A 142,896-nucleotide genomic window follows, 5' to 3' on the forward strand; every position below is an offset into this window, starting at 1 on the left:
CACAAGGTGTTTCACAGCCCTCTGCCCCAGATCTCCACATCTCTTGCCACCCTCTACACCTCACCCAGAAGTTGTTATTTGACCGTGTCTCAGAATCTTCTGGTTTACACAGCCTCTTCTGGGTAACTTATTGCATTTTAGTTTTTCAGATTCCTCCCTGCTCCCTGCCCTGCTCCTCCCCAGATGGTACTGGGTGTAGGGTGGCCCACATGTAATGGGAAAAGACCTCAGATCCATGCTCTGCCCCCATGATCCTGGCTGGTCTCACTTTTGTGATTTGGTTGGTCTGGTCCTAGGCCTTTTGTGTGGATGGATAACAGGGTGTGGATGGCAAACTTCTGGTTAGTTCTCCAGGCTCTCCAGCCGGCCCAGTTTCTCCCAAGCTCTTGCTGGTGGTGTGAATCCCTCTGAGGCCTGAGCAGTCTGTTGTGTACCCCCTGCTCCAGGATCAGTTTGCCCCATCCAGCACTGTCAATTGCATTGCATGTCCTTGGGTAACAAAGGAACTTCCATCTGGGATCCTACATTTAGCTACAAATAAGGCAGTGCAGAGTAACTAACTTTTGCTTTCAACTGGAATTATAACTCATATGGCAATGCTAGTTATCTCAAGATGATCAAAGGAAATAAAATCCATATCTTTGATCCACTAAAATGTGGAGATGGTTATTACTTAGTAATAAATGCAATTTGATAGATAAAATATTTCAGAACATGGAACTATGGGGATAAAAATCTAGAGGATGTGAGGTCCTCCCAATGTGGGAATCTAGAGATTCACTGCTCTTTGCTTGTTTACTCAGTTAATAAGCATGTATTCTGTACCAGACCCTGTGCTGGGTACATGTGAGAACTCACAGTGTAGTGGGGGAGATAACAAAACAAGTAAGTACTATTAAAGTAAAGCCATCAGATAAAGTGGTACTGCTGTCAGACCAGGCAAAGGAGAGAGTAATGAACGCTGCCTGAGAGGGGGGACACAGGTGAGGAGGGAACATGGAAAAAGTTTCAGAGCCAAGGTAATGTTTTCAGCTATTCATTCATTTATCGGAGTGGCTATTTATTGAGCACTGACCGTGAGTCAGTCACTGTGCTGAGCACCGGGGATGCAGTGTTGAGCAAGACAGAAATGGGCTCTGCTTCATGTGCCTGAGGGTCTGGTGGAGCTATTTCTTACAGAGTCAGCAGGTATCCCCTTGCAAGGCAAGGTGGGAAGGGGAATTCCACAGAGAAAGAAAATGTGTGAGCAAAGAGAATGAAACAGTCTGGAGCCAACTGAAACAGTTGGAGCTTCAAATCTTAGCAGTGTGAGTGCTAAGGCCACATACAGAGCAAAAGTCAAACCATGAGGAGCTTAGTAGGCCCAGGTAAGTGCAGTTCTTAGGACATTGGAATTGAAGGGATTTAAGACAGAAAGTCACATGGTTAGATATTGATCACTCTGATAGTTATTTGGAAGGTAATAATAATAGCCACTAAATATTTACTGTACCAAGTACTGCTCTAAAGTGATTTACATGTAGTAACTCATTTAATCCTCATAATAAACCTTTGAGGTAGGTATTACCGTTATCCCCATTTTACACATATGGAAATGAGGCACAGAGAGATTATGCAACTTGTTCAAGGATATCAAAGAGTAAGAAGTGAAATCAAGATTTGAATCCAATCAGTGCCACTCTAGGTCCTGAGATCTTAACATTTATGAGAATAAATGTGCACGTGTGTATGTGTATGTGGCAGGGGTAGGTGTGTGCCAGGCTGGAGCTAGGGAGACCAGTTCTGATGTTCTTGCAATATTCAGATAAGACCTGATGGACATCCTGCCTGGGTCTGGGATGTCCCTGAGCATCTTCTGGGCTGAGTTTGGGTCCACTGCCACAGGTGAGAAGACAGGGGAAGAGGTTCTTGGGGAGAGTAAGGGGCAGGAATCCCTAACAAGGCCCTTACTATGTAGTTATGAAATAAGAGTCAGAGCCCTACTCTTAGTGTTGCTTTTTCAGGGCTCAGTGTCCTCTTTTGTGAAAGTGTGGCCATGAGATTAGAAGAGTAAAAATGCCAACCATTTTACTCTAGATTCAGTCAGTCAGTATGTGCTGAAAAGGGCTCTTTTACAAACTGCTTTGTTGGCCAGAAGGAAAAGTGCCTAACTGAACAGTATGTTCAAACCAGAAATTTTAAAGTTTCTAGATTTCTTTCTTCTCATTTCCCATACCCAGGCAATCATACCAGCCTCTTGACTATCTCAAATTGTACAGTTCTCGCCACTTGTACTGTCATTATTTTGGTTCGGCATCATGACAGTTTCATAGCTGTGACAATAGCCTGCCACTTGGTTCTCCTGCTTTCAGTCTTCTTCCCTTCCAATCCAGTCTCCACATTGCCAGGCTGATAAAGTGCAAATCTAACCAGGGCGCTCCCTATTTAAAACCTTTCAGTCACTCCTTTTTGCCTTCAGTTTTAATTTCAAAATCATTAACATGGCTTACTGGGACCTTCTTGTCCAGTCTTTGCCTGCTTTTCCAGCTTTGTTTTTTGCAACTCCATCCCTACAGAATGTCTTCTGAATTTCTCAAGTGCACTATCCTCCCTCTCACCTCCAGATCTCTTCTAACCCCCACCCCCCAATTCTCCACTCTATTCCCATAATTCTTACCCATTCTCAGTTTACAAAGTCTTTTAGGTTAGAAGGACTTTGGGTCACAAACACTGGGACACAAAGCACCCAGTACTTCTTTATTCATTCTACAGATAGTTTTTAAGTGCCTTTCTCTGTGCTAGGAAATGATAGGTACTGAAGATACAATGGTGAACAAGTTAGATTCCTTTGCTAAATAGAACTGGCCTTTCGTGGATGGGCTTACAAAGAATAACATGAGGTACCTACTGAGTTAGGTTGGTCTGAAAGGCCTCTCTGAGGAGTTGATATTTAAATTGAGATCTAGAAATTGAGTATGATCTAGCCATGTAAGAGAGAAGAACATTCCAAACTGTGACTAGCACATGCAAAGTCCCTGAGGCAGAAAATAGCTTGGCATCTTAGTGTTCAAGAATCTAAGAAAATACCAGTGTTGCTGGAACAAATTCAGTAGAACAGTTATATGAAGTGAGTCCAGAGAGATGGGCAAGGACCAGCTTGTGCAGTTAGGAGGCTAATGCAGCAGCATAAGCAGGAGGTGATGATAGTCTGAATCAAGATGGTGACAGATAGGATCAACAATGTCTTCTTGACCAAAAGGGGGAAGAGAGATGAAACAAAATAAAATTTCAGTGGCTGAGAGATCTCAAATAGAGTCAAGAAGTCATTGTGGAGGTTACTCTTATGCAGGCTTCAGCCAGATATTGCACATTGCCACAGTTTGCCAAATCCCAACCAACAGTATTCCTGAAAACCCTAAAGAATAACCTGGGCTCTATCTAATACTCTATAAAAGTTTTACCAATTAAGTTTATCTTTTCAGGAATTTAAAACCTCCAGGTGACTCCTATGCCAGATAAGCCCTGAAACCCAGAGATACCAGTATCTCCAAAAATAGCAATCAATTTCATTCCTCTACCTCATAAGGTCGACACACCTTTTCAGCACAAAGAAGTTAGAATGATCGTTGAAGATTGAGAGAATGATCAAATGAGAGAGAGGAATTGTAACTGAGAAGTTAGGATTTAACAGATGATTATGGCTACTGAATCATTTTACAGATATTTCTTTTTAGTTTCTAGAGTATTAAAATAGCCAGAAGGAAATATCTGAAGTTGTTGAACTGTAATCCAGTAGCCTTGATGTTTGTCAATGATTGTATAACTATATAGCCTTCATCTTGTGACCCTGTGATTGTAAAAACCTTGTGACTAACAGTCCCTTTATCTAGTGTATGGGTAGATGAGTAATAAAAGTAAGACATGCATGAAAATAATAGTAATAATAGTAATAATAGGCTGGAAATATGAGGGAAAAATACCCCTACATAAACTATAGACAGTATAATAGGACTACTTTAATAGTCTTTCATCAACTGTAACAAATAAAACTACTGTTTAAAAAAATAGAATTATATATTAAAAAAGTGCTGTCATCATTTGTAACAAATTTTCTTCACCAATGCATGCATTAGTGGTGGAGAAGCGTATAGGAACCTTGTATTTTATGCATGATTGTTCCATAAATATACAATTTCTCTAATAAATATTTTTAAAAAATATATGATGAAGGCCTGGGCTAGGGGAGAGTCATGGAATAGAGAGGCAGAATGGGTAGGAAGGATATTGGGAAGTGTTTCTGATGGGAGTTAGTAACTCACTGGGTGTAGGCACAATGGGGAAGAGATCTAGAATGAACCCTAGATTTCTATTCACTGAGAAAGGAAAAGCAAGACGAGGCAATCTCCCCCCATCCTCTCTGCCCCTGCGTGTCTTCTGCTCTTTCTAAACCCATTCTCAAAACTTACCTCCTACATGAACACTTCTCTAAACACCCCAGCTCACAGGAACCTATCCTATGAACAATTAAAGCATTCATTTTTATACATTTCATTTGGCACTTCACTCATTCATGTTTTCATTTCTTTATTTATTCATTCCAGCAGGAATCCTATGCAGCATCATTATGTATCTTTTTGAATATTCAACTTATCTTCCTAATTAGGCTTTTTTAATGGAGGTAAAATTGACATAACATAAAATTAACCATTTTAAAGTGAACAGTTCAGCGGCATTTAAAACCATCACATCTATCTAGTTCTAAAACATTTTAATCACCCCAATGTGCCCATGATGCAATTGCTCCCATTTTCTTCTGACCCCCAGACCCTGGCAAACATCAATCTGCATCTGTCTCTACAGATTTACCTATTCTGGATATCTTATGTAAATGAAATCATACAATATGTGACCCTTAATCAGGTTTAATACTCCATAGTGGTTCAAACAATTTTTCATCTCCTGGATTCTTTGGAACCTAGCTGTGGGCTGGGCACACACTAGATGCTTTACAGATAATTATTTAATTCACTTGAACTATATGTCTATTGGGGAGAAGGATCTTTAGGGTGAGGAATACAAAACAATAACCTACAAAGAAAGTGGGCAAGGAAGAAATGTAGACATCCCAGATCAAGAAGTTTGCCTGCTAAAAACATAAACATAAGTTGGGGGAGGGGTAGTGGGAAGATGGGGGGGGGCGGGCGGAGAATAAAGTAAAATGAGTACTGTAGGAGGTAATGTCAGCAAGATGGTGGTGTTGGCAGCTCCGAACTCCCATCCTTCTTCAGAAACCTGGAAACAAGCAGAACTGTCAGAATCAGCTTTTTTAAACTCTGGAAAACAGTGAAAGTTTACAGCAAACAAGTGAACACTGAATCAAGAAAAAGGCAACTTAAAAACAGGGGGAAAGTTTTACCGAGTTTTTACTTGCCCTTGCATCACCCCTCCCCAGCTTGGCAGTGTAAGACCTGGGTCCCTGGTTCCAGAAGAAGCAGTGCAGACCTTATTTGCAAATTACTGTGTCTGTCTATTCCAAACCTTCTAAACCAACCCTGAGGGACTGATGCAAGGCACTCATCTCAGTTTCATCTATCTTGGAACTCATTCACGGTGGAAAAGCTGCAGACATTGTTTAAAAATACTGGAAGGCTAACCAATCAACCTGCAGCTGCTTAGGACAAAAGATACAACTGAGACATACAACAGAATGCCTAAAGCCTGGTAGGGAAATCTGAGTTTCTTTGGAAAATTAGGACATTTGAAAGCACCTTTGTAGATAGAGGAATTTAGAAAGTCATCCAAATTCCCAGGGTAAAAGATATGCTCCAAAAAGACCTGAGAAGAACTTAAGCTTTCCTGGGGGCAATCCTCTATTCTCCATGCAAACCTGGCTAAGGGGTGAAGAAGTGCCCCAGCACAGAGCCAATCTGCAAAGACGGCAAGAGGTATTTTTGTTCCTTTGTGGTTTTGTTTTGTTTTTGGCTCCTGGCATTCAAGGAAATCTCTGTCAAAACACTAACTGAACACAAGATAAAGGGACAGAGACTTCAGTGACATGATAAAGAATACGATCTTTGCAGAAAAAAAAAAGTTTAGAAAAACCACTAAAAAAAAATGGACTAGTGCAGCATTCAACAATAAAAAATGAATGAATGAATGAGTGAATGAATGAATACTAACCAGCAAATCTGGGGGAGGGACAATATGGCCACAACTGTCCATTTTGTCACAGAGACAGGTGAGGAAGGGACTGATACCCCATCCTCAGTTGCATAAGATTGGAAATAAGGGAAACCTGTTGGGATAAACAATAGGGTCCTGACAGTCTCAGTGACTGAGAAGGGTAGTGAATACCTTGTGGAAAGAGAAGTTCTAGGCTGTGCACCGAGGCTCAGCACAGAGGCTTTAGGGGTTTCTAGAGGAAGGAATGATTTCATCTCAATTTGTGGCTGATTCTGGCATAGCACTTTCAGGAACAGTGGCTGAAAATGAAGGCTGCCAAGTAAAAAGAACCATGACCTTGGCAATCCCCAAGGTGGGACATTCGAGCTGAGGCTTGGGCAGGGTCAGACGGTTGCCTCAGTGGTTCTCCTAAGTGGCTGTCCTGCTGAGCAGAACCAGTTTCCAACAGTTCCATCTTGTGGCAGTGAGAACAGTAACAGTGCCCAGGCTAGAATCTGCTGTCTGCTTGGATTTGGAAGCTGTGCAGTAATCGATTGCCTTCTTTGGACCAAGTAAGCCCCTAGTGGTGGGGGTCTGTGGGCAGAAAGGCCTCTAGAGTGACCTGGCTGATAATCCATACCCATAGTCACTCATGGTGTGAAATGAACCCCTGGTCTTAAACGCCATAATCCTTTACTGGCTGTGAACTTTAGACTGAAGGGGATTTGGGGATCTTCAGAGTCCATCAAATTGGGGAGGATATGAGTTAAGATGGATTATGCAGCTGCTGTGCAATCTAAGGGTAGAGATCCTGTGGCCCTTCAGGGTGACACTGATGGCTGAGGAGGAGCTAGGATAGGCTGCCAGGTTGCCGGGGCACTCTTCCTGCAGATGGCTGATGCCCAGGCTGAGCTGCTGGACAATGGCAGTAAGCTTGCTTTCCCTAAATGTGCCTATAATGGGAGATTTTATTAAATCCATGCAGATAGGGTGAGGGCCCCAGAACCAATAGGGACTCTCCATCTTCCTGACCTGGTGTTCCAAGTCTGCAATCTCAACACTCACACTCTCTGCCTATTCATTTGCAGATGTTAACTGAACACCGTCTCAGACACAGGCACATGTAACTAGAATTTGTGGTCAAGATGGAGAGAGGACATCATCACAGAAGAGGAAAATTGGTTCACTTTCTGAGGACAGTCTAGGGCTCATTGGCCTTAGTAAGTTCCTCCCTAGAGCAGAACTTCCCCGTGTGCTGCCCGTGTGCTGAGTTACAAGTGGGTCAAAGGTGTCTCCCTGGCTCTCTGGGTAGCTGGAACTGCAGGGTCGGTCACCTCTGGCCTTTTCTGTTTGCTCCCAAGGGCTTACTCTGCCAAAGAATGTGAGTCAAGGACAACTTCCAAATGCCGAGCAGAAAGAGGATTCTAACTCACCACTTTTTCTTTTTTTTTCTTTTTCTTGCTGCCACAAGATGTCACTATTAGAAACTGGTTCTGCTCAGTGAGTCAGACTCTAATGTTCTCATCTCAGCCTCTGCCAAGCCTCAGGATGGGCCCTGGTGTGTAGTGCCAAGACCATCACCACCCATTCTGGTTAACACCCACCTTCTCAGCATGGGGGGAGACATGGATATGGAACAGACATGGTCCCTGCCCTGAAAGTATTTGTAGGGAGATTGCTGCATGGAGAGAAACACTGAATTATCATTTGATAACCACTATGGGAAATGGGTAAACAGAGAGTAATGACGAAACAGGGACCGACACAGAGGAAGTGCCATTTGCCCCAGATTTTGCCAAGCACAGAAGAGATAGGGGTAGGAAGTTCCTGCTAGAAGGAGGGAACTGCAAGGTCAGAGGCAGAGGGTGTTTTTAGGGAGTGGTGATAAGTTCAGTGTGGGTGAGGTATGGATGGGGGAAAGAATAGGTGGTGGGACATGAGGCCAGAAGTAAGAGTAGGGTGTAATTTGTGATGGGCCTTGCATGCTGTAATGAGAAAACTAGAGGACTTTTGATAGGCAGTACCAGTTCAAATCCCATCACGGTTTTGAAGCAAGGCACTGACGTGATCCCTCGGGCCATTGGGTTGGAGGTGGTCTGGTGGCAGGGGGACCAGTTAGAAGGTCTGACCTGAACCATGACAGCATGAGAGGAGGGATCAGAGATGGAGTCAGCAGTTTGTCAGGCAGGACGGAAGGAGGAAGCACCTGTCAAGACTTCAGAGAATTTAGCATTAACCCCTGAGGAACCAAAATATCTTTAACCCCATACCTGAGGAGGGAAGCCAAAGGCTTCCTGAGCCCTCCAGAGTAAGGGGAATTGACTTACGAGCTTCTACCCTGACTCTCAAAATATGGGTCACAGGCTAAGGGAGGGCTTTTGGAACATGGTGTTGGGGGCACCAAGTGTCTATTTCACCCTGGCATCTGGGGTATTTGGCTTTGTCTTCATCACTAAGCCCCAACTTTCTGCACCGAGTCTTCATCTATACCTTGACCGCAGCTTCTTTACCTGGGCCTAAGTATAGCATCCCTTGTAGATCCTCAGATGTGTCTCTCTGACTTAGCTTAGCCCCCACTCTGGGTGCTTCATTTTGTTCTGATTCCTCATCTCAGACCACGTGAGACTGGCCGGCCTGTCTGACCTCAACTCTCTCCTTCCCTACATCCCCTTTCCTAAGCAGCTCTTGAATGCTCTGCAACTGGTTCCAAGATCCGGTTGATCAGAAGATCTGGTGTAGATATGAGACAATAAACATGCCAGTTGATCAGAAGATCTGGTGTAGATATGAGACAATAAACATGCCAATCCATTTGCAACAGCTGCCAGAGCTGAAGCTAGAAGCAAGGCCAGGGTTTAATCTCATGTTTAAATTTAGCTTACCCTGGGACCTGTGTCTCAGCTTCCTTGTTTGTGAAATGAGGATTGTGTTGCCCTACATTTCAGAGTGGTGGGATGACCAAGTGAGGGAATATTTATAAAAGTGGCATATCAGAGGGCCTGGCCTACATGGAGAGAGGACTACGGAAATGGTTTTAAAAAATGGTTTCATTAGGGGCAAGGTGTGTGGCTGTCAGAAAGACTATTTTTCAATCTGGAAAATTAAAATAAATCAAGCAGAGAACAGGCGAAAATATTCTGGACCTAGGGCTTACTGAAGTGTCTTTAGACTTGACACCAAAAGCACAATGCATAAAAGAAAAAATAAATAAATTGGACTTCAACAAAATAAAAAGCTTTTGCTCTGTAAAAGTCCCAGTTAAGAGAAATAAGAACACAAGCTACAAAGTGGGAAGAAATATTTGCAAACCACATATCTGAGTTGTATTTAGAATATATAAATGACCCTGAAAACTCAACAGTAAAAAAAAAAAAAATTCAATTAGAAAATGGGCAAGAGACATTTTACCCAAGATAATATACATATGGCAAATAAGCACACGAAAACATATTGGACTTCACTATACCTAAGGGAAACGCAAATTAAGACCACAATGAAATATCATTGCATCCCTATTAGGAGAGATAAAATTTAAAATCCTGACACTACCAAATGCCAGTGAGGATACAGAAAAACTAAATGTTTCATACATTGCTGGTGGGAATGCACGGCCACTCATTTGACAGTTTCTTTAAAAACTAAACATTCACTTGCCATACAACCCAGCAATTGCCCTCTGGGGCATTTATCTCAGAGAAATGAAAACGTATGTCCACATATAAACCTGTAAAAGAATGCTCATAGCGACTTTATTTGCAATAGCCAAACTCCAATATGTTCTTCAATAGGTGAATGGTTAAACTGTCAAACATCCATACCGTAGTGTACTACCCGGCAATAAAAAGGAACAAACTACTGATACACGCAACAACTTGGACGACTCTCAAAGGCATTATGCTGAGTGAAAAAGCCAGCCTCAAAAGGGCACATAATGTAACATTCTCAACATGACCATTTATAGAGATAGAAAACAAATTAATGATTGCCAGGGGCTAGAAATGGTGAGACAGGAAGGCAGGTGGGTATGACTAAAAAGGGGTAGCATGAGAGAGATCCTTGTGGTGATGGAATAATTCTGTATCTTGGTTGCTGTAGTGGTTATGCAAACCTGCACATCTGATAAAATGTCCTAGAACTTTACACACACATTTTACCCATGTCAATTTCTTGTTTCTGATATTGCATTATAGTTACGTAAGATGTAACTGATGGAGGACACTGGGTGAAGGGTACAAAGGACCTCTTTGTACTATTCTTCCTGCGAATCTATAATTATTTCAAGCTAAAGTGTTTTGAAAAAGAAATTGAGAATGGATGGTCAAAAGACTGGGGGCAGTTGTTCCAATTTTAAAATAAACCATTATTCCTTGCCCAGTTTCTGGAATGAGCCAGTTTTCAGACCCAGAATCCATTAACTGAAGTAGAGACTGAGTCCTCAGGAGGAAGAAAAAAAGGCATTTGGAATTTATGGCAACATGATGGCAAGTATATTCATAATGATTCTGCAGTCTTTCCCCAAAGGGATCTCTGGCCATTTGCTTGGGTGACTGTAAATTGGGGAAAGAGAAACACCCAAACATTTCTAGGGCTATTGAACGCCAGGTATTTGTTGACATTGATACCCAGGGACCCACAGCATCATCATGACCCTCTCTTAGAATTGGGGGCATATAGAGATCAGGCAATGAAAGGATTCATGGACCATAACTGGATCACAGTGGATTCATGGGTTCTGGCCTCACTGGGTGGTTATTTATTTCCCTGATCCCCAGATGTACAGTTGAAATGGACATCCTTGGCAGTTGGCAGAATCTCCACATTCATTTCTTGGGTAAGAGCTGTCATTGTGGGAGAGTTCAAGTGTAAGCCTCTGAAACAACTCCTTCCCTCCCCTGTACAAGTCAAAACAGTAAATGGCTCTGTGGGTGTGTCACCAAGCAAATCATATTCTGGGGAAAATGGCAAGGATTAGTATCATCCTTAAAGATTTAATGGATGCAGCAATGGTGGTCCCATTTTATTCCCAATTAATTCTAAGTGTGGTTCCTACAAAAGGCAAATCGATCCTGGAGGATGACAGTGGACCACGACAAACAACTGTAGCTGCTTTACTAAGTGTGATATTTTTGCTAGAACATGGTGCATGGCACAAGGCTGTTGATGTGATCAATGTGGGTTTTTCCTATCCTCATTAAGAAGGAGGGCCAGAAACTTTTGTCCGTAGGACAGGCAAGAATAAATATTCACAGTCTTGTCTCAGTGCTATACTATCTCTCCTGCCCTGTACCTCCTGCCCAGGGTTCAATCAGGGAAGCTGAACAACAAACAGTTCTAGGATAAGGTGTTTATTATAGGTATGAGACATTATACAGTTGTTGGAGGAGCTGGGGATGAAAGTCCAGGAAGGAGTTGGAGGATCAGAGAAGGAGTCACCAACCAGTCAATCTAGGAGGCCAAGCACATCCAACTTCCAAATGAGATTGCAAAAAGGAAGCTCGTGGGGAGCTCTGGGGGGAACTGGGCCTCTGTGTAGCTCCTGGCTCTGTGGGTGTGTCACCAAGCAATGTGGTGGTGGGCCTGAGTTTAACTGTTGGTCAGTAGGGTCAACAGTCATGAACAAGATCTGGATGTGGAATGGAGGAGAGTGAGGATCAATGGAAACCGCTTGTGCCTCTATGGCTGTCTGTCATCACATCTAACCATACCAACCTTTAGGAAGTAATGACTTCAGGCTTTCAAATCTCACAAAAATTCCTCTTTTCGTCAACTCTCACACAGAACACTGCAAGAAAGGAATTCTTGGAATTATAGTTCCCACTTAATGAAGTTCACAATCAACCATATGTCCTCTGTCATAACAATCCAAAAGAATCTGGACCATCTGGACATTCAGTAGAACATCACGTTGGCCCACTATATTGATGACATCATATTAATTAAACTGGAAGACCTTGGTAAGAACATGTAATCCACAGGGTGAGAGAAAATGTTATGAAGATTCAGGGACCTATTCATAATGGTGAATGTTTTGGGGGTCCAGCGATCTAGAGCATACCAGGACAGCCTTGTCCAAAGTAAAAGACAAATTATTACATCTCACACATCCCACCAACATTCTCAGCACAATACTGGATAGGCCTCTTTAGGTTTGGGAGGCAGCATAATCCACAGTTGAGAATACTTCTGCCCATATACCAAATGACGCAAAAGGCTGCCACCTTACAGTAGAGCCCAGAGTGGGAAAGGGTTCTTCAGAAGGACCAGGCTGCAGTACAAGCAGCCCTGCTGCTTGGGCCATAGGACCCAGAAGATCTTATTAGATATTTATTTGGAAAAAGAGTAGTGTGAAGTTTATGACAAGCCCCAGTAGGAGAAACCCAATGAAGATCCCTGGAGTTCTGGACCAAGGCCATGCTACTGCAACAAAGAACTATAACACTATTGGAAAGACAGTTCCTGATGTGCTACCAGACCCTGGTAGAGATAGAGCACCGAACCTTGGAACACTGAGTGACAATGTGGCTGCAACTATTTTAAACTGGTTCCGTCAGACTGACTAAGCCATAAGGTGTGGTAGGCCCTGCAGCAATCCATCATAATATGAAAGTGGTTCACCTGAAATCAGGTACAAGTAGAGCCAGAGGACACAAATAATCTGCATGAGCTCATGACCCAAGCATTCATGTCACCCACCACTGCTGCCTGGGCATGTCTCCCTCAGCTCACACCTATGGCTACATGTGGGGTCCTTTGTGACCTTCTGAAGGAGGAGGGGGGAGACTGAGCTTTGTGCACAGGTGGGTTGATTCAGTATGTGAGTGGAAGTTGATAATGAACTGCCCCATTCAGGGATGTCTCTGAAGGGCAGCAGAAAGAGGAAATTCTCCCTATGGACAGAACTTTGGGAAGTGCACTTTGCTATCCACTTCATGGGAAACCGAAGTGATTCAGAATAAGAACATACATGGGGTCGTGGAAAGTGGTGAATGGCTTAGCTAGTTTGACTGAAGACAAGGAGAAAGATTAGAAAAATAGGGGACAAGGAGATCTGGGAAACAGAGGGGTAGATAGAACAATGGAATGGGCATGAAGTGTGAAGATCTTTGTGCTGTATGTGAATGCCCACACAAGAGCTTCTATCACAGAAGAATCACCAATATAAAAACCTGGTAGGTAAAGTGACTCAGTTAATGTCAGCCAGCCTCTGTCATCAGACATCCCAGTGCCAAATGGGCACATGAGGAGAGTAACCATGGTGCCAGCGATGGGGGCCATGATGGGACCAATAGCATGAGCTCCCTTCTACTTGCTAAGACTGACCTAGCTATTGTAACCGTGAGACAGATGTTCAACCTGCCATCCCCAGAGACCAATGCTAAGTCCTTGAAACAGCACCATCCCCTGAGAAGATCAATCAGCCACTTGATGGCAAGTGAACTACATTGGACCCCTTTCCACCTTGGAAGAAGCAGAATTCGTCCTGACTGGATCTGACACAAGTTCCAGTTATGAGTTTACCCTTCCTGCCTACAGGGCTTCAGCTAACACTACTATCCAAGTGCTTACAGAGAGCTTGATTCACTGATACACAATGTCATATTACATCACCTTGGATCATGGGACCCATTTTACAGGAAGGAAGATACAGCAGTGAATACATGACCACGGGATCCACTGGCCCATCATGTACCGCATCACAAAGAAGTTGCTGTCCTGAAAATGTGAGGAAAATGGGCTTGTGAAGGCCCAGTTGAGGCTCCAACTTGGAGCACCCCCATTCTCCAAGAAGTAATATACCCCCTAATCAATAATTTAATGGTGACATGTACTCCAAAAGTAGAATACAGGGGTCTGGAAACCAAGGAGTAGAAGCAGAAGTGGCCCTGCTCACCATATCACTCTTAGTGATCCACTTGGGGAGGAAGGCATTGGGTGTAAGAGTTTAGAAGGGCAAGGGACCAGGTCAGGAGGATACTCGGGGCTCCTTTAGAGCTCTTTCCAAGGAATTCTTCCTGAAATATCTTTCAATTTTACTTTCTGAATTTGGGACCTTGGATTTGACCTTGGGGATATAGTCATGAAATAGTGAGGGTGAAGAAGATAAATGTGTCACCATTGCTTGGCTCTTTCACTTATGACCATCATGCTTTGCTGCTGCTGATCCCTCTTTCCACCACCTGGTGAACTCCTATTCACCCTTCAAGACCCTGTTCTTTTGTATACTTTTCTCCTTTCCTGGGTGTACTCTGTCTATTCCTCCAGTCTAGCCCTCACAATATTTTATTGTACTCATTTATTTTTCTGCCTTTACCCACTAGACTATTTCTGCCTTTACCCACTAGACTATGAGCTCAGAAATACTTGTGGAGTGAATGAATGAATGAATGAATGAATGAATAATTCTATGAGGGATTCAGGGAAGGGTTTTTTAATCCCACCTTTACAAAAGAAGAAACTGGGGCTCCAAGAATTTAAGTTGTTACCTTCATATGTAGTAAATCAGGACTTGGGGCTGGGGCCTCCTGAGTTCAAGTCCAGAGCTCTGTTCACCCAGCCCCATCGCCTCAGGTCAGAACTGAATAATGGACTGAGGTAAGTCCCAGGGAACATTCCAGAGGCAGCTAGTGCAGGCAAGTTTGGAGTCAAACAGATAAATTCTAATCCTAACTCAGACACAATAGTTGTTTTCCTCTGGCCATAGCACTTTATTTCTCTGGCTCTCAGTCTTTATCTTTAAAATTAGGGTAATGATAAAATCAGCCCTGCCTACTGAGAATTGGGTAAACTGTGAATTCCTTGAAGTCAGGGATCTGTTTTGCTCCCAGCTGTGTTGTGGATATCTACACAGCCATTATAACTGTCCATTGATAAAGCTTTCTTCACCCTTTTCCTAAGGTGGATTCTCCACGGTTACTCAACCCTGGTGCCTGAGATCTAAGCTCTGCCCACCCTCTTATCCTCCCCACAGGTGGGTGGGGCCATTCTCCTTGGACTCAGGCAGGGGGGTCAGGGATGGTCAGGGGCAGTCAGGAGCTATCAGGTGTGGTCAAGGGCAGTCGGGGGCAGTCAAGAGTGGTCAGTGATCCAGAAGAAGCTGCGCCATGAGTGTCTCTGTGCTGAGCTCCCCCAGATTCCTGGGCAGTATCTCTGGGCTCCTCCAGGTGGCCGCCCTGCTCAGCCTGGTTCTGCTACTGCTCAAGGCAGCCCAGCTCTACCTGCACAGGCAATGGCTGCTCAAAGTTCTCCAGGAGTTCCCGTCACCTCCTTCCCACTGGTTCTTTGGACACAAGCGGGAGGTAGGAAGGAGCGGGTGAGGGGACTGGGAGGGCAGGGAGGGCTAAGGCTCTGAGACAATAGTCAGCAAGTCCATCGGACAAAGTGTTCCTGGCCTCCAAGGAAAACATGTTTCAGGTCTCAGCTCTTCACTCCCTCACAAGACGCCTGTCTTAGTCTTACTCAGCTCTGTCAGATACCCCTTCCTTATGCGGACCTGCAGTCTGTCCTGGCAAACCTGTGCAGTTGGAGGAAAGTGGTAGTTCCTTCCTGAGTCTTCTGTCCAGGCTGAGCACCCCTGCTCAGGTGCTCTCAAGGAACAAGGCTTCTAGATGCTTCTGTGTCTCAGTGACTCAATCCCATCCTCTCTGCCTGGCTCTGAGTTTGCTCTGGAACACAGAAATCAGTTTGATGGAATCATTGATGTCTGTGGGGTTCAGGGTGTGTGGAGGAGAGGGTCAGGACATCTAAGAAGCCTTCTGAGGGTGGGAGGTTTATTCCTCCATTAGCCCGGGACTGGATGATTTTCTGCAATGCCAGACTTTCAATGCAAAAACCATGACAGTCCCGGGCAAATATGAGGGGAAGGCTCCAGGATAGTCCCTGGGTGAGGGATATTGATGTCTGAGTTGTGCCATAACACAGTCTGTTGACCTGCCTGCTCTCTCTCCTCTTCCACACCCTCAACTGTGAGCTCCTTGGGGCTTGACACGTCGTGCCCCTCATGTAGCCAGCACCCAGCACAGAGGGATGCTCAGCCCAGGTGTGCAGAGTGACAGAAGGAAGAAGGGAAACCGGGCTGGGGGAGAGACATCACCTGTCCGTGCCAGCACGGGCAGCACTGAGGGCAGAGGGCTCAGAGCAGGGCAAGGGGGCCGCATGGAAAGGGGCTCTCTGTGGGTCTGTGGACAGAAGAAATATTAGGAGGAGAGGGGGGTGGGGGGAGGATGGTTGCAGAGAGCTGAGGCCTCTTTTCTCAGAGAAGGAGGCAACATGAATATCAGCAGAGTGGAGCCAGGACGGGAACTGGAAATACCTAAAGGCCTGCGTGGACTGGCCCCCTCTTCACTCTCGGTTCCTCATTGTTCTCCTGACCTGCCTGTGTATTCTGACCTGTGGGTCTCTGCCTCCATTGTGTTCTCTGTCTGGAATGACCTTGTCCCTTGTGCATCCACCTGCCCAGTCCCAGCCCCAGGCCACTTCCTCCAAATGACCTCATCTCCCCAAAGTGGAGGGAACAACTCTCTTTCCTGTGGACTGTCCTTACAGAGTCAGAGCAGTGCTAACCTGATTGGGCTGTGGTTATACAGTGTCAGAGCTGTGAGCTCCTTCTGGTAAAGACAATCTCTGGTTCATCTTTGTGATTCCATATTACCTTGATAAATGATGATTCAATAAGTGAATGAGCAAGTGAATGAGGAAGAACTTTCTAATATTCACTCCTGAGTTAGGCCACCTCTCCCAAGCTATCCCAGATGCTTAGGGCCTCCCTCTAACACAATGCTAATTATCCTCTACTACAGTGTCCTCAATCTTCCTGTCTCCCTAACTAGACTGAAAGTTCTGAAATGGTAGGGGCCGTAGCTATATCCCAAAACAGTGCCTAAACCAGTGCCCAGGACATAGTAGGTGCTCAATAAACATGTGCTGAAAGAAGAAACCTATACCACAATGCGACAGGTTGCCTCAGAGGTGGTGAGTCCTGGTTGTCAGAAGGATGCAAGCAGAGTTTAGATACCTACAGAGCAGAGCTTACCTGGAGTTACTCAGAAGCAGGTGAGGTTTAAATTATAAGTAAAAAAAGTGTTGACTAAATGGAACATGTCTAGGACCGCGAGTCTTACAAGTTGGAAGAGACGGTCGCCTTTTGCAAAGAGGAAGGGCACTCCAGGTAGAGGAAAGAGTGTGTGCAAAGGCTTGAAGGGTGAGCAGGTCTAGCTGGTGTGAGGATAGGCAGCAGCATGGTGGTGGAGCAAATGGGATATAGTGGAATTGAGGGCATGGCAGCAGGCAAGAAGAGAGAAATTGAAGCCAGAAAGCAAATGCCTTGCTGGTCCACACTGAAGAGTTTTGAAAGACTACTCTAGCAGCTGGGAGCTCATTATGCAAGTATTTAATCATATTACAAATATTTATATATTGTCTATGTACCAGACAATAGATTATGTGTGAGACAGAGTGAGCAAGAAAGAAGCTCAATCTTTATCTTTACAGAGCTTATTTTTAAAGGAAGATACATATATATATATATATGGTTTTCAATAAAGAAAATTCAAATTCTCCCTGGAACGAAAAAGAAAAGTACCATGAATAAAAATGAAAGTAAGCAAAAAACTGTGAAAACAAATTTGAAATATGTGTGGTAGATATTACAAAATATTTTTACATGTACAAAAATCCATTAGATTCAAAAAGTAATGTTAACATCCTATCAGGATCAATTATTACCTGTAGAGAATTAACAGAACAACAAATACAAACACCCAATTAAAATATACAAAGAACTTTGTTAACTATTAAATAAATTCACTAGAAATAATGCTTCATTCATTAATTATTAAATTTTCCAAAAATCAACAAAAAGTTAATGCCAATCATGGGCAAAGGTGAAGCAAGATAAATATTTTCATACAAAGTGGGTAAGGGTATACGTGATAGAACTTTCCTGAAGAGCAATTTGACAGCACATATCAAAACAATGTTCAATATAAGATAGCAGTTGTCCCAGTGATTCCAGTCTTAGGCACTATAAGAAAAACACTGAGCAAAAGTTGAGGGTTTATTGAAAAAAATGCAGTCTTGTTTATACCGTGTTGTTTATAATGACAAAGATTAGCTAGAAAAATATCCAATAATATGGCAGTCCCTAAATAGATTATGATAAATCAATAAAATGAAATAATATGCAAATATTTTTAAAATAATGCTATAGAAGAGTGCTCTTTATATTGAATTTTTCATGATATAGTTTAAGTGAAATAAAATCATCTCAAAAATAGATTAAGATGTGGCCCTCTCTCTCTAGCTAAGCCAACTTGAAAGGTGAAATCACTACCCTCCCCACTATGTGGGATCAGACTCCCAGGGGAATGAATCTCCCTGGCAACGTGGAATATGACTCCCGGAGAGGAATGTAGACCCAGCATCGTGGGATGGAGAACACCTTCTTGACCAAAAGGGGGAAATGAAAGGAAATGAAATAAGCTTCAGTGGCAGAGATTCCAAAAGGAGCCAAGAGGTCACTCTGGTGGGCACTCTTACGCATAATATAGACAACCCTTTTTAGGTTCTAATGAATTGGGGTAGCTGGCGGTAGATACCTGAAACTATCAAACTAAACCCAGAACCCATGAATCTTGAAGACGATTGTATAAAAATGTAGCTTATGAGGGGTGACAATGGGATTGGGAAAGCCATAAGGACCACACTCCCCTTTGTCTAGTTTATGGATGGATGAGTAAAAAAATGGGGGAAGGAAACAAACAAACAAACAAAGGCACCCAGTCTTCTTTTTTTACTTTAATTGCTCTTTTTCACTTTAATTGTTATTCTTGTTATTTTTGTGTGTGTGGTAATGAAGGCGTCAGGGATTGATTTTGGTGATATGTACAACTATGTAATGGTACTGTGAACAATCGAATGTACGATTTGTTTTGTATGACTGCGTGGTATGTGAATATATCTCAATAAAATGAATATTAAAAAAAAGCAATGGGAAGTACTTTGCACAGGTCACTGTGACACTGTGACTTTCTGAATTCAGAACAGCAGACCAGGTGTTCTGATAAATATCTGAATCCTTCCCCACCCCCCAACTATCTTGTAGAAATAAAAATGATATTTTTCTAATGCCAAAAAAAAAATAAATTATATTAAAAAGTATAGAAACAGAAAAATATTGAATTTGTCATTAATAGTTATTATCTTTGGAAGATATAATTATAATTGATTTTTAACCCGTCTATAAGCTTGTGTGTTGAGAAAAAAGATGGAGAAGAGGACTGGTAGTACTTCTCAATGTTTTTTGTAATTGGGTATATGTTTGATTGCAGTAATGGAAATCCCACATATCAGTGTCTAAAACAAGGTAGGATTATATTTTTCTTTTATTTTACAGCCAGCTAAAAACTGGGGCTCCTATTACTGCAGGGGCCAGAGAGCAAGGATATTGGTGGACTAACAGGAGCCAGTGCCAGGGACCATTTTTAAGTGTGTTGAAATCAGGTGAAAACTCCTCATAGAAGTTGAACACATGAAAACAATTGCTTCCCCCAGACAAAGCCATTAAGATGGTCCCTCAAAACCTCTCCTTTAATTTGTTATCATATTAACCTTGAAGTTCTACAAATTTTCTAATGCCTGCAGCTAATAGCAGTTAGCCAGGTAGGCTCATACTCCACTCCAGTTGAGTAAAGTTTAGCACCAGTAAGAGCCTCATTGGAAGGAATGCATCTGCAGAGGCATGGGTGCCTATCTCCTCCTTATAAAGACAGTCGTCATTAGTTAATTCTTTTGTGGCTCTCATTATCTCCATTTTAACAACTGAATACCCAGTGCTTCGGTGGATATTGCGAATGAGTCATGCTATTTAAAATCTAAATGCTATTGTATGATAATAGCATAAACAGAAAAATCTCAAAGATCATGCATTGTATATAGTAGTGATAACAGTTTTTTGTCAAGACTTTTTGACACATTCTAATTTGGGTTTGTAAATGTCTTTTTAAAAATTTGTGGACAATGTTTATTGTCCATTTGTTACATACGTAATTTTGAAATTATGGTGATACGATCGTGATACTTTTTTTCTTTGCTATGACTTCTTGTTTTTTTTTAATTTTGTTTTTGTTAGAGAAGTGGGTTTGCAGAACAATCATGCATAAAATACAGGATTCCCAGGTACCCAGCTAAGGCTGCTGTTATGCAAAATATCAGAAATAGATTGGCTTTTATAAAGGGGATTTATTAGGTTACAAATTTATAGTTCTAAGGCCATAAAAGTATCCAAACTAAGCCATCAACAAGAGGATACCTTCACTGAAGGCTGATGGTGTCTGGAACACCTCTATCAGCTGGGAAGGCACGTGGCTGGCATCTGATGGTCATCTGCTCCCAGGTTCTAGTTTAAAATGGCTTTCTCCAAAATGTCTCTAGGTTTTCCAGTTTACTAATGCTGCTGTTATGCAAAATACCAGAAATGGATTGGCTTTTATAAAGTGGTTTGTTTGATTATAAATTTACAGTCTGAAGGCCATGAAAATGTCCAAATTAAGGCATCAACACAAGTATACCTTTACCAAAGGAAAGCCAATGGCGTCCAGAAAACCTCTGTCATCTGGGAAGGCATGTGGCTGGCATCTGCTGATCCCAGGTTGTGTTCCAGGTCCTTTATGAGCTCCTGTGTGTCCTTCAAAATGTTGCTCCTGGGGCATTTTTCCTCTCTTAGCTTCTCTGGAGCCAACTCTGTGCTAGCATCTCAAAAATTTCAGCAAAAGTCTGCTTTCAACGGCCATCTCCAAAATGTCTCTCTAAGCTGCAGCACTGAACTCCTCTGTCTGAGCTCTTATAGGGTTCAGCTAAACTAATCAAGATCCACACTAAATGGGTGGGGCCACACCTCCATGGAAATAATCTAATCAAAGGTATTACCCACAGTTGGGTGGGTCACATCTCCATGGAAGCAACCTAATCCAAAGATTCCGACCTAATCAACACTAATAAGTCTGCTCCCACAAGATTGCATTAAAAAACATGGTGTTTTAGGGGACCTGATACATCCAAACCAGCACACTGGGTTTCTGTCTCTCTTAGCTTCTCTCTCAGCTCCTGTGTATCCTTGCTTGTTCTCTCAGGGCGTTTTTCTCTAAGCATCTGGGGGTCCTCTCTTAGCTTTTCTGGGGCAAACTCTGAGCTTCATCTCTTAGTTTAGAATCTCCAAACATCGTCTTTCTGTCTACATCCCCAAATGCCTGGGTCTCTGCCAGCTCCTGAGCTCTCTTAAGGACTCTGGTAAACTAATCAAGACCAACCTTGAATGGGTGGGGTCACACCTCCAAAGAAATAATCTAATCAAAAGGTCTCACTGACAGTTGGGTGGGTCACATCTTCATGGAAACAACCTGATTAAAAGATCCCACCCATAGTAAGTCTGCAGCAACAAGATTGGATTAAAAGAACATGGCTTTTGTGGGGGACATAATAGATTCAAACCACCATACCACCCTATTATTAACATGTTGCTTTGGTGTGGTACTTTTGTTACAATTAATGAAAGCACATTTTTATAATTGTCCTATTAATTATAGTCCATGGTTTAAAGTAGGGTCACTGTTGTGTTGTGTAGTTCCATGGATTAAAAAAATTTTTTTTTAATTCTAGTAACACATATTCAACCTAAGATTTCCCCTTTTTACCACATCCAAATATGTAATTCAGTGCTGTTAATTATGTTCAAATGTTGTGCTGCACTTACCACCATCCCTTACCAAAACTTTTCCATCATCCCAAATAGAAATTCTGTACCTTTTGAGCCTTAACTCCCTATTTCCTACCTCCAACCCATCCCCTGATAACCTATAGTTTAGATTCTGACACTATGAGTTTGCTTATTCTAATTATTTCATATCAGTGAGATCAAACCATATTTGTCCTTTTGTGTCTGACACTTCATTCAACATGATGTCTTCAAGGTTCATCCATGTTGTTGCATGTATTAGAACTTCATAAGAGTTGATCTAAGATCTTTGATTACTAATTGCAGACACTGAGCTTCCTCCAGAATTTTTTATGTCAAATTCTTTCTTTCCTGTGAGTGGACCATACTTTCCTGTCTCCTTGCATGTTTTGTAATTTTTTGTTGTGAACTGGACACTTTGAGTATTATGTAGTTGCAACTCTGAGAATCTACTCCTCCAAATCCTCAGTCTGCCAGACAAAAGCTGAACTCTTAGCTGCCTCTTCTTTCATCTGGCACACCTATTGTTGTTTTAAATGTTCAATATAGTCACAATGTTACCACCTACTCTGTCTAATCCCCCCTCCCCTTTTTTTAGCTCTTTCATTTTTTCTAGTGGAGGGAGTGATCTGTAAAACTCTCTGCTTTGCCTTTTTCATCTGCACCTATCCATGTTTCATTTTCGTAAATTCTCTTTATTGAATTTCTCATTTTCTTCATGAATTGTTTTCCTGACATCCTTTAGTTCTTTGTTCAGATTTTCCTTTAGCTCTTCAAGCATATTTAAGATCATTTTAAAAAGTCTTTAGTATATCCAAAGACTTGGATTCTTTGTTTTATCTTGTTCCTTTTGATGGTCCATCATTTTCTGTTTCTTACTCATAATCTTTTGTTGCACAACATACATTTTAACTTTTTAAGGTGTTAATTCTGGAATTTAGTCCCTGAAGTGTTCCTTAAGTTTGTATCCAGCTTGTGCTATGACAGAGATTTCCTTGAATTCCAGGAGCTAACAAAAACAAACACACAAACAGAAAACATTTTTCACAGTATTCACAGATTGGCTCTGTGTTGGTTGATGCTCTCCTTCAGAGCTTAGCCCTCCTAACAATGAACAGGAGGCAAATGTACAAGATCTTCTCTGTTTTTTTTCTGAGCATGGGTCTTGTCCTGGGCATGTGATCATGACCTTAGGAATTCCATTCACATGGATCGAAATGCTCCCTCTTCTCTCTGTGCAATAGACTTTCCTCCTGGCCACAGGTGCTCTATGTACGTCTTAAACTGGGTAATCATTTGCCCCAAGCTGCTGCGAGTTCATTGTTTCTTACACTGATTTAGCTGACTGTAGGTTGTTTCTACACAGGGCAAGTTCTGGCATAGTGAACCAAAGATGAGTGCTCTGGTACAGTCCTTTGGCCGCCACCGGATAGTTTGGTACAGATATACATGCACCCCAGGAAGCATATGGGTTGTTCTGTTCCCTCTGGACCTTAGGCCAGGGGCCAGCACTGAGAGTGCAGGCTGGCTCTGCACTGATCTTGGGAAAGGTGGGGGAAGGACTAAGTAACTGAATTCAGCATTCAGTTACTTAATTACTACCATCCTTTTTTTTTTTTTTAACTCTGAAAATGTGATTCTCTCAATTTTTGCTAGTTGTTTAAAGATTCTGGAGAGGCGGACAGAACTCTGGAGTGTCTCATTCCACCATCTTAGTGACATCTATACTTACTCTTAATTATGATCTTTTATCAGTAATAAGTTTGCTTTTAACTACAACCAGAAAATCCATTCCATTTGGACTACATACCTGATCTCCATCAGTCATAGGTTTCCTACACCAGTTTCAGCCCTAATTCACTCAAATACTATAGTTGTGCCAGGAGTAGTTTTACTAATTCACTTTCCTCCTATAACAGAAAATAATCATGTGATTCAATTTTTTACCCTTTGCTTAGGATCCCTAACTGCATTATTTGCTGCTGTTTTGGTCAGGGTTCTCTAGAGAAAGAGAACCAGCAGATTTTTAAATAGGAATTGGCTCATGTGACTTCGGGGGAGGGCAAGTTCAAATTCTAAAGAGCAGGTCACAAGCTGGGAACTCCAGTGAAGGTTTTAGATGAATTCCTCCAGGACATACTGGCTGGCTGAAATGGAGATGGAAATTCTCCTTTCTGACTGCTGAAATCATCACGTGTCCTTTTAAAACCTTCAACTGATTGAATAAGACTTCTCTCAACGTTGAAGGCAATCTCCTCAGTTGATTGCAGACGTAATCAGCAATAGATGCAACCAACTTACTGATGAACTAAGTCCACAAAATAGTCTCACAGTTACAATCAGGCCAGTGCTTGCTTGACCTAACAAATGGACACCACAGCCTGGCCAAGTTGACACCTGAACTTAATCATCACAGTCCACCTCTTGGCAACTTGACGACTATCCATATCTCCTTAAACCATATTTAATCTCTAAATGAAAACAAATAACAGTCATATTTTCACCCAACAGTACTCAACCATCCTGCATGCAACTAGAAAGCACTAACTCTCTCCAAAAGGGTGTCAAGTTCGTTGGGTAATATTCACTCTTAAACTTGATATCCTATAATTTAGCTTTACAACATGAAGCTAATCAACTTATGTTTAAACGATAAGGGGATAAGATAGGGAAGAAAACAAAGATATTTGCTTTATGTCTATATACAACTAACAAAACAAGGAAGAAATATTCATAATCAATTTCAGTCCTCATTTCTGTAGCTGGTCACTGGTCAGAGCTCATATTTATAACTACCTTCTACCCTACCATTCCATATTCCCTTTCCCCCAGCAAGCACCTCAGCTGGCCATGGTTCTTCACTGGTGGAGTAACTCAACTTTAATTCTCTTGAAGTTTCTGGGCCATTAGTAGCCATGCCTGGATAGAGTTGTTGCAGTTTTTCACTGACTTTAATCACAGAATATGGTAGGGGAGCTACCTTAGGGGATCTATGCTAAGGGATCTCCTGTATTCCATGCAAACTCTTCTTTACCTCCACTGTGTAGTACTAGTCCTATTTCCCCTTCATAGTCAGCCCAGCCAGTACAGTAATTCCCTTCTTTGCCAGTTGATTCAGAAGCATGAGGAGCCCAAAGTGGCTGGGTAGCAACCTTAACTTACAGTTCAATGGAATCATTGCTGTATCTACTGGTGAAAGCACTCCTCCTTTCGGAACTAAGACCTATAGAACAGCAAAGCTTAAAGTTGCAGGGAACAGGAAGCAAAATATTTTCTAGTGGATCACTAGGGGTAATGATAGGGCCACTCCTATTTCTACCACTTGTTAACTGGACCCATGAATCTCAGTTATGGGAGAAACAACATCATAGATAAGATACTGATTTAGAGCATATGCAGCCTCCTGGAGAACCCTGCCCCAGCCCTGCACGTATTGCCACCCAGCTGGCACCATAATTAAGGCCATCAAAAGGACATTACACTGTTTTATCAATCTAGATGCTTCAGGATGATAGGGAACATGGTAAGACCAGTGAATTCCGTGAGCATATGCCTGTTCCTGCACTTCATTTGCCTTGAAGTGGGTTCCTTGATTGGAGGCAATGCTGTGTGGAATACTGTGATGGTGGTTAAAGCATTCTGTAAGTTCCCAGGTGGTGGTTTTAGCAGAAGCATTGCATGAAGGGAAGGCAATCCCATATATAGAGTATGTGTCTATTCCATACTTGGAATGCATTATGTCCCCCAAAATGCCATGTTCCTTAATGCATTCTTTTGGGGGCAGATGTATTAGTGTTGATTAGGTTGGAATCTTTGGATTAGGTTGTTTCCATGGAGATGTGACCCACCCAACTGTGGGTAATAACTTTGATTAGATTATTTCCATGGAGGTGTGGCCCTGCCATTCAGTGTGGGTCTTGATTAATTTACAGGAGCCCTATAAGGGCTCAGACAGGAGTTCAGTGCTGCAGCTGAGAGAGACATTTGGAAAACGGCCATTGAAAGCAGACTTTTGCTGATGCTTTGGAGATGCTAGCCCAGAGTTTGCTTAGAGAAGCTAAGAGAGGACAAAATGCCTCAACAGCAACATTTTGAATAAGGCACAGGAGCTGAGAGAGGAGCTGGAACACAACTCAGGATCAGCAGATGCCAGCCACATGCCTTCCCAGCTAACAGAGGTTTTCTGGATGCCATTGGCCTTCCTTAAGGCCAACTTGTGTTGATGCCTTAATTTGGACATTTTCATGGCCTTCAGATGTAAATTTGTAACCAAATAAACCCTCTTTATAAAAGCCGATCCATTTCTGGTATTTTGCATAATGGCAACTTCATGCAAACCAGAACACAGAACAAAATCCTGCCTCTCCCATGATGGAAATGCTCCAGTGTTGTCCACCAGATAGCAGGCTGATCACCTCAGGGAATGGTCCATATCAAGGGCTGAGAGTTGATCTCTTCTGCTGGCAGACTAGGCACTCAGCAGTAGCTGTAGCCAGGTTGGCCTTGGTGAGTGGAAGTCCATGTTGTTGAGCCCATGCATAACCTCCTTTCCTACCACCATGACCACTTTGTTCATGATCCCATGGGACAATGACAGGAGTTGTTGAGGAAAGAGACTGACTGGTATCTTTAGAATGGGTCACCTTATCCACTTGATCATTAAACAATATTCCTTTGCTGAAGTCACCCTCTGATAGTTGCTACTTCTTGCTTATTAATAAAAAAGATAATAAAACTTCTTGCTTATTATGTTCAATCAACATGATATCATCACTACAATAGACCAGCATGATATCTTGTGGGAGGGAGAGATGATCAAATTCCTTGCAGAGTAGGTTATGATATAGGGCTGGAGAGTTGATATATCCCTGAGGTAGGACCATGGAGGTGTATTGTTGGCCTTGCCAGCTGAAAACAAACTGATTCTGGTAGTCTTCACTAACAGACAGTGAGAAAAAAGTATTTGCCAGATCCCATAGCTGCATACCAGGTACCAGGGGATATACTGATTTGTTCAAGCAATGATATCACATCTGAAACAGCAGCTGCAATTGGAGTCACCATCTGATTAAGTTTATGATATCCACTATCATTCTCCAAGATCCATTTCTTTTCTGCACAGGCCAAATAAGAGAGTTGAATGGGGATTTGTTGGGAATGACCAAATTTTTGTTGATTAATTGCTGTCACTTGGCTTCTGCATCTTTCAAGTCCTTGATGGTGGCACTCATCTCAGCAATCCCTCCAGGAATGCAATAATGCTTTTGGTTTACTATTTTGCTAGGTAGAGACAGTTCTAGTGGCTTCTACTCAGCTATTCCTACCATATTAGCTCTCATTTCATAAGTCAGGGAATCAATGTGGGAATTCTGCCAGTTGCTGAGTATGTGTATTCCAATTATGCATTCCAGAACTGGGGAAATAATCATGGAATGGGCCCATAGATTCACTGGACCCACTGTGAGATGGATCTAAGCTAAAACTTCATTGATCACCTTACCTTCATAAGCCCCTACTGTGACTGATGGACCACAGTGATTTTTTGGGTCACCCAGAATTAATGTTAGTTCCTGTGTCCAATACCTGTGTCCAATAATCCAAAAAATGTCTGATCATTTCCTTTTCCCCAATGCACAGTCACCCTGGTAAAAAGGCTGTAGGTCCTTTAGGGAAGGCTGGGAGGAAGATTAGCAGTACAAGTTTTTGGCAGTGTAGCATGGTCCTTCCCCAAGGGGACCTAACCTTTCCTTCATTCAAGGGGCTCTGAGTCTCTAAATTGTCTCCAGTCTGGGACTTGATTAAGGGGCCATGGCTCTCTGTTTTTGTAATTCAAATTAGACCCTTGTTTATTTGACCTAGAACTCTTCTGTTTATACAGATCAAGTAAGAATTTAACAGACTGTCTCACTATTTTACTTCTAGGTACTCCATGATCTACTAGCCAATGCCATAAGTCTCTAATCTGATTATTGCTTTGAGTCTGTTGTCCAGGATGGTGGCCATGCCACCTTGTCTTTGTTTATTGTTGCCACTTGGTTGCTGCCAACCTGGGATCTGATTATCCCCATTGTGTTTAAGCATCCAAGTTCAATGACAGCAGTTCCCACAGCAATATCTGACCCACAGAGAAGAGCAACCACAGAGCTCTTCAGGGATGTGGGAGTTGGTATCACAACTTTATTCCTCACAGTCCTGGTGAATGGTGTGTCCTGTGGACATTCCTGGGGTAGATGAGCAGGTCTTACTTGATAAATCCACTCTGACTTTCCAATCTCTCTAAGCGATTTTATCTCCGTATCTACATTGTAACAGGGTAGTCTGGCATTTCAACTTCAGGCAATACAGGCAACTTTTGGTTCATGCTTCAGGCAACCACCTGGACAAACTGTTAGAGAACTTTCTAACCCCTTGAACTGTAACACTGAATCCAGGATCTCTGCTTAGTGGGCCTATATCGATACATTCAGCCTGATCTAACTTTATGTTCCTTCCACTATTATCTCACACCCTTACTATCCATTCCCAAACATATTCCTAGATTTGTCTACATAAACTGGAAAAATCCTATGGTTCTTTTCGAGTGCAGTGCACCTCTTCATGGGTCAGACTTTGTACCTCCCTTTGGAGGCCTGTTGGGACTTCAATCTAGTTATAGGTCTGGGAGAACAGAGAGGCAGTAGGGGTGAGTCATGAGAAGAATTAGAAGTGTCTTGCAAGTCTGTCTGCAGTTTCATTTGGTGAAACAGGATCAATCTCTTCAGGCAGAGGCGTGGAGGCTGTTTCCTCAGAGAGAGTGGTTATAGGTTTATCAGGTACAGCATGTTAATCTTTTCAGGTGGAGTTTGGATGGTTCATTCCTCAGGGCAGACCATTACAAGTTTCTCTGGCAAAGACTCAGCAGACTCTAGGGTTTCAATGTCCTCCCCATTATTATTACCTACTCATAAGTTCCCATTCCAATTTTCAGGATTCCGTTCCTTTCCAATCAATGCTTTCATTTTAATAGCAGACACCCTGCGAGGTTAGGAATTCATTTTATGTTGTAATTCAACCACTAACATGGTGAGACTCTGAGTCTGGTTTTCAGAAATCTCAAGTCTGCAGCTACACGAAATAAGATTTTTTTTTCAAGGCACACATGGAAACTTTGAAATCATTCATGTGGCAATTAAGTTGGGAATTTGAAGCCTTGAGCTAATCCCTTTCTTTTACAATTGTATCCAGCATAATTATGGACAACCAGCCAATAACATTATACTTTTTAACTCCACAAAACTTAGTGAATGTGTCAAAAACACTGTCACTCAGAGCCTTGCCTCTTATACGCATTTAAGTAGCTGTATCCAGTGGTGATATTTGTGTATCTCTATTGCTGACTCATGCCATGAACTATCTTGATCATTGGAAATGCAGTCCTTAGTGTCTCTGAATCTAATCAGGTTAGAGAACAAATTCCAAGAACCTCAGAACCAACTCAAAAATCTCATCCTTAAGATTCTGTTTCTCAAGAACTGCTTCCTATACCAAATCATATTAGTAAGGGGGTCTCTACAGAAGCAGAACCGACAGGAGCTTGTTAGTGTATTGTGTAAATACTATTAGATTCTTTCTAGGAATTGGCTCATGTCTCTGAGGGGATGAACAATTCCAAATTCCATAGTGCAGGCTGCAAGCTGGGAACTCTGATGAGGTTTTCGATGAATTTCCCAGGAGAAGCTGCCTGGCTAAAGTAGAGATGGAAATTTTCCTTTCTGATGGCTGAAATCATCACTTCTCCTTTTAAAGCCTTCAACTGATTGGATGAGACTTCTCTCATTGTAGCTGTAATCAGCTGCAGTTGCAACACAACTTACTGATGATTTAAGTCCACAAAATATCCTCATAGTAGCAATCAGGCCAGTACTTGTGTGACTTAATAACTGGACATCACAACCTGGCCAAGTTGACATAAGAACTTAACCATCACAGCTGCATTCTGTTCTTTAAGACAAAATAATGTTAAAAAATTGTTTTCTCAACCTCAAGTTAACTAAGTTAATAGTAACTATTGCCATTAACTAACCATATCTAGCATTTTTACACTTCTGTACACATCCATTCTTTAAAGCTATATTATTCTTATGCTTGGGATCTATTATTCATAATATAAAATGATGAGCAAAATATTTGAAAAAACAAGTCTATTTAAGCTTTACCTTTCACTAGAGTAATATAGCAGCACTATAACGAAATACTACCAACATTCCCCCTAAATATATTAAACCACTATAAAACCTAAATATCATCCACCAAAACTTATTACAATTGCACCCAATTCCACCACCTATAATTAAACCTAAACCATCAAAAATAGGAGGTGGCTTCGAAGAAAAGCCTACAAAACCAATAACAAAAATAATTCTTAATAAAACACAATATATGTCATAGTTCCTTCATGGAATTTAACCATGACGATGATATGAAAATCCATAGTTGTCTTTCAATTACAAGAACCTTTAACAGCTAATACTAGAAAATTTCACCCACTAATTAAAATTATTAAGCATTCATTTATTGATTTATGCACTCCAAAAAATATTTCATCATGATGAAATTTTGGCTTACTCCTATGAGTTTTATTAGCCCTACAGACCCTTATAAGACTTTTTCTAGCTATGCATTATATATCAGACATAATCACTGTGTTCTGGTTTGCTAATGCTACCGTTATGCAAAACACCAGAAATGGATTGGCTTTTATAAAGGGGGTTTATTTGGTTACAAAGTTACAGTCTTAAGGCCATAAAGTGTCCAAAGTAAGGCATACACAATAGGGTACCTTCACTGGAGAAAGGCCATTAGAGTCTGGAAAACCTCTGTTACCTCGTGAGGCACGTGGCTGGCATCTGCTTGCTCCCAGGTTGCGTTTCAAAATGGCATTCTCCAAAATGTTGCTCTTGGGGCATTTTGCTCTCTCTTAGCTGCAGCTCCTCTTCAAAATGTCACTCTCAGTTGCTCTCCAAAATGTCACTCACAGCTGCACTGAGTTCCTTCTGTTTGTCAGCTCATTTATATGGCTCCAGTGATTTAATTCAGACCCACCCTGAGGGGTAACACCTCCAATCAAAGGTCTTTGATTGAGCCCATAGGTGATTGAGTCATATCTCCATGGAAACACTCAATCAATAGGTTCTAACCTAATCAAAACTAATATGGTCTGCCTTCACAAGATTGCATTAAAGGTAATGGAGTTTTGGAGGCCATAATACATCCAAACTGGCACGCACTGTTTTCTCATCTTTTGCATTTGCTGAGATGTTAATTATGGCTGAATTATCCTATATTTACATGCCAAAGGAGCATCCATATTCATTACCTGTCTTTTTATTCATGTAGGCCAAAGATTGTACTATGGTTCATATATTTTTTAGAAACTTGAGACATTGGAATTACTTTATTATTTGTGGTAATATCAACAGTGTTTATAGGCTATGCTCTTCCAAGAGGACAAATAACCTTTCAAGGAGCTACAGTAATTACAAATTGATTATCAACTATTCCATATATTGGAGCTAACTTAGTTGAATGAATCTGAGGGGGATTCCCAGTAGACAAAGCTACCCTAACACAATTTTTTGCTTTTCATTTTATTTTACCATTCATTAGTTTAGCCCTAGTTGTTACTCATCTACTATTTTTACATGAAACCAGATAAAAACCATAAGAACTTTCATCTAACACAATTACAATTCCCTTTTACCCCTTCTAGACAATAAAAGATATCTTAGGATTATTTTTCTTAGCTCTATTTCTAGTGACACTTGTGTTACGTTTTTTCAATTTATTAGGAGACCCAGACAATTATATCCCAGCAAACTCACTGAATATACATACCATCACTTACTAAACCAGAATGACATTTTCTATTTGCCTATGCAATTTTATGACCTATTCCTAATAAGCTTGGAAGAGTCTTCTTTTTTTCTGTTTTAATTTTACCAATTGTTCCATTATTACATTTATCAAAACAATGAAGCTTAATGTGTTGATCTCTTAGTCAGTGTTTACTCTGAATGTTAGTAGGGGTAGGTTCTAGACTGAAACTATATCTAGCATCTGGTTCTTTCTTCAGGGCTGTCTCACCTATAATCATCCACTCACTTCCTTTAATTTACAGATTTCAATGGACAAATGACTAATAAGCCCAAGAGCACATGTAACTGTGGTATCATGAAAGCTAAGGCTTTCTATCAGTCAGGGTTCTCCAGAGAAACAAAATCAATAGGGTATATTCATATCAATAGGATATATATTTATCTACAAATACAGTATATATACATCAGCAATACATGTATTAACAATACACACACACACATGCACACACACACACAGGGAGTCAGAGCAAGAGAGAGATTTTAAGGAATTAGCTAGCAAGTCTGAAATTTGTAGGAGAGGCTGGCTGGCTGGAAACTCACTGTTGATGCGGTAATTTTGAGGCAGAATTTCTTCTATTTCAGGAGACCTCGGTTTTCTGCTCTTAAGGCTTTCAACTGATTAGATGAGGCCCACCACATTATCAAGGATAATCTCTTTTACTTAAAGTCAAGGGATTGTAAATGCTAATCACATCCACAAAATACCTTTACAGCAACAAATAAGTTAGCGTTTGACAAAACACCTGGATACCATGTCCTTGCAAAGTTGTCATAAAATCAACCATCACAGCTATTGAAGGCCTTCACACAGTCAAGCAAAATGTAGCTGAGCTTAAATTAAATATTAAATATTATCTACCAACATCATAAATAATGTGTTAATCAGTCAATTCTTGCTGAACATTAGAATTTTTACTTATAAAATTTAACCCCACAGATACACATATGTGCATACATACATTCATATACACATATTCACGTTTACTTGCAGATATACTTACAAATGATTAAATTTCTGTAAATTTATTATAACATTAAATTAATGATGCAAACCCCATACCTCCCTAAATTCCTTTGATTGCTTTTTTTCTTTTTAACTTTTTATTGTGGTAATAGATATAACATAAAATTGCCCATTTTAACCATTTTTAAGTGTAGAATTCAGTGGTATTAATTATATTCACAATACTGTGCTACCGTCACCACTGTCCATTTCTAAAATTTTCTTATCACCCCAAACAGAACATTTTTATCTTGTCAGATCCCAAAAGCTGAGATAATACATATAAATTATTTACAGCAAAAGACTTTAAACAGAAGTTTCATTAAAGCAAAAACATTTTTAGCTCCTTAAAAAAAGTTTTAGCTTCTAACATCACTCCATTAAGCAAATTTTTAAACACTAAAGTTTAAAAAAAATTTAGGCTTGGTAGGCTAGAAAATTTCTCATTTTTAATAGTTTATTTTTGCCTTCCACAATAGTAAAAGCACATAAAAACAAAAAATTTTCCTCACAAGGAATTTTTCAAGATTTCATTTTTAATTAACATAGCTTAATAATAAAGCAAGCCACCGAAAATGCCTAGATGAGTTCACTGTAACTCAGACTGAGTCTTAGGCTTTTTTTTAGCTTTTAGAAAAATTACACATGAAAGTATCTGCATTCCAGTGAGAATGCCCTCTAGATCATAACAGTCAAAAGCAGCAGGCATTGAGCACACACTATTGTGTGCACCATGCTCAACCACACTCCTGCGAGCAACAGCAGTGACAAAAGTTAAGCAACAAACGAAAGTTCGACTAAGTGACACTAAGCACTACATGAAGGGTTAGTAAAGTTCATGCCAGCCATTGCAGTGATTCATATGCTTAACCCAAACTGAGAAATTTGTAAAGCATGTTTAAGAAAACCAATAACTAAAGTTAAATTTTAGCTAAGCCATATAAAGCTACAACTTTAAATAAAAATAACCCATGAAAGTCACTTTGCTATTTCTGCATACACTATAGCTAAGACTCAAATGGTGATTAGATATCCCACTTGCTTAGCCCAAAACCTAAATAATTTATAAACAAAATTATTGGCTGTGCTTTATATTCTTCCAGGGGAGCCTGTTCTATAATTGATAAATCCCAATAAACCTTAATACTTCTTGCTAATTTGGCCTATAGACCTTCATCTTCAGCAAACCGTAAAAAGGCCTTCCAGTAAGTATAATTAATTCCATAAAAGCAATAGGACAGGTGTACTCTATGAGGTGAAAAGAAATGGGCTACATTTTCTGTTTTAAAAAATATTTAAATGCAAGTCTTTATGACATTAAAGACCAAAGGAGGATTTTGTAATATATTAGGAAGAGGGAGCTTAATTGAATTAGGTCTTGAAGCATGCACATACCTCCTATCACCTTCCTCAAAAATTTTAATCAAATACAAAAAAATGTTGATTATCAATTATAATATAAGAAGAGATAAAATGTAAAAAGTCAAGTGTACTGGAAAGTGTGCTTGGATAAACCAAAATGTAGCTTAACTTAAAGCACATGATTTATACCCAGGAAATTTCATTTAACACTGACCACTTTGAATAAAGCTAGTTCACACTTATTGAAAATTAAGTCAAAATGTTCACTTACAAATTATAGGAGATAGAAATTATACTAGGTGCTACAGAAAAAAGTGCTGTGAAAGGAAGATGAAAGAATACTTTAAAAAAAACAGCAAAGATTTAACCTTTTACCTTTTACCTAATGAGTTAACTAAAACATTTTAACACAGCGTACTTTAGTTGAAAATCCTTAACTGAGGAGTTACATATAAACAGTTTTAAGAACAAACTCATCTATGTGGCAATATAGAGAAAAGATTTATAAGTAGAGCCGAGAAGTCAGCTGAGCCTGGGTGATGGCTGATTATTCAGAATAATAATTGAAAATAGAATTTTACTTCAACCTTAAATTTATCTAGAGGAATAATGTATATTTTAAAATTATTGCAAAGACTTACAGCTCTTTTGAAACAAGAAACAAATGTCCTTAGGGTAAATGTTTACTTCTCTGCTCTACAGTTGGCCTAAAAGCAGCTATCGATTATGAAAGCATTCAAGGTCAACTATCCCGTTGATTGTTGTAACTGTTTACACACAACTCCCCCACCCTGGTGAACTTTCACCGGCCTTGTGGTCGCTCTTCAATGTCCACCCCCCAACACCCCCACCCCTCCACCCCTCCACTGAGATTCTTGGATGCTGACTCTTTCCCTTACTTGGTTCAGCTTTTTACCACAACACTAAGGGTATTAGTGGAAGGAACTTTGGAGTCAGAGTCCTGGGTTTAAATTCTATTTGTGATGCTGTCTTCTCCCTGAGTCCTCAATTTCTTTATAATTGAGCTCATAATGTCTGATAATAGCTAACTTTTACTGAGCACTAACTATGTTCTAGCCATTGGGCAAAGGACTTTACATGTTTCTCCCAACAACCCTACAAAATAGATTAAAATATTTTTGCAGCTTTATTGAAGTATACTTGATTTAAAATAAATTTTACATTCTTAAAGTGTACAAAATGATGTTTTGACATAGGTCTATATCCATCACCACAACCAGGATAATGGACTTATCCATCACCCTCAAAAGATTCCTCCAAGGGGCGGCATTTTGAAGAGTGGGGACAGGAGGTCAGGGTTTCAGGCAGAGTGACTGACAAATGCAAAGACCCTGGGGCAGGAGTAAGCTTGGTGGCCCCAGGAGCAGACTTTGTAGGCCAAAGTAAGAGGCTCAGGTCTGAATCTAAGAGCCTCCTTGACACCCTCATTGAGCAGCCACACTCAACCTGGCCATCAGAACTCTCTAGCCCTGTTGTCTGCCACGGCTCTTCTGAGAAACCAGCCCATATGGGGCAGAAATGAATTATATTTTAATGGGGCCTTCCATACCTTGTCCCAAAGAAGTGACTAATAGAATTCACCACCATTAGTGGCTGGGGGCAAGTTGGTAGATAAATCCTTGATCAATCCTTCTGTGAGTCTCTGAGTTCTCAGACTTCTTGAAGGTCAATAGGCTAGTGTCTGGATAATTCTGAGTTGTAAGTTATAATTTGAGGGTAAGAGTGCCTTCGGACTCCTCAAATCCTCCAAAGCTCTGTCCCTGGGCATGGCTGGTGCTTGGTAGCTCCCTCCTGCCTGACTGCCAAAGACCTGGCCCCACCTGGGGGAAGAAGGATCTGTTATAGGAAATGCAGTATCAACCCACTTGGAACAAATTCCTTTACAGCAGCAGTTCTGGGAAGCAGTGAGCAGGTTCCAAGGCAGCCAAGGAATGTGGGCAGCCCCTTGCTTTGGGAACAACAGAAAAAAATAGATTAAAAAAACTATGCATAGTATAAGGAAGAAAACTAGCTGCTTGCCCAGGATCACCTGTTTGGTAAGTGGTGGAGCTGGTATTCAAACCAAGCAGTCTGGCTCCAGAGACTTTTCTGTTAACCATTAGGCTAAAGGAAAAAAGGATTCTAGGTTCAACATCCAGTCTGTACATGGTGGTGCCCAAGTTTTCTGGGGCAGGGGTGGGCATTTCATGTTTGCTGTTAATTGTCCATTGTTTCCAAGTATATTGTAGCAGAATGGTGTTTTAGATGATTGACCTCACATATTGGTATAAATGCAAGTCTTACTATGCAGGACAGCTTTTGTCAGAAATTGCAGGGCAAACCGTGTGGTTACGTGTAGTGAATCATTGAAAATGATGTTTTTGGAGAACGGGTTTTTGATTTTTTTGCTTTTGTTGTCCTTTTTAAAAACATGCATATTTTAATTTCCGAAATCTACAAACATTATGTACCCACCGAACAACAACTCCCTCTTCCCCCATCCCAACTCCTGGTAACCTCTATTCTACTTTGTCTCTCTTTGAATTTGTTATTTCTAAATATTTCATATAAATGAAATCATACAGTATTTGTCCTTATATGCCTTGCTTATTTCACTCAACATGATGTCTTCAAGCTTTATCCATGTTGTAGTATGTGTCAGTACTTCATTCTTTCCACAGCTGAATAATATTCCATTGTGTCTATGTACAGCATTTTGTTTATCCATTCATCTATTGATGGACGCTTGTGTTGTTTCTAGCTTTTGCCTATTGCAAATAACGTTGCTATGAACATTAGTGTTCAAGTATCTGTTTGAGACCCGGTTTTCAATTTCTTTAGGTATATACCAAGGAGTGGAATCACTGGGTCATAAAGCAATTCTATATTAAACTTTTTGAGGAACTGGCATACTGCTTTCCACAGTGACTGCACCATTTTACATTCACACCATCAAGGCTTCCAATTTCTCCTTATTGCCTTCAACACTTTTCATTTTCCATTTTTTAAAAAATAATAGCCATTCTTGTGGGTGTGAAGTAACATGTCATTGTGTTTTTTATTTGCATTTTCCTAATGACTAATAATGTTGAACACCTTTTTATATATTTATAGGCCACTTGTATATCTCCTTTGGAAAAATGTCTGTTTAAATCCTTTACACATTTTCTAATTGGGTTGTTTGTCTTTTTGCTACTGTGTTGTAGCAGCTCTTTACATATTCTGCATATTGAGTCCTTATCATATGTGTGATTGGCAACTATTGTCTCCCATTCTGTAGATTATCTTTGTACTTTCTTGATAATATCCGTTGATGCACACAAGTCCAATGAATCTGTTTTTTCTTTTGTTGCTCATGCTTTTGGCGTACATCTAAGAACCCATTGCCAAAGCCAAGGTCATGAATATTTACCCCTATGTTATTGTCTAATAGTTTTATGGGTTTAGCCCTTATATTTATGCTATTGATCTATTTTGAGTTACTTTTTTAGATGGTGTGAGGTAGGGTCCAAGTTCATTCTTTTGAATGTAGAAATCTGGTTTTCCTGGCACCATTTTTTGAAGAGACTTTTCTTTTCCCATTGCATGTAATTGGCACCCTTGTTGAAAATCAATTGGCCATAGATTTCTGGGTCTATTTATGGACTTAAGATTCTGTTTCATTGGTCTAAATGTTTATCTTTATGCTAGTACCATGCTGTTTTGATTACTGTAGATTTGTAGTGAGTTTTGAAATCAGGGATTGTGAGTCCTACAACTTTCTTCTTCTATTTCAAAATTGTTTGGGCTATTATAGGAACCCTTGCAATTCCATGTGACTTGTGGTGACACATTTTAAAGGGTAAATTAATATTTTTATTCCTGGAAGCTTATTGGTTCAGTTTATAGCCAAAAGAAAGATAGGGAGAGAGGGGAATGGTACCAGTAGCCTGCAGTGTTTTTTCTTGTAGGTAGATCATCTCAGGCACTTGTTTGTATTCTGGGTCTTAATAAGGTTGAGTTTTATGCAAATGCAATCTACCACATCTCATTTATTTTTACTCCTTTACGAAGACTGCATGTCCCAGGAAGAAGCCTTTAAAACCCAAATATTTGCTTGCTTTTATAATCTGAGGGGAGGCATAGGATTGCCAAGCTTTTCCTTGGTCAGGGGCAATGTTTCTCACCACCTACCTAGAATGAAAGAGAGAGGCAAGTTCTGAGAAAATGAAGTTTCCTTACCTCAGTAAGGAAGTGGGAACACTTCCCAATTCCTTCTATAAGACCAGCATTACCCTGATACTAAAGCTTGATAAAGACATCACAAGATAACTACAGACCAACTTCCCTTATGAATATGGATTTAAAAATCCTTAACAAAAATACCAGCCAACCGAATCCAATAGAATATTTAAAAGATTATTAGCTATGAACAAGTAGGATATATCCCAAGGATGCAAGGGTGATTCAACATATGAGAATAAATCAATGTAATATACCACATAAATAAAATGACGGAAAAAAAAACATGATTTTTTCAATAGATGCAGAAAAGGCATTTGACAAAATCCAGCACCCTTTCCTAAAACATTCTGAAAACTGGGAATAGAAGGGAACTTTCTCAACATGATGTAGGTCAATTATGAAAACCCACAATTAACATCATACTCAGCAAAGAAAGACTCAAAACCTTCCCATGAAGATCAGAAACAAGACAAGGTTGACTGCTTTCATGACTGTTATTAGATATTGTACTAGAAATTCTAGCCAGAGTAATTAGGCAAGAAAAAGAAATAAAAGATATCCAAATTGGAGAGGAAGAGTTAAACTATCTCTATTTGTAGATGGCATGATCTCATATATAGAAAATTCAAAGCATTCCACAAGAAAATCACCAGAGCCAATAAACAAATTCAGCAACAGTAGTAGTGTACAAGATCAACAACACAAAAATCAATTGTTGTTCCTATTCACTGGCAATGAACAATCTGAAGAGAAAATTAAGAAAACAATTCATGTACAATAGCATATAAAAGGATAAAATACCTCAGAATAAATATAACCAAGGACATAAAAGACTTGTACACTGAAAACTACAAAACATTGCTGAAAGAAATTGAAGAACAGTTAAACAAAGGACAAGATATCCCATGTTAATGGATTGGAAAACTTCATATTGCTAAGATATCAATATTACACAAAGTGATCTACAAATTCAATGCATTCCCTATCAAAATTCCAGCAGCCTTTTTTTGCAGAAACGGAAAAACCAATCCTCAAATTCATACGGAAAATGCAAGGGGCCTTGAATAGCCAAATCAATTTTGAAAAAGAACAAAGTTGGAGGACACGTACTTCCTGATTTTAAACTGTACTCCCAAGATACAATAATCAAAACAGTGTGGGACTGGCACAAGAACAGACATAATAAACAGAATGGGAGTTCAGAAACGAACCCTCACCATCTATGGCCGATTGATTCTTGACAAGGGTTTAAAGTCCACTCATTGGTGAAAGAATAATCTCTTAAACAAATGATGCTGGGAAAACCATGGGAAGGAAAAATGGAGAAACTTGGGCTGAGAGACTTAAAATGGAGTTGGAGAGCTGGGCATAAAAAAGGTCCTTGCACCACCCCCAAAACCCCGAAACTGGATGTTATAAGTGAAACCTAAGCAGCTAAAAAAGCACTCCCTTTCTGAAAAAGTGAAAATATTTCTAAGACCCTCTCCCTAACCAACTTCTTTTTGTTTCCCCTCCTTTTTCCCTTTAAAAACCCTTGCCTGACAGCCCCAACTTGGGACACAATTTAAGTTGCTACCTGAATCTGTGCTCCCTGAACTGCTATTCTAAGTCCCCAAATAAATGTTTTCCTTGCTTTACAGCCTAGTCTGTTATTTCTCGGTTGACAACTTTATATCCACGTGCAAAAGAATGAAAGTGACCCCCTACCTTACACCTATACAAAAATTAACACAAAATTAACTAGTAGCATTATTCACAGTAGCCAAAAGGTGGAAGCAACCTAAATGTCCATCAACAGATGAATGAATAAACAAAATGTGGTATACACCTGCAATGGAATATATTCAGCACAACAGGGAATGAAGTTCTAATACATGCTACAACATGGATGAACCTTGAAAACATCATGTTGCGTGAAATGAGCCAGACCAAAAGGACAAATATGGTATGATCTCACTTACGTGAAATAACTACAATATGTGAGTTCATTGAGACAGACAGAAGATTACAGAGTACTAGGGATAGGAGTGGGGCAGGGAATGGGGAGTTAATACTTTTTGGGTATACAGTTAATACTTAATGGGTAAGAGTTTCAGTTTCGGGTGATGAAACAGTTTTGGTAATGGATGGTGGTGATGGTAATTTATTAACACCACTGAATTGTATACTTGAAAATGCTTAATATGGGAAATGATATGCTGTATATACACCACTGCAATAAAAATTAAAAAGCTTAAAAAAGATTCTTTAAAAAGATTAAGACTAAAGATTCATCTAAATCATTATGTATTTGAATGGAGAAGGAATCATGCTATTGAAATCACAAAACCAATGTCTCCAATGTGATTAAATAAAATTGCTTGAAAGGCTGCTGTATTAATATCTCTTTCTCCAAATCATCATTCAATTAATAGAAATTATACAATTCCTACTCCTTCTCACCCAATGAAGAGTTGAAAGATGTTGTTAGTGGTAAAGTTATTATTATTAAAAGAAATAAAAGTAAATATTTAAAGGATCTGAGTGTATATATCATTGAGAATTCTATAATTGGTCATGTAACTTAAAAAAGTGCTACCAAATAAACATTGTTAGATGTAGTAAACTAGACTGTGAATTCCTTGAAGTCAGGGACCATGTCCATTTTGCTTCCAGCTGTGTCCCAGCACCTTGCACTCTGCTTGGCACACAGCAATCATTAAACATTTGTTGAGGAAATTGAAGAGGGGAAAATGGATATGTATACAGCCATTATCACTCCATTGATAAAGCTTTCTCCCACTTTTTCCTAAGGTGGATTCTCCACGGTTACTCAATCCTGGTGCCTGAGCTCTAAGCTCTGCCCACCCTCTTCTCCCTCCCCACAGGTGGGTGGGGCCATTCTCCTTGGACTCAGGCAAGCGCGGCCAGAGGCAGTCAGGGGTGGTCAGGGGCAGTCAGGGGTGGTCAGGGGCAGTCAGGAGCAGTCAGTCATCCAAAAGCAGCTGCACCATGAGCGTCTCTGCGCTGAGCTCCCCCAGATTCCTGGGCAGTATCTCTGGGCTTCTCCAAGTGGCCGCCCTGCTCAGCCTGGTTCTGCTACTGCTCAAGGCAGCCCAGCTCTACCTGCACAGGCAATGGCTGCTCAAAGTTCTCCAGGAGTTCCCGTCACCTCCTTCCCACTGGTTCTTTGGACACAAGCGGGAGGTAGGAAGGAGCAGGTGAGGGGACTGGGAGGGCAGGGAGGGCTAAGGCTCTGAGACAATGGTCAGCAAGTCCATTGAACAAAGTGTTCTTGTATGACCAGCAGCTGGCCTCCAAGGAAAACCCAGCTCACGTTTCAGGTCTCAGCTCCTCACTCCCAGAGACGCAGAGCTCACTGCCTCACAAGACGCCTGTCTTAGTCTCACTCAGCTCTGTCAGATACCCCTTCCTTATGTGGACCTGCAGTCTGTCCTGGCAGTCCTGTGCAGGTAGCGGAAAGTAGTAGTTCCTTCCTGAGTCTCCTGTCCAGGCTGAGCACCCCTGCTCAGGTGCTCTCAAGGACCAAGGCTTCTAGATGCTTCTCTGCCTCAATGACTCAATTCCATCCTCTCTGCCTGGGTCCAAGTTTGCTCTGGAACACAGTAATCAGTTTGATGGAATCCTGTCTGTGGGGCTCAGGGTGTGTGGAGGAGAGGGTCAGTGCATCTAAGAAGCCTTCTCGGGTGGGAGGGTGAATCAGGTGTAGGGGACCAACTGTCTCTGTTAGCCCAGGACTGAATGATCTTCTGCAATGCCAGACTTTCAGTGAAAAAACTGTGACAGTCCTGGGCAAATGTGAGGGGAAGTCTCCAGGACGGTCCCTGGGTGAGGGGTATTGATGTCTGAGTTGCACCATAACACAGTCTGTTGACCTGCCTGCTCTCTCCCCTCTCCCACACCCCTGACTGTGAGCTCCTTTGGGCCTGGCTTATCGTGCCCCTCCATGAACCCAGCACCCAGCACAGAGCCCGGCACAGAGGGATGCTTGGCCCAGGTGTGTGGAGTGACAAAAGGAAGGAGGGAAAGGAACAGCTTCCAGGCTGGAAGAGAGACAGCACTGAGGGCAGAGGGCTCAGAGCAGAGCAAGGTGGCCACATGGAGAAGGGCTCAAAATGGGTTTGTGGCTTGAAGAAACATTAAGAGATGGGGGCAGGAGGACTGTTGCAGACAGCTGAAGCCTCTTTTCTCAGAGTAGGCAATGTGAGTATCAGCAGAGTGGAACCAGGACGGAAACTGTTAAAATCAACCGAAAGGAAACAGTCAAAGCGCAGGGTATTTCATGCAAACTGTTGTACCAATGACTTCCAGGTTATTTGTTGATTTTTAGAAACTGTGATATTTAGTTTGATGCAGTTGTCACTAGCTGAATCATGCCCCTTTCCGAGCTATGATTTGACATAAGGGATCACTAAAAACTCATTCAGTGATGTTCCCATTATGCTGAGGGCCATTAGGTGATTTGTCAACTTAAGTAGATAATTTCTATTAACATAAATAACATTATTTGTGGTACTGGAGCATCTCTCCACTTCTGCTGGCCTAATAGCAATGACAGCCAAAATTTTTCTGACTTTTATAATATTTCTGAGTTTCTTTTCTTTATTCCATCCTTCTATTACTGGCTAAACCATGAATTAGAATGCCATCTGTAATTAGGTTGAACCTAATCTTTCTGGTCATATAAGAGGGGCCAGGGTGTGGCAGTTAGGTATATGGGCTCTATTTCCTGGCTACCAGGTTCACATTCTAGTTCTGCCTCTTAACTTTATTTTTTTTATTTTTATTTTTTTATTTTTGTATCTTCATTTTATTGATATATATTCACATACCACACAGTCATACAAAACAAATCGTGCATTCGATTGTTCACAATACCATTACATAGTTGTACATTCATCACCTAAATCAATCCCTGACACCATTATCTTAACTTTAAATACCCTGTCTATGCCTAGTGTCCTCATCTGAAAAATGGGGGTAACAACAATAATTCTAGTACTCAGGTGCGTTGTTATAAAGTTAGAGCAAGGGCCACAATCACACTAGCTATAATTTGTATAGATAAAAAGAATATTAATACATTTGAGAGATGGGCATTAGATAGATTTGAACAATTCACTCCATTAAATAGGGGTGAAATCCAACAGGGACAGTGGAAAGGAAACCCTACAAGTGGGAGACGGAAATAGACTCCAAATAGAATCCACAGCCCTCATACATGGTAGGCCCTCAATAATTACCTGTTGAATGAATGTTTGATTGCATGAATGTGCAGAAAGAATGAGTGGGAAACTCGGAACCCCAATAGCTCTCCAGTCACTGGCTGCCCGCTGTCCTTAGGCTCCTTGAGACACCCCAGGGCCCCCAGACTTCTTTTCTTTTTCTTAAGTTAACTAAGTATATTCTTAGTTAATGCAAGAGTATACCTGTCACTTGCAACAAGAATTTTAATGAAGATTCCCTCATTCACTCTCCTACATGTAGTCATTCATTCCTTCATTCTTTTATTCATTCCTTTAAAAAAAAAAAGTGTATTCCTATGAGTCAAACTCTCTGCTGGACTCTAAGAAAACAGAGATGACAGGCGTGGAAGGTGAGTTTGCCAACACAGTGCCCAACAATTAGAACACATTGAGATGAAATACAATAGAGGGACACCCAGGGTGTGTGAGAGCCCAGGGGAGGGACACTTGGAGGTCAGAAGGATGGGATTTAGATCCAGCTCACTGGGGCATATCATTTAACCTCGATTTCCTCATTCTTCTGTAAAACAGGATAAAGTAATAATCCCTACATGACCACAAGTTTGCAGTGAGGATTACATTACATAAGTCTGTGGCAAAGTTTTGTACACTTTGGGGTCATCCCTGAAAAACATTTATCAAACATCAGCTGTGCATGAGGTTCTGGAGGCAGTTCTGAGTGAGGGCCCGTAGCTCAGCCCAAGACGGGGACAGAATTTGTCTTTAGGCCAAGTCCTGGGGAGATAGCAAGAGTCTGGATCAGAGGTCAGGTGTTACAGGTTGAATCGTGTCCTCCACAATCACATGCTGAAGTCTTAACCCCCAGGACTCTATGGACCTCACTTCATTTGGAAATAGTCTTTGCAAATGTAATCAGGTTAAGATGATGTCATACTGGATTAGGGGGTCCCTAAATCCAATATGACTGGTGTTTTTATAGAAACAGGAAAATTTGGATGCAGACACAGATGGACACAGGAAGAAGCACATGTGATGATGGAGGCAGAGAATGGAGCGGTGGCTCTACAAACCAAGGAATGCCAAGGATTGCCAGCAAACACCAGAAGCTAGGAAGAGGCAGGGAGAGCATGGTCCTGCTGACTCTGTGATTTCTGACATCCAGGCTCTAGAAATATGAGAGAATACATTTCTGTTGTTTTAAGCTACCAAGTTTGTAGTACTTTGTTACAGCAGCCCTAGTAGACTAATACATTGGATCATCCGAAACAGTTCCAGACCCCTAATCTCTGCTTGGGTTCAGAACTACCCATCCATGGCTGGCCTAACCTTGACCCCTTCTCCAAACACTAGACCTAAATGAAAGTATTTATTGGTTTGTCTTTTGATCCTTAACAGTTCCAAAAGGATCAGGAGCTGCAACAGTTGCTGAAATGGGCAGAGAAATTCCCAAGTGCCTGCCCTCGCTGGATGTGGGGGAGTAGGGTCGTCGTTGTAGTCTATGACCCTAACTACCTGAAGGTGATTCTGGGGAGATCAGGTGAGAGAGCAAAACCCACATCAGGGCTGGGGCAGCTTCTCCCTTTCAGATACATGCCCCTGGGTCTGTAAAATTCCAGAAGAGAGCAGCAGTTCAACCATCAATACCTGAACACTCTACCAGCCATCCTCCCAAAGCAAAATCTAGCCTAAGGCTAATAATAATTACTTAGTATTGGATTTTAAAGCAGCTATTGGAGCTGAATTTCTTTTTCCTTTTCTCTCCTTTTTTATAAACTTGTGGAGGAGCTTGTTATGTACATTGCTCCAGAACTGACATAAAATGTCTAATTCACACTGGATTGGGTCTGGTACATCAGATTTTGGCCCATTGGGGGCCATGGGATGGCCAAGCCACAAATTATTGTAGAAAAGCCACAAGGCTTTTGTTTGGTGTTGGTGTTGAAAACATAGTCTATGTTTTGTCCCAATTTGCATCCTAGCCCTGCGGGTGTTGTGTGGAATGTACACTGAGTCTGCCTTCCTGAGCCCACACTATCAGGACAGAGATCATAGGGGATGGAAGGCAAGCGGGACATGGCTTGGGACAGATTGTGGGCTGACATTCATCGGGAACCGATGGCGACCAATGGTCTGGAGCACAGCTGCTTCCCAGGGGCTGCATTATTCAGTCCCCTCCACTCTCCTCTTAATGCCCTTCCTTACTTTTCAGACCCAAAGTCTCATGATTTCTACAGACTCTTGGCTCCCTGGATTGGTATGTACATCTACCAGTTATGTTTGCCAAGAGCTCTCTCTTCTGCTCACAGAAACCAACAGGTGCCCAGTCACCCCTATCACCATCACCAGCCCTGAATCAAGCTTCATTTCTCTTCTTCTAACCAGACTCTCACCCTGTTTGCATGGTGGTGCATGTCCTCCTGAAGCCCAGCTCCTTCTGCATCACTTCTCAGTTCTATCCAGATGTCTCAGCCTGACTTTTCTTTAAGAACCCCCATCACCTGTCCCCCAACTGATTTACAACCTTTATCTGACAGTTACTGTAATCAGATCTTCTGTACCAGCCAAATTTGGAAATGCACATTCCTGAGAAGTACTATCCTTTTCCTGCCTTTGCACATGATGTGCCTTCCTCTGGGTTTCTTCCCCAGGCCCACCCTTGGTCCCTCCCAAACAGTCTGATCCCATCTCCTCCCCACCCCAACATCTGCACCCCTGTCTGGATAGGGTATGGCTTGCTCCTGTTGCATGGGCAGACGTGGCTCCAGCACCGACGGATGCTGACTCCTGCCTTCCACTCTGACATCCTGAAGCCCTATGTGGGGCTCATGGCCGACTCGGTCCGAGTGATGCTGGTGAGTCAGGCTCTCGCTCTCGCTCGCTCACTCTCTCTTTCTCACCTACACACACACACTCATTCCACAGACCCTGCACACACTCACAGCACACACTCAGACACAGGGCACTCTCAAACACGTGTCTCACAGACATCCATCAGAAACAGCCACACAAAATAACATGCTCAGAACCACAGACACGCACATCACACCCTTTGAGATGCACATACAAATTGTCGAGAGCTCAGACCTCTTTATACAGCCAGGAACTGTCTACTCTCACAGACACTACACACACCATCACCCCCCCAACCCCCGATGTGAGTTACACACACTGTTGCACATGTGCTCACTGCCACCCAGACACACATTTCAGACAATCCCATTGGCACACATACACACATGCTTACACACATTAAGGCAAAGCTGACAGACAGGTGTGGGTATGCACACATACACACACATGCATACGTACCCACATGTCCTGGCTTCCCAACACTTAGAAGCTGCCTTCTCATGCTGGTATAAATAAATCCCTCTCCTATTTGAGAGAAAACTCCTCCAGCACTTTCCAAAAGCAGAGTCCCAGACCATTTCTGTGAGGTCAATGCTCCCCAAAAGTGGGTGGGAGAGGACAGAACCAGCCACAAGCTTACTGTCCAAGGAAGAGAGGGTCCTGTTCCAGCAGGAAGCTCCTCTTCTCCTAGCTCCATGTCTTCAGCACAGTAGAAAGGAGGAAAAATCAATCCCCCTTGGACTGCAGGACAAATTGTCCCAGGTATGCATGGGCAATGGTAGCTTTCGTGGCAGGGCAGACCATGAGGATTTTATTCAGTGGGGATCTGGCTTGGAGCACTGGGCTTTTTTTGGCTTGGATTTGAGCCACTCCATGAGTGATGTGGACAGTAAGCCTACATCTCAGAGGCCAGACTCGGTCACACTATCGCTCCATATCAGGACTCTGATTTGTCACCCAACTTGTGTTCAGCAAAATTTTGCTGAATGAAAAGAAGTTGAAGTCCTGGTGTCCCTTTCCCAACCCACCTACCCCAGCCATCCTAGCCAATGAGGCTTTATCTTGCCTTGACAAAATTGATCCCCCAAATTGAGGTCCTACCTGTCCCTCATGTCTAGCTAGACCTCAGGCCACCAAAGAGTCCTCCCATGCTCTTTGTCTACCATAAGGTGGATATCATTATAACTTGTTCCTACAATTCAAAACAATGCAAACTATTATGAAAGGATATACTTAATTTTACAGTAAAAGTCCGTGAGAAAACAGATATCACTTTACAAACATTTGCTTTATAGACTTAATTTGCTGCAATGCATTTGTTTTGTAAAGTAAGGGTTTCCTGACAGGGTATCTGGGGAGACAGAAAGAAGATCTTAGCCTATTTATCAGAAGCCTTCTGGGGGAGTTTGTCTGGTCAGTGTCTCCCTCTCACCCCAGGACAAATGGGAGAAGCTCATCCCACAGAACTCATACCTGGAGATCACTGAACACATCTCCTTGATGACCCTGGACACCATCATGAAGTGTGCCTTCAGCCACGAAGGCAGCGTCCAGGTGGACAGGTCAGCAATGACCCTTCAGCCTCAGGGCACTTGTTATAACCAATTGGTGGTGGGCTCCTCCGTCCAAAGCAAGATTCTTTCCTGAGTCCCAGAACAGCCTGGACTCTGCCACAGAGAGAGTCCTGACCCCAGCCACAGGCCCCTGACCTAACACACTTTCAAGCCTGTCTTCGAAAGGGCTGTCTCTGCTGACCCCAGAGTCCCACACTGCCTCCAGATGAGAGACTTCTCTTCCTCCAGTGTCTTCTGCATCCTCTACCTTCAGGAAGTCCTACACCTACATCCAGGCTGTTGGGGACATGAGCAACCTGTTGTTTACCCGTGGGAGGAATGTCTTCTACCAGAATGACATCATCTACCGGCTGACCCCTGAGGGCCGCTGGAGCCACCGCGCCTGCCAGTTGGCCCATCAGCACACAGGTCCTCGTCCCTCCTCCTGGGCAACTCCCCTCCTCCTCCAAGGCCCAGCCAAAAGAAGCTGCCCTGAAAACTCCAGCAGAACCAGGGACGCTTGGGGCCCCTGTAGGACCTGGTAGAGACCCTGACTGGGTACTTCTCTGGGGCAGGGGCTGGGGTGCCAGGCCCTGTCCCAGGAGGTCACATGTGTCATCATGTTTGGTGATGGTTGAATGAAACCCCATCCCAGGAGGCTATAAGCAGAAGCTCATGGGCTCTGCTGTTGAGGTGAGTCCTGACCAGAACCAAACGTGCTAAGCTCCCTTCTAGGCACATGCCCAATCCCACACTCATCCAGAGCTCCACCTCCATCAGACCTGACACTCAGATTGGGCCGGGTGGGGCAGCTGGGGCTACTGTGTGTGTCTGTAGCTGGTGTTCCCACAACTCTGGGCTCTGACTGGTAAACCACTATTCTGGGATAGACCGAGTGATCCAGCAGAGAAAGGCTCGCCTGCAGGAGGAGGGTGAGCTGGAAATGGTCAGGAAGAAGAGGCACTTGGACTTCTTGGACATCCTCCTCTTTGCCAGAGTGAGTGTGGAGAAGCCTGAGGCTTTGCCCAGAAGAGCAGAGCCCAGGGGCACACCCTGCTCTCTCACCATGGCTTCCCCCAGATGGAGAATGGAAGCAGCTTGTCTGACAAGGACCTTCGTGCTGAAGTGGACACGTTCATGTTCGAGGGCCATGACACCACAGCCAGCGGCTTCTCCTGGGCCCTCTACGCCCTGGCCGCCCACCCCCAGCATCAGCAGAGGTGCCGGGAGGAGATCCAGAGTCTCCTCGGGGATGAAGGCACCATCAGGTGGTGAGTGCTCAAGATGGGAGAGCTCTGTCCTGTCTGTGATAGAGAAGCCCCTGGTCTGCCCAGACCCTGCCTACCCTCAGGCTGGGCTTTGTTGCAGGGACCACCTGGACCAGATGCCCTATACCACCATGTGTATCAAGGAGGCGCTGCGGCTCTATCCTCCAGTGCCAAACGTTAGCCGAGAGCTCAGCAAGCCCATCACCTTCCCCGATGGACGCTCCTTACCCAAAGGTATGAGCTTCAGCGCCCTCACCATCCACCCACACTGCAGGGCACATGGGAGATGTGGATGTCCATGTCCTTGAGCAGTGCCTGAACCTCTCTGGATCTGTTTCTGATCAATAAAATGGATACTTACTTTGTAGTTAGGATAAGGTACATAAAGTACCTGCACAGAGCCACACCACAGCAAAAGTTCAGTAAATATCAGTTCTCTTCCCTATTCATAAAGTGCATTTTCATAGTAGGAGGTTGCTGTAAATGATCCATAATAGTCCTTTCAATTCTGATATTCCAGGGGACTAAGATCCTAAGCTTCTAACATTCTCTGCAGCTATAATTCCACCATCTTAAGAATCTAAGGTCTTATAAAACTATGGTTAAAGCCAGTTTGGTTACTCTGATGTACTTCAATTCTAGCATTCCATGCTCCAATTCCTGACTCCAAGATTAGAAGACTCAGGGGTCAATCCTGTCTTCATTGTCACATCTTTGTAACATCCCAATTTGGTGAAACATCTGGGAAAATTCTTTGTAATAAATGCAAACATGTTACATGACAATTTATATAATGATGACTCAATTGCTGGTGTCTTCTCCACAGGGAGATGTTACCTTCTGATGTGCCCTCAGCACTTGAGTCCTAAAAGCCTAATTCCCTGAGGTGTTGATGGCTGGAGATAATGAGGGGGCAAAGGGAGATGTGGGTCTTTCCTGATGGAACTTCTAGGTAAATGAGGGAGATCGGGGAACCCAGTGTCATGGGTCAGATGTTGTCCAGTCTCTGAGGAGCCCTCAGGCTGATGGCACAGAGCAGCTGATGACCAGTTCTGAGACCACAGCCATGGCAGAAGTGGTTCATTGAGTCAACTCCCTTGGGGTTTGAATCCCAACCCTGCCACATCCGACCTGTGGGATCCTAGGCAAGTTCTCAGCCTCTCTAGCCTCTCGTGCCTGCCTCATCTGAAAAATAAGGATATAAGGATGTCATCCTTGGAGACTGGTTCTGAGGATTGAATGAGTTCACGTATATTCCCTCACGGGAGGCCCTTTATCAACCTGAGCTGTCACTTGAGTTTCTGCAAACATAAGCCTCTGCTTCTTTCTTGCTTCCTCTCCTGGCTTCGTTGTTTTCTGATTCTTGCCTGCACACACAGGGTTCACTCGGCCCAACCCAACTCCCTTGCCCCAGGATTTTCTCACTCAAAGCAATGGAGAAGTAGTTCTGATGTAAGACAGGAAGGCATTTCCTGCATCTATATCTGCCCTGCTTTGCTGTAGGACCAGGACCACACCCTGTGGATACACTCAGTCTTCTCTCTGTCTCCCCTACTTGCCCCACAGGAATCATAACCTCGTTGGCCATTTACACTCTTCACCACAACCCGAATGTGTGGCCGAACCCAGAGGTATGGGGCCCCGCGAGGAGGGGGTGGAATGATCTCTCCAGACCAACATCTCCCCACCTTCTACCTTTGGGACTCCTGCTCTCTCGTGGACTGGAAGGAGGGCTGGAGACCTACATGCCCTGGCCCTGGTGCTCTCTCTGCAGGAGTTTGATCCTCTCCGGTTTGCACCTGGTTCTGAGCGACATAGCCATGCTTTCCTGCCCTTCTCAGGAGGATCAAGGTGAGGGATCCTGTGTGGTGATGGTAGAGGGGGCAGGGGATCACTAGGTGCATAGCTGATGTTTGTGATCTCTTTGTTCAACTGTGGCTATTCTTGTATATGTCAGTGTTTGTGAAAAGAGGACCTGTTGTGTGCTCTGTGTACAAAAAACTGGTTGAGTCACACCATGGAGACTTTGCTCCCATTGTTCTTTCCTAATGGCCAGGTGAATCCAGTGTGGAGGGGCTTTTCAAATTTCAGGGTAGTCTGGTGTTTTCCTGACTTGAGGACTATGACAATTCAGAATTAGAATTTCTCGTGTTTTCTAAATTTCGGGTGTTGTGATTTTCTCAGTTGTCAGGAACCCACACATTCTTAATGCAGCTTGCTGCCTTTTCTATTTATTTCACCAATCTGCCACCTCATTGCATCAAATGAATAGTTTGCATGGGTTTCAATTGGCAGATGCCTTGTTTGTCTCCACTGTTCAATCTGAAAGAAGTTTTGCACCAATTTGAGTCTTCAGTATTTTTCAGTCTACCGCAACAAAATTTTGACTGCATGCTAATGTTCATATAACTGTGACAAATTTCCCAGATGGCCAAATTCTTCATATGAATTGGGTTCTCTTCTCCATAAATTTACATGAAGAGCCACATAGTCTAACTAAGACCACACACTCAAAAGAAAAAAAAAAAAAAAGGAAAAGAAAATGAGGGTAATAATTTTTAAAGAAAACCCAGAAAAACATACAATTTGAAAAGTTTCTGGTGAGTAAAACATAAAACATACTTGAAATGGTTATTTGGTTGTGCTACACATGTGCTTTGAAATGTGTGCTGTGCAAATCTTCAGGGGCTGCTCAAAAAATCCTGTGAAATACAACTTGTCATAAACTTTGTAAGTACTGAACATAAACACATTTTTCTGATTCCAAAATTCTCTGAATCTTCAGTTGGTGAATCAACTTTCACAGAACCAAACTTAAGCAAAATGTCCTCCACAAATTGTTCTTTCTGGGAACTGTTTTCCCTAAAATTGATTCTTCCTATTAGACATGAGTTGCAAATTATTTTGCTACCACTAGAAGGCAGTAGAAACCTTGGATTGCAAAATTACTAGGTCAGAACTAGTATGTATTTTATTCTACTCTATTTTATTTTTATTTTATTCTATTCTATTAATTTAATTCTATTTTTAAAGTATTTATTAAGCCCATACTCTGTGTTGGGAAATGTGCTGGGAGATAGGATCACTGAGATGAAAGATACTGCCTTTTGTCTCCACGAGTTTTCAGTCAAGAAAAAACTGTTATGCAGAAATAAATAACTATAGCTCAAGACACACATCTATCTTTCTTTCTTTTTCTGTCTTTCTTTTTCTTTCTTCTTTTTTCTTTTTCCTTTCTTTCCTTTTTCACTAACTCATTCACTTATTGAGCAGTTCATTGAGTAGTCCCATGTCCCTGGCTCTGTCCAAGCCTCTGAACTGTGATACGCCCTTGAGTAAATTACTGCAGGTCACTTAGGGGACACGAGAGGAAAAGACGCCGCTGGGAGAGGTGATGAAGGCAGACTGTTCGTTGGAACTGAGCCTTGAGGATGTGGACCGCAGAGGTGGGGGGAGGGCGTTCCAGCCGAGTCAACAGCAGGGGCTCGAGAGCACTGGGTGCCTCCTGCCGGCGAAGGAGAGCATAGGAGGGGCTGAGCAGGGCCCTGACTGCAGGGTGCATGGAGGGGAGGCAGGCACACCAGAAACATCCTGGTGAGAAGACCGAGGGATGGTAAGGAGGGGACATTTCTGGGGTAGAATGAGAAGGCTACGGAGGCTGCTGGACTGAAGGCATGAGGGGGAGGCAGGAGGCTGGGAGGCTCACACAGCAACGGGCAGAGAGGGTCAGGAGCCTCCCAGTTCTCTACCCTCTTTGGCCCCTCCGGGAAGTATCCCTGTTGCCCCTCTAATGCCCCTCCACTACCCACCTTTTTCTTTCTCTGAGGATCTGGGTCCCCGTGTGCCCCTGGGATGTGAGGCTCTGAGAGGGAGGCCACCTCCTCAGTGTCACGAACAGTAATCTCCGATTTTGGAATCAGAAACTACTTGAAGAGGGAATGAACATGCCAATCATGAACTTTTTAGCATAATTCATGTACTTGGACTCTGGTTTAGAGCACTGACCCTGTTTTCCTGACGATTTCGAAGCTGCTTCTTAGCAGAGACCCTTCATACAATGATTAGACATTTTATTGTCCTCTGAACACAAGTTCACTCATTCAGCGAACATAACTGAGCAGCTACCATGTGCCAGGTGGGATTCATCCCAGAAAGAGAAGCATTGCCTTTACACCATGGCAGAGGTGCTCACGAGGGAAAGAGAAGGCATCTGTCTAAATCCCAAATGTCCCCATGAAAATGGTCCTACCCAGCCCTTCTCAACTGAGTTCTAAGAAAGAATCAGGAGTAATTAATGTAATAAGTTAATTTCTGTCATCTGCATCTAAATGAATGTAATAAGTTAGTTTCTTATGTAATAAGAATGTAATAAGTTAATGTAATATAATAAGTTAATGTAATGTAATGTGAATGTAATAAGTTAATTTCTATCATCTGCTTCTAAAAAGGCCTACCTTATGCCATGCTAGAATTAAGAAACTGGGCACTCAAATTGTTTTCTGTTGAGTATAATTCTCTCATAGCACCCCAATTGAGAAAGTCTGCTAAAGCACTAACCCTTGTCCCACTTCCCTTTCTTCATGCTCCATCCTCTGTGTAGAATGCCTTTACCTCCTTGAAAACTCCTTCACATCCCTCAAAACCCAGATCAAGTGTCCCCTCCTTTGGGGCTCTGTCGTTCTTCACCACTGGCTACCACCACAGATTAGTAGCCTACTTTAAGCCCCATAAATCCTTAGCTTCACTGTAGCAATACAAGGAACAGAACGGGGTAGGGGGGTAGAGTCAGTTAATGGGGCTCAGCTCTCTATGTGCTAAGGGAGCTTGGTGGGGGGGAAATGTTGCTGGGACTTTAAGAGTGATAGTATTTGTCAAAGGCCAGGAAGAGAGTGTGAACCAAGGCTTGAGGGTAGAGCTGTGCGTGACCTGCACGCAGAGGTACTGGCGGCTGGGCCAGGCCAAGGAGGGATTCTAAGGCCCAGTTCCAGGCCTCAGTAGCCCATGCCTGCCTGGCTCAGAAGCAGGACCTGAGGCTGCTTCTCTTCAATGCTCAGGAATTGCATCGGGAAGCAGTTTGCCATGCAGGAGCTGAAGGTGGCTGTGGCCCTCACCCTGCTCCGCTTTGAGCTGACGCCAGACCCAAACAGGGTCCCCAGCCCTGTGTCAAGAATTGTGTTGAAATCTAAGAATGGGATCCACCTGCAGCTGAAGAAGCTGCTCTAACTTCTTCAGTTACTTGGTAAGGACAAGTCTGCACCCATACTATCTCTTTTGCTCTGAGGCCTCCTGCCTGCCATCCTGTCTCCTGTCCCCTGCCAGGACAGCCCATCCTACTGCTTTCTATCCGTCCACCTGCGTGATTTCCTGCCTCCTGTCCACCAGCTTGTCTGTTCTTCTCTCTGTCCTTTTCTCTAGGCTCCCTAGTGGTTGTCTCCCTGCCTGCTTCTCCCACTCGCCTGCACCTCTGCCTGCCTCACCCTCAACCTACCTTTTTTCCCTTCTGCCTGCTTCTCTGCCCTGTATTAGTTTTCTGTTGCTGCTATAACAAAAGACCACAAGCTTACTGGCTTAACACAATACAAACTTATTCTCTTACAGTTCTGGGGCTCAGAAGTTCTAAAGGGGTTTCACCAGGCAAAAAACAAGTTGTTGGCAATGCTACATTTCCTCCAAAGTTTCTAGGAGAGAATTCCTTTCTTGCCCTTTTCCAGCTTCTAGAGCCCCATTCCTTGCATTGCTTCGCTCCTGGTCCTTCCTCCATCTTTAAGCCAGGAGCGTCTTCATACCCCTTCCTGTTTCTGTCTTTACATTGCCTTCTCTCTTATAAGGACCCTTGGGATTTTATGGGGCCTACTCAGATAATCCAGGCAAATTTCCCCATCTCAAGAACATCAACATAAAATTTAAAGCCCCTTTTGCCATAAAATGTAACCTTTTATCCACAGGTTCCAGGGACCAAGACACAGACGTCTCTGGGCCCTGATTCAGCCCACCTGACTGACAGTCACCAGTCTACCCTCCTACATCTCTCCTATCCACTTACTTATACCCATTTGTCATTCTCACAACCTCCCACTTCGTCCCCCCTGCCCGTAATAAAGCTCACAGTGTTTCAAGCAGCATCAGTCTTCTTTGAAATGGAGATGGACGGAAGGGGAGAGAAGGGGGAGGAAAGACAGAAGAGAGACATCCCTTCTGAAGAAAAGAAGGGGGTAAATTTTGCTCTGTGGGGCCCGGGACTCTGTGAGCTCCCACAAGCAGATGCTGGCCTGATGTGTCCCTCCCCCTGCCAACCCCTCCATGCAGCCTCACCACACCCTGCCAGCCCCAGAAAGCCCCTGTGTTAGGGGCTCTCCCCTGTCAGGTAGAGACCCTGCCTCCATTCTGTTCTGTGCCTCAGCTGTCCTCACACTAGATTTTTTGGCATAGGCCTGAACTAGAGGCTACCTTGCACTGAGCAGAAAGCCTTACATCCTGGCCTGCCATGAGGGCCTTGGGGAGCCAGGTCTTCATGGCCCAAATGGCACTTGAGAGCCCCCAGCGGGCCCTGGGAGGCCTGTGGTGCTTCGGAAGGCGCAAGGAGGAGACAGCCCAGGCAGGCAAATGGGTCTGGCCAGCGGGAGGAAGTCAGACCCTGAGCAGCTGGCAGCCCCTGCCTCCTCCCCCACAGCACAGCCTCCTGGCAGTTCTCTTCTGAGAGAGGGAAGCAGCAATGGTGGGAGTGGGGGATTTCTAGATGGTACATCCCAGGGCAGCATGGAGATATCCAAGTTCCAGAGCTGAGAATTCTCCTCTCCAGTTCTGCCCCCACCACACAATCTCCAGCACCATCTCTTCCCCACCTGTTTGGATCCTGGATTGGAGCCCAGTAATAATGATGGGCTTAGACCTTGGACCCTAGAGGTGATGTGAACCCAGCCATCAGGCAATGCTGCAGGAACTGCCGGGAACAGATCTGTAACCCATTATGCTGCCCTAAGGCTTTCCCCAGAAGTCCTTCTCTGCACCTTTAAACTCACCTATGCCTCTAGACCTGATTCAGGAACCATCTCTTCCAGGAAGCCCTTCTCTTCGTCACTCTGCCTCCTTCCCCCAGCTCACCCCAAACTCCTAGATCACTTTGCATCTGTGAGACACAGATGCAGGTGATGGCAAGGAGCGCTGCCGAGCCCCATCTCAGGGGAGCAGAAGACACATGTGTGAAAGCATGTTGCATACTTCTTGACCTCGGTGGTGGTTTCAAGAGAGTTTGCTTTACAATTATGTATTGTTCTGAATATGGTTATTTTATGCACTTCTCTATATGTCTCTTATATTATGCACACACACAAAACAAAGTTGAACAAATAACACATCCCTCTGTTTATTTGAAGTGAAGGAGCCAGCCCCTAAAGCCAGCCTCTGTCATGTGGAACGTGGGGAGTGATGTGTTATGACTAGGACTCCCGAGACAAGAGCTCCTGGGTTCTCTATGTGTTCACTAAGGCTGTGGTGTAAGTGTTTGGTACATTTCAGAAAGATTGTCAATTATGGGAGATAAATGCAGTTTCTAGAAGAGACTAGGTGCTCGCTAAACATTTGTTGGGTGAATGAGTTCTAACTTACAGGTATCACAAGCATTGAGAGAGATACGTGTGTACATGGCACTGCCCTCTCAGTGAATGTCTATGTCAGTGCCTGCTCTCTTTCTAAACTACAAGCCTCCTGAAGGCAGGGAGCTACCGCTAATCCACGGGCTCCCTGGGGAGGCCTGTGCCCAGAGAGAGGTCCCAGCCTGGGCTGCTGGGGGCCCTACTCTCGTCTGAACTGCTTCCCAGGCCCTGGGCCCAGGGCCTTCAGGTGGAGGTGGATGCCATTCTTGGAGCGCAGGACCAGCTGGAGCATCTGGATGGGCGGCCGCAAGGGGTCCGGTGAGAACTCAAAGCGGAGCAAACAGAGGGCCGTGACCACCTTCATCTCGTTCATGGCAAACTGCTGCCCAATGCAGTTCCTGCGGTGAGCAGCACAGGGGACCATCAGTCTTTGGGGGGTCCAGTGAAAACCAGACCCCACCCCCCAAAACACAGGCAGCAGAATTGATGGCATGCAAGGCTCTTCACAGCCAAGAAAAATCAGTAACTATTTTCTTGGATGAATGATTGGCTGATTGATTGATTGATTGATCTGGGCTTAAGAAGCAGATCTTGGGAGGGTGGTGAGAGTCCCAGACCGAGGAGATACACACTGGGGGAGGTGGTCTGGCTTGTGGGTCCCTCCTGAAATGACTTGCCCACCCCACCCACACCCCAGGAGAGGGATGGGAATAAGATAAGGGAAAGAAGGAGGTCCCTGGGCTCCTCTCTGCATTAAGATCACCCCACTCCAGAAAAGTGGGGACAAAAATTAGATGAAGAATAGGGTGGGATGGAATGGATGGAAAGATTTAGATGTTCTTTTTTTGCTTTTATTTTTATTTTGGAGTAAGGAAAGTGTTCAAAAATTGATTCTGGTGATGAACACACAAATGTAAGATGGTACTGTGAATGATTGTACACTGTGGATGACTGTAGGGTGTATGAATATATCTCAATAAAACTGTATTTTAAAAAAAGATCACCCCACTTCAGCCCAATACCCCACATTCACACAGTACCCCAAATGATGTCTTCCCCACAAAGACCCCCACCCTCATCCTCCCCAAATCCTGGGGGCTGGAGATGCTGGGCGTCTCCCTACCTGGGCCCTGCAGAGAAGGGCATGAAGGCGAAGGGGTGGCGTCCAGCTGCGTTGTCAGGGGAAAAGCGCAGGGGATCAAAGACCTGAATGAACAGGGCCCCACTTAAACACCTGCCAGGTCCCAGGAGGGTGTCCCACCCAATTCCCTGTCATCTGAACCCAGGGTTGTGTACCTCTGGGTTAGGCCACACAGCGCCGTTCCTATGGAGGGCGTAGATGTGCAGAGAGATCAGGCTGCCTGTGGGTAGACCAGAAGCTTGTGAGCAGGGGTCCTGGGGGCTTGTCTGGCTTTCCCTGTGTCCCTTCAACTGGGTCACCAGCCCCTGTCTGGGCACTAGAAGTGACAGAACTCTCAGTGCCATGCGCAACTCGTCAAAGTGCTTTTGTCATCATCATTCTCAGTTCCTGCAGCCCCAGCACCACTCACAGCACCTGACACAGGCATTTGTGGAATGAAAAGAAGGGAGGAATGAAGCCACTCAACCAAGAGGCAGGACAGGCAGGGACTGTTACAACCATTCTGCTTTTCAGTTAACTGATGCTCAGGGAAGCTATTATTCCTAATTTTGTGCTTTGAATAGTAATAGCCACCACGCATTGGGTGCTTACTACATGCCAGGGACAGGGCAAAGCCCTCTTTATGAAGCCACCACATGCAGTTGCACAGGTAGGTCATGCACTGTATAGATCAAAATCTATGTGGGTGACACCCCCTGAAGTTGTTCAGTGCACAACCTACATGGCCCTATATGACAGCCCTGATGAACACTGTCTCTTTATCTTGGTAAAAACATTATAAGGAAGGTACTCTTCTCATCACCATTTTACAGGTGATGAAATGGGAGCTTAGAGGTGGAGGGATTTACTTGATTAAATGTTGTAGAGCTGAGATTTGGGACCAGGGATCTCTAAACCCATGCCTGAGCTCTTCCCCGAATGGTGCAAAGATTAGGCCAAAGGCACAGAAGGTGTTCAGAGGAGTAGCGCAGAGGTCTTAGGCTTCACCCCCAGCCTGCCCCAGCGCACCTGCAGGTAGAGAGCGGCCATCCACAAAGCTGACAGGCTTGCTGAGCTGGCGGTACACCTGGGGCACAGGTGGGTAGAGGCGGAAGCTCTCCTTGATGCACATGGTCAGGTAGGTCATCTTGCCCAGATCGTCCCTGCCAGTGATACAGCCAGGCCATTCTGGGGGGCCCAGCAGGCCCCAGTCCCAACCTCTACCCCTCACCACCACCTCCTTAGATTCTGAGGAGCCCAGGCCACACTAGACCCCTGGTGACCACTCAGACACAGAGGTTTGAGCTCCACTTTTCTCCAATCTCTCCTCATCTTCACCACTACGAGAGGAAGGCACAGTGAAAATGTCAAAGAGAAGGTCACCCCTGTATATCTCAGGGACCAACAGGAAGCCTCATCTTTAGGTTCTGCTTGGTTTCCCCTGTGGAGCTGGAATGACTCATAGCAGGGAAAATATACATTAAGTGAATTAATAAAGGCATGTACAGATGACTAGCTAGGCAAAGGATTATGTTTCTCTTTTCCCTTTGGCCACTAGGAAGCTCAAAACCAAATGTGAGGTCCATCTATAACTATGGTGAAATAGCTTATTACAGAGCCACAAATCTAAGATCTTTTTCATCCTGGTCCCAATTTTCCATTTGTGCTATCCATTTTTTTTTTTTTTAGTAAGTGTCTGTAAGCTGCTTCAATATTAGGAGAATGTGCTCAGGAGTGCATCCACACCACCTCCCCTCCCCCCACCTGCTGGGGGGAACAGCACAACTGCCAACACCTTCACTTCATTTCTCAGGTGTTCCTGTGTTATCTATAAGACAGGATGGGCACAGCCCTCCCTGGGGCTGAGCAGGACAGACCGGGCTCACTGTCCACCTCACTCACCACTGGAAGGAGTCCCGGTCCCCTAGGATCTCTTGAACCTCCTCCCTACAACGCTGCTGGTGCTCAGGGTTCAAGGCCATGCAGTAGAGAAACCAGGAGATGCCACTGGTGGTGGTGTCATGGCCTTCAAACATGAATGTGTCCACCTCAGCCCGGAGGTCTGCGTCTGACAGCTTGATCCCATCTTCATCCTGGGATAGGGAAGACATCATGGAGGAACTTGAAACAGTGACTCTCAAATACAGACCCAAGCTAGGGAGAGAAAGCTCCTTTTCAGACTGTGGGTCGGACCTCGCCCTCTAGGTTCCTATCTGTTCTTCCAAGCCCAGCTCGGATGCCTCCTACTCCAGGAAGCCTCCTCTGATCCCTCTGGCTGAGTTACCCGTGACTTTACACAGCCCTAACTGCCAGCCTGGTAGAGGAAGACATCATTATCAACATCTACTCCATCTCTTCCACTAGATTGTTTCTCATCTCTATCCTGAGCACAGGGCCTAGCCCAGGGTAGAAGGTCATTGCTTTTGTGAAGTAGATGAATACTCAATACATGAAAACTGAATGAATGAATGAATGAATGACCTCTAAGATTCTGAAGCCAAGAGTCTTCAGGGTCTTAGAATTCTAGAATTGATCTTCGGGGCCTTCTCCCATCTGACTCAGCCTCCCTGACCCCTGATCCTACAGCTCCCCCCGGTGCCACAGCCCAGCCATACCCTGCACTGTCCCACCTCTGAGCCTTTGCTGAGGTGTAATTTTTGCTGGAGAAAAGAGGAGGAAAATGTTTAACAGCCCCTTCCCCTGTCCAGCAAGTCCTGCCTTATGAGGACGGTGGTGTCCTAGAGAGGTCTCCAGGGTCAGTACAAGTTGGGGTGGGTCACTCTATACACACATGGGCCCCAAGGAGAATGTCCAGGAAGTCCAGGTATTTCCGGTTCTGGATCTTCTTCCTCTCCTTCTCATCTTTCAGGGCTGCCTTCCGCTTCCTGATGACCTGGTCTGCACAGGGCAGAGCAGAAGGCGTCACTGCCTGGGATTCCACTCTCTGCCCAAAGGGAAGCCGAGGCCCAGCAATGAGGTAGGATTCCAGTGCATGTGGGGAGAAGCTGGACTAGAACTCAGGCTTCCTGGGGTGGGCCCTGGGGAAAAGGCTCACCTGTGTGGTCGTGGGCCACCTGGCAGGCCCGTAGGAAGCGGCGGCCGTGGGGGGTGAGCCCGTAGATGAAGTCGTTGTGATACTGGAAGGACTCGAGGCGCTGCTGCAACAGCAGCGTTAGGTCGCTGACTGCCAGGTAGTAGCTGCTGTCCCTGGACAGCAGATGGAGGGAAGGGTGGCTCGGGACCCAGGAGTGGAGCCCAGAGCAGCTCTATTCTAGACCTTTCTGCCCTCCCTCTCCCTGCCCTGAAGCCTCCCCAGTAAAGCCTCCCCACCAAAACCAAAATGTGTCTCCCTGCCACGGGTAAAGCCCCAGGTCCCCGCCAGCTGGGTGTCCCTTCAGCAGAGCCGTATCTCCCAGCAGATAGGGCTCCAGGGGCCCACCCAGCTCTATCTTCTGAGCTGACTTGGGGGGAGGGTATGGTCAGCCCTGGGGGACCCCCTGACCTTTGTCCCAGGCCACTGTCTTCTTTGCCAAAGGTGCACTTCATGAGCGTGTCCAGCGCCATGTGGCCCACATCGCAGAAGATGTCAAAGCACTTATCACCACGAGCCTTCTCCTCCCACTTGTCCTGGGGCCCGAAGACAGAAGGCAGTGTGGGGGCTGGCCTGCCTGGGTGTCCCACCCCCACCCTCCAGTACCCCTGGCCTGCCCCATCCACCAAGCCACCGACACAGACACCCAGGCCCCGCCCTGCCCTGTCTGGTTGGAAAGTGGAGGTAGGAGGTGGGGGTGTGGGGGCCTCTGGGCTTCAGGCTCATAGGGCAGGACCGGAGGCAGGTCTTGCAGAGCACACACCAGCACCTTCTCCCAGCCAGGGGACGTCTCTGAGGAATCACAGGCTGAGAGGTGGTGTGCTCCCCAGTACAGTTAGTAAGTCAGAACTTTGAAAAATTAGTTGCTAGCAATGTTATTTTAGGCAGTTGTGGCAGGCGGAGGGTAAAGAGGAGACACTTTTTAGACATGAAAGGCCTTGCTATTACTCTCAAAGATAGGCAGCCCTCAAATCTGCCACAGTAGAGCCTTACTTAAGCCTTGCAAGTCCTCTTTGGTCTGGGAAGGGGAGGGCTGGGTCTCCTGGTGGAGACCAGGGCCAGGGGCTGCCTGGACCCTGGGAGATTCAGCACATAGTTCCTGGCATGTGGCAGGTGTCTGGCAGAGCAGGGGGTGTCAGGGATTCCCCCCATGCTGAGCACCACCTGCCCACCTGTCCCCCCTCTAGGGGATAGGGAGAGGCTGGTGCAGCAGCCAAGGCCCTCCAGGAGCTCTGCCCTCCTGGAGCCTGGCCCAGGGATCTCACCAGCATGGCGTGAGTGGACTCAGCAAACACGGCCACATAAGGCTTTAGCACATCATAATGGAAACCGGGTGTGAGCAGCTTGCGGTGTTGGAACCACTTGGGCCCCTCCAGGACCAGCAGGCCTTTCCCTGGGGAAAGGATGGGAGTGGGGATGTCAGCCAGTCCAGGCAATTCTGCCCCACTCCTTGCAGCCTGGAGTCAAGCTGGTGGCCTGAGTCTGCCTGCCCCCTCTCCCTGCCCCCTCTGGAACCCATGAGGGGTGGGCTGCTAGGAGACTCGGTGTTGCCCTCTGTGCTCCCACCCCCAGGCTGCCAGGAGCCTTTGGGCAGAGCTGGCATTCACGTTCACGACTCCCAGGATCTCAGACACCGGAGGTGGCAGTGATGAGTGAACTCCTGCTTCAGGACAGGATGCCTGGGCTGAAACTGGACTCAGGGAAATGAGCTGCAGCTCCACACAGCCAGCTAGGCAGGAGGGAAGCCTGCTGGGCTTAACTCCCACCTGTAGTACTTGGTGAACAATCTGCAGTGTTGGCACCTCATGGCCTTGGGCAGGACCTCATCCTGCTCCCACTCCCCCACGCTCCCACCTCCCACCCACCCAGGAATGGAAATGCATCCCTAACTTCAAACTGCCTCTTCATTTCCTAAGCCTTTTCTTGTCTGTCTTCTCATTTTATCCTCACTATGTCCCTTTGATATTAGAAGAGAGTTAGAATCACTGGAGTCCAGGAAAGGAAGTCCTTGTGTTACTTGGGTGAGTAAATAAGCCTAGGAATGTCATCCTTCTCTTGGCCCTGTCCTTTCTCTGTTCCCAGGAAGATGCTAAGGATAACATGGGAATGTGAGTAAAAGGAGAGCTTTGGAGAAGCTGATGGCGCCTTGGCTCAAGAATACTCAATGACCCACCTCTCCTCAACATGCTGCAAGCCACGCTCTCTCCCCCCGGCAGCTAAGGGCTGGCCAGTCCTCCCTGCCCAGCCTCATCTCTCAACCAGGCTCTGCCTCTCAGCTGCCCCTGAAGCCTTGCAGGCTGTCCCAGGGTTCTGATAACACCAGCCCCGGTCCTACCACCACACCTTTTCTCAGGCCCTTCCCCTGGCCAGCATCACCTAGTTAAAACTCCTGTAGAACCAGCTCTAGAGTCACCTGCTCCAGGAAGCTCCTCACACTCACACCTTCTCCTGAGCTCTTGCCCTGCCTGTCGAGGGAAAAGAGACCCAGCTAGAGAAGGGGCCTGGGCCTCCTTTCCGGGCCAGCTGGGAGCTCCCCTGCCTCCTCCCCTGTTTCCCCACTGCAGCTGAGCTTAGGGATGGGCACAGGGGGCCAGGTGGTTCTGCTGGAATAACTAAGGTGAGCGGGGGCAGGACTGGGAAGGGGTAGGACAGAGCTAGATCCTAGCCACCCAGCACCAAGGGTCTGGGATGGGAAGGGCAGGGAAGGCAGGTGCGGCTCACTCACCAATCCACGGAAGGAGGAAGTCATACACATCCGGGGCTTTAGGGTCTGCAGGAGAAGGAGCAAGATAGGGTCAAGTGGGGACAGAGGGGTACCGAGAGGAGGCTTGTTGATAAGTCAGGCAGGGTCCTTGCCGCCCTTTCTCAGACTTAGGGCATGAGCCCAGGCCTCCTCCCCGCACCGTGCCCTGAGCCCTTTGCTCTCAGGAAGCCCCATCCACTCCCAGGAATCCTCACCCCCACGGCTGTACACAGCTTTGGCATAGTCGGGCTCATAAATGTTCAGGAAGCCAATGAATTGGCCAAGCCAGAGTTGGTGGGCATAGGGGAACTGATGGGCCCAGGACACGACCTTGTCCAAGCTCCCCGTCTGCTGGATCTGAAACGGCAACAGAGGGCCAGGCCACTCAGGAACCTGGTCTCACCCACCAGGCCCCAAGTCCCTGTGTGGGGAAGGGAGGAAGCCATCCAGGCGGGCCCTGGGAGCTTCCCTGCTCCTCCGGCACCCCCATTCCTAGCCAGTCACCAGGTCCCAACATCTCTAGGCCCCACCCTCACTGCTCTATGAAGCCTCATTTTAGAGAGGAGGAGCCTAAGGTACAGAGAGGTTCAGTTGCTTGTGGAGGACCACCCAGCTTTTAAGTGGTAGAGCTGGGATGTGAACAAAAGAAATTTGATCCAAGGCCCACATTCTTTGGAGCGTGGGTTTGAATCTGGATTCCCCATTTTCTAATTCTGTGAACTCAGGCAATTTACATAAGCTTTCTGAATCTTGAAATCCTCATCTATAAAATGGGGATCATCATACCTATCTTATAGGGTTGGTGCTCAATGAAATTATGCAGGAAGTGTGTGTGGTGGCTGTTATTAGTTGAGAGTTTGAGGCACTGAAGACCCTTAACTGAGATAATGCACTAAAGGACCTAAAGCTGGATCCTGCCCAAGGCAAGCCCTCGACTGGCAGTTCCTTTCCCTTTGAGCTTTCCTTTCCCCAATACAGCTTCCTCCAAGCCTCTTCCAAGCTTCCTTCTTCCCCATCCTATTGCTAAATGTCTCCAATTGCACTAGAGAATGTGCTCTGAACAGGCCCCAGGATGGGACCAAACCTTGTTCCCTATCACAGGAGGAATGACCTTGGGATACACTCTCCAACTCTGTTCCCCCGAAACCCTGATAACTGTAGAATGTCAACTGTGTTGCTTTTAGTTTCCTTGGCAGCTCAAGCAAATAGCATGTGATGGATTGGCTTAAACAATGGGAATTTATTAGCTCATGGATTTGAGGCTAAAAGAAAGTACAAATCAAGGTATCATCAAAGCAATACTTTCTTCCCAAAGACTGGCATTCTGGGGCTGGCTGCTGGTGATCCTTGGTCCTTGGTGTCTCTGTCCACCTGGCAATGCACATTGGCTTCTCCTGGCTCTCTGTTCTCTTCTGGGTTCCATTGAATTTCAGCCTCTGGCTGCTTCCTGTAGCTTTCTCTCTATCTGTCTGAATTTCATTCCACTTATAAAGGACTCCAGTCGTATGATTAAGACCCATCCTGATTGGGTTGGGCCACACCTTAACTGAAGTAACCTCATTAAAAGATCCTATTTACAATGGAATCAAACCCATAGGAATGGATTACATTTAAGAACATGTTTTTCTGGGGTACACACAACTCCAAACTATCACACTCCACACTCTGGACTCCAAAACGACATGTTCTTTCTACATGCAAAATACATTCATTCCATCACAACATCCCCAAGCCATTTCTGTAACAAAGTTAAGTACAAAGTCCTATCAAAATTAGTTATGGGTGTGGTCTGTCATCTGTCTGGGGCACAATTCCACTCTGTCCGTGGACCTGTGAAATCTAGAAAACCAGTTATCTGCTTCTGATATACAAGGGAGGAACGGGCATAAGATAGACATTCCCATTCCAATAGGGAAAACTTGGAAGGAACACGGGGTCATGGGTCCCAAACAATTCTGAAAACTGGCAGGGCAAACTCCATTAGATTTCAAAGTCTGAGAGCCATCTATGGATAGATTTTTGTCCTCAAGTCCTGATGGAGCAAGAGCCCTACCCCTTCCAAGTACTTATGCAAAGGCTGTGCTCTCTCTGAACACCAGGGCAAAGGTTTAATCCTCTCTGAGTATCAGGATGGCAGTCAGGCTTTCCACAAACCCCAGAGCACAGGCTCTACCCTCTCTGGGACTGGGATGGGGGCAGGCTTTCTGCAAATGCTGGGTCACAGGCCCCACCATCTCCAAGCATTGGGGTGCCAGCACTCTTCCTGAACAAGGGGAAGAAGGCCTTCCCCTTCCAAGCACAGAAGTGGGCCCACCCTTTCCATTACATGTGGGTAGGCCCACTTTCCCATGGCCCAAGGAGATATCTTTGGTCCTGACCTTGGCTTCCATGGTTCTGCCCTCAAAGTCATTCTTCCTTCAATCTGTCCCTTCTCTGTCCCTTCTAGTCCAGGCTCGCAGTGGTTCTGTTCATACAAATATCACACACAAAAAAAGAAAAAAAACTTGTTGGCTTTACATATAGTTCACAGATGTCCAAGCCATCAGACCAAAGGACTTTCCACAGATCCTTCTCGTATAATAGCACTTCCAGTCTTGACTTCCACTGGAATGGCTGACTGGTTCCATGTTCAGTTAAACCCTCACACAGAGCCCTCTCTCTGGGGACTTGCTTTCTGGAAAGTCAGGGAGGCCCCTGATAGAGCCACTTCTGGCCCTAGTCTCAGAGCGCACTATCTGGATAGGCTCAGAATTTTCCAAACCAACAACTTCTGGTTTCTTTGTGCCCAGGAATTCAGTTCTCACCTTATCCTTTTCCTCTTACATTTCTGCAAGGAGAAACCAGGCTGCACTTTCCACACTTAGCTTGGAAATCTCCTGAGCTAAATATCAAAGTTCATCACTTTCAAGTTCTGCCTTCCATCCAACATCAGAACTCAATTTGCCAAGTTATCTACCACTTTAAAACAAGGATCACCCTTCCTCCAGTTTACAATAGCACATTGATCATTCCCTTCTAAGCTGTGCCAGTTTGAATGTATTGTGTCCCCCAAATGCCATTATCTTTGTGGTCTTGTGTGGGGCAGACATTTTTGGTGCTGGTTGGATTTGCTTGGAATGTGCCCCACCCAGCTGTGGGAGATGATTTTGATGAGATGTTCCCATGGAGGTGTGGCCCCGCCCATTCACGGTGGGCCTTGATAAGTGGGGCTATATAAATGAGCTGACTCAAAGAGAGGGAAGTGAGTGCAGCTGTGAGTGGCGTTTTGAGGCGGAGCAAGCTTGCTGGAGAGGAATGTCCTGGGAGAAAGCCGTTTTGAGGCCGGAGCTTTGGAGCAGACGCCAGCTGCCTTCCTAGCTAGCAGAGGTTTTCTGGATGCCATTGGCCATCCTCCGGTGAAGGTACCTGATTGCTGATGTGTTACCTTGGATGCTTTGTGGCCTTAAGACTGTAACTGTGTAGTGAAATAAACCCCCATTTTATAAAAGCCTATCCATCTCTGGTGTTTTGCATTCTGCAGCATGAGCAAACTAGAACATAAGCCCTCAACAGAAGTACCTTTAGCATCTGTGATGGTTTGAAAAAGCAATGTTCTTTAATGCAATCTTGTGAGGGCAGACATTAATCTTTTAATTGAGTGTTTCCATGGAGATGTGACTCAATCAAATGTGGGCAAAATGTTTGATTAAATTATTTCCATGGAGATATGGAAGCTGCCCATTCAGGGTGGGTCTTAATTTAATCACTGGAGTCCTACAAAAGAGCACAAAAAAAGAAGGAACTCAGAGAGAGACTTTTGCTGACACTGATTCTTAGAGATACTTGGAGATGCAGGTAGAAGGACGTTTAGCTATGAAATGAAGCCCAGAGTTTGCCCCCAGGATATGCTAAGACAGGACCCCCAGGAGCTTAGGGAGAAACGTCCTTGGAGAAAGAATCAAGAACACACAGGAGCTGAGAGAGGAGTTGGAACACAACCCGGGATCAACAGACGCTAGTATGCGCCTTCCCAGCTAACAGAAGTTTTTCCAGGTGCCATTGGCCATCCTTCAGTGAAGGTATCATCTGTTGATGCCTTAGTTTGGACACTTTTAAGGCCTTAGAATTGTAAATTTGTAACTTAATAAATCCCCTTTTTAAAGGTCAATCCATTTCTGGTATTTTGCGTAATGGCAGCATTAGCAACCTGGAACAGCATCCATATTTCTACCAACAGTTTCTTCAAAGCAATCTAGACTTTTTCTAACAAGCAACTCAATTCTTCCAGCCTCAACCCATTACCCAATTCCAATGCCATTTGCACATTTTTTGTTGTTTGTAATAGCCACACCCCACTCCTGCTATCAAAATCTGTTTGTTTGCTTGGCTGCTCCAGCAAGTAGCATACAGTAGTTCAGCTTAAACAATGGGAATTTACTAGCTCACAGTTTTGAGGTTCAAAGAAAGTACAAATTAAGGCATCAGCAAGGTGACGCTTTCTTCCCACTGGGGCTGGCTGCTGGAAATCCTTGGTCCTGGGCATCTCTGTCACATGGCAATATACATGGTAGCCTCTCCTGGCCTCACCATTCTCTTCTGAATTCCATTAAATTTCAGCTTCTGGTTGCTCCCTATGACTTTCTATCTTTCTGAATTTCATTCCGCTTAAACAAAGGGATCCACTAATAGGATTCATCCTGACGAGTTGGGCCACACCTTAACCAAAGTAACCTCATAAAAAGGTCCTACTTACAATGGATTCACACCCACAGGAATGGATTATGTTTAAGAACATATTTTTCTTGGGTACATACAGCTCAAAACCAGCACACTGGGCAACACTGTGGGGTGCCCCCATGGGGTGATGGGAAAGTTTTAGTAATGGATAGTAATGATGGTAGCATAATGTAATTAATACCACTGAATAGTATATTGAAAGTGGTTAAAGTTGGAGGGATGTGTATGGAAATGACCCCTGGTTGGTAAATTCCATCTGGACTGGGGAAGAACCAAGAATGAACTATAAATACCTGAGGGGGCACCATGGCTTGAGCTTCCCTGGGTGCAGCGACTCCTGGGACTGGTAGCAGATATGAGGAATGTATGAAGCACGAGAATTCTAAGACAAGGTGAACCCCACACCCACCAGTGTGGATCTCATCTCCTTGCACCTGGCTGTCTCCTTAGGAGAAGGTAGATCACTGACAGGCTATGTGAGCTGTTTAAAGGAATGCATGATGCTGGCTGGTTGGCAAGCTGGGGTTCCTCCTCATAAGAACCAAGGAACTGATGCTAAGTGTGTCTCTGGCAGTCTTACGAGTCTGAATGTTTAGAACTAAAATGACCTCCTGGAGTGTGGCACCAAGGCCATATCCATACCTATACCATTTCTTCCTCCTTGTACACCCTCTGCCCAACACCTGCTGAAATTCTGCCTGTCTCACACTATCCAGCTTGAACCCCCTTCTCCAGGAACTTTCCTAATCCCCCAACAACTGAATCCCTGCCTCCGCTGGGCCTCTCTAGCACTGTTAGTACCTCACCCACATTCAGCTTTTATGCTATAGCTGCTTGCATCACTGATATAAACAACAATAATATTATAGTTGACACTCATTAAGTATTTAATATGTCAGACACTGCACTAAGCACACTACAGATATTCTTTCATTTAATTGTCAGAAAAGCCTGTAAGAGAGACACTATCATAATTCCCACTTCATAGATGAGGAAACTGAGGCTCAGTTGCACAGTTAGCTGCAACGGAGCAGGGAGTCACACCCAGGACCACTGACTCCACCTCTAGGCTGCAAGTTTCCCAAGTACAAAAACCACATCTGCAGGAACTCTGGGCCCCATGTGGCACTCAGCCCATGGCCTCTGACACAGCATATACTTGATAAAGTATGTGTTGAATGAATGAAATGAACACAGGAAGGGAAAAGGAAGGAAGATAAAAGAGGAGAAAAATCATACCAAGTATCTGGCTAATCTAAACATTGACCAGAAATGGTTAGTCTCATGAAGAGCTTGCATAACAACTTGCTCGAATTTAGGGGGTCATAGAAGGGCCACCACCAGCACTTCCTATGTGGTGACCAGTATCATAGATTTCTATTAGTTTTTCCCAGCCAGCCTTAGCCTGCCTGCTCTGGCTAATGTCCAGATTCACCACTTGGTTCAGCATTCAGTCTTTCAACATAAAGGAATGGAAGAGAAGAGATGTGCATTGAGTGCCTATTATGTGCCAGATACATAGTTGTGAGTGATTTCATAGATTGTCTCATGAACCTAGTGTGGAAGGGATAATTATCCTATTTTACAGATGAGAAAACTGAGGCTTGGAGATGTGAACTGACTTGCCCATCGCTAGTAGCTGGTAGTACTCTAGCTCAGTTCTGCCCCACACTCTTCTGCACATTGAAGACTGTCAGGGCTGCTGTATCTGGTTATATAACTTGTGCACTGCACAATCCTGGTGAGTGACATTCACGTTGAGGTCTGTGCACATGCTCGCCCTGTTTTTCCTCCTTATAAAGTTCCCTTTCATAGTACCTACCCACTCAACAATCCATGTTTTACCCTCCAGGAGAAAGCCTTAAGGAAGGACACAGGGTATCTGATAACGTAACCCTCCCCCAGATTCCCTGACCCAGACCACTATCCCCAGGGGTTTTGGAGAGTGGACCCGGCTATTCCAGTCTCCAGCCACCCATCTGTGTCTTCTATGGGGTTCCTCTCCTCCCAGGCCCTCTGCAGAGTCCAGTGTAATTTCCCCACAGATCCCCTCCCTCATGGCTTCTGAACTCAGCAACCTAGCCCAACCCACCCTGGACAGTTTCCACTGTCCTTGAGTATACAATGTCAGAAAAAGGCACAGAATGATAAAGATCATCCCTAGCCCCGATGGAGGGAACAGGTAAGAGGGAACCTTCCCTCATTCCTTCCTGGCTGGTTGTTCCTGAGAGTGCCCCCTACCCCTAGATCTCTCTTAGTTTCCCACTTGTCTTCCTGGGTTTTCCTTGTTCATTCTTGATCACCATGGCTGCCCCCCCCTTCTTTCCGTCTCTCCCAAGTCCAGGTAACCCGACTGGACGGAGCAGGGAGAGGCTTCAGTCACAGGGACACTAGACACATAGGATCTCGGGGTTGGAAGGAGCCTTTGGCTGATCTGGTTCATCTGAGCCCAACTCATCAGCCATGATCGTGTCCCTCTGCAGCGTCTCCTCATGCTGACCACATTCACAGCCTGAGCCCTGACCCTGCTCACAGCTTGCACTGCCTCCCCACCCCCACTCTCTTTCTCCTACTGCCCAGGAATTTAGTGAGAGTGAGGATGGCTCCAAGCGGCCTGGCCCCACTGCTGGGACTGCAGTCCCTCTGAGAGTGCTGGGGCATCCTCTTTCTGGAGGACATGAGGCTGCCTGCTCAGCTCCTCTGGGTTACATAACTGGACACTTCAGACCCGACGTCAGATCCCCTGAGCTGGGACGTCTACAGGACTGGGAGGTCTGGGCTGAGCTTGTTTATCTCCAAAAGGAAGGAAGCAGGGAAAGAGCAGGACATGGAGACAATTCACTGATCCCAGGCCCCAGCCCTGCTCTCCTCATCCTCACATTTGCACTCATGGTTGACCTCATCAAGAATAAACAATAGGAGGGATTGGGAAACACAAGTTTTAAGTCCCTACTCTCTCCTTGGCTCTCCCAGAGTCCGAGTAAATTTTGCTCTGAGAATCAAGATCTGAAAGAGACTTCAACATCACTTAGTCCAACCACACCCCACTTTATAAGTGGGGACCCTGCAGCCCAAAGGCCAAAGGAACTGTCCCAGATGAGTCAGGGCACACAGGCTGTCAGGACGAAGTTCATCCTGCTGTCCCTCCTATTAACAAGCCTGCACAAGGTGACCTGAATCTCAGTTGGCCAGTGTTCAAGAAACGAAGCTCATGGCTTAGCCAGTCTGCTGTGACCACAGCTCTCCCAGGGGGTGCTGCTTGAGAACAAAAATAAATCCCACTAAATGGGGGTGGGAGTTTAGAAAAACAAATGGTTGGGGAGGGGGGAGGGAAGGGATTTCCCCCTTTCCCAGCATGTGGGGGCTTCCTCAAGGCAGGTGATACTGGCTGCAGATTCAGAGTCCACAGGGTTGCCTGACCCAGCACCTTCATGGGGTGAGAATCTCCTCCCCCAAGAGCTCGAACCTCTCTAGTGACAGGAAATCTACTACTTTTTCAAAACAGCCCAACCCATCTTGGGACTCTTCTAACTTAAAAAGATTTAGTCACTGAAGTGAAAACCACCTGCCTGTGACTTTCCCCCATGAATCCCACTCTGCTCCCTGGGACCCACAGGCTCCCACTGTCCAGAACCATCCTGCAGGGATTGAGGAGTTGGGGAACAGATCCCCCTGGGTCTGCTCTCCTCCAGGATGGACATCGTTAGGTGCCCTTAGACGTCCTAGGCCCAGTCATCTCTCCAACCTGGGCACTCCCTGCATGCACTCAAGGTTGCCATTTCTCAGGGCATCCAGCCAGTGTCAAGGATAGCAAAGCTGTATATTAGAAGCTAAAGAGTTAGGAATGCCTGCCAAGAAGAGCCAACCAAAAGTGAAATGAAATAGCCATAATAATCAGTGAAAAAAAAGTGGACTCAGTTTACACAAACTCTTTGAGGACTCAACTATGGGGCTGAGCAGAGAGCCATGGGGAACCTGGAGGGAGGGGATGCAATGGTGAAGATCCCCAAGGAGCAGAGATATGACTTCCCCACCATTTTGATGACAACCAGGTGATGTCACCTTTCATCCTCCCTTTCAGAGACAAATGTACATTCACATGTACACATATGAACACACAGGATGCCGATAAGACCCCTGGGTCAGATTGACCCTACTTACTATGAATTGGCTAGTAAATGGTGGTTGGCCTTGCCCAAAGCCACACGACTAGAATTTATACCCAGTTCTTTAGATTCCAAAGCCTGTGCTCTGTCCTTGACACCTGTCTCCTGTCTTCCATTCTAAGATGAACCAGATTGGATGTGACCAGATTGGGGGGATGGAGGGAAGCAGGGGAGCATCCAAACACTCTGTGAAGACAAGAAGTCAGGGGCTTATGAAATGCCCAAGCATCCAGGGGGAGGGCAGACATTGGTCTTTGCTGTCCCCAAGTTGGGTTCCCCCGAGATTCATGCACTCAACAAATAGGCATTGGGCACTCACTCTGTGCCAGCATGATGCTAGGTCCTGGAGATATGGTGAACAAGACAAAGCCCCTGCCTTCCCCTAGCTTACATTCTAAGTGGGAAGAAAGGAAATAAACAAGAATCAAGTAAATCAATATTATAATTTCAGCTGGTGACAACTCTAGCAAGAAAAATAAAGTCTGATAAGGGGCAGGGGCTGCTACTGTAGGCAGGGGTCAGGTGGATCAGGAAAGGCCTCTCTAAAGTGACTTTTGAGCAGAGATTAGCAGAAAAACCTTCTGGAAACCCCCAGAGCATGAGCCACGCTCTGCTACTTGAAAACTTCTTTTTCCTTAACTATGCCCTTCATCTCTTCCCCTCCTTGCTCCCAGCAGATGAGCCTTGCTCTACTTCACAGAGACAATAGAGGCTGTCACTTGAGAAGTCCCTAAAGTCAGCCAGAAGACCAGTAGAACCACTTGCACCTGCACCCCCTGCCTCTCTGCCTTCCCTCTTATTATGGTAGAGGAGGTGTCCTGAGCCTGTCCAAGGCTAATGCCTTTGCATTCCAACTCTTCCCTCTGGTGCCTCACCCAACAGTCAAACCCTATCCATATCATAGACCTCACCCTCTCTCCTGGCTCTTACCCATCTCTATTTAAAACATGCTCAACCAGATATTGCGATTTGCCAAGTATGCCAAGCCCCAATCAAGAGTATTCCTGAAAACCTGAAAGAATACCCTGGGATCTTTCCAAGTCTCTATGAAAATTTTACTTATCAAGTTTATTTTTTCAGAAACTAAAGCCTCCAAATTATTCCTATGCCAGATAAGCCCTGATACCCAGAGGTACCAGTCTCTCCAAGAATATCAACCAGTTTCATTCCTCTACCCCATAATGTTGTGTTTTTCAGCATGAAGAAGTTAGAATAGTCATTGCCTAGATATCCCTGAAGACTGAGAGAATAACTGAATGAGAGAAAGGAGTTAAAACAGAGAAGTTATGATTTAACAAATGTTTATGACTACTAACTCATTATATAGATATTTCTATTTAGTTTCTAGTGTATTAGAGTAGCCAGAGGTAATACCTGAAAATGTTGAACAGTAATCCAGTAGCCTTGATCTTTGATAATGATGGTATAACTATATAGCTTTTATCCTGTGATCATGTGATTGTAAAAATCTTGGGACTGACAGCTCTTTAGCCAGTGTATGGGTAGATGAGTAATAAAATAAAGACGTGCAGACAGAAGAAGATGGCGGCATAGAGAGGAGTGGAAGCTAATTAGTCCCCCTGGAACAACAAATAAAAAACCAGGAACAACTAGTAAATAATCTGGAATAACTGCAGGGGGACAACATGACTGTCCACTCATCATACACCAACCTGAATTGGGAAGAATGCCTGAGATCGCAGCATAAAATATGGGGTGTATCTTCCCTAAGAGGAAGAAGGTGGTGCCAAGCTCTACTACCTGCCTTCCATTCAGAACAAAACCCCAGAGCCTGGGGGAAAACAACCACGGGCCACACCTCCTTACACCAGTTGGGAGCTACAGGCTGACAGGTGCCACCTGCTGGGCAGAAAAGCACAGTGACTTGAGGCCTCACAGGGTGTACCAATCTTCTAAGACACCGTCAGGGAAACTGGATACTATTGCCTCCTTCCAAGACTGAGCCCATTCTGGTCTGGGAAAACCTGACTGGGGTAACTAAGGAAACCAGATGCCTAGACAACAGAAAACTACAACCTACACTAAGAAAAACAAAGTTATAGCCCAGTGAAAGGAAAAAACTTAACTTCAACTGAGATACAGGAATTGAAACAACTAATGCTAAATCAATTCAAAAAGTTTAGGGAAGATATGGCAAAAGAGATGAAGTGTATAATGAAAACACTGGGTGTACATAAGGTAGAAATCGAAAGTTCAAAAAAAACAACTGGCAGAATCTATGGAAATGAAAGGCACAACACAAGAGATGAAAGACACAGTGGAAACATGCAACAGCAGATCTCAAGAGGCAGAAGAAAACACTCAGGAATTGGAAAACAAGAAACCTGAAAGCCTACACACAAAAGAACAGATAGAGAAAAGATGGAAAAATATGAGCAATGTCTCTGGGAATTGAAAGGCAACATGAAATGCAGGAATGTATGTGTCATTGGTGTCCCAGAAGGAGAAGAGAAGGGAAAGGGGGCAGAAGCAATAATAGAGGAAATAATCAATGAAAATTTCCCATCTCTTACAAAAGACATAAAATTACAGATCCAAGAAGCACAGCTTACCCCAAACAGAGTAGCTCTAAATAGGACTATGCCAAGACACTTAATAATCAGATTATCAAACATCAAAGATAGAGAATCCTGAAAGCAGCAAGAGAAAAGTGATCCATCACATACAAAGGAAGCTTGATGAGACTATGTGTGGATTTCTCAGTAGAAACCATGGAGGCAAGAAGGAAGTGGGGTGATATATTTAAGATACTGAAAGAGAAAAACCATCCACCAAGAATCCTATATCTAGCAAAACTGTCCCTCAAATATGAGGGAGAGCTTAAAATATTCTCTGACAAACAGACAATGACACAGTTTGTAAACAAGATACTTCCTTTACAGGAAACACTAAAGGAAGCACTACATACAGAAAGGAAAAGACAGGAGTGAGATATTTGGAAAACAATTTTGGGAGATGGTAGCACAGCGATGTAAGTACACCGAACAAAGATGACTGTGAGTATGGTTGAAAGAGGAAGGTTAGGATCATGTGGGACACCAAAACAAAAGACAAAAGATAAAGACTGTGAATGTGTAACTCAGGGAAACCTAGGGTGCTCAACAATTGTAATAAAAGGTACAAATATTTTTTTACATGAGGTAGAATGGATGAGTGTCCACATTTCAAGGTATTAAAGATAGGGTGGGATTTGGGGGGAGATAGATCAATGCAAACTGGAGGCTATAATTAACAGGGACATTGTATTATGCTTCCTTTAACATAACAGGGGCAGTATACCAAGGCTAAATGCATATGGAGGGAGGGACATGGGGGACAGGTATGGGACTCCTGGTACTGGTGATGTTGTCTGACTCTTTATTCTACTTTCGTTTAATGCTCTCTTTCCTTTTGTTGCTTTCTAGCTGTCATGTTTTTTCTCTCTCTCTCTTTCTTTTTTCTTTTTCTTTGGTCTACCTTCTTTGACTCTTTCTCCTTCTTTGTGGAAGAAATGGAGATCTCCTTATATAGATAGTGGCAATGGTGCTGAATACATAAATACATGATTATACAGGGAACCAATGATTGTTTACTTAGGATGGAATGTATGGTGTGTGAACAAGACCATCTTTAAAAAAAAATGGGTTGATGAAGAAAACTTGAGGGCACTATCTTGAGTGAACAAGACAGACACATAAGGACAAATATTGCAGGCTCTCACTGATATGAACCAGTTATAATATGTAAACTCATAGACATGAAATATAAGTTACCAAGATACAGAATGAAGCTAAAGAATGGGGAGCAGTTTCTTACTATGAGCAGAATGTTCAACTAGGGTGAACTTAAATGTTTGGAAATGGACAGAGGTGATGGTAGCATGTTGTGAGAATAACTAACAGTGCTGAATGATGCATGAATGGGGTGGAAAGGGTAAGCTCAGAGTCACGTATCTCACCAGAAGGAAAGGTGGAGGTTAAAAGATGGGAATGTATAAAACAGTGCATCTTGTGGTAGACAATGTCCATGATTAACTGTACAAATATTAGAAATCTCTCTCATGAACTAGAACAAATGTGTGACACTATAACTAGAAGTTAATAATAGAGGGACATATAGGAAAAAAATATACACCTATTGCAACCTATATACTACAGTTAGTAGTATTTTAACATTCTTTCATCAACAGTAACAAATGTATTATACCAAAACTATGAATCAATAATGGAGTGGTGGTGGTTAGGGGTATGGGAGGATTTGAGTTTCCTTTTTTGTCTTTATTTCTTTTGTGGAGTGTTCTAGTTTGCTAATGCTGTGGAATGCAAAACACCAGAGATGGATTGGCTTTTATAAAAGGGGGTTTATTTGGTTACACAGTTACAGTCTTAAGGCCATCAAGTGTCCAAGGTAACACATCAGTAATCGGGTACCTTCACTGGAGGCTGGCCAATGGCGTCCGGAAAACCTCTGTTAGCTGGGAAGGCACGTGGCTGGCGTCTGCTCCAAAGTTCTGGTTTCAAAATGGCTTTCTCCCAGGACGTTCCTCTCTAGCAAGCTTGCTGCTCTGCAAAACATCACTCACAGCTGCACTGAGTTCCTTCTCGTTGAGTCAGCTCATTTATATGGCACCACTGATCAAGTCCCACCCTGAATGGGTGGGGCCAGCCTCCATGGGAATATCTCATCAGAGTCATCACCCACAGTTGGGTAGGGCACATTCCAAGCAAATCTAATCAGCACCAAAACGTCTGCCCCACAAGACTACATCAAAGGTAATGGCATTTGGGGGACACAATACATTCAAACTGGCACATGGAGTAATGAAAATGCTCTAAAAATTGAAAAAAAATTAATTGTGGTGATGGATGCACAGCTGTATTATGGTACCATGGACAATTGATTGTACACTTTGGATCTCTGGATAATTGTGAACAAATTATCCAATAATTTGGATCTTATGTGAACAATCTCAATAAAAAAAAATAAAGACATGCATGAAAAAAATAAAATAGGTTGGGAATATGGGGGGAAATACCCCTACATAAACTATGGACAATAGTTAATGGTACTACTTTAATAATCTTTCATCAATTATAACAAATGTAACTACTGTTAAAAAATAGTAGAATTACAAAAAAGTGCTAACATCAATTGTAACACACTGTCCACACCAATGCAAGTGTTGTTGGTGGGGTGGTGTACGGGAATCCTGTATTTAATGCATGATTGTTCTGTTAACCCACAACTTCTCTAAAAAATAAAAATAAAAAATATTAGATGAAAATTTCACCCAAAGGGTTAAGGGGTGCTAATAAAGAGTACTTTATGTGAAATGAAAACAACAACAAAATAGGTTCAAGTTTGTCCCACTTAAAAAAAAAAGGTGGGAAACAAAAACTCTCTTAGTTCTGCTGCCTCCTCCAACACCCTATTTTCCCCCTTTCCTCCTCTCTTCATAACCTAACTTCTTAAAAGAATTATCTTCACTATTTCCATTTCCTCCCATTTGGGTCCTCACCTCTCCAACACTGCTCTTGCTAAGGTGATCTGTGTCTTCTTTAAGCCCAAAGGACTTCAGCTGCTGTGACACGGCTGACTTCTCTCTCTTTCCTGAACTCTCTCCTGGGTCTCCTTCACCTCTCCCAGTGATGAACCCTCAGCAGCTCCTCACCCACTGTGTGTTCCCGAAAGACTGATGCTCCTCAAAATCCCTCTCTTGGCCTCTTCTCATTCTGCACCTTCTCCCCATACCTTCTCACCCACTCCCATGGCTTCCTTTGACATCTACCTTCTGGTGATTTCCAAATCAACAGCTCATGCCAGCTCATCTTTCTCCTGAGCAACAGAAACATAATCAACCACCCCCGATACATCTCCACATTACGTTCCACTGTCCCCCCAGCATTCCCAAACATGAACAGATCATGTTAGCCCCCAATATCTATTCTTCCTCCTGTCCCTACCCCTAGGAATGGAAACATCATCCTGAATACCAGCCAGAAGAATCCTAGAATGGAGATTTCCCCTGGTTTATGGCAATACCCCTCCCCTCTGACAAGTCCACAAAGTGGCACTTAAATTGGAATCTGCAAAACACAGCTAAGAGTTCTTTTCCTCTTTGCAGCCTTCACTGAAGCAGCAGCGGTCAAAATAAAGTTCAATCTCTTTGTGACTTCTGATCAGAGCAAAAACCATAACAGGCATTTCAGGGCATCTTCCAAAATCCACAGGAAGATTGTGTTTTCCCCTCTTTCCAAGGAGCTGAGAGAGAAATACAATATTTCATCCATGCCTATCTGAAAAGAGATGAAGTTCAGGTTGTATGAGGACATACAAGGGTCAGCAAACTGGCAAAGTAGTCCAGGTTTACAGGAAAAAACATGTCATCTACACTGAAGCAGCGGGAGAAGGCTAATGGCACCATGGGCCATGTGGGCATTCACCCCAGCATGGTGGTTATCACTGGGCTGAAACTGGTCAAGGACCACAAAAAGATCCTCAAGCATAAAGCCAAATCTCAACAAGGAGAAAGGGCAAAGGGCAAATATAAGGAAGAGGCAATTGGGAAGATGAGGTATAAAAGAATCTCGTGTACAGCTTCCATTAAAAACTGCTAAAATGAAAACGAATGAACAAAAAAAGAGCTAAGAGAGCCTGAGGTAGCAGTTCACAGTAGGATGACCCCACCATGAGATCAGAAGCTCTCCAAGTCCAATAACTGAGTCTCCCATGCCCAGACATTGACAGGTGCTGCCAGTCCTGAGCCTTCTCCTTCTGGGTCTCATGTCCCCAGATTTCACACATTGAAATTCATTCCTCCTAAGTCTTGTGGCTCAGGGGGACATCTCTCTTTAGCTGACTTTGCCAATTTGAGCTCTGATCCAGCTGTGCCAATGCCACAGTTTAACAAAGCTCCCAAGGTAATCCTGTGTCCCTCTTTTACCAGGGCACGAAGGGGATATTACTGACACCCTCACATCTGCCTACGATGGAGGCCTTGATGCCTCCCTGCCCCCCACCCCAAGACATGGCTTCCCACTGGTTCACCCCACCAACATCTGCCTGGATCACTGCCTCAGCCTCCACCCAGGGCTCTCTGCCTCCTGTTTGGCTTCTGCCGATCTATTCACCACCCTGAAGCCAAAGTGATCTTTCTTAAAGTGATCTTTCTTAAGCTAATCTGACCTGTCACTTCCTTGCCTAAATCCCTTGAAAAGTTCCCCATTGGAATTCTCTCCTATACATATATATGCATTTAATTACCTGTGTACAAAATGAGGAAAACCAAAGTAAAACAAAAGTAACCACTAGTCAGGAGAATTATATTTGAGATCAATAAAGATGAAAAGTTCTGTTGTTGTTTTGTTTTGTTTTGTTTTGTTTTGTTTTTAAAGTTCCCCATTGGTCTCAGAATAAAGTAAAACCATTTGATATGCCCTACAAGGACCTATCTGATCTGCTCCTACCCACCTCCAGCCTCACCTCTCCTTTCTGTCCTCCCACCCATCACTCCAGGAGTACTGAGCTTCTAGCACAGGACCTGGACCATAAGAGATCTCAAAGAGCAAATATTCATTGAACAAGTAAATTTCATGACTACACAATGCTCTTTCTAGCCTCTGTGCCTTTGCACAGGTTGCATTTTCTGCCTTCCTTCCCTTCTTCTGCAGGCTACTGCTTCCAGATCTTTTAGAATTCATGTCCACATCATCAGAAGGTGGTGCCCATCTCCTGGCTCACAGATCTGTCAGGGGCACTTATCACACTCGCGGGGCAGTTACCTATCTCTCCTACAGAGGTTCCTCCAGGGCAGGATCTTTGTCTTGTTTCCTTACATCTCAGCACAGGGTGATACCCAGAGTTGTTGGTCAGACAAGGCATGTTGCTTGGGAAAGGAGGGCCCTCATCCAGCTCCCAAAGACTGGGTTGATTTAGGAGGCAGTGGAGGAAAAGAGCAAATGCCTTAAGGAGTTTTGCAGCAAGAATCCCTCTGCAAGGGTGACATCTGCGCAGCAGCTTGCAAAGTACTTATACTTTGTCTCATTTGATCCTCTTCTAATCCAGCAAAGATAAGACCACTATCTCAGTTTTTTTGGCAAGGAAAGGGAAGCACAGACAGGTGAAGTAACTTACCCCAGCAGGGCACAGTGAAGGCACGTGCTCAATGTATGCTGAACAGAAATGAGGCAGAGCCCGGGACCAGGCCTCCTCACTACACAGCACGAGGCCATGGAGACTGTCCCCGTGATGGGCGGGACCCAGGAAGAGGCCTCTGCAGTCTCACAGAATAACCTTTCCTTTGGCTGGGAGCTGGCGTTCTCCTGCCAAACCCCACCCGACACACACACACACACACACACACACACACACACACACACAAACACACATACACACACAGGTCAGATTTGTTGGAGTCCCAACCACAGGCCAACGATATGGTTGAACACCTACTATGTGCAAAGTCCTCCCTGGGTCTCACAGAGGAACAAGGAGAACCCTAGAGGAATGGGACAGCACCCCCCACCCCACCCCTCAAGGTAAGAACTTCTGAGAATTGAGGACAGTGACAGGTAGATGTTACCAGGGCCTCCAAATCATAATTGGAGACGAAGCAGGGAGAAATTAATTCAGATGGACAACCCTTTCTCACCACCTGCTCTTTGCCCACCAGTCTTCTTCCTACTTTTGTCATTGCCAGGTCCAGGAAACGGGGCTCGCAGTTACTGTTTATGTACTGATCGTGCCCTGAATTAAAAAGCAGGAGTCCTGGAACCAGCCTTGACTCAATTCCTGAGCTATTATGTGGACTTAAGCAAATACCTTGCCCTCTCTGAATCTCAGTTTTCTCATATTTACATTAGGAAAATAATCCTCACCCTGCCCTCCCCATGTCCTAGGTTTAGGTGTGGAATGGGTAGAGAGCAGAAATGCCAAGCCCTGAGGAATGCAGAGGCACTGTGACTGCAATGGTTCCCCAGGAAAACTTTGTAGTGCCCAAAAGCAACCAACACTTCAACTCTTGCCCGCTCTTCCTGGTGTCAAGTAGCAGGCCCTTCGGATACTTGTATTGGAGCCAGGAATCCAGAGCTAAGCTGTGTACCAGGCCCTCTGCACACTCTCAAGGTGTGGGACAGGGACAGTTGGGGGAAAGAGAGTAGCCAACTGTAAGAGGTACAAGGGAGGGAGTAAGATCCCTGTCCAAGACAAGCCCAATGGCTAAGGGCAAACCCAGCTTTAACGGAGGCAGGTGGAAGTGGAGGCAACATGGGGAGAAAGGGACTGAAGGTCTCTGTAAACACCTCTCATATCCCCATGAGGGTCAGATCTTAACCTTCCCATGACCCTTCTTCTGAACTAACAAAGCTTCTCCTAAACTCCCCCTGATCCTTCCACCTGCCCTCTCCATCATGCTCTCTTCTCTGTGGATACCCCTCTCTTACTCTTCAACATTAAATGCATTTTCATTCAGTGGTGCTTATTCAGTGCCAGGCTTTGAGCCGGACCCTGTGGGCAAAAGGATGAATCAGACCATATCCCCATTCTCCAGGGAGTCATGGTCTAGCAGAGAAGATAAACAAGTAAACAGAAGACGACAACCCAATGGGACAAGTGCTGAGACACAGGGAAGGTGATCTAATGTGAAAACCTGGCAAGGCAACCAACCCAGCCTGGGGGCAAGGAAGGCTCTGGTGTCTGTTTTCCCTAAATTCCCCTCAAATTCCTTTAGAGCCGGACCTGAGTCTGATTCATTTCCCCAATCCACCGATTACTTTCCTGGGTGTCCTCAGGATAGACGTAGATAACTGGGCTATCCCGAGAGGGCGGTTATCCATAATCTGGGCAAGTCTCACCAAAAGGTCAAGCTCATTCCCAGTGCTGATCATGGAGGAGAGGTAATTCCCCAGACTGAGAATGCAGAAGGCAGATTCGAGAGGTAGGGGAAAGAACCCTGCCTCTCTTTGAGCCTTAATCTCTGCCTTCTATATCTGGGTTCTCAAAGCTGGCTGCAGATCAAAACACTTGGGGAGGTTTTGAAATTCAGAATCCTAGTCCCAATCTGCTAAATTAGAATTGTAGTGTCTGGCAACCCAGGAATCTGCTTTTTCCAGTTGATTCCAATGCAGTTGTCCTCTGCCCTGTGTTTAGAAACCTCTGGTCTAGATATTCATGAAGATAGAGAACTAAGAATTACTCCTGAGTTTGTACTAAGTGGTCCCCACCACGCTGAGGAGGAGCCAGAATCTGAACCCAGAAAGATGGTGTGGCCCCTGAGCCAGCCATAGGCATGGCAGGGAGAACCCCACCTTTGGGGACACCAGCCTCTTGGATGCTCTGGACAGTCTCCCACATGACAGCCCTCATCTTTTGCCTCCACCTTCATTTTATGCCTTAAAAATGGAAATTTTTATACTGCACTGAACAAAGAGAACCCTGATGAGGTGCTAAACCAGATTGCTTAGTTCCATCGGACTATCTGGGTGTTTTCCCTCTGCACTATCCCAAAGCCTATAGCAGAGCCTCCCTGGACCTTGGGCCTCAGGATAACAGGAAAGAGAATGTGGGCTGCTGGAGCCCTAACTTTGCAGTGCCCCCCCACCCCGAGGCCAGCTTAGGAGGCAGGAGTAAGGGAGAGACCCCAGTGAGAAAGCTGAATGGAAGGACAACATCCCCTTCCCCAACCATTGGTTGTACCACCATGGCCCCCAACCCCCTACCAACTTCCAAGAACAGGAGATATTAGGCCTGATTCTCTGCAGGAAGGGAGGCAGCTTTTTCCAAATCCTCCCCACCCTTCCCTCTCCCCCAGGTACCTCCTGGGTATGCCCGAAGAGCCAGTGGGTGGGGGGCCCTGGGAAGTTGTCCAAGGCCCTGGCCAGCTTCTGTCTCCGCAGCACCAGGCGGGTGAGCTTGAGGAAGCCGAAGATCAAGAGGAGTCCAGAAGCCCACAGGCCCAGGCGGCAGAGGTTCAGGGAGAGCCAGGCAGGCACCATGGCTGGAGTTGCGTGCACCCAGGCTCCAAACTGTCTCCAGCTTCCCCGGGCTCCCTTATACTCTGGACCCAGGCACCCTGCCAGCTCCAACTCCCAGCCACACCCTACAGCCAGCAACAGTCCCGGCTGGGCTGAGCACCACGGGGCGGGGACATCAGCTCCAAAAGTCCCAGACAAACAAGTGAGGAGCCTGGCTGAATTGTCCCAAAACTCAGCCAAAGAGAAACCAGATAGCGGGCTTCAAAGAAAAGGGGCAATGGGTATAGGCAATACTTGGTATAATCACTGGCAAAATGACTGCCTATTCTTAAGCACCCTTTTGGTACCAGGTACTTTCTGTATACTACCTTGTTTAACCCAGACAACAAGGAGGTTATAAATACCCTTTATACCCTTTTTCCAGATAATGAAACTAAGGCTCAGCTTGCCTGGGCTTTCTTACGAGAAATCAGTATGGACCCCTGGAAGAGCTTACAATTATTCCAGGCCCAAGGTGCTTTGGAATCCTCTTTTTTTTAAGTCACCTTCAGGGACAAGATGCTAAGAAAGGAGATCCTGGGTCATGAAAGGACCAACTCCACCCCCAGGATCAAGTACAAACTTGACACTTAGGAACATAAAATATTCCTTTCAGGGTAATAAGGAAAGATCAAAGGAATCCCTCCTGGATTGACTGAGACAATGAGACCTAGAGAAGAGCAGAGAATGGTCCAAAGTCACAGAGCAATGCAGTGGCAGCTCTCGATTCCCCAGCCCAAGGTTCTGTGGAAGAACAAGTGTGGCCCCAGGCTCCAGCCTTGCCTGGGGTGACAGCCTGTGTTTCTCTCTCCAGTCTTGGGTTCTATCAGTCAGGTCCCAGCAGGAAAAAGTCACTGCAAATGTTTCTGAAGAAGAGACTTGAATGCAGGGCTCCTTTCAGAAGTGTAGACAAAGTTAAGGAATCAAACAAGGTATGAAGTGGCATCTAGAGACTAGAAACAGTGGAAAAATCTACCAACACCCCTCGACTGAAGGTACAAGGTAAAGAAGGGTATGTGGTGAAAGTTGAAGTTATGGGGACACAGCTATTGCCAAAGAAGTGGTGCTGGAGCAGGAAAGGAGCAGAGAGGAAATGTCCCAATCTCTCTCTTCTCCTATCCTCCTATCTCCTTCTGGTGTCTCCCATCAGTCAAATCCAACCAGCGTGAGATGGCAAGGGAGCCTGGGGAGTCAGTCTGCAGGAATCTGCCTCCCAGCGGGCAGAGAAGGGCAAAGACTGGGTCAGGCATGGAGGTGGCAGGGGGCAAAGAAGCACACAGGTGGGCTTGGAACTTGGATCACACAACTCTGATCTCAGATGCTAAGAAAATGGTAAGGTGCCATCATAGCCCTCATGTCCCTTCTGGCAGAAGAGACCAAACCTCCTCTTCCTCTGCTTGGAAGATGCCATATCCAGGCCTATACACAGGCAGTGAAGGCAACAAGATGGTGTGATTAATGGAACTCCAAAGGCGTCTTCTCCATTGGTCTGTCACACTTCATAATACTCCACTATTTGTACTTCATTCATTTCATTGGGTCAAGGCATTGAGCGTCCCATTTAAAAATGCAAGTCACCCTGGTCAGAGAGTAAGGGAACAAAATAAGCTGCCAGCAGTCTTAAATCCTTTATGGTGAATTTATCACCATGGTCCCAGCCTGATGGTACAGTGCAGGGAGTGTTTGGGAGAGATCCTGAGTTAGCTCCCCACCTGATGAAGAAGCCACGGCTTCTGGCAAGGACCATGTGGGATTCACCTTGGAAGTAAATGGGGCTAGCCTAGCAGGTAGTGGGCATCTGTTGAATGCCTCCCCAGCATTGATTCCCTGCTTCCCATTTGCAGTCAGTACTGTGAATTTGTTGGCTTGGGGGTTCAGTGGGATTGATCTCACTCCCAACTCTGGCATGGGTCTGGATTTATTTAAGACAGCCTGCATGCACCTTTCCCACAGTGATCGATTATTTCAAGGTCAGGCACATGACCAAAGTCAGCCAGTCAGGGCTAATGAGACTCAATTTCTGGCCTTTAATTAAAGCTATCTGGAAACAGATCCTCCTGGAAAAGGGAAGCGAGCAATAATCTGGGTATAGGAGGGTGAGGTGTGTAGTTCTTAGGGGCAGCAAATATCTGAGATATCATTAAACAGAAATCACAAAGGGGAGGAACTTGTCAGGAAACTGCAGTGTTGAGATAATGGTTAGCATAAGACCTCAAACTGAGAGATAAAGAGACAACTTTGTCTTCTAGGGTACAGAGAGTCATAGAGGGGGTCTGAAGCAGAGGGACAAGGGCAGGCAGGGGCGCATTCCAGGAAGATCACCCCTTCCGTGTGTGTTTGGTGATCTGGGCCAGTGGAGACCAGAATGGAAGCTGATGTGCTGGTCCTGGTGGAAAGTGAAAACTTAGGAAGGGAATGGCAGAAGGGTTGACCCTGGGCTGGCCTGGTGTAGAAGGGACCAGGAGCCCAGGAGCCCAGCCTGGTTGGCATCCAGGGAAAAGGTGGAAAGGCAGGGTGGGTGTTGCTTGTAACATCATAGTTTCTGCACACACCTTGTTTTGCCAGATACAGGGCCCAGTAGCATGCACTGTTCTCCCCACTCCCTGGCTAAAATTTAGCAGCCACCCACATTTCAAGGACAAAGGGCAGGGGTGGCGTGGCCAGTCAGAGGCTAGACAGCAACCAACTCCCAGGTTCTGATCCCAACCCACCCCCTGTACAGCTGGCTTGGCAGTGTGACTATTGGAAGCCAAAATGTGCCTCCCTGAAGGTCTTAGTTCTGCCCTCAAGGACCCATTAGAAAACTTTCATTGTAAAGAAAAGCTTAGAGCTAACCTCCAACCCAGGAGTGTGCTGGCACAGGCTGGTACTGGCTTGCAAAAGCTGACTGTGGGCATCTCTTCCCAAAGCTAGGTTCAAAGACATCACATTGGTAGCTTGAAACTGGCCGTGATAGGATGCCATACAAATTGGCAGATGCTACAAATTAAGGCTTTCTCTCCCTGGAGAACCAGTTGTTAAGCATTTACAAACCTACCACTGCCCCAGCCCCCAGGTGGTAAAGAAAGCAGCTCTCCTTGCCTAAGATGCCTCCGTTATACACAGTTTTAGGACAAGACTGGAAGGTTCTTTTTCAAAAGAATTAGTTCTTTAGCATCTATTAACTCCCATTTATCAGAGGAGGCCTGGAGCACGGGAGGAGGGTGAGGAAGAGAAGGTGTGAAAGAGATGGGGATAGTGAGACTGCTTTTATCCAAATCCTTCCCAATGGCTCTTCTGTTCCTGGAAGCCTTCCCGTATACCCTTCCTCCACTTCAGACACAAGTAGGCTTTTAAATATGCTACCTTAGCAGCTCCTCTCTGATTTGTTCTCTCTCTCTCCCTTGTAGCAGTTAACTGAATGCTTGTTGTTATCTGCAAATCCTCCCATTCAGCTACAAGCCAGACACTGAACTTGTTTCTGTCCATCTTAACAGGGCTAACTCAGGACAGAAAGACACAGCATCAGTGAACCCATGATAAGGTGTGTGAATGAAAGAATGAATCACCCTTGAGGGCTCTGCAGGCATGAGTTGTGCCAGAGTTGAAAGAACATTGCCAATATATGCCCACACACTGCACCATTCTTAACCATGGCTCCATAAATCTTCAAGGGAAGTTTCCCATCAGGGTCCTCTCCACTTCCCCAGCACCCAGCACCCAGCAGGCACTTAACAACTTTTGTTGGATGGAGGCTGACGGGATTAGATATTACAGTTGAGGATGTGGGGAGGAGATAGTGAGGGGAGATTTACTGGACACTGTGAAATATGTTTGGTAATCTGGTCATGCTGTGCTGAAAGTCCCTCTGCACAACATCGTCAGCACCTCTCGTGGCTGGGTCCCAGCAGCTGCCACCTGATGGGGGGGTCCAAAGCTCACCTCCATCACCCATCTGACCCCTATCCCAGTTTCCCAGGGAGGTCAGGCAAACCAAAGAAGTGGTGAATTTAGGAATGTAGGACCAAGATTATGTTCAGAGAGAGAAATGATGTATCTAGAGCAGTGGTTCTCAATCCTGGCTGCATGCTGGAATCACCTGGGGTGCTTTGAAAATTTCTGATGCCCTTGCTGCACCCTAGACCAATTACATCAGAATCTCTGGGAAGAAGAGTCAGGCATTAGTGGCTTTTTCTTTAGCTCCACAGGGGATTCCACTGAGTGACTGAGGTTGAAAGCCACTGCTCTAGACACAAACCAGCCACTGAATCAGCCTCCTCCTCCTCTCACCCCACCCTCCAGTGGATGCTCCAGCTGACTTGCAGAACTTTGCATGTAACATTGGAAGGAATGGCTAACACCCTTCCCAAACCTGGGGATTCCTACTGGAACCACTCTGCAGCCCCATCCTGGCCCCCAGGCAGTTTGCATCCCTGTCCTCTGTGCTCGCACAAAACCTCTCTCCTGCTCACACAGCCTTCCTCATGGGGTTTGTCACGAGGACCCTGAGATCATGGCAATGCTCCAGGAACACTGTAGAATTGGTGAATGTGTGAGGGGTGGTGATCATTGCTACAGCCAGTGCCCAAAGTATAGAGAGGGTGGAATTAATGTTTCCTGCCCTGGCCCCTGGGACTTCCTGATCTCTGTTGTCCACCCAACGCCTTCCACCAAAACTGTATTTGCTCACGAGTAATCCAGTTAGCTTTGGCTGGGTACCTGGGCCCTGAAAGTGTGAGATGGGGGTTGGGGGTGTGGAGCTGGGGAGGGGAGGAGGCCAGTTAGGAATGTGAGGCTGGGCAGAAGGCAATTGCTCTGCAGGCTCTGTCACGAGTAGAGTTTCTGGAGCCATCCATCCCAAGAGGTGGTCCTGTCACGAGGACAGCTAACTAGGGATGGGGTAGGATGTGTCTTGAAATCCCTGCTCTTCCAGGGACAACAGGACTCAACCTCTCTGCCTGGGATTATGTGACACATTAGGATCTGTGTCTAACTGCACACTTCATAAAACTCCGAAGAAAATGCATTCCTGGGAAAGGTGGGTAGAGTCTTGACAAATGGGAGGAGCAGGGAAGGTGAGAGGACAGAATAGAGGCTGCAACACAGAACAAACAAAGCCCAGCAGACCCAAGTTATAGGCCAGGGCTTGGGAAGGGAAACATGGAAGAGATTTCCTTCATCTGCTCACAAGAGGAGAAGAGCCTGGAGAGGTGCCACTTCTATCGTATCAGTCTTCACACTGATTAACTCATTCATCAGTGTATTTGTTGAGCACCTACTACATGCCAGATATTATGCTAGGTACTTGAAATAAAATGATAAACAAGACAGACAAGTTGCTCACATTCCGACTTGGTTCCAAGAAGAAGAAGAAGAAAAGATGCTCTATGTTCTCAGGAGCCAGGGTCAGGGAAGATCGCTTCTGCATAACCCAATAATATGAAGACCCTCGGACAGGAGGCAGGAAACATGGGTTCTGGTCTGCCCATGGCTCATCTGGTGACCTCAGGCGAGACCCTGCTGCTCTTGGTGCCATGTCAGTGAGTCAGATGGTGTCTAGGAAGTGCTCCCCAGTGTGCAAACTATGGTGCGTTGCCTGAGGCAACCTTTATGCCTTGGTTCACATCCCCATCTTTTTTTTTTTCCCCAGGAATAATCACCATGAATACATATTTACTTCTGTCTTTTCTAAGCATAATTGTAATACTTGGGATCACTCTGCCTACATTGTTTTGTTTCTTTTTTTTTTACTTCAATTTTATTAAGATATATTCACATACCATACAATCATCCGTGGTGTATGATGGTTCACAGTACCATCATATAGTTGTGCATTCATCACCCCGATCTATTTTGAACATTTTCCAGAAAAAGTAAAAAAATAAAAATAAAAATAAAAAATAAGAGTAAAAAAGAACACCCAAATCATCCCCCCATCCCACCCTATTTTTCATTTAGTTTTTTGTCCCCATTTTTCTACTCATCCATCCATACACTGGATAAAGGGAGTGGGATCCACAAGGCTTTCACAATCACACTGTCATCCCTTGTAAGCTATGTTGTTATACAATCATCTTCAAGAGTCAAGTCTGCTGGCTGGAGTTTGATAGTTTCAGGTATTTACTTCTAGCTATTCCAGTGCATTAAAACCTAAAGAGGGTTATCTGTATAGTGCAAAAGAATGCCCATCAGAGTGACCTCTCGACTCCATTTGAAATCTCTCAGCCACTGAAACTTCATTGTGTTTCATTTTGCATCCCCCTTTTGGCCTAGAAGTCATTCTCAATCCCATGATGCCGGGTCCAGATTCATCCCTGGGAGTCATATCCTACATTGCCAGGGAGATTTACACCCCTGGGAGTCAGGTGCCACGAAGAGGGGAGGGCAGAGAGTTCTCCCACTGAATTGGCTTAGCTAGAGAGAGAGGGCCACATCTGAGCAACACAGAGGCACTTGGGGGAGACACTTAGTGGCCCCACCTTTTGCTCTGATCATTGCTGCAGTAACCAGCTGCCAGTGTAACCTGTTGGTGCCTCACCTCGAATCTCTTGCTTTCTGCCCTAGTGCTTCCCTGCTACTGCCAAAGGGGATATATCTGTAGAAGCCTGCTTAGCCACTGATGCACAGGTATACACCTGGTAAGACCAGCGAGTTGACGCTCCTGGGGCAACCCTTGACCAATGGAGAGCAGGAGCTAGTGAATATATACTCCCTTCTTCCATGCCCTAGGCAGTCAATCCTGAGGTGCATTCTACATCTAGGCTCCTCACAGGGACCCCAAACGAGCCCCGGTTGCCTCCAGTGCTAACCAGCTCACTGCCACATCTTAGATAGGTTTTGTCTCCTTCCCTGTTCACTCTTCCCAGGCCTCCCCTGCATTCGCTAGGATCACCACCTGCAAGCAAGCCTTTCCCTCAGGCTCTGCTTTTTGGGGAACTGAAGCTAAATTGTATGGTTCTATGAGTCTGTGAGGATGGAGATGCTGGGGTGACAGGGGTCAGAAAGCTGGGGCCAGAAGTTACATGCTGATGCTTAATGTATGTGCTATTCTCCTTTCATTGAGCTGATCAGTGGGGACTAGGTGAGCAGCTCTTATATCCCAGCCTTGGGGAAGCCTGAAGCGTAGGAACGCCCATGTGAACACCCAGATTCCCAGTGTATTAGTTTCCTAGGGCTGCCGCAACAAAATATCACCAACTGGGTAGCTTAAAACAGAAATCTCTGCTTACACAGTCCTGGAGGCTACAAGTCTGAAATCAAAGAGTCAGCAGGACAATGCTCCCTCTAAGGCTCTGGGGAGGATTTGCCCCACCTCTTCCTTGGTTCTGGTGGCCAAGCAATGCTCCAATCTCTGCCTCCACCGTCACGTGGCAGTCTCCCTGTGCACCTGTGTGTCTTCACACACCCTCCTTATAAGGACACCAGTGATTGGATTTAGGACCCACCTGAATACATCCTAACTTAATTACATCTGCAAAGTCCCTAATAAGGTCACTTTCCAGGTGCCTGGGATTAGGAGTCCACCTTGTCTTTTGGGGGAACACAATTCCACCTGTACACAGGTTGCAAGAGAAGAGATCTGGGTATTCCTCAATTGTTCAGAACCGGGAGTGGGAAGGGGTGTGTTTGGCACATCAGAGAAAACTCTCTCTGACATTCCAAAAGGACCTGTTTCCTTGTCTCTCCCTCCCCTTCTCGTCTTTCCTCCTTTTCCTGTCCCTCCCCCACCAGGAATGGTGACTCAGCACTTTTCATGACCGGCTCCCTGCAGGGGGCAGCTAGACCAGCTGGCAGTGGGACCTTGGGCAAACAGAGCCTCTGTTATCCTCCGGAGGACCCCAGGCATGTTGCCCACCGAGTGTGGATACAGAGTGGGGGCTCTTTCAGACCTCTGCTTGTGCCCTGTCCAGTCCCGCCCTATTTCACACCTCCCAGACTCCCAGGAATAAAGTGCCAACAGTCTCTGCTCTCAGGGGCCTGACTGAGGTGACCAGGAAAAGACTAAACCCATAGCCTGGCATTCAGGACATTCTAGACCTCAGCCTTGCCTGGCCCCCACCACCTCCCCACACCTCAGGCAGGCAGGCTGCCTCTGACAGTCAGGAGCTTCAGCTAGGAGTATTGTCTTTGGCTTCTGATGGACCTGAGTTCAAATCCAACCCTGGATGCATTTCTTAACCTCTCTAAATTTCAGGTTGCTAATCTGTAGAATGGAGATTATAATAGTATCTACCTTGTAAGGTTGTTGGGAGGACTAAAAGATGTGTGTGAAGCACCTAGCTCTCACAATGAATGTTCAGAACATTTTAGTTTAATATTCTTATGGTTGTTTTTTGAGGAGATGATGATCAATAAAAAGGAGAATGGGTGAGATAACACCTAATCCCAGAATCTGGTGCTTCTTTGCCTTCTAAACAGTTCGTTCCAGCTGAGATCGACGTGCTTTAAAGGAATCCCAGCTGCTCCTGGCTGGTGCCTGGGTGTGGGTGGGTGTAGGGAAAGGGAGGGGGCTGTTGGAATCTGGGCAGGGAAGGACAGGACAGGGTCAGGAGGCCTGGAAGCAGGCCACTTTCCATTCCCACATGGTCCCAGCCAGGCAAATTGGTGCTCTGCCTCCAGACAAGCTCTTGGCTGAAGGGCCAAGATGGTCCCCAGAATGAATAGTTTGGGGTGTGCTGGGCTAGGGAGCCAAATTCCAGGCCTAGTGCTGCCATGGACTCAGCGTGTGCTCCTGGGCATGGAGGTTTCCTCTCATGTCCTTAATCTGCTCATCCATTTGATTAGGAGGGTTGGACAAGGTCCCATCTCACTCTAAGACTTGATGTTTGAAAGGATCTGACTCCTGAGCAAAAGTGGGTTAGCCCAAAATCAGGGGTGGGAAGTGTGGCAGGTTGGACATAAGAAAAACATCTTGCAAGCCCATAGGCACCTTCGGACTCGGTACCGGTTGGGGGTGGAGGGTGTGCATCTGATGAGAACAATCAGGCTCCTGAAACCCAAGGAGGCTGAACAAAGTAAAATACATTGTTCAGCCATGCGGCATGGACCCATCACAATAACCCGTTCACAATCCTTGGTTTGAGTGTTTATTCAGCTTATTGCAATAGCTTACTTACCAACCTTGGTTTGCATGTTTATTAACCAGTCACAAGAATGAATAGACAACCAATCTCAATAGCCTACCTATACTACTTAATTTGAATGATCACTCACCAATCACAGTGTGCCAAATGTACCACCATCTCAAACCCCACCTTCCCTTTGTTTGATTTGATAAACAGCCCTGTGCCCAACCACAGGCGGCGCACATCTCTCTCTTGAGCACGCCCCGCGCTCACCCCTTAGAATGTGTACTTTCGTTTTCCTCAATAAATTTTTCTCACTTGCTTATAGCTACTTGTCTCATCCTTGAATTCCTTCTTGTGATGAGACGGTGAGCCTGGAACGGAGCTCCGGTAACATCTTTCTCTGCAAAAGGGAGCTCCGCTAGCAGGAGGGAGTCTGGAGGCAGCTGGAGGAGAAGCAACACTGGCTTTTCTTTTGCTTCTGCTAGAACACAATCTTCCTTTCTCCTCTAACCCTAGACACACTTTTCACAGCTTATACCCAATGTTCTCCTCTAGGAAGCCCTCCCTGAACCCATCCCCCTCTGTTGTACTTAGCTGAGTGTGATTCCCTTAGCATGTTGTATCAAGGTGCCATTTGTTCATAAGCCCCCCACTCATTCCTCGACCCTGCTCCCGTGGACCTCCAATACTGCCCCTCCTCTTGGAGCCGGGGGTTCATCCAAACCACTTCTCTGGTTGCCCAGGACTCAGCACAGAATCCAGCCATTCCAATTTGCCCAGGACTGAGAGGTCCCCAGGAGACAGGACTTTTCAATGCTAAAACCAAGAAATTCCCAGGCACACCAAATGGTTGGTCACGGTTGGGTCAATAAGTGCTTACTGAATTAAATTAAGAGGAAAAAAAGTGGTAACAAAAGGGGTAGCTCATTTCTGATGAATTTTAATCTCAGGGAGATAAGAGCCAGAAATCAAGACTGCAACAAAACAGGTACAGAACTACAGACTTTGGAAAGCATTTTCTCAAACATCATCTGAGTTGGTTCTCACAAAACCCTGTGTGCTCCTTAAGGAAGGAAGCCTCGTTCCTGTCTTACCCATCACTGAGAGGTTAAAACACGGATAAATACTCAAAACACATGGATGAGAAGACTCAGGACCAGGAGATGGCACTTCTTCCTAGAGTAATATGTAAATTCAATGCTCTTCCAAACAATGGGGAGAAATGCAATATTTAATAAATAGTGCTGGGACAATTGACTGTCCTCATGGAAATGGGGAAAATTAGATCTCTATCTCATATAGTAAACAAAAATTCCAGATGGATTTAAGACCTGAATATTAAATTAAAAAAAAAAACTTTAAAACTTTTAGAAGGATATCAAACCATAAAGGGAAAGATAACTATTGATAACTTCTACTGTATTAAAATTTGAAATTTGTGTGTTATGAAAGACATATAAGCAAAATTTAAAGACAAGTCACAGACTGAATCAGATATTTACAGAGCATATAACTGACAAAGAATTAGTATCCAAAAGATGTAAAGGTCTTCTACAAATAATAAGCAAAAGACAAACATCCCAATATAAAAATGGGTAAAAGATATGAACAATTTTCAAGTTTGATAATACCAAGTATTGGTGAGGATATGGAGAAATGGAAACCCTCCTTTATTTCTAGAAAGAGTGTAAGTTGGAAAACAATGTGGCAATGCTCAGTAAAGTTGCAGAAGCACTTAACTTATCACCCAGAAATTCAATTTCTAAACACATATCTAGCCCCCCACTTGCCCACAGAGACCACACAAGGACATTCCTTGTAGCTCTGCTGATAATAGTAAAAAAAAAATTTAATAAATTAAAAAGTTGAACATCCTAAGTTTCTGTCACTAGGAAAACAGAGGTATAAACTGAAGAATAGTCCATACAATGGAAGACCACATAGCAGTTAAAGTGAATCAACCAGATCTACACATATTATGGATAAATCTCAAACACAAAGCTGAGTGAGGAAAAAAAAGGAAGTTGCAAAGGAAATAACCACTTACGTAAAATTTTAAAACATATGAAAAATAATACTATGTAACACACACACACACCCCAAATGTAGAAAAAATATAAAAACAGGCAAGGAAACAATACATGCTAATTTCATGTTAGACCTCTAAAGGGAGAGGGTGGAAGGAGAGACAATCAGGGTAGAGTTTTAGCTGTATCTGACATTTAATTGCTCTTTAAAAAGAGAGAGCATCTGAAACAAATAAGGCAAAATGACCACATCTGTTAAATCTGGGAGGTAGATTCATAGGTTTCTATTATACTGCTTTCTATCAAGTATTTTCTGTTTGAAACCTTCTTTCATAATTTAAAAGTTAAACTTAAAGCGCCACCTTGGTAAGGGCAATATTGGCACTAGCTCCAGGGCAGGGGTGGGAGCAGCGGCGGGGCAGCCTCTGGTGGGACCTGACACGGCTGCAGGTTTCAGCGACGGCAGTGGCAGTGAGGGCAAGGCCCTCTTGACTTCTGGTGGCTCATGGTACAGAACCTATATGAGCTAAACATAACCGTAACACGTCTTTCGACTCCAGCAAGCTCCTGGGGACTTCCTGAGATAATTACAGTAGTGGAAACACCAGGGAGGAGCAAAGGACATTCTAAGAGATTGGTGAGGTGGTGACTCCAGCTGTCTCACTGGAATATTAAAAGGAAGTCTAAAGTAAATAGTGCCACTTCCATTTTGATTCTTGAGTGGAAATGGCTGGAGGATCCCATATCAAATTTTAGGGTCCCACACTAAGAACCATGGTCTCTGGCTGAGGAAACCCAGGGGGTCCTAGGCAGGGCTGGGAGTAGAGCTCAGAGTCCTGACTCCCAGTTGACCTACTGCTGCCTTCTCAGCAAACTTCCAGCATTCCACAGTTCCCAGCATGAAGGAAGGTTCCAGTTTGGTAGCGGTTGGGAACGTTTCCTAGAGATGCCAGATAAAGCTCTGGCTGCAGATTGAGGACAACTGTCTGCCATGGAAACCCCTAAAACCTCCTTTAGAATCTGAGATCCCTCTCTCAAATTTGCTCTACATCCAGGAGCACACAGGAAAATACCCCCAATCTTTACCCCCTAGCTCTTTGTCCTGTGGTCAATTTATCAGTTTCCTATCATCTGAACTACAGAGCTCAGAGCTGAAAACCTTAAGGTTAAGTCCCTCAACTTACAGATATGTCCCAGAGAGGAAAGGGATTTGCCCAACAAGTCACTGGTTGAGCTGGGAAGGGAACTTCATTCTCTAGAATTGCATATCCTATGAGACCGAAAGTCCCTGTTTGGAGCTAGGAGTCCCAAGGAGGAATTAGGCTGGCAAGGGAGGAATGAGGTCTGAGCTACCCGGTGAATGGAGCCCAAGGGTGGGCTCATTGACCGGGGTCCCCAGCAACTGTAAGTAGCCAGAGAGTCCTGAACTCTGTGGACCAGAGGAAGGGAGTCCTAAGGGCAAACTCCAGGGGTCTTCTCTGATTCTCTGGGTCAACCTGGAGCCCAACGGGGAAGGAACCCAAGCTTCAAAAGGGCAATGAAGAGGCAAGGAAGATGGGGAGTGAAGACAGTACCTGAGCCAGTTCGCCCAGGTGGCCACATCCCTTGGTGTGGCTTTATCTTTTCCCCCAGCATATCCATGTTACCCTGTTGTGATAAGGGAGATGTAGCCTTTTCCCCCAGGAATACCAGGTGGCCAATGAGCCTCTTTGGCCATTCCTTCTCATTCCCTTTGCTGGCTCCTTCCCATCTGTATTAGCTATCTATTACTGCATAGAAAATTGCTCCAAAACTTAACATCTAAAAACAACAAACATTATTTCATATAGTATCTGAGACTCAGGATTTGAGGAGCAGTTTAGTTGAGTGATTCTAGCTCAGCTCTCTAATGAGGTTCCTCGGCCAAGGCTGCAGTCATCTGAAAGGGCTAGAGGATCCACTTCCAAACTCACTCAGTGGCTGCTGGCAAGAGGCTTCAGTTCCTCACCTTGGGGCTCTTCAGAACAAGGCAGCTGGCTTCCCCCAAAGGAAATGATCCAAGAAAGAGAGAGAGTGCAAGAGACAGAAACCAAAAAGGAAGCCACAGTGTCTTTTATAATCTGATCCCAGAGATGACATATCCTCAACTTCTGCCATGTTTTATTGGGCACAAAGAGGACCCTGGTACAATGTAGGAGGGAATGACACATGAGTATAAATCCCAGGAGGTTGAGACTATTGGGGGTCACCTTACATTAAGACAGAAGAAGCCACAGGTTTTAATGTCTGGTTGGAGGTGGAAGATGAAAAGAAAGGAAAGACTCGAGGATGTTTCCTAGATTACTGATCTTAGCATCTGTGTGGGTGGTGGTGCCATTCACTGAGAGAGAAGCAAGTTTGGGGAGGAAGGGCAAGGAAGAGGGAAGGGGGTGGGAGATGATAAGAAAGAGTTGGATGCAGGGGCTTGACATGTCCATGGGCTATTCAACTGGAGATATACATTACACAAGCCTTTAACACAAGAGGGAGGCTGGCTCCTCCATAAAGTCTTGGAAGCTGTATCAGTTCAGAAGTGAGAAGAATCAGAGGAGCTCTGGGATCCAGATAGCACAAACTAATGGTCAGTCTCATCAAAAGGCTGCTGCTAGGATGAATCACTTCCATTGGTTTTCAACCTGTGCAGATCATCTCAAAATTCAGATTCCAAGAAAAGAGCACACTTGATTGGTATAGCTGGAATCACATGCTCATTCCTTCACCGCAAGTGCAGGTATCTTGATAGAAAGTTCCACCAAGACCATATCCAGTGGGAGAAGGAGTGATACATACTGAAAACCAGAAGGGAGAATGGACGCCACTCAAGAAAAACCAGGAATATCTCCTTCAGGATGGAAAGGATCCTGAGGATTTTGTATGTAGAGTAAGAAGAGAGAGGCAGAACAGGAGGAGCAGAAAAATATTTTCTCCTTATGTTTCCCACACTCATCAGCTATCACGTGCCCTCAGAGCTCACTCAGAAGCGCGGCTTGGCGCCTAAAGACATGGGAGGCCTGTGTCTCCACAGGAGCTGAAGGAGGCACTGACAATCACAGCTGCAGTTTCTTCCTCAGGAGAGTTTGGTTTTCATTATTCATTCTGCATCTCCTGGTATTCTCTTATGAAATTGCCCACCAGCCTAGAGATACAATCTTGTCCCATCTCCCAACAGGCTGGCACCCTCCCCTTTTAGGCAACTGGTGAGCACCCCAGGAGATGCCAGGATCCCCTTGAGTCATCCCCAGGCAGCTCCTCTCACACACACATATGCATCCCACTCCAGAGCACTTGAACCCACATTGCTTGGCCTCATGTCACACTAATTGGGGGAGGCACATCTAATTGAGGGAGGCACAGCCCTCATAGGCAGGCCCTTCAGGAGAGGGTAAACCACTCCCTCTGGGACTCAAGCAAGGGAGGGAAGAGATGGGGTGGGGGACAAAATAGCTTGATCCCTTGGCTTCTGCCACCAGCTCTTTGCCTCCTCCTTTCTGGTTGGGCTTATTTCTGAAAGATTAACAGTTGTATTAAGGGCACCCACATCCAGGCTCATTACATTCCAATCAGCTCAAAGAAGATTTACCAAGCAGCTAGTTGCTGTGTGCACAGCCCAGTGGGAATCCTACAAGGTGGGGGAGAGAGAAGGTGGGAGACAGAAAAGAGATCACAGGATTGTCAGGCCTGGCACAGGGGAGTCCCTACAAACTTACATTTCAGCATCCACAGCACTGGGCTAGAACTCAAGAGAGAGTTCCTTCTTTTAATGCTTCCCCTGGCTGAATTCTGCCTTGGCTTGTGCTGAGCTAAGCCTGCCTCAATCTTGTTCCTGTATTGTTGGTAAGTCATGTCTCTCCAATCCTGTAATACCTATATGTGAATTTCTGAACTATTGTCCAGGATTTTGCACTTGTCCCTGGTAAACATCATTTTAATGGATTTAGCCCTTCTCTCTGTCTTCTCAAGACACTGAAACCACATTCGATCACCCATCACACTAACTCTCTCTCCCAGCTTTGGGTTATTGACAATGTGTTGAGCATGTTTTCCATGCTCTTTTTCAGGATAGAGAATAGAAATTTGTAATGACCTCCTGGCTCACCTAAACTCTGGACTAGCCTCTCTACTAAGCCACTTGTATCCATTTCAAATAAAGACGCCTCTTCTGGACAGAGAAGATGGAAGGAAGTAAGAGCTTCTGCCTTCCTCCTTCTGCTTTATGAAGCCACAGCTGTATCACCCTCTGTTCAGGACATATCTCTCCCAATTCTTCCTGTTGCAAATATGGAATGAAAGCCCCTGAAGACTTATTAGCCTTCCTGGGTCCATTCTGCTCCATCCCATTGTCATCTCTTTAAATGGACCTAGCTCACCCAAGTAGAACTGTGGTCTGAAGCCCACCCTCACTGGCTTGCTCCCCTCATGCTCATCTTTCCTGATTCCTCCATTCTTCTCATTTTGGCTTCTGTACCTCTTTGATGGCCACTCTGTTTAGATTCAGCATCCCAGATGGAGCTTCTGGTACACAACTCAAGTAATCTGACCTCCAGCAACTCTTGCAAGAGCTCAGATGAAAAGCCAACTGTCCCTATCTCAAGGCATCTGCCTCTACACAACCTGCAGCTGCACTCCTGGCTTCTTCATTGGTGGCAAAAATCTCTCTCAGCTTTTTCCTCGCCTTCTCAACCTCAAAGGTGATCATGGAGCTTCCATTGCAGTCACAGATGCCTCTCAGAACATCAGAGCAGTAGGGGCTTGCCCAAGACCAGGACACAGAAGGTGGGTACTCCTCAGAATAATGTTTCTACCAAAATCTTCTCAAACAAAACAAAACAAAAACTCCCCACCACCCACCTCGCCCAGCATGGCCTCTTCTGCCTGACAATCCAGCCCCATCTCACCTCCAAACATGTTTCCCAGGGGGTAGTGTAAACTATCTGCTCCATAAGGCTGCCTTTGTCTCTGCCCCTTCTTACAAGATCATTCCAGCCTCTGTGCCTTTGAGCATACAGTTGCCTCTCCGTCTCTGCTTCCCTTTACATCTCACTCATCCTTCGGGACCCAGCTACAGGGACACTTCCTCTCCTAGGACTGCCCGGATCCTCTCTTCTTGGAACATTGAGTCAGAACTGCATAATCCTACATGGAATTGCTCAGTAAGCGTGAAATGGGAATTCTGAATAAATGCCTGTCTGCCCAGATGAATGATAAATTTGTAACTTTTATTGAAGAAATGCTCAAATACATACTTCAGATGAACGCATTTAGGAATGAAATAGCGTGTTTAATGCAAGTTACCTGCAAATGATTCAGCAAACATAAAAAAAATATATTTATGTATTATATATGTGTGTGTGTATATTTATAATGCAATGTATTTAATATATAAGGTATGTGATAATATGTGTAATAATATATATGAATGCAGAGTGTGTGAATATATGTATATATGTGTATATATATACGTGTGTGTGTGTGTATAGCATGAGAAAGAGAGAGAGTTAGTCATGGTCCTCTGAAAAGCAGATACCAAGACAGGATTAAGCATGCAGGATTTTTATTAGGAAAAATGTCTGTGTGCAAAAATAAGAATGAAACCTAAGAAGCTGGGAGAGCCATCAGACTGTGATCGAAGACTGGCCCTAAGTGAAAGAGGAAGATTGGATGAAATATTTAAGAATGCCCCATAGTCTAAGGAAAGTTCGGCAAGGAGCCAAAGTCAGTCATTAGAGGAGCGCACGCCTGCCTCAGTATTCCTGCTGTGTTCAGCCAGTGGTTGGGATCAGCCCATGGGGAGTGACCTTGGGGCAAACATGGTGATGTATTTCAGAGTGCAGTAGAGAGGATTCTTGGTCAATTACCCTCTCTGTAATCGATAGTCTGCAAAGTGCATTCTCATGGCTGCCACAGAGAAAGCAAATATAATGAAATATTGGCTACTGAATCAAGGATATATGTATACTCATACTATACTTTCAACTTTTCTGTAAATTCGAAATGTTTCATAATAAAATTTGAGGGGAAAAAAGATAAACAATTTTCAAGTACTTAATATTTGCTAGTCTGGAACATCAAAAATTTGCACCATTTATTTTAAGAATTTACTAGAAATTACCCTCCTTATGTAAGAGTTTTTTAAATGTCCTCAGAGAATTCATAACCACAAGCTTGAGATAGCAGCCCGAATTTACTTGGGTGGTCTGAAGAACCTCCAGCGAAGAATTTAGTTTAGAGAAGTCTTGGATTTATAGTCCCCACCTCACCCTCAACCCCCAATCCAGCTCATGGAAAAAGGAAATGTAAATCCTATTAGGAGGAACCTATATTCAACATGGGCCTCAAAGAATTCCCACAGAAAGAATTCCATGAAAATAAGAGCAGCTCTAGAAAAAATTTACAAAACACAAAAGGAAACAAGACACCATGAGCAAGAGCCAAAAGAAACAATAGACGGTAGAATCAGACCCACAGAGATTTCAAATACTGTAATTATCAGAGACCATTTATAAAATAAGTGTATTGATAACCTAAAGAAATTTTTTTAAAGATTAATAATATAAGTAAGATTAAAAAACAAAGAATATTAAAGCATATTTGGAAAGGAACCAAACATAACTTCTAGAAATGATAATATTCAAATTGAAATTAAAAATTTAATTGATAATTTTAATAACAGACTAAACTAAGCCAAAGAGAGAATTATAAACTAGGTGAGAATTTCAGAACTGATAAAAGACAGGAATCTTCAAAATCAAGAATTTAATTCTAAGTGGAATAAATCTCAATACATCATAGTGAATCTGCAAAACAACAAAGGAAAACATGATCCCCAATCAAGGGAGAACAAGTAGACCAACAACTTTCTTATCAATAGCAGCAATGAAGCCAGACAATGTAGAGTGATATTTGCAGAGTCTGGGAAAAAAGAACTGTCAACATAGATCGGTATACCCAGAAAAATTGTCTTTCAAGAATGAGGTACTGAAAAGATTGCAGGCAAAAAACTAAGAGTTTGTTACCAACTGACCCTCACTGAAGAAAAGCCTAAGAACATACTTCAAAATTAAGGAAAGTAGATTCCAGAAGGAAAGTCTGAGTTGCAACAGTGAGTAGAGAAAGTGGCAAATATGTGAGTAAATTTAAATAAACATTGACTGTATATAGCAACAACAATAATGTCTAGTGGGATGTAAAAAAAAGCAAGATAGAACTAAGATAACTGATAGTAATAATACATAGGCAGGGGTGACAGCAGAGAGGATCTGAGTTAAAGTGTTTGAAGGTCCTTGAATTCTTCCAGAAGGCATAAAAATATTAACTTTTTAATTAGTTTTAGACTTTGATACGTGGACTGTTTATGTTCAAATTTCTAGGGTAGCCATTTAAGAATAGAACTTAACAACTTTTAAACTGGTAAGCAGAAAATGGAATGAGAGAAATTATTCAACCAATCCAAAAGAACACAAGAAAGGAGAAAAATGAAATATAGAAAAGATGGGGCAAATAGAAAGCACAAAATAAAATGGAAGAAATGTGGTGTAGCCCCTAGTGGGATAGGGGAGGGTAAGGGGCAATACTGAACTCAGTTGAAAGGGGAGAGAGTGGGGGCAGTGCTATATATGCATGCCAAAGACATTTTTGGTGACAATGCCCAAGGAGCAGCTTGGATGTCTTAGCCCAATAATCTCCAGTAGCCTCCCACCAGTGTATTCCTCAGAAATACAATTAAGTAAAAGTAAAGCACTTGCTATACAAATGCAGCAGACAAATCCTCTAGTTATTTCCACACCACCCCCAACACACACTACCTATTCCAACCAGAGTTCTTATGAAGATTAGATGCCATTATATATGTGCATGCACTGAAATAAGGGACTCTGTGTACATTCTTGGAACTTTCATTGGATTTCTCCTGAGCCATAGGGCAAGAATGTACCAACTGTAGGGACTCATCAAAAATACAACAGGCTTGGTATCGGACCCAGTGGGTAGAAAATTCTTCAACATACAGAGCTGCTGGGAGACGGAAGGATAAGAGAACAGGAACTCACAATTACAGAACTCTTCCCATGCTAGGCTCATTGCAGATACCTCTGAGTTACAAGATAGCAAGCTTCCTGTCACTGGAAATGAGCAAAGCAGGCGCCAGGACTCCCATTGGTGAGGGAGAGGAAAAAAGGCTGAGCCAATGCTCTCAGAGACTCCTTCCTCTCTAGTTCTGGGAACCAGGCTCCAGTTCAGTAAAACAAGCCAGATAGTGGGCCAATCTCCAGCAAAGACTGAGGATTGCTAGAGCAGGTGCAGGTTGGGGCAAATGATCAAGTTACCTGGCTCAGGTTATAGTATTGACATCCTGCGGATCCTGCCTGTGGCAGTTTAGGCAATTAGATAGTCCTTAGGTTCAGGACACCTTCCAAGGACTCTAATAGCTCTCTGAGGGCATTTGTCTCCTTGCTGGAACTCCAGCCCTGCCCTGGGACCAGCTCCCTTCTCTGTGGTCAGCAAATACTGCCTGGCCTCAGGCCTGGTGATGGAGAGCTAAGTGAGTTTAGAAAAGGGCTGTGCTCAGAGAACGGGCCTATGGATTGAGCAGGAGGGATGGGGGTGGGGGGCGGGGCACTGCTGACCTGGGCCAGAGCCATGTCAGGGGAAACCAGAGCACCGTGGGTGAAGAAGCGAGTAGAGGGGGAGCAACAACAAACTCTTCTGAACAGCTGACTGTGGAGGGAAGAGGCAGAGGGGCACTGAGGGCTTCTCTTCTCTTAAGATGGGGAGACCTGGGCATTTTTGATGCTGAAGGGAAGATGCTGGCAGACAGCAAGGTTGAAAATGTAGGATGGAGCAGGTAATAGGAGATGGATTCAGGCCCCCAAGCAGGCAGGAGGATGTGAGAACAACAGCATGGGATTGGCCGTGGTCAGGTGACAAAGGGACATTAAAATGAGGTAGGATGAAGGTGGGATTCTCAGAGTATCAAGAAGAAAACTGGTCCTTCTCCTAAGAAGGAGAGAAGAGTAAGAAATGCTGGCCAGCAAAAGTTTGGGAACAGTCATAGAGAAAGGACACAGAGCAGAGCATGACCAAGAGCTCAGCAAACACTGAGGAGAGTTGAAGCCAAACAGAACCTGCCCTGAAAAGGGTGGGAAGAGACTGTGAGAACCACAGCAAACCTGGATAGAAAGTTCCATCCTCCAGGGCTCTGAGGACCCGCCTACAATGCCTTTACCAGCTGCTCCTCAGCGGCTCTTCTGCATCCTTTAAGGCCCAGATTGGAGACCTATCCTGGGAAGCCTTCCCCAGTCACCATCGCCCTGAAGCAGAGTGAATCCCTCCCTCCTAAGAGTCTCAACAGGCCAATCCCTACCATAATGCCTGGAGCATCAAGTTCTTTAGATACATTGATTGTTTTGTTCAACCCTCACAAGGCATAAGCAGGAATTACCATCCTCATTTTACAGAAGAGAAACTGAAGCTCAGAGGGGTGAAATTAGTTGCTCAAGGTGACTCAGCCAGGACTTGCTCAGGTCAGCCTGACCACAAAGCCCACCCTTTCCTCTTTACCACTGTTAGAACCATCTGAGTATGAGTCCAACCCCCTCTCAACTATGTGTCCCATGAGGGCAGGAATGGGGCTGCTTCATCTCTACATCCCCAGCAGACCCAGCCTGGCATTCATGGGCGATGCAGGTTGAGGAGACTCCAGAGACAATTAGTGTAGTCCAACCTTTTCATTGTACAGATGGGGAAACTGAGGCTCAAGAGAGGGAAAGGGACTTGCCCAGGGTCACCAGCAAGTCAGTGGTTATGCTGAGTTAGGATTCAGATTGTAACCGCTGACTATAGCAAATTTACTTGTAATTCTCGTCATTCTAACTTATTTCTTTTACTTGTTTCTTATGTTAACTGAGCAGTTTATAACATTGCTGTAAACAGATGCATGTCCCTTATTTACAGCCCCTCACATCCTGTTTGTTTAGCTTATCTCCATTCCTTTTCTTGTTATTATAATTATCTTACGTTAATGATTTATAACATTTGTTAATTGAGTAATCTATAACGTTGCTGTAACCAGATGCTTGTCTATTATTTACAGCTTTCACTTAACAGCCCTTATTTACAGCCAAGTGTGCTTACCCCAGCAAGCTTTTATCAGTTTTGAAGGGCTGCTCTTGCTGGCGCTTGCACACACCCTATTAACTTTAACCAAAACATAACCAATCAATATATGACGTCACTATCTGCACCTCTCTTTGTTTGAATCCCATAAAACCCTAAGCTCTTTAACCTTGGGGAGACAGATTTAAGGGTTTTTCCCTCTTCTCTCTTGGCTGTCCTGCAATAAAAACTCTTTCTTTTCTTGAAATCATGGTGCCACCGCATTGACTTCTGTGCGAATCAGGCAACAAGCCCTTGTTTGGTAACAAGATTTTCTGATTCTGAGAACAGAACTAGGCCTACAGAATCTAGAATGAGGTTTGGTTCCCCTCCCTGAGGCCACACCCTCACTTATAGCTGCCTAATTATTTGCCCACTAATCCTACTGTACACTATGTGCCCTGAGCCTTAGGTCAAACAGACTCCGGGGCCTGGGAGTGCTGCCCGCTCCACCTCCCTGCTCCCTCCGCCAATGGCAGCCACTCCAGAGGGCAACTCTGCCACCCTGTCCAGGCAGGTCTGGGGTAAAAGCTGAACCAACAGCCCAAGGGTTAGGCTGGGGCAACCTTAGGGACTCTAGAGAAGACATGGATCAGAAACATCTATGGGAGCACAGGGAGAGGGCCTTGGCTCAAACTAGGGGCCTGGATCCAATTTGGAGAGGCAGCTACAAAGCCAAGATGTGAAGGATGAGTAAAGAGATAGCCAGACAGAGAGAGGTGGGAGAGAGGAGGGAACAGCAGGAGTGAAAGCTTGGAGGTAAAGGAGAGAAGAGGATATTCAGAAGCCTGCAAAGTTCAGAGTAGCTGTAATGAAAGTGCCATGAGATGCAAGTTTCAGGAGAAGAGGTGAAGGAGGTAGAGTGCAGGATGAGTGTGGCCAGAAATCCTTCTCATACAAGTAAGAGAGTGGCACAAAACACTTCAGATGGGGAGAATGGAATGAACAAATAATGGGAGAGGGAGTAGATAGGAGACCATTTGAGTCACAGCACTGCTCTGCCTAGAACCTTCAGACAGCCTAACACCTCTTACCGTTGGGATGGAAGCCAAAACCTTTGCTTCTCAGGCTTTGCACAGGCTGACTCCTGCAGGCCACCTGGCATCCCTTCCCCACCTGCACCTGCTGTCCCTCCTCCTCTCCTGCTTATCATGACCAGGACAACCTCTGCAGCTCTGCTTGTGCTGTTCCCTCTGCCTGGAATACTCTCCCCAGCTCAAGTGCCACCTTCTCCAGGAAGCCTTCCATGACCCACTCTTTGCCGCATATCCCTCTCTTCTCTGTGCCCCACGGTTCTGGTTTCCACCAGAGCTCCATTTTATAATCATATGATCATTTTATAATTATATAACAGGAAAGGGAAAACATTATTTTTGAAAGTCATCTGCAGTCTGGGCCAACTGGCATAGGAAGACAGGAATTGTTCTTGGAGAATGTTCTTTTGGTTAGAGAAAGACTGTAGGAGCTGAGTTTTGTAATGAAATGCCCCTGGTCATAGGCTAGATGTGAGGACAGACAGACCTTAAATGACCGTAGTAAGATGTTCACTTCCCAGTACTCCCTGTTCTCTCTGGGCACCCCTCCTTCTCCCCCCTCCCGGCCCCCTCTCAGGCCAGCAGCACTCTGCAATCAGAGTTAAATTCAAAAGCCAAGACTTTGAATTACAAAAACCTAAGCTTTTGAATTTCAAAAGCCTGTTCAAAGAAAAACTTTTCATGCAATTTAGGATATACATTGGCTAGTATGGTACGTCCAATCTGAATCTCTCCTGTACTGAAACTGGTTTATTACAAGATATCACTTATCTGCAGTTCCAATGTCCCATTTTCTGGGAAGCCCCTGTGAGTCAACTGCTTTTGTCTTCTGGAAAATTCCTGCTCAGAAAGGGAGGCTTCCAGGCAACACCCAATGCAGGTGGCCCTTTTACTTTACTTAGCAAGCATAAGGCCTGAAGTATTTGGAGCATATATTCTATATCATAATATTATATCTGGAGAAATACACAATCAGTTTGAGCCATTTTCTCACAGCAGAGACCAAAACTGCACTGAATGGGAGCAGCAGGGAGAGATAAAAAGTCAGCAGTGAAGAAGAGATGAAAATTCCGATGAGTTCCTAAGAAGGGTCCTCGTGCTACCCCTGTAGGAACTTGGGGAGTAGGAACTGGATGGAGTTCAGGAAAGCACAGAGCACATCATGGCTCTAGAAAGATGGAACAGAAGGGGCTGTGTGGAGCGTGCAGGCTGATGGGTTGTGGCCTCACAGCATGGCAGCAAATGCATATTCTGTGTGCCCAGGTGGGTTCAGGGATGGCTGGGAGGGAGTTGGACCTGGAGAGTTCTTCTAGGTGATAAGAGGGATGACAGAGCAGCCCCTACTCTCACCCTGTAAATTGACAACTAAGGATGAGATAGAACCATGTACTGCTCAGGGCATACCAGCGAGAAAACCAGACACCCCAAACCACAGTATTGCAGTGACCATTAGGACTTGACTCCTCCCTGGAGAGAAGGGGTGAGGCGACCCTGAAGTGACAGGGATACGTTTCTGCCACCTGTAGGAAGGGACTCTGGAAAAAGAAAAGTTTAAACATAGAGAAATAACATTTCATTTCTTACAGCTTTAAGTTTATGGACTAAGAATATAGTCATTAGATTGCTCTGCATCTGAAAACAATAAGAATTAATGCAATAAAGGGAGAGAGGTAGAGCAAGGGTAGGAAGAGAAAGAGATGCTCGAGGCAATGGCAGAAAACTGCAGCCCAATGGTGGACACGTCTGGCAAGAAATTCCCCTGGTGTGGAGTGCCTGTGAATTTTCACCGAAGTGTGTCTGATACTCAAATTGAAGTTCTAATTTGTTCCAGTCTGTGCTGTAATCCCCTTCTGTGGCCCCAAACCTTCCATATCACCCACTGCACACAATAACTGTGCATTAGTGATGCTTTGGGAGGATGAAGGAGGAGTGGGGAACAGTGTGTGTGGAACAAAGCAGCAAAGAAGACGGCACTCCCAGGCCACAGAGTGGCTGCGGTCAGATGGTGGCTGGGGCTGGAGTCCCTTCAAAGGCTTCCTCGCTCACATGCCACTCACACATACCCTGGGCCCTCAGCCGAAGCTGGTGGCTACCAGGCCTGTACATGGCCACCCCACGTGGCCTGGGCGTCCTCACTGCATGGCAGCTGAGGCTCCAAAAGCCAGCATCCAAAGAGAGAGCCTGGCAGAGGCTCTATCATCTTTTATGACCCAGCCTCAGGAATCAAGCAGCAACACTTCTTGCATTCTGTTTGTTAGAAGCAAATCAATCAGGCCAGTCCACATTTAAGGGGAGAGGAATTCGAGTCCACCTCTTGATAGGAGCAAGTCATGTTTAAAACCACCACTAAGGCCAAAGAGTAACCTTCACCCCTGAGGTATTGTGAATTGCTCGAATGTGAGTGTGATACCAGTTTCCCCACTATACGTGTGGAAAATCGGGCCCAAGTGATTCCACTTGGGTAGCAAAGGGCAGAGTGACCCCAGAGGCTGGAGGGGCACCCAGGCCAGTTCACCCTCCTGGCACCCTCATTAGATGGTGACTCAGGGTCCTCTGCCCTGAGCGGGCATTTGGTGAATGAGTAACCAGGGCAACTGGTCCACAGGGTGTACGCACTTGCTTTCGATCTAATAAATGCATAAAATATAAAACCCTCTCAAAGGAGCATCATTACAAGAGAGGGAACAGCAACTTGCAGTGGTTGAGAATGAGCATCTGGAATTGACTTTGGGACTGATCCGAGCTCTCCCAACACACCCAGAGGTGGGTGATGATTCCTCCAGGCACCTTTAACCAGGCAGTTAAAATCAGTGTAGACAGACTGAAAATGAATCCTTCTACAACATGATTAACGACTAACAATAAAATGATCAGACAACACCTATTGCAAATATGTCTGTGAGTGGGAGAGGACAAGACAAGGGCAGAAAATGTGAATCGGATTCTGCCAAAAGACATGACAAAAGAAAAAGCCTCTTCAGGAGGCTTCTTGCTTCTTATGACATGCCTGGGGCTTGCTGCCCCTGAGGACCTCCCGGAGAGGAGGTGCTGAGGTTCCTGACAGTAAATCAGTCACCCCCTTCCCTGCAGCAAGTCCTGAAGTGGAGGAATTACTCTGCTTAATCAGTGCTTGCCACTTCACCAAGAAGATGGAAGCCCTGGAACCTAAAGGCATTCCTCACCCTCTCCACCTTCCCTCTCTCCTATCTCCAACCTCACCTTCTCCCTCTCTGTCTGTCTTGATAAATGACAGCAACAGGGGATGAGTAATGTAGGAAGCCAGGAGTTTCACAGACTGCTAGTTATGCTTGATAGAGACTTGTGGTCCCACTTTTGGAGAGGAGAGTGCTTGTGGGGTAGGAAGGAGGGAATGTGCCTTGAAGTTTAAGCCAAGGCAGAATTCAAAGACGGGGTCTCCCTCTGGCCATGGCAGGAGCATGATGGGACATGCACCCTGTTCTGATTTGCTAATGCTGCCTTTATGCAAAATACCAGAGATGGATTGACTTTTATAAAGGGGATTTATTAAGTTACAAATTTACAGTTCTAAGGCCATAAAAGTGTCCAAACTTAAGGCATCAACAAGAAGATACCTTCACCGAAGGATGGTTGATGGCATCCCGAAAACCTCTGTTAGTTGGCTGGCGTCTGCTGATCCTGGGTTGTGTTGCAGCTCCTCTCTCAGCTCCTGTGCCATTCATGGTTCTTTCTCCCAGGATGTTTCTCTCTAAGTGCCTGGGGGTCTTGATTTAGCATAACCTGGGGCAAACTCTGGGCTTCATCTCTTAGCTAAAGGGCCTTCTGTCTGTATCTCCAAGCACGTCTAAGCATCAGTGTCAGCAGCTTCTGGGCCTGTCAGCCCCTTTTAAAGGACTCTAGTAAACTAATCAAGACCCAGGCTGAATGGGCAGGGCCACACCTCCATGGAAACAATTCAATCAGAGTTATCACCTACAATTAGATGAATCACATCTCCATGGAAACAATCTAATCCAAATATCCCACAAGATTGGATTAAAAGATCATGGCTTTGGGAGGCGGGGCAAGATGGCAGACTGGTGAGCTGTATGTTTTAGTTACTCCTCCAGGAAAGTAGGTAGAAAGCCAGGAACTGCGTGGACTGGACACCACAGAGCAATCTGACTTTGGGCATACTTCATACAACACTCATGAAAACGTGGAACTGCTGAGATCAGCGAAATCTGTAAGTTTTTGCGGCCAGGGGACCCGCGCCCCTCCCTGCCAGGCTCAGTCCCGGGGGAGGAGGGGCTGTCAGCTCCGGGAAGGAGAAGGGAGAACTGCAGTGGCTGCCCTTATCGGAAACTCATTCTACTGATTCAAACTCCAACCATAGATAGACTGAGACCAGACACCAGAGAATCTGAGAGCAGCCAGCCCAGCAGAGAGGAGACAGGCATAGAAAAAAAACAACATGAAAAACTCCAAAATAAAAGCAGAGGATTTTTGGAGTTCTGGTGAACATAGAAAGGGGAAGGGCCCTGAGGCGCATATGCAAATCCTGAAGAAAAGCTAATCTCTCTGCCCTGTGGACCTTTCCTTAATGGCCCTGGTTGCTTTGTCTCTTAGCATTTCAATAACCCATTAGATCTCTGAGGAGGGCCCGTTTTTTGTTGTTTTTTTGTTTTTTTTTTAATCCTTTTTTCTTTTTCTAAAACAATTACTCTAAGAAGCCCAATACAGAAAGCTTCAAAGACTTGCTACTTGGGCAGGTCAAATCAAGAGCAGAACTAGGAGAGCTCTGAGACAAAACGCAATAATCCAGTGGCTGAGAAAATTCACTAAACACCACAACTTCCCAAGAAAAGGGGGGTGTCTGCTCACAGCCATCATCCTGGTGGACAGGAAACACTCCTGCCCATTGCCAGCCCCATAGCCCAGAACTGCCCCAGACAACCCAGTGTGACGGAAGTGCTTCAAATAACAGGCACACACCACAAAACTGGGCGTGGACATTAGCCTTCCCTGCAACCTCAGCTGATTGTCCCAGAGTTGGGAAGGTAGAGCAGTGTGAATTAACAAAGCCCCATTCAGCCATCATTTCAGCAGACTGGGAGCCTCCCTACAAAGCCAAGCAGCCCAGAACTGCCCTGGGGGGACAGCATTCACCTGTGACATAGCACAGCCATCCCTCAACAGAGGACCCGGGGTGCACGGCCTGGAAGAGGGGCCCACTTGCAAGTCTCAGGAGCCATACGCCAATACCAAGGACTTGTGGGTCAGTGGCAGAGACAAACTGTGGCAGGACTGAACTGAAGGATTAGACTATTGCAGCAGCTTTAAAACTCTAGGATCACCAGGGAGATTTGATTGTTAGAGCCACCCCCCCCTCCCTGACTGCCCAGAAACACGCCCCATACACAGGGCAGGCAACACCAACTACACACGCAAGCTTGGTACACCAATTGGACCCCACAAGACTCACTCCCCCACTCACCAAAAAGGCTAAGCAGGGGAGAACTGGCTTGTGGAGAACAGGTGGTTCGTGGACGCCACCTGCTGGTTAGTTAGAGAAAGTGTACTACACGAAGCTGTAGATCTGATAAATTAGAGATAAGGACTTCAATTGGTCTACAAATCCTAAAAGAACCCTATCAAGTTCAGCAAATGCCACGAGGCCAAAAACAACAGAAAATTATAAAGCATATGAAAAAACCAGACGATATGGATAACCCAAGCCCAAGCACCCAAATCAAAAGATCAGAAGAGACACAGCACCTAGAGCAGCTACTCAAAGAACTAAAGATGAACAATGAGACCATAGTACGGGAGATAAAGGAAATCAAGAAGACCCTAGAAGAGCATAAAGAAGACATTGCAAGACTAAATAAAAAAATCGATGATCTTATGGAAATTAAAGAAACTGTTGACCAAATTAAAAAGATTCTGGACACTCATAGTACAAGACTAGAGGAAGTTGAACAACGAATCAGTGACCTCGAAGATGACAGAATGGAAAATGAAAGCATAAAAGAAAGAATGGGGAAAAAAATTGAAAAAATCGAAATGGACCTCAGGGATATGATAGATAATATGAAATGTCCAAAGATAAGACTCATTGGTGTCCCAGAAGGGGAAGAAAAGGGTAAAGGTCTAGGAAGAGTATTCAAAGAAATTGTTGGGGAAAACTTCCCAAATCTTCTAAACAACATAAATACACAAATCATAAATGCTCAGCGAACTCCAAATAGAATAAATCCAAATAAACCCACTCCGAGACATATACTGATCACACTATCAAACACAGAAGAGAAGGAGCAAGTTCTGAAAGCAGCAAGAGAAAAGCAATTCACCACATACAAAGGAAACAGCATAAGACTAAGTAGTGACTACTCAGCAGCCACCATGGAGGCAAGAAGGCAGTGGCACGATATATTTAAAATTCTGAGTGAGAAAAATTTCCAGCCAAGAATACTTTATCCAGCAAAGCTCTCCTTCAAATTCGAGGGAGAGCTTAAATTTTTCACAGACAAACAAATGCTGAGAGAATTTGCTAACAAGAGACCTGCCCTACTGGAGATACACAAGGGAGCCCTACAGACAGAGAAACAAAGAAAGGACAGAGAGACTTGGAGAAAGGTTCAGTACTAAAGAGATTCGGTATGGGTACAATAAAGGATATTAATAGACAGAGGGGAAAAATATGACAAACATAAACCAAAGGATAAGATGGCTGATTCAAGAAATGCCTTCACGGTTATAACGTTGAATGTAAATGGATTAAACTCCCCAATTAAAAGATATAGATTCGCAGAATGGATCAAAAAAAATGAACCATCAATATGTTGCATACAAGAGACTCATCTTAGACACAGGGACACAAAGAAACTGAAAGTGAAAGGATGGAAAAAAATATTTCATGCAAGCTACAGCCAAAAGAAAGCAGGTGTAGCAATATTAATCTCAGATAAAATAGACTTCAAATGCAGGGATGTTTTCAGAGACAAAGAAGGCCACTACATACTAATAAAAGGGGCAATTCAGCAAGAAGAAATAACAATCATAAATGTCTATGCACCCAACCAAGGTGCCACAAAATACATGAGAGAAACACTGGCAAAACTAAAGGAACCAACTGATGTTTCCACAATAATTGTGGGAGACTTCAACACATCATTCTCTCCTATAGATAGATCAACCAGACAGAAGACCAATAAGGAAACTGAAAACCTAAACAATCTGATAAATGAATTAGATTTAACAGACATATACAGGACATTACATCCCAAATCACCAGGATACACATACTTTTCTAGTGCTCATGGAACTTTCTCCAGAATAGATCATATGCTGGGACATAAAACAAGCCTCAATAAATTTAAAAAGATTGAAATTATTCAAAGCACATTCTCTGACCACAATGGAATACAATTAGAAGTCAATAACCATCAGAGACTTAGAAAATTCACAAATACCTGGAGGTTAAACAACACACTCCTAAACAATCAGTGGGTTAAAGAAGAAATAGCAAGAGAAATTGCTAAATATATAGAGACGAATGAAAATGAGAACACAACAATACCAAAACCTATGGGATGCAGCAAAAGCAGTGCTAAGGGGGAAATTTATAGCACTAAACGCATATATTAAAAAGGAAGAAAGAGCCAAAATCAAAGAACTAATGGATCAACTGAAGAAGCTAGAAAATGAACAGCAAACCAATCCTAAACCAAGTACAAGAAAAGAAATAACAAGGATTAAAGCAGAAATAAATGACATAGAGAACAAAAAAACAATAGAGAGGATAAATATCACCAAAAGTTGGTTCTTTGAGAAGATCAACAAGATTGACAAGCCCCTAGCTAGACTGACAAAATCAAAAAGAGAGAAGACCCATATAAACAAAATAATGAATGAAAAAGGTGACATAACTGCAGATCCTGAAGAAATTAAAAAAATTATAAGAGGATACTATGAACAACTGTATGCCAACAAACTGGATAATGTAGAGGAAATGGACAATTTCCTGGAAACATATGAACAACCTAGACTGACCAGAGAAGAAATAGAAGACCTCAACCAACCCATCACAAGCAAAGAGATCCAATCAGTCATCAAAAATCTTCCCACAAATAAATGCCCAGGGCCAGATGGCTTCACAGGGGAATTCTACCAAACTTTCCAGAAAGAACTGACACCAATCTTACTCAAACTCTTTCAAAACATTGAAGAAAATGGAACACTACCTAACTCATTTTATGAAGCTAACATCAATCTAATACCAAAACCAGGCAAAGATGCTACAAAAAAGGAAAACTACCGGCCAATCTCTCTAATGAATATAGATGCAAAAATCGTCAACAAAATACTTGCAAATCGAATCCAAAGACACATTAAAAATATCATACACCATGACCAAGTGGGGTTTATTCCAGGCATGCAAGGATGGTTCAACATAAGAAAATCAATCAATGTATTACAACACATTAACAACTCAAAAGGGAAAAATCAATTGATCATCTCAATAGATGCTGAAAAAGCATTTGACAAAATCCAACATCCCTTTTTGATAAAAACACTTCAAAAGGTAGGAATTGAAGGAAACTTCCTCAACATGATAAAGAGCATATATGAAAAACCCACAGCCAGCATAGTACTCAATGGAGAGACACTGAAAGCCTTCCCTCTAAGATCAGGAACAAGACAAGGATGCCCGCTATCATCACTGTTATTCAACATTGTGCTGGAAGTGCTAGCCAGGGCAATCCGGCAAGACAAAGAAATAAAAGGCATCCAAATTGGAAAAGAAGAAGTAAAACTGTCATTGTTTGCAGATGATATGATCTTATATCTAGAAAACCCTGAGAAATCGACGATGCAGCTACTAGAGCTAATAAACAAATTTAGCAAAGTAGCGGGATACAAGGTTAATGCACATAAGTCAGTAATGTTTCTATATGCTAGAAATGAACCAACTGAAGAGACACTCAAGAAAAAGATACCATTTTCAATAGCAACTAAAAAAATCAAGTACCTAGGAATAAACTTAACCAAAGATGTAAAAGACCTATACAAAGAAAACTACATAACTCTACTAAAAGAAATAGAAGGGGACCTTAAAAGATGGAAAAATATTCCATGTTCATGGATAGGAAGACTAAATGTCATTAAGATGTCAATTCTACCCAAACTCATCTACAGATTCAATGCAATCCCAATCAAAATTCCAACAACCTACTTTGCAGACTTGGAAAAGCTAGTTATCAAATTTATTTGGAAAGGGAAGATGCCTCGAATTGCTAAAGACACTCTAAAAAAGAAAAATGAAGTGGGAGGACTTACACTCCCTGACTTTGAAGCTTATTATAAAGCCACAGTTACCAAAACAGCATGGTACTGGCACAAAGATAGACATATAGATCAATGGAATCGAATTGAGAATTCGGAGATAGACCCTCAGATCTATGGCCGACTGATCTTTGATAAGGCCCCCAAAGTCACTGAACTGAGTCATAATGGTCTTTTCAACAAATGGGGCTGGGAGAGTTGGATATCCATATACAAAAGAATGAAAGAGGACCCCTACCTCACCCCCTACACAAAAATTAACTCAAAATGGACCAAAGATCTCAATATCAAAGAAAGTACCATAAAACTCCTAGAAGATAATGTAGGAAAACATCTTCAAGACCTTGTATTAGGCGGCCACTTCCTAGACTTTACACCCAAAGCACAAGCAACAAAAGAAAAAATAGATAAATGGGAACTCCTCAAGCTTAGAAGTTTCTGCACCTCAAAGGAATTTCTCAAAAAGGTAAAGAGGCAGCCAACTCAATGGGAAAAAATTTTTGGAAACCATGTATCTGACAAAAGACTGATATCTTGCATATATAAAGAAATCCTACAACTCAATGACAATAGTACAGTCGGCCCAATTATAAAATGGGCAAAAGATATGAAAAGACAGTTCTCTGAAGAGGAAATACAAATGGCCAAGAAACACATGAAAAAATGTTCAGCTTCACTAGCTATTAGAGAGATGCAAATTAAGACCACAATGAGATACCATCTAACACCAGTTAGAATGGCTGCCATTAAACAAACAGGAAACTACAAATGCTGGAGGGGATGTGGAGAAATTGGAACTCTTATTCATTGTTGGTGGGACTGTATAATGGTTCAGCCACTCTGGAAGTCAGTCTGGCAGTTCCTTAGAAAACTAGATATAGAGTTACCATTCGACCCAGCGATTGCACTTCTCGGTATATACCCGGAAGATCGGAAAGCAGTGACACGAACAGATATCTGCACGCTAATGTTCATAGCAGCATTATTCACAATTGCCAAAAGATGGAAAGAACCCAAATGTCCTTCAACAGATGAGTGGATAAATAAAATGTGGTATATACACACGATGGAATACTACGCGGCAGTAAGAAGGAACGATCTCGTCAAACATATGACAACATGGATGAACCTTGAAGACATAATGCTAAACGAAATAAGCCAGGCACAAAAAGAGAAATATTATATGCTACCACTAATGTGAACTTTGAAAAATATAAAACAAATGGCTTATAATGTAGAATGTAGGGGAACTAGCAATAGAGAGCAATTAAGGAAGGGGGAACAATAATCCAAGAAGAACAGATAAGCTATTTAACGTTCTGGGGATGCCCAGGAAGGACTATGGTCTGTTAATTTCTGATGGATATAGTAGGAGCAAGTTCACAGAAAAGTTGCTATATTATGTAACTTTCTTGGGGTAAAGTAGGAACATGTTGGAAGTTAAGCAGTTATCTTAGGTTAGTTGTCTTTTTCTTACTCCCTTGTTATGGTCTCTTTAAAATGTTCTTTTATTGTATGTTTGTTTTCTTTTTAACTTTTTTTTCATACAGTTGATTTAAAAAAGAAGGGAAAGTTAAAAAAAAAAAACAAGGAAAAAAAAAAAAGATGCAGTGCCCCCTTGAGGAGCCTGTGGAGAATGCAGGGGTATTGGCCTATCCCACCTCCATGGTTGCTAACATGACCACAGACATAGGGGACTGGTGGTTTCATGGGTTGAGCCCTCTACCACAGGTTTTACCCTTGGGAAGACGGTTGCTGCAAAGGAGAGGCTAGGCCTCCCTATGGTTGTGCCTAAGAGCCTCCTCCCGAATGCCTCTTTGTTGCTCAGATGTGGCCCTGTCTCTCTAGCTAAGCCAACTTGAAAGGTGAAATCACTGCCCTCCCCCCTACGTGGGATCAGACACCCAGGGGAGTGAATCTCCCTGGCAATGTGGAATATGACTCCCGGAGAGGAATGTAGACCCGGCATCGTGGGATGGAGAACATCTTCTTGACCAAAAGGGGGATGTGAAAGGAAATGAAATAAGCTTCAGTGGCAGAGAGAATCCAAAAGGAGCCGAGAGGTCACTCTGGTGGGCACTCTTACGCACACTTTAGACAACCCTTTTTAGGTTCTAAGAATTGGGGTAGCTGGTGGTGGATACCTGAAACTATCAAACTACAACCCAGAACCCATGAATCTCGAAGACAGTTGTATAAAAATGTAGCTTATGAGGGGTGACAAGGGGATTGGGAAAGCCATAAGGACCACACTCCACTTTGTCTAGTTTATGGATGGATGAGTAGAAAAATAGGGGAAGGAAACAAACAGGCAAAGGTACCCAGTGTTCTTTTTTACTTCAATTGCTCTTTTTCACTCTAATTATTATTCTTGTTATTCTTGTGTGTGTGCTAATGAAGGTGTCAGGGATTGATTTGGGTGATGAATGTACAACTATGTAATGGTACTGTGAACAATCGAAAGTACGATTTGTTTTGTATGACTGCGTGGTATATGAATATATCTCAATAAAATGAAGATTAATAAAAAAAAAAAAAAAAAAAAAGATCATGGCTTTGTTAGGGACATAATATATCCAAACCAGCACATGCCCTAATAATGGAAGGTGTCTGGAGGAAGCGAAGCCTTCTGAGGTCAAATTCATGCAATCAACAAACACCTGCTAAGCTACTACTGTGTGCCAGGCCCATTGCTGAGGGCTGGGGACACAGAGGTGTTGCAGACATGGTCCTGGCTCTCAGTGAGCTCACAGATGAGTGGGAGAGAAAGACACAGAACAAAACAGGGCAGTCAAGTGTTTCCAGAGCTGGGACCACAGGAAGGGAGGAGTTTGTTCCAACTGGGATGGGAAAGGGAAGTTGTGGGAGCCTTCCCAGAAGAGGGGCTGTGAGAGCTGACCTGGAAAGATAAATGAGTATTCCATAGCAAAAGAAGTAATGTGAGTGAGAAAGGCCACAGAGACAAGAGACCATTTGCCAGTTGGTGAAGAAAGCTGGGGCTCTGGACATAAGGATGGGGCTGTGGTGTTTTGAAGCTGTTATGTACCACCAGAAAAGGCCATGTTCTTTTAATCCATTCCTGTGGGTGGGACCTTTTGATTAGGTTATTTCAATTGAGATGTGATCCACTGCATTCAAGGTGGTCTTAATACTCTCACTGGAGTCCTTTACAAGAGGATAAAACACATGGAGAAACCAAGAGATGAAATTGAGAGAAGCTCACAGAGAACAGCCCCAGAGAAGTTAAGAGGGGACCCACAGAAGCTCAGAGAGGAAGCCACTGAAGTCAGATGCTGAAAGCAATGAAACCAAGTTGCAAAGAACCAGCAGGCACCAACCATATGCCTTCCCATGTGACGGAGGTGTCCTGGATGCCAGCACTCTGTCTTCAGAGTCCAGGTATTGAACTGTTAATGCCTTGAGTTGGACATTTTCACAGCCTTTGAACTGCAAATTTGTGAGCTAATTCATTGTAATGCATTGTAAAAGCCAACTCATTTCTGGTATATTGCATTCCAGAAGCTTTAGCAAACTGAAACAGGGGCAGAGTGAGGGAAGAGATTGGAGAGGCAGGTGTTTTAGTTTCCAGGCTGCTAAAACAACTAACATGCAAGAGGTTGGCTTAATAACAGGAATGTATTGGCTCATGGTTTCAGAGGCAAGAAATCTTGCTTCCTCCTAGGGTTGATGTCTTCTGACTGGCCAGCAATCTTTGGGGTACCTGGGATTTTCTGTCACATGGTAAGGCACATGGTTTCAACTTCTTTCTCTTCTGGGTTCCATTGACTTGCAGCTTATGACCGCTCCCCGTAACTTCTCTCTCAGTGTCCAATTCCCTTTGCATATATGAACTTCAGCCATTTGGGATTAAGCTCTACCCTCATTCAGTTTGAGCACACCTTTACTAATAACATCTTCATAGGTCCTATTTCCAAATCGGTTCACGCCCATGGGATGAGGGGTTGGGACCCGAACTTGCCTTTTGTGTGGAGCATGACTCAATCTCCAACAGCAGGTCAGGACCAGATTATGCCCAGCCTTGTAGGACAGGCTGAGGAGGTGGAGCTTTAGCCTGGAGCCCACAGAGAGTGCTGGAAGGATTTAAGGGTTTGAGGCATTGCCAGTGAGGCTTACTCTAGCTATTATGTGAGAATTAATGTGGGAGAAGTGGAAAGGACTGGAGGGTGGGAGATGAGTGAGGAGGGCTGGCAAGTAATGATGGAGATTTGTACTCAGGCAGCGGCCATTGAGCAGCACCTGGCTGCAGGACTAGCGGCCGCAGGACCAGGACAATCAGCAAGGGCCAGAGGTCAGTATCCAGCTCCATCCAGTATCTCAGACTCTAGCCCTAAGCACTGCTTCCTGTTCCAGCATCAGATGGGAAAGTATTGGAGGCAGCAATAGGAAACAAGGAGAGAGGAAGGCATCACAAGAGATGTTGGGCAGTGATGGAATCAGGAGGTAGGAGGCAGGGAGCAGCATGATTTCCTCTTTGGGATGGGGATCTGCACTCAGTGCATTGTGGTGTTGAGTGGGAGACGTAGGATGGCTGGGAGGAATAGGGCAACTGGCAGGGAGAAGAACCTGTCCCTGCCTTTATTTCACAATTTCATTCAAAAAACATTTGTCCTGGGCCTGCTAAGCAAGAGGCATCAATCCTTTGGAACCAACAGAACTGGTTCAAATCTCAGGTATACAAACTCCATGGCCTCAAGGAAGTGACTTCATCTCTGAGCCAGCTTCCCCATCTGGAAAATGAAGACAGTCATCCCTTCCATGCAGAATTACTTTAAGGGTTAAAAATGATTTATATCATAATGATTCTGACACATAGTAGGTGTTCAGTAAACAGCAGTCATTATTTTTTGCCTAGAACTCTGCTGAGGCTCCAATTATGTAAAGTGAGGGTGAACCCAAATCAGTCCTGGGCTTAGGGTTCTGTGTTTCAGTGCTTCTCTCTGCTGACAAAAGGGACAGAGTCCACTGGTGAGAGAATCACAGGATGCAGACCAGAGATAACTCCCTGCCCCCCTACCCAGGTTAGGAACCCCCTACATCGAACTGCCCCCAGTGGGAGGGCACCAGAGGCAGCAGCTCCGGGTAACATACAGACTGCCAGCCACTGGTGGTGTGAAGTTGGGTGCATTCCTTCACCTCTCTGAGACTCAATTTCCTTAGCCATTCATTAGCATGATGATCTCTGCCAGATTTCACAGAGTTGCTATGAATCCCAAACAAGATTATATCTATGGAAGTTCTTAGAAAACTTGAGGTATCCCAAAAATGGTGGTCAAGCACTTTCTGATGCCCCTTCCCACAATGCTGCCCTCAAAGAGCTTCAGTCTGGTGATGGAGACACTTATGCTTCATAGCAGGTGCTGATATGGTTGGGATGGAGACTGTGTGCCTGGAAGAGTCAACAAAAGGCCTGCTACTCATTCCATCAGCCTGGTCCAAGGTCCCCAGTTGTTGGGCCCTAAAAGGGCAGAGTCTGAAGCCAAGTCCAGTTTCTGAGGGCATGGATCTTGCAGGTCTCCAATCATTACATCACTTGGCGTAATTCCTCTTTTCATTCCCCAAACCCATCTCCACTGAAACAATGAATATAGAAATGTAGAAAGAGCCAGGGTCAGCTATACTGCTTTCTTCAACTATAAACTCACCTTTATTGAGGTAAGGCTCTCAAGATGCTGGAATTCATTAGAATTCCTGGGTCCACTCCTGACAGTCTTCGCAATTACCATCACATCCAGAATTCTGTTTTGACTTCACCAGGTTAAACTTGTTAGATCACTGCAGGTAGGTTCCCATCAGGGGAATATATCCTGGTCCCACAAAACCTATAGAAATTTCTGAGGGTGTGGATATTGACAAGAAATCACAGGGATAGAGAGAGGTTGACACAGACAGACAAGGATTAAACTGGCAGAGAAGCAGAGATATACTTGGTCCTTCTTTAAAATTCAGCATCAGGGAAAAAAATATTCTGAGAAAGAAAGCTATGCAAACAAGCATTTTCCAAACTTAACTACTCAAAATGCCAGTGTCCTGCAGGATGTTAATATTTTCTGTGAAAAAAAAAAGTTGGGGGGGGGTGCAGGGGGGAAAGAGTTCCATGATCAAATAAATTCGGGAAACCTTGGGTAAAAAGAAATTTTGTTTCTAGATGTCTCAGAGTCCTCGATATTTAACACCATTAAAAATCTTCAGGCAGGATGTGGGAGGGTAGCAAACAGTGTTTCTCAAGCTTATTTGACTAAGGAACTGCTTATTCGAGGCACTTGCTATCAACTTACGGTAATTGATGGATTTCATAAAACAAAATGTTTATATATCTTGTGGTTCCCTTTGTACCTAGGCTTCCAGGGCACTGAGTGCTAACCATAATGCTCATTTGCAATTGCAAGGAATGTGGGGCTTAGGTATGAGACATAATTATTTCCCACAATCATAGTTCAGCACTCCTGGACAAGATATACCTGTTTTTCCATAGCAATGAGGAACAAATGTTGCTATAGATAAGAGAATGTTTCCAACCACTCCCAAACACCTCTAGGCTCTAACCAGGCTTGCCAATGTAAGCCCCTTAATCTTAGGCCTAACTACTTCTAGCACTGCAAAAGTTGTTCAGCCTGAAGCTCAGGAGGCAGCTTCAACAGGGCTTCTGCAACTCAAGGTCAGGAGCCAAAGACTGGCCCTTGAGGGGCTTCCCGCTGGGAATTCCCAGGTTGGGGACTCAGAAGCCATCTGTTGCCTGGTCATCCACTGGCCCATACCTCAAATTACCTGTCTTAGTTAAGTGCCCTGTAAAGGCACTGCTAGACCCTGAATCCCCAGCATATTATTGCTCCCAATGACAGATGGAGGGGCCCCAGAATATAAGAGGGAAGATCACTAAGGTTTCCAGATGTAACCCAGAACTAATAGCCTTTGTGCTCAAACTTCTCCAGAGAAAGAGGGACCAGAGAGGCCTTCCTAAACCCCTTAGAGATTGAAGGAGGCACTTGCAGCCTTCCTCCTATCTATTCACTCATTCAGTCACTGGGGAAGCAGTAAAGAATAGTGATTAAGAAAAAGTATTGGGAGTTAGATCTGACTTCAAATCCAAACTCTGCATCTTCCTAGCTATATGGCCTTTAGTAAGTTGCATAACCTCTCTGATTCTTAGTTTCCTCATTGATAAAATGGAGATAATTTAGCCATCTTATAGTGTTGTCAGGAAGATTAAATGATTTATGTAAAATGCATAGCACACCATTCAATACATGGTTATTATTATTCTCAGACATTTATTCTGTGCCAATAATTATCGAATACCATGAATTCAGAGACAAATCAATCTAAGTTCTCAGAAAATTATCAGTATAGTAAGTGTTCTAGTTTGCTAATGCTGCTGGAATGCAAAACACCAGAAATGGATTGGCTTTTATATAAGGGGGTTTATTTGGTTACACAGTTACAGTCTTAAGGCCATAAAGTCTCCATCAACAGAGGGTACCTTCACTGGAGAAAGGCCATTGGCATCCGGAAAACCTCTGTTAGCTGGGAAGGCGCATGGCTGGCATTTGCTCCAAATTCTGGTTTCAAAATGTCTTTCTCCCAGGACATTCCTCTCTAGGCTGCAGCTCCTCTTCAAAATGTCATTTTCAGTTGTGCTTGGGGTGTTTGTCCTCTCTTAGCTTCTCTGGAGCAAAAGTCTGCTTTCAAAGGCCCTCTCCAAAATGTCTCTGTAAGCTGCAGTGCCTCTCTCAGCTCCTGTGTGTTCTTCAAAGTGTCCCTCTTGGCTGTAGCAAGCTCACTCCTTCTGTCTGAGCTTATATAGTGCTCGGGTAAACTAATCAAGGCCCATGCTGAATGGGTGGGGCCACTCCTCCATGGAAATTATCCAGTGAAAGATCTCAGCCACAGTTGAGTGATCACATCTCCACAGAGACATCCAATCAAAAGTCTCCAACCCAATCAATACCAATACGTTTCCTGCCCACACAAGACTGCATCAAAGATAATGGCACTTTGGAGGACATAATACATCCAAACCAGCAGAAGGAGAAAGAAAAGTGTTCAGACAATAATGATACAGAGTGCGCCATGATGGAGGGAGCAAGGGGCTGTGAGAGCATAAGGGAGAAACTGCAGCCTAGTAAGTGAAAGAGACATTGAAGGCATAAGTGATTGGAGAGGGAGAAATAAAACTGGCATTACATGCAGATAATATGATTGCATAAAATGAAACAGAGCAAATATCAAAGACAAATCATTAGAATTGGTAGGAGACTATGGCAAGTTATTGCATGTAAGATCAATATATAAAGATCATTGCATTTCTGTACAGTAACAATGAAAATTTGCATAGAAAACATAATATTTAAAAGACACCATTTTATGATAGCAACAAAACTATAAACTACTTAGACATTATGTAAAAAAAGTTGTGTAAGACCTATGTGCAGATTATTATAAAACTTTACCAAGGGCTACCTCCTCAACCAAATGATCAAATGTAATATCACCAACAATGAAACAAGTGACACTGTGTGGCTTCAGATGTAAAGCATTGAGAGAAATGCCTCACTGATACAGTATTACTGCAAAAAATGTTTAACCTGAATCTAATCATGAGGACACAATCATACAAATCCAAATTGAAGGTCTTTTGCAAAACAGCAGGAGTGTGCTTTCAAAAAATATCCTGAAGGACAAAATTTATAAAGGTCAGTGAATGACTGAGAATTGTTGTAGATTAAAGGGCAAAAAAGAGAAAAGACAACTAAATTCAATATAAGATCTTTGATTGGATCCTGCTGTAAAAATCAGCTATGAAGGACATTATGAGCACAAGTGAAGAATTTTTAATATGGACTGAATATAAGAGAATTACAGTGTAACTAAACTTCCTGAGTGTGATAATCATGTTGTGCTAATAAAGATGAATCTCCTTGTTCTTAGAAGTTACAGGAAGAAGTATTTGGGGGTAAAAATCCATAATCTGAGAGTAAGTTACTGTTTAGAATAAAAGAGCATATTAGTATTTTAAATATAGGGAGCTAAAACAAGTGTTGCAAGGGTACATGGGTGCTGATTTCACTACCCATGTGGATATTTTATAGGCTCGACATTTTTCCAAAATAAAAAGTTTGGAAAAGTTTTATTGAAAGGTATTAAGGAAGACCTATATAAAAATGGAGACAATATCTATACCATGTTCATAGATAGAAATTATTTAATATGGTTCAAAGGTTAATTCTCCATTGATTTGTAGATTCAAAATCAAACCAAAATCATAAACTTCACAGGGCTTTTTTTTAAAATGAAACTTGACAAATTGATTGTAAATTAATATGGAAGAGGAAAAGACCAAAAATATCCTAGATATTTCTGAAGAAGAAGAATAGGGAGGAAGGACTTGCCTTATCACATATCAGAACTTATTACGAAATATGGTAATTAAGACAGTGTGATGGTACAAATTGGCCAATATGGATTAGAATAGACAGCCCCAAAATAGATCTATGCATATACTGTGACAGAAATGGAAATAATAAAATTGGATCCCTATCCTACCCCACATTCAAAAAATCTACTCCAAATGGACTAAGGAAAAAAACACAAAATGTAAAACTTTAAAGCATCTAGTATAAAATATAGGTTAATATCTTTATAACTTTAATGTGGAAAATATTTATTAAACAATTTATAGAAAAGAGCTGATCATAAAAAGAAAAGATTGATAAATTTAACTAAATTAAAATAATTACTTCTGTTTATAAAAGATATAAAGAAAGAGATGAGTTACAAAATGGAGGAAAATAATTGTAACAGATATAATCAACAAAGGCTTTACATCAAGAATCTATAAAATGCTTAAAATAATTTAGAGAAGGAAAAAATTTCAATAGATAAATGAACAGAAGTCATGATTGGCCAATTCACAGAAAAGGGAACCATCTCTCCAATAAACATTTGCTTAACCTCAATAATAATCAGGGAAATGAAAATTAAAACTATAATGAAATTGAAATTCCAGTTACTCCCATTCAATTACAATGATTAAGAACTCTGACAATAGCAAATGTTAGAGAGAATGTGGGTCAACCATTCTACCATATGTTTTTGGTGAGGGTATAAAGTGGTACAATCATTTAGAAAAACAATTTAGTATTATCTTGTAAGATTGAATTTTTGTATACTCTTCAACTCAGAAATTCCATTCCAAGATATGTACATGTATAAGTGTGTGTATATAAAGGACACATGCACCAGGCAACATGTACAATAATATTTTTAGCAGTACTGTTTATAAAAGCAAAATAATGGAAACAACTCCAGTGCCTATTGACAGGAAAAAGGATAAATTATGACATATTCAAACAAATTAATATTTTCTATATAACAGTAAAATTCAATGAACTACAGCCTACATAACAATTTGGATGAATCCTGGTAACATTATGTTGAAAGGAAAAAAGCAAGTCTTAGAAGATTGCATACAGCAACCTAAAAACAACTAAAACTAAAAAAAAAAAGTGTTAGATACATATATATATATTGAAAAGCACAGAAATGACTAATACAAATGGTGTTTACCTGGGTACAGGGAAAAGGGACAGATACTTAGATATAAATTATTGTTGATGTTACATCTTGGGTTGGGTAACGAGTTTCTCATATATATATATACACATAAAGAGAGAGAGAAGAAGTGGAAGAGGAAGAAGGAGAGGAAGAGAGGAAGAGGAGAAGGGGAGATGAATGAAGGGAAGGGAGGGACTAAGGAGGGAAGAAGGAAGGAAAAGAGCCCATTCAAGTTCTAATAATGACAATGTCACAAGCCACGATTATAAAGCCAGTTTTTTGTAACTGGTGCCAATCAACGATAGGAGGAGGAAAGAGGAGAGGAAGAGACACATAAGAAACCTGAGAGGGATCAGGAAAGGCTTCCTGGAGCTGGATACACCTAAGCTGATTGAAGATCAAGTAGAATTTATCCAGGGGAAGGGGGCATGAAAGGGCTCTTCAGGAAAAGTCAACATGCAAAAGACAAAAAGCCAGAAATTCAGGCCTACATGTTGCTCAGGATGACTGCTGAGCAAAGTGGAAGCTAGGCCACCATGAGAAACAAGACCTAGGGGGTAGTCAGGTCCTGGGCCATCTCCAACAGCCTCATCCTTAGGGTTAAGGTGGGACCAGGAAAGTATCTGGGTGAGGGCCCTTCTGTTACCTAGATATGAAGCCTTACTCTGCCTGGCCAACCAGACTCCATCAAAGCAACAATGACCTGGGCGATCTGAACAGAGTTGCAGCCAGACACAGAGAACCCAAGACTTCTGAGCTTCTGGAGATGTGTGGGTTGATACCCAGGCTTGTTGATTCTCTGCTAGTCTTGAGACCTGAGATGGGAATGTACGTGTGCTTTCAAAAGGTAATGGAGACTTCAAATAAGTACCTGGACAGAGGACTCAGCAATTCCTTTCTTCTCAGGGTTCAGGCCAAGCAAGGAACCTAGGTGGAATCTTTGGCAGAGAAATATCTGGAGATTTTGACAGTCCAGGCTGTAGGAGCCCAGGTACAGGGAAACTCCAGATCAGGGAAGCATTGGCTCTGATGTAGTCTGATACAATGGCCTCATGATTGTTCTTCCTTTCTCCCTGCTCTTCCTGACTACAGGCCCACCCTACCCTACCCTCCTTTTCATCTCCTCCCTGCTGCCAGAGCAACTTTCTAAACCATGATTCTGACCATGACTCTGTCTTATTAGAAACTCTTCAGTGATGTTCCTAGCCTGACATTAAAATCCCTTCATGTCCTCCCTACTCATATTTCTGACATTATTGGTTGCCTTAGAGGCTACACACCTTTGCTCATAGCAAAGGTTTTCCTCCTTTGCTATGGGAGAATCTGATGATTCTCCCCCATCCCCCTGTTATAGTTAATTTCATGTGTCAACTTAGCTAGGTTAGGGTGTCCAGTTGTTTGTTAAAACAAGCACTGGCCTGATCATTACTGTGAGGGTATTTCATAGATGGATTTGCATTTTTTTTTGTCAGTTGATTGCATCTATGACTGATTACATCCACAATCAACAAGGGATATTGCCCTCAGCAATGAGGACATTCTCCTCATTCAATGAGTTGGATGTCTTAAAACCAGAACTGAGGATTTCAGAAGTCAGAAACAAGAATTCCTGCCTCTATTTCAGCCAGCCAACTTGTGTGGAAAATTCAACTTCACTGGAGTTTCCAACTTGCAGCCTGACCTACAGAATTTGCAATTGCCAATTTCCATGGTCACATGAGCCAATTCCTGTTATATGTTTAATACACACACACACACACACACACACACACACACACACACACACACACACATAATGTCAGTTCTGTTTCTCTGGAGAACCCTGACTAACACATATTTTGGTACCAAGAGGGTCCTTGAGAATCTAAATCTTAAGGATGAGATTTCCCAGTTGGTTCTGGGGTTTATGAAACTGATTCTGTGATCTGATTGGATCTAAAGGCACTAATGACTCTTTTTCCAATTATCAAGAGGGCACTGATAGTACAGGGCATGAATTTGCATAAGAAATATACAAAATATCACCATTGTATACTGCTACTCAAATATTTACATAAGGCAAGGCTCAGAGTGACAGTGTATTTGATACCTTAGCAGATTTTCATGAAGTTAAACACTAATGATGTTGACTAGTTGTTCCTAAATATGCTAGATAAAGTTGTTAAAGAAAAGGATGCACTCAGTGCTTCAAATTCTCAGACTGAGTGCTGCATGAAGGCCCTGAAAATTTCTATGTGTGCCCTGAGAGAAAGCCTTATTTCTTATAGCCACACACTTAAGATTTCTGAAAACCCAGTGCAGAATCTCATCATGTGAGTAGCTGAAATACTATACAAATTGAATCCCCAAACTTGCAGGGTATCTACTGTTAAAATGAAGGTATTGATGGGGATGGATGGTATCCAGAAAATTGGAATGGGGACACATGGGCTGTTCATTATGATGGTGGGGACACTGAACCCCTAAATTCTGCTGATTCTTCTTTGCAAATAAACCTATAATGGTCTGCCCTGAGGAATCAGCCATCATCCTCCCTCTCAAGAGATTAACTCTGCTTTGCCTAATAAACTTGTAATTCCTTCCCCAAAGGAAACAGCCTTCACAACTCCATCTGCAGAGAGTAATCCTGATTCATCATTTGATTCTGTAATAGAATGCCTGAGGTAGTTGACTTGAAAGACACTGCTAATTCCTCTCATGACCCATCCTTACCACCCCTATTTTCTTCCAGATCTATAATTAGACTGAAATCCCAACAGGCCCCAAAAGGTAAGCTGTTGAGTATGACCCATGATAAGGTGCACTACACTCCAAAAGAACTGCAGGATTTTTCCAATTTATGCGAACAGAAATCAGGGGAGTAGGTGTGGGAATGGATACTAAGGCTGTGGGTAATGGTGGAAGGAACATGAAGTTGGATCAGCCTGGATTATTTTTATGGGCCCGCTAAGCAGAGATTCTGGACTCAACACTGTAGCTCTATGGTTAGAAAGGGCTCTAACTGTTTGATTGGTTGGCCAAAACATGGACTAAAAAAGTGGCCTACATTAAATGAAGTAGAAATGCCAGAACTTCCCTGGTATAATGTAGATGAGAGAATCCAATGGCTTAGGGAGATTGGAATGTTAGAGTGGATTTATCATGTAAAACCTGCTTACCCACACCAGGAATGTCCAGAGAATACACATTTCACCAGGACTGTGAAAAATAAATTTGTCAGAGAAGCCCATCATCCCTGAAGAGCTCTAGGGTTAGATATTACTGTAGGAACTTCTGCCACTGGATTTGGATCTTTAAATACAATGAGGATGATCAGATCCCAGGAGGGCAGGAGCCAAGTGCCAGTGCTTAATTACCAAAGACAAGATGGGTGTGACTACCATAAAGGACAACAGAGTTAAAGCAGTAATTAGAATGGTCTGACTCACGGAAACTTATGGTGCTGGCTAGTTGATCATAGGGTACATAGAAGTGAAATAGATGGGCAGTCTACTAAATTTTTATTTGATCTGTTTGGTGGTTGATTTCATGTGTCAACTTGGCTAGGTTACAGTATCCAGATGTTTGGTCAAGCAAGCACTGGCCTGATTGTTACCGTGAGGGTATTTCATGGATTTATATCATCAGTCAGTTGATTCCATCCATGGCTAATTACATTGGCAATTGACAGAGGAGATTGCCTTCAGCAATGGGGCAAGTCTCCTCATCAGTGATTTCAGCAGTCAGAAAGAAGAGTTTCTACCTCCAGACTGACAGTTTTTTCCTGGGGAATTCAGCATCACTTTCTTGAGTTCTCAACTTGTGGCCTGCCCTATGGAATTCAGACTTGCCAATCCCCACAGTTGTCGGAGCCAATTCCTAGAATAAATCTCTTGATATTTACATATATACCTGACAACGAGGAGACTGATTCCTTCTCTCTATGCTGCTCTCATATACCACCTGATGCCTTTTTTTCTGATAGTGAAGAACCAGGTATTCCTTCTGATATAGAAGCATATTTAACAGAACTTTTACCTAAAAACACTCAAGTGCAATTTCCAAATGATAAAAAGTAGAAAGCCCTTGTCAACCTTCTTAGATATAGATAACATATAACTATCAGGTCCTCTGTGTAAAAAGAAAACAGAATGAGGCTGCAGCTGTTACTTCAATCATAGATAAGTCATAAGTAATGTAGCAAGGTTGAATACAGTTTTAATCAAATGTATGTTTATCAACATGATGTAATGGCTAAATTAATCATAGAATGAAATAAGAAAACTATATTAATAAGTTAGAGATAAGTAATAGTAATCTCTTTTCTAATTTTTAGGTTCTATATAAGTAAAAAGTTTGTTATATTGCTCTTACAGAAGTCATAGCTTAATTAGTATAAATATTATCAGTAGAGTTTTGGAGTCAGAAGGCTAAATCTCTGATAGTGCTGTGGATACCCTCCTTTGATCTTTTTTTTTTTACATTTTATTTTGAAATAAATTCAAAGTTATAGGAACAGTTGCAAAAACAATACAAACCCCACACACAGAACTCCAGCATTCCCTGACCCCCCGATACCCCGATCCACTAACTTTAATGTGTTGTCAGACCACTATTTCTTTCCCTTCCTCTCTCCCTATCTATCATCCATCATCTATTGCTCTGTCTTCTGAACATATGGGAGCTAGCTGCACACATCCTTGAACAAACACTATAATTCACATATACAATTCCCATGAACAAGAACATTCTTTTACACAATCCCATTAAGCGCAGCTAAGAAGTACAAGAGATTCAACAATGATACAAAGCTTGCATTCTATATTTCCTTTTCCTTATGTCTCAACTGTGTCCCTTTGAGCCTCCTGTCCTCCATCCTCAGATCCCATCCAGGGTCATCCTTGACATTCAATTGTCATCTATTTAGACTGTCTTTTTTTTTTCTCAGTTGTGGAAACATATATACAGCCTAAATCTTCCCATTCCACCCCCTCCCTAGCTTTCCATTAGTGGGATTAATCACATTTAGAATGTTGTAAGGCTATCGCCTTCCCACCATCCATTACTAGAAATTTCCCTTCACCTCAAACAGCAACTCTACACTCATTTCTTAACTCCCCATTGCCCCTTCCCCCATTTCTCTTAACCCATACTCTACTTTTCATCTCATGGTCATATTCTCTGATAATTTCTCTGTGTTTACTGTGGGACTTAAAATTAAACTCTTAGATCCATAACAACCTTGTTTTTCTTTGATACCAACTTAATTTCAATAGGACACATAAAGTATGTACCTATACTCCTCCATTCCCCCACCTTTATATAGTTCTTGTCAAAAATTACATATTTTACATTGAGTCCAAAACCACTGATTTGTCATTAGAGTTTGTGTATTTTATATCATGTAGGAAGTAAATAGTGGAGTTCCAATTCAAAAATTATTGACTTCTATTTGTATTTCATTGTGGTCAGAGATTGTGCTTTGAATATTTTCAATTGTTGTTTTTTTTTATTTTGTTTTTTTTGTTTTTTTTTTTTTAATTTATTGAGGCTTGTTTTGTGTCCCAGCATATGGTCCATTCTGGAGAAAGATCCATGATCACTAGAGAAAAATGAGTGTCCTGGTGATTTGGGATGTAAGGTTCTATATATGTCTGTTAAAATCTTCTATATCTCTTTCTCCTTTCTTTGCCTCTCTGTCAGTAGGGCTCCCTTTAGTATCTGAAGTAGGGCAGGTCTTTGATTGGCAAAGTCTCTCAGCATTTGTTTGTCTGTGAAAAATTTAAGCTCTCCCTCAAATTTGAAGGAGGGTTTTGCTGGATAAAGTATTCTTGGTTGGAGATTTTTCTCTCAGAATTTTAAATACGTCATGCCACTGCCTTCTCACCTCCATGGTGGCCACTGAGTAGTCACAACTTAGTCTTATGTTGTTTCCTTTGTATGTGGTGAATTGCTTTTCTCTTGCTGCTTTCAGAACTTGCTCCTTCTCTTCAGTATTTGACAGTCTGATCAGAATATGTCTCGGAGTGGGTTTATTTAGATTTATTCTATTTGGAGTTTGCTGGGCATTTATGCTTTGTGTATTTATATTGTGTAGAAGGTTTGGGAAGTTTTCCCCAACAATTTCTTTGAATACTCTTTCTAGACCTTTACCCTTCTCTTCCCCTTCTGGGACACCAATGAGTCTTAAATTTGGACATTTTATTTTATCTATCGTATCCCTGAGATCCTTTTCAATTTTTTCGATTTTTTTCTCCATTCTTTTTTTTGTTCTTTCATTTTCTATTCTGTGGACCTCTAGGACACTGAGTCATTGTTCAACTTCCTCTAATCTTGTATTATGAGTATCCAGAGTCTTTTTAATTTGGCCTACAGTTTCTTTAATTTCCACAAGATCTTCTATTTTTTTATTCAATTTTGCAATTTCTTCTTTATGCTCTTCTAGGGTCTTCTTTATGTCCCTTTTATCCTGTTCCATGGTCTTCTTCATGTCTTTTATATCCTGTGCCATGTTTTCATTCCTCGATTGTGATTGTTTGATTAATTGTGCCAAGTATTGTGTCTCTCTTGATATTTTGATTTGGGTGTTTGGGATCGGGTTTTCCATATCGTCTGGTTTTATCATATGCATTAAGATTTTCTGTTGTTTTTGGCCTCTTGGCATTTGCTTTGCTTGATAGGGTTCTTTCAAGTTGTAAAAAAAAAATACCAATCTAATTTTTCAGAAATACAAGTTGGTGGCGTACACTTTCTCCAACTAGCCAGCAGATGGCGTCTGCGAGTCACCTATACCCCTCAAGTCAGTTGTCCCCAATTCTGTCTCTGTGGTGTGTGGGGAAATGATTTTTGTAGGGTTCAGTTGGTGAACTCAGTTTGGGTGTGTTGCTGGATCTGTCTGCCCTGAATGTAGGGCATGTGTCTGGGTGGTCAGAGAGGCCGGGCCACTTTAATATTCAAACCTCCCAGGTGTTCCCGGAGATTCAAGGCTGTTGCAAGGGTCTAAGCCTTCATTTCAGTTCTGCCCCAGACCCTCTCTGTCACTGACCCACAAACCACCGGCATTGACATAGCATCCCTGGGTTTTCTGAGCAGGCCCCCCTTCTCAGCTGTGATCTTCCAGGACCTCTGCTGAGGGAAGGCTGTGCTACGTCACTAGTGCGCGTCGTCCCTCAAGGGAAGCGCCGGGCCATGTAGGGGCGTTCCCAGCCTGATGCAAAGATCAGCCTATAATTCTTGACTGGTGCAAGTTCTGAATGAAATGCAGGTAGCATAGCTGGGCCCCACCCCTTTCCTCTTAGAGAAGATAGATGCCTTAGGGGGAAGTCATTAGCATTTCAATGGTCTCTCTCTGCCTGTGCCACACCCCTGTCTGGGTCACAGAACTGGGAACTGGAAATGGCCAAGGCTTTCTCCACTGAGTCGAAAAAGGAACAGAGCTAGTCCGAGGTGACCCTCTGGCTCTCCAAGGTCAGTTGTCACCCAAAGCTTCTGTCTACTTGTTGGGGATTCGTACCTCATAGTGAGCAGTTCACACTCGCTAATTAAAACCCCCAGTTGGAGCTCAGCTGAGCTATATTCGCTTGCTGGGAGAAAGCTTCTCTCTGGCACCACGAGGCTTTGCAGCTCGGGCTGGGGGGGGGGTGGTCTCCTGATTTGGATCCACAGTTCTTACTTACAGATTTTATGCTATGATCTCAGGCATTCCTCCCAATTCAGGTTAGTGTATGATGAGTGGATGGTCATGTCTGTCCCCCTGCAGTTATTCCGGGTTTTTTTTAGTTGTTCCAGGGGGACTACTTAGCTTCCGCTCCTCTCTATGCTGCCATCTTAGATCCCCTTCTTTGATCTTGAATCACTCATGGGTCACAACACTTCATGAATCACTCATGGATTATGATGCTTTGTTTACCACTCATGATACAAATGTAAAAATAGAATATGATTTGATTGAATGTAAATAAAAATGCTATAAATACTCTGTAACTCAGACAAGGGGGAGCTCTCTGTTCTCATGTCCAGCTGCATCTGGAAGAGCAGGGGCTCCCTGGCTTGGTAATGTATCAATTCATTTTTACATTGTAAACTCATTCCTTTTATCTTAAGTACTCCTTTAGTAAAAATGTGTTGATGTTGAATTCTTGTCTTGAGTGCTCTTTACTTTTAAACTGTCTGTCCCTAGACTCTTTTTTTTTTTTTTTTTTTTTAATCATCATTTTATTGAGATATATTCACATACCATGCAGTCATACAAAACAAATTGTACTTTCGATTGTTTACAGTACCATTACATAGTTGTACATTCATCACCTAAATCAATCCCTGACACCTTCATTAGCACACACACAAAAATAACAAGAATAATAATTAGAGTGAAAAAGAGCAATTGAAGTAAAAAAGAACACTGGGTACCTTTGTCTGTTTGTTTCCTTCCCCTACTTTTCTACACATCCATCCATAAACTAGACAAAGTGGTGTTTGGTCCTTATGGCTTTCCCAATCCCATTGTCACCCCTCATAAGCTACATTTTTATACAACTGTCTTCGAGATTCATGGGTTCTGGGTTGTAGTTTGATAGTTTCAGGTATCCACCACCAGCTACCCCAATTCTTTAGAACCTAAAAAGGGTTGTCTAAAGTGTGCATAAGAGTGCCCACCAGAGTGACCTCTCGGCTCCTTTTGGAATCTCTCTGCCACTGAAGCTTATTTCATTTCCTTTCACATCCCCCTTTTGGTCAAGAAGATGTTCTCCGTCCCACGGTGCCAGGTCTACATTCCTCCCTGGGAGTCATATTCCACGTTGCCAGGGAGATTCACTTCCCTGGGTGTCTGATCCCACGTAGGGGGGAGTGTCCCTAGACTCTTAAGTGAGTGGGAGGTTACTTGATGAAGCCCAAACTGACTGAATCATGACCTGATAAGTCTCAGGCCTTTTCTAATGGAGATAACAGGTTTGAGGTGTTAAGAGACGAACCCATGACAGGATTACTCTAACACAATCTTTATAAGCAGAAGAGTTCTAGGTCAAATGAACAAAAATCTAACTCAAATAACAAAAATGAAGAGCCCAGCCCCTCAATCAGTTCCTGGACTTGAGACAGTTTACAGATCCAGAACCTCTTGATTAAAGGGAAAGCCAGATCCCCTTGGGGAAGGATCCTGCTACACTGCCAAAATTTTATACTGTTTATATTTCTCCTAGCCTTTCCCAAAGGGACCTATGGCCTTTTACTAGGGTGACTGTGCACTGGGGAAAAGGAATTGATCAGCCATTTGGGGCAATTACTGTTCCCAGGCTGTGAACTGACATTAATTCCAGGACACCCAAAACCTTACTGTCTTCCACCAATTCAGAGTAGGAGCTAATGGAGGTCAGGTGACAATGAAGTTTCAGCTCAGGTCCATCTCACAGTGGGTCCAGTGGGTTCCCAAACCCACTCTGTGTTTTTTTCTCCAGTTCTGGAGTGCATAATTGGAATAAACATACTTAGCAACTGACAGAATCCCCATACTGGTTTCCTGGCCTGTGGAGTGAGGGCTATTGTGGTAGGAAAAGACAACTGGAAGACACTAGAACTGCCTCTATCTAGCAAAATAGTAAATAAAAAGCAATATCGCATTCCTGAAAGGATTGCAGAGATTAGTGCCACCATCAAGGATTTGAAGGATTCAGGAGTGGTGATTCCCACATCAACTCTCCTATTTGGCTTTTGCAAAGAGCAGATGGATCTTGGAGGATGATAGCAGATTATCATAAACTTAACCAGGTGATGACTCCAATTGCAGCTGTTGTTCCAGATGTGGGATCATTGATTAAGCAAATTAACACATCCTCTGGGAACTGGTATGCAGCTATTGATCTGGCAAATGCTTTTCTTCAATACCTTTTAGGAAAGACCACCATAAAGAGTTTGCTTTCGGCTGGAAGGCCAGAAATACACCTTCACTGTCCTACCTCAGGGGCATATAAACACTCCAGTCCTGTTATAAGCTAGTCCACAGGGACTTTAATTGCCTTTACCTTCCATAACACATCACACTGGTCAGTTACAAATTATAATGAGGACAGTATGCTGATTGAGCCTAGAGTCTCTAGCAAGAAGTAGCAATTACTACAGACTTATTGGTAAGGCATTTCCATGTCAGAGGGTGAAAGAAAAATTCAACAAAAACTCTGGAACGTTCTACCACAGAGAATTTTCTAGGCAGTTTGGGGCATGTTGACATATCCCTTCTAAGGTGGATAAGCAGTTTATCTGGCCCTTCTTACAACCAAGAAAGAGGCACAATGCCTAGTTGGCCTCTTTTGATTTTGGAGGCAACATATTCCTCATTTGGGTGTGCTAATCCAGCCCATTTACCAAGTGACCCAGAAAGCCTCTAGCTTTGTGTGGGGACCAGAACAGGAGAAGGCTCTGCAACAGGTCCAGGCTGCTGTGCATGTTTCTGTTCCACTTGGGTCATATGATCCAGGAGAGCCAATGGTGCTGGAAGTGACAGTGGCAAATAGAGATGCTGTTTGTAGCCTTTGGCAGGCCTTATAGGAGAATCACAGAGTAGACCCCTAGGATTTTGCAGAAAGTCCTGCTATTCTCTGCAGATAATTACACTTCTTTTGTGAATCAGCTTTTGGCCTGCTACTGGGCCTTAGTAGAGACTGAATGTTTACCATGGACCACCAAATTATCATGATACCTGAACTAACCATAATGAAATGGCAATTTCTGACCCACCAAGCCATAAAGTTGGGTGTACACAATAGCACTCCATCACCAAATGGAAGCGGTATATATGAGATCAGGCTTGAGTAGACCATAAAGGCACAAGCAAGTTATATGAGGAAGTAAACAAAATTCCCAAGGCCCCCACCCCTGCCACATTACCTTCTCTCTCTCAGCTTTCAGCTTTGGCCTCTTGGGAAGTTCCCTATGATCAGTTAACTGAGAAAGTGAAAACTCAAGCCTGGTTTGCAGACAGTTCTGCATGATACACAGGTAATACCTGGAAGTGGACAGCTGCAGCACCACAGCCCTTTTCTGGGACATCCCTGAAGGACAATGGTGAAGGGAATTCTCCCCAGAGGGCAGAACTATGAGGAGTGCACCTAGTTGTTCATTTTGCTTGGAAGGAAAAATGGACAGAGGTGCATTTGTATCCTGATTCATGGGCTGTGGCCAATGGTTTGGCTGGATGGTTAAGGACTTGGAAGGTATATGATTGGGAAATTGGTGACAAGGAGGTCTGGGAGAGAAGTATATAGATGACCTTCCTGAATGGGCAAAAAAAGATATTTGTGTCCTGTGCGAATGCTCACCAGAGGGTGATTTTAATAATAAGAGGAGGAAGATTTTAATAATCAAGTGATAGGATGACCCATTCTGTGGCTACCAGTCAGCCTCTTTCCCCAGCCACTCCTGTCATTGTCCATATAGGTCATGAGCAAAGTGGGATGCAAGTTATGCATAGGCTCAGCAACATGGACTTCCACTCACTAAGGTCAACCTAGATGCCACTGCAGAGTGTCCAATCTGCCAGCTGCAGAGACCAACACTCAGTCCCCACTATGGCTCCATTCCCCAAGGTGATCAGCCAACTACCTGGTGGCAAACTGATCAGTTACATTGGACAACCTCCATCATGGAAGGGGCATAATTTTGTTCTTACTTGAATAGACACTTACTCTGGATATGGATTTGCCTTCCCTGCACGCATCGCTTCTACCAAAACTACCAACCATGGACTTACAGAATGCCTTATCCACTGTCATGGTATCCCACACAGTATTGCTTTAGATCAAGGAACTCATTTTATAGATAATGATGTGCAGCAATGGGCCCATGTCCATGTAATTCATTGGTCTTACTATGTTCTCCCATCATCCTGAAGCAGCTGGATTGAACACAACAGTGGAATGGTCTTTTGAGGACTCAATTATGATGCCAGATGGGTGACAATACATTGCAGAGCTGGAGCAATGTTCTCCAGGAGGGTATATATGCTCTAAATCAGCAACCTATCTATGGTGCTGTTTCTCCCATAGCCAGGGTCCAGGAATCAAGGGGTGGAAATGGGAGTGGCACCACTCACTACTCCCCCTAGTGATCCTCTAGAAAAATTTTTGCTTCCTGTCCCTGCAAACATGCTCTGCTGGTCTGGAGGTCTTAGTTCCAAATGGAGGAGTACTTTGCCCAGGCAACACAACAATGATTCCACTGAACTGGAAGTTAAGACTACCCCCTGGCCACTTTTTGCTTCTCATGCCTCTGACTCAACAGCCAAAGAAGGGAATTACTATACTGGCTGGGGTGATTGAACTTGATCACCAACAGGAAATTGGACTGCTACTACACAATGGAGATAAGAATTTGCCTGGAATACGGACTATCTCTTAGGGCATCTTTTAGTACTATCATGCCTGCTGATTAAAGTCAATGGAAAACTACAACAACTCAATCCAAGCAGGACTGCTAATGGTCCAGGCCCTTCAGGAACGAAGTTGATCACCCCACCAGGCAAAGAACCACAACCAGCCAAGGGACTTGCTGAGGGAAAAGGGGATATGGAATGGATAATGGCAGAAGTTAGTTATAAATACCAGCTCTGACCAGGTGACCAGCTGCAGACATGAGGACTGTAATGGTTATGAGTAGTTGTTCCTTGTTTTGTTATAATATGTGTGTTTTTACATACAAAGCAAATATCTTTGTTTTCTTACCTCCCTTATCCTCTTATCATATAACATAGTTGTATTAACTTTAGGTCATAGTATTTAAGTTGGAGGATATCAAGGATAAGAGTGAATATCACCCAAGCACTTACATTCTCTTCTGGGGAAAGAGTTATTACATTTCTGGTTGTACACAGGACAGTCATATTTTGTTAGGTGAGAGAGTGACTATGTTGGTGTTTTTATGTGGGGATTAAGTATGGTTTAAAGAGATGTGTATGGGTGCTAAGGTGACAAGGGGCAACTCACTAAAAGGTGTTTTCCACTATCTTCCCCCGTCTCAGTAATTAGCAATTGTGTCTTTCAATTTCTCAGACCTTGACTCCTTTCTTTCTTCATCTCATATCCCACATCCAATTTACCAACAAACCCAGTCAGTTCTACTTTCAAAATGTTCTCAGAAACCAACCACTTCTCACTACTCCCACCCTCGTCCAAATTTACAGTCCTCTCTGTTACTGCAGCAGCCTCCAAACTGATTTCCCTGCTTCTGCCCTTGCCCCTTTACATTATATTCTAAACATGACAACCAAAGTAATACCATTAAAACATTAAGTGGGATTGCATATCTCCTCTTCTCAAAACTGTCTAATAGCTCCCTGTGCCAGTTTGGCTGTATTATGTCCCCCAAAATGCCATTATCTTTGATGCAATCTTGTGTGGGCAGACGTATTAGTGTTGATTAGATTGTAATTCTTTGATTGTTTCCATGGAGATGTGACCCACTCAACTGTAGGTGATAACTCCGATTAGATAATTTCGATGGAGGTGTGGCCCTGTCCATTCAGTGTGGGCCTTGGTTAGTTTACTAGAGCACCATATAAGCTCAGATAGAAGGAGCGAGCTTGCTACAGCCAAGAAGGACACTTTGAAGAATGTACAGAGCTGACAGAAGAACTGCAACTTACAGAGACATTTTGGAGACGGCGTTTGAAAGCAGACTTTTGCTCCGGAGAAGCTAAGAGAGGACAAATGCCCCAAGAACAACTGAGAGTGACATTTTGAAAAGAAGCTCCAGCCTACAGAGGAACGTCCTGGGAGAAAGCCATTTTGAAACCAGAACTCCGGAGCAGACACCAGCCACATGCCTTCCCAGTTACAGAGGTTTTCTGGACCTCATTGGCCATCGTCTAGTGAAGGTACCTGATTACCTTGGACACTTTATGGCCTTAAGACTGTAACTGTGTAACCAAATAAACCCCCTTTTATAAAAGCCAATCCATTTCTGGTATTTTGCATCCAGGCAACATTAGCAAACTGGAACACTCCCTAACTCATTTAGAGTAAAATCCATAATCTTTACAATAGCCTAAATGCTCCTAAGTTATCTAGTCTTCTGTTACCTGTCTGACCTCATCTCCTGCTACTCTCCCCATCGATGGTTCTGCTGCAGCCATACTGGTATTCCCACAGTTCTTCAAACATGCCAAATATGTATGCCTGCCTCAGGGTCTTTGCACTTTCTTTTCTCTATTTCCACGTCTTGGTCCCTCACTTCCCCCATATTGATTACTGCCACATTTTAGTAAGTCTTGGAACCAAATGGTGTAAAATCTTCCAACTTCATTCTTCTTTTTTGAAAGTGTTTTGAGTACTCTAAGTTCTTTGCATTTCCATATATACTTTAGGACAACTTGTCAATTTCTAAACCTTCTGGAATTTTGCTTGAGACTACATTGAATTTATAAATGGATTTGGGAAAAATTGGAATCTTAGCGATATTTAGTCTTCTAATCTATGAGCAAAGTACATGTTTCATTTATTTAGGTTTTATTTAGATCTCTCAGCAATATAAAGCCAGAGTAATCATCAGGCTCACTTTGCTTGTTTTCCTTCTCTCAGGGATCAAAGTCCTGTGCTAACTGCTGTCTAATGTATGAACAGTTATTCATATGTTTGTCCAGTTTTCCAATTATTTATGCAAGAGACAAAGTTCAGTACCAGTTACTTAATCATGTCCAGAAGCTAAAGTTCCTCTTTCTTGGATGTTTATTCAGATGTCACCTTCTCAAAATTGACAATCTCCCTAACAATATTCCCTGTCCTCTTTTCCGGCTTCATTTTTCTCCTTAGCACTCATCATACATCATTAGATATATTTACTTTCCTTACTTATGAATTCTTTCTCTTCATTAAAATATAAGTTCTATGCAAGAGGGAGTGTTGTCTACTTTATTTCCTGTTGTAGCTTGAACATAAAGATCAAACCTTGGGGTATACTAAGTGCTCAATAAATTCATACTGAATGAATGAATGATCACCTTCTTTAAAAAATCTTCTCTGACACTATGCCTACCTTTCTATACCTTATATCATGCTTTATTGGTTATGTATCTGCTCTTCATTCTCCGTCTCTCTCTCACACACAGATACACACACACACACACCAGAAGCTCTTAAATAGCAGGAATATAATCTAGTCTATTTGTGCCCCACTCCCCCAAACAACACATAGCTATTTGTAATAGGAAAGGTCATTTTGTATGAATGGAAATTCTTTCCCCTCTAAGAAACGCAGTTGTACAGGACACCAGCAGAGGACAGCACAAGGCCATGCATGACTTCTTTGTCTCCCTAGTGCCAGTCTTCCCAAGTACGGAGGGGCTGGTAATGCAACTGGAGCTGCAGTCTTGGGCTGACTTAGACACACAAAGGCAGTGTTGTTCTCTCAGAAGAGGACTCAGGAAGGCCCAGACTATGCCTCTAAAACAGTCTTCCTGACTCAGCGTATCCCACCATTCACCCCTTTATCCACAACACCCAGCTTTGGTGGAGGGAGCAGAGAGAACCCCACATACACACATACACACACATGCCAGGCCCTCAAGCAGTCCTTCCTTAGTCAAAAGAGCCCTTCACCCTCCCATCACTTTGTCTGCCAGGCCTGGTTCAAATGGAATTTCTTAGAGGTCCATTTGCTGGCCTCCCTGTCCACTCATGCACTTAGCAATTCCCTCGAAACCCTTTAATGCCCACCGTTTTAATTTAATCCTTGCCACAGACAGTCCAGATCAGTATCGTTTGTTCCAATTTACAGATGAGGAAACAGATTCAGAGAAGAAAAGGACTGCTTAAAGTCACACGGCTTTTGAGTGGGGAGGCAGAGATTCAAACCCAGATGTGCTGGTCCAGGGCTCCTTGCTGGCTGGTTGCAGCCTCCTTTCCAGCTCAATCCACAGAAGAGGGCAGAAGTGAAGGCAAGAGCAGGTGGGCTGGAGGCCAGGGTTCAAGTCCTTTGCTCTCAAGATTATTATCCTCATCCTAAAATAAATCCAGTCACTCCAGACTTGATTCTTTTCCAGGAAAACCCTCTTCTATACCATTACCCTTGGAGGCCATTGCCTGTTTCCTGGGAGCTCTTGGAGGGCAGAGCCTGAGTATGAACCCCAGGGCCTTACCCAGGACCTCTCACACAGTAGGAACTGACTCAGGGCAGGGTTGTTGGAAGGAGTGAGGGGGGAAGGGAAGGATGCAGGGAAGAAGGAAGGGAAGGAGAGATGGAGAGAGGGAGGGAAGGAGTCACCAACATCAAGGAAAATGCCTGAAACTCTTTGGGGTCACATCTACTCCTCCACTAATTTAACTCAGCAAACAGTCCTTGCACCCTCAGCACCCTATCACATTCTGGGTGCTGGAGACAGAGTTTACAGGTGGGGAAACTGAGGCTACTACACAGCAGAGGTACAGAAACTTGCATCAGCTCAGAGGAGACTGTGCCTGGAATAGAAGGAGAATCCCAGTGGGGGCAGCTCCTCACCCCTGCCCACAATAATGCTGGGAACAAGTTGCTGCTTCCAGCTGCTTGAGACCCACTGGGAAAGAAGCCATTGTTTAGCTAGGTGCCTGGCCGCTTTCCTACTACCAATCCTTCCCCTTTCTATTGTCCTTAGTCCCCTCATCAGGGCACAGGATGCAGCTGCCCACACAGCAGAAAAAGAATGGGGAAAGGGCAAGAGGAAACAGGTGAGGCCGTCCCAGGGGAGATGCTTCAGCTGGTGGCCCTTTCCCAGACAAAGACTCCAGGCAACAGGCTCCACCAGCATGGCGCCTGGCACTGGGTGCAGAACTAGGCTTCAGAGGCAGACAGACCCATACTCAAGCCCCAGCATCAGCAGCAGATTCACTTTGTATACCTGGGCAAGCTTCTTTCACTCTCAGAGCATCAATTTCCTTCTCAGTTAGAGCTGTTAGAAGGTTACAGTGAGAATCAAAATACCTGATTCTTAGGCTTTAAAAATGTTAATTTTCTGTTCCTTCTCTTCACTTTAATCATAGCTAAACCCAGGAAAGATGATAGCAAAGAGGGTTCCTATAGCAACTGGAAGCAGGGTTTTGTATTAGGTAAATAAAAAT

At 44.0% G+C, this 142,896-nt stretch overlaps 2 protein-coding genes and 1 pseudogene across 4 annotated transcripts; 2 read left to right on the forward strand and 1 right to left on the reverse strand.

Moving 5' to 3' along the window:
- Nucleotides 1–41,306: 41,306 nt before the first annotated feature.
- Nucleotides 41,307–56,481, forward strand: LOC119527371 (cytochrome P450 4A11). Of its 3 annotated transcripts, XM_037827299.1 has the most exons (13): nucleotides 41,307–41,557; nucleotides 44,974–45,115; nucleotides 45,788–45,832; nucleotides 46,303–46,430; nucleotides 47,866–47,990; nucleotides 48,256–48,410; nucleotides 48,872–48,978; nucleotides 49,062–49,252; nucleotides 49,350–49,483; nucleotides 50,816–50,880; nucleotides 51,024–51,100; nucleotides 54,304–54,488; nucleotides 55,195–56,472. In XM_037827299.1, exons 1-12 carry the CDS (start codon nucleotides 41,363–41,365, stop codon nucleotides 54,470–54,472), a joined length of 1,533 nt encoding a protein of 510 aa, XP_037683227.1. In that variant the 5' UTR covers nucleotides 41,307–41,362; the 3' UTR covers nucleotides 54,473–54,488; nucleotides 55,195–56,472. The 3 variants fall into 3 exon arrangements, with proteins under 3 accessions (XP_037683227.1, XP_037683225.1, XP_037683226.1); XM_037827297.1 differs by having other exon boundaries at nucleotides 48,872–49,483; nucleotides 55,195–56,477; XM_037827298.1 differs by having other exon boundaries at nucleotides 41,351–41,571; nucleotides 48,872–49,483; nucleotides 55,195–56,481.
- A 106-nt stretch (nucleotides 56,482–56,587) lies between these two features.
- On the reverse strand, nucleotides 56,588–83,733 carry LOC119527372 (cytochrome P450 4B1). Its single transcript, XM_037827300.1, has 12 exons — nucleotides 83,489–83,733; nucleotides 64,011–64,152; nucleotides 63,778–63,822; nucleotides 62,318–62,445; nucleotides 61,464–61,588; nucleotides 61,017–61,168; nucleotides 60,753–60,859; nucleotides 59,864–60,054; nucleotides 58,991–59,124; nucleotides 58,138–58,202; nucleotides 57,965–58,047; nucleotides 56,588–57,239 (listed from the first exon to the last, which is right to left on the reverse strand). Exons 1-12 carry the CDS (start codon nucleotides 83,666–83,668, stop codon nucleotides 57,041–57,043), a joined length of 1,551 nt encoding a protein of 516 aa, XP_037683228.1. The 5' UTR covers nucleotides 83,669–83,733; the 3' UTR covers nucleotides 56,588–57,040.
- Nucleotides 70,681–79,826, forward strand: LOC119528184 (annotated as a pseudogene).
- Nucleotides 83,734–142,896: the final 59,163 nt, after the last annotated feature.

This window comes from Choloepus didactylus, chromosome 2 (genome assembly GCF_015220235.1).
Source record: "Choloepus didactylus isolate mChoDid1 chromosome 2, mChoDid1.pri, whole genome shotgun sequence".
Classification (NCBI taxonomy): Eukaryota; Metazoa; Chordata; class Mammalia; order Pilosa; family Megalonychidae; genus Choloepus; species Choloepus didactylus.

Bases quoted from the DNA above. Each gene is read 5' to 3' on its own strand.
- LOC119527371 (XM_037827297.1), top strand. From the start codon at position 41,363: ATGAGCGTCTCTGCGCTGAGCTCCCCCAGATTCCTGGGCAGTATCTCT. The intron at 45,116-45,787 runs GTGAGAGAGCAA...CTTACTTTTCAG, and splicing joins GGTGATTCTGGGGAGATCAG to ACCCAAAGTCTCATGATTTC. The intron at 48,411-48,871 runs GTCCTCGTCCCT...ATTCTGGGATAG, and splicing joins GTTGGCCCATCAGCACACAG to ACCGAGTGATCCAGCAGAGA.
- LOC119527372 (XM_037827300.1), bottom strand. From the start codon at position 83,668: ATGGTGCCTGCCTGGCTCTCCCTGAACCTCTGCCGCCTGGGCCTGTGG. The intron at 64,153-83,488 runs GTACCTGGGGGA...TTGCCGTTTCAG, and splicing joins TCTTCGGGCATACCCAGGAG to ATCCAGCAGACGGGGAGCTT. The intron at 63,823-64,010 runs GTGAGGATTCCT...CTTCTCCTGCAG, and splicing joins AGCTGTGTACAGCCGTGGGG to ACCCTAAAGCCCCGGATGTG.